This window comes from Sciurus vulgaris (assembly GCF_902686455.1).
Source record: "Sciurus vulgaris genome assembly, chromosome: 11".
Lineage (NCBI taxonomy): Eukaryota > Metazoa > Chordata > Mammalia > Rodentia > Sciuridae > Sciurus > Sciurus vulgaris.
In genome coordinates this window covers 121,713,787-121,857,965 of record NC_136472.1, presented here as the reverse complement: position 1 = coordinate 121,857,965, position 144,179 = coordinate 121,713,787, and the positions used below count along the sequence as shown (strand labels likewise).

At 39.2% G+C, this 144,179-nt stretch overlaps 2 protein-coding genes across 14 annotated transcripts; one reads left to right on the top strand and one right to left on the bottom strand.

The window, feature by feature from the left end:
• The first annotated feature begins 33,054 nt into the window (after positions 1–33,054).
• Positions 33,055–127,928, top strand: CDON (cell adhesion associated, oncogene regulated). Of its 13 annotated transcripts, none has more exons than XR_013757739.1 (23): positions 33,055–33,499; positions 66,545–66,680; positions 68,416–68,688; positions 69,967–70,113; positions 70,538–70,681; positions 71,323–71,610; positions 72,943–73,212; positions 78,556–78,909; positions 85,183–85,472; positions 86,718–86,892; positions 88,922–89,053; positions 92,459–92,662; positions 94,283–94,464; positions 94,907–95,012; positions 99,666–99,788; positions 104,154–104,375; positions 106,366–106,652; positions 109,373–109,452; positions 118,317–118,374; positions 118,470–118,499; positions 122,079–122,110; positions 122,204–122,335; positions 124,139–124,275. XR_013757739.1 is itself a non-coding variant. In XM_079104013.1 (21 exons), exons 2-21 carry the CDS (start codon positions 66,605–66,607, stop codon positions 124,166–124,168), a joined length of 3,471 nt encoding a protein of 1,156 aa, XP_078960139.1. In that variant the 5' UTR covers positions 33,055–33,499; positions 66,545–66,604; the 3' UTR covers positions 124,169–124,317. The 13 variants fall into 13 exon arrangements, 10 of the variants coding, with proteins under 10 accessions (XP_078960139.1, XP_078960138.1, XP_078960136.1 ...); XR_013757741.1 differs by lacking the exon at positions 124,139–124,275 and adding an exon at positions 118,604–118,898 and having other exon boundaries at positions 122,204–122,308; XR_013757740.1 differs by lacking the exons at positions 122,079–122,110; positions 122,204–122,335 and adding an exon at positions 118,604–118,898 and having other exon boundaries at positions 124,139–124,274.
• A 2,371-nt stretch (positions 127,929–130,299) lies between these two features.
• Positions 130,300–138,843, bottom strand: VSIG10L2 (V-set and immunoglobulin domain containing 10 like 2; the record flags this gene model as incomplete). The annotated part of the gene is made up of 13 exons (XM_079103598.1): positions 130,300–130,322; positions 130,440–130,548; positions 130,677–130,729; positions 130,838–130,862; positions 131,136–131,258; positions 131,938–132,234; positions 132,635–132,925; positions 134,164–134,424; positions 135,068–135,316; positions 135,899–136,174; positions 137,576–137,851; positions 138,092–138,442; positions 138,702–138,843. The coding sequence occupies 12 exons, from the start codon at positions 138,841–138,843 to the stop codon at positions 130,454–130,456; spliced, it is 2,439 nt and encodes an 812-aa protein (XP_078959724.1). The 3' UTR covers positions 130,300–130,322; positions 130,440–130,453.
• Between the last annotated feature and the right edge of the window lie 5,336 nt (positions 138,844–144,179).

Below are 144,179 nucleotides of genomic sequence, written 5' to 3'. Positions count from 1 at the left end.
AGAACTTAAAAAGAACTGGAAGTCCTGCATCAGCTTGTTTGGGAAAGAACCCGAGAGTGTGGACTGTTACAGTGAGGGTGTCACCTTGTGTGCCCCTGGCTGATGTGGTCAAGGCAGAGCAGCCAACAAGGACAACAAGCCAACGTTGTCCGTACCCTACACATACCTCATTCAGACCATGTTGACTGATGTTCCATGTGCAGACAACTGTATCTCTTTGCCTGAGGGCTTTCTTTGCCTGCTGAAACCTGCTGTGCCTGCACACATGGTAGGCTGGAAGGCTCAGGGAGTTAATGATCCCCAAAGTAGCCCTTAAATAATGATTGATGGGAATTGGGCAGCCCTCAACCAATGGTTGGTATGAATACCCTAAGCTCCTTCCACACTCAGGTAGTTGACCGAATCTGTTCAATACTCCTGGAATTTTCCAGTGGGGGTAAGCTCTAATTTCCCTTATGAGAGGTTTTTTTTTTTTTTTTTCCTTTCACCTCCCTCCCCTCTCCCCTCTTGATCTCCTCCTTCTATTCTACTGATCTTATATTTTTATGATATCCAATCCTCCCCTCCTTCTTTCTTTTATTTTGCTCTAGCTTCGACCTTCGAAAGAAAATGTTTGACCCATGATTTTCCAAGACTGACTTATTTCACTTAGCATGATAGTCTCCATTTCCATCCATTTACCAGCAAATGCCATAATTTCATTCTTCTTTATGGCTGAGTAAAACTCGACTGTCCATAGCCTCATTAAAAAATAAACCTTGGGAATCAATCTAACACAAGAGGTGAAAGAACTCTACAATGAACACTACAGAACACTAAAGAAAGAAATTAAAGATAACCTTAAAAGATGGAATGCTCTCCCATGTTCTTGGATAGACAAAATTAATATTGTCAAAATGACCATACTACCAAAAGTGCTATACAGATTCAATGCAATTCCAATTAAAATCCCAATGATGTACCTTACAGAAATAGAGCAAGCAATTATGAAATTCATCTGGAAGAATAAGAAACCCAGAATAGCTAAAGCAATCCTCAGCAGAAAGAGCAAAGCAGGGGGTCTCGCAATGCCAGATCTTCAACTCTGCTACAAAGCAATAGTAACAAAAACGGCATGGTATTGGTACCAAAATAGACAGGTAGATCAATGGTACAGAATAGAGGACATGGACATAAACCCAAATAAATACAATTTTCTCATACTAGACAAAGGGGCCAAAAATATGCAATGGAGAAAAGATAGCCTCTTCAACAAATGGTGCTGGGAAAACTGGAAATCCATATGCAATGGAATGAAACTAAACCCATATCTCTCACCATGCACAAAACTCAACTAAAATGGATCAAGGACCTTGGAATCAGACCAGAGACCCTGCATCTTATAGAAGAAAAAGTAGGTCCAAATCATCACTTTGTTGGCTGAGGATCAGACTTCCTTAACAGGACTCCTATAGCACAAGACATAAAAGCAAGAATCAACAACTGGGATAGATTCAAACTAAAAAGCTTTCTCTCAGCAAAGGAAACTATCAGTAATGTGAAGAGAGAGCCTACAGAGTGGGAGAAAATCTTTGCCACTCATACTTCAGATAGAGCAGTAATCTCCAGAATATATAAAGAACTCAAAAACTCTACACCAAGAATACAAATAATCCAGTCAACAAATGGGCTAAGGAAATGAACAGACACTTCACAGAAGAAGATGTACAAGCAATCAACAGATATATGAAAAAATGTTCAACATCTCTAGTAATAAGAGAAATGCAAATCAAAACTACCCTAAGATTCCATCTCACCCCAATTAGAATGGCGATTATCAAGAACACAAGCAACAATAGGTGTTGGCGAGGATGTGGGGAAAAAGGTACACTCATACATTGCTGGTGGGGCTGCAAATTAGTGCAGCCACTCTGGAAAGCAGTGTGGAGATTCCTTAGAAAACTTGGAATGGACCTACCATTTGACCCAGCTATCCCACTCCTCGGCCTATACCCAAAGGACTTAAAATCAGCACACTACAGAGATACAGCCACATCAATGTTCATTGATGCTGCTCAATTCATCATAGCCAGATTGTGGAACCAACCTAGATGCCCTTCAATTGATGAATGGATAAAGAAACTGTGGTATATATATACAATGGAATATTACTCAGCTATAAAGAGTAATAAAATTATGGCATTTGCAGGCAAATGAAATTGGAGAATATCATGTTAAGTGAGATAAGCCAATCTCAAAAATCCAAAAGAGGAATGATCTCACTGATAAGCAGATGATGACACTTAATGGGGGGTGGGAGGAGTTAGCGTTAGGGTTAGGGTTAAGGAGTGTGGCAAGAATGGAGGAAGGAAGGACTGTATAGAGGGAAAAGAGGGGTGGGAGGGGAGGGGGGGAAGGAAAAAAATAATGGAATGAATCAAACATCATTACTCTATGTAAATTTATGAATATGCAAATGGTATGCTGTTACTCCATGTACAAACTGAAACAACATGTATCCCATTTGTTTACAATAAAAATAAAAAAAAAAAAACACAAGCAACAATAGGTGTTGGCGAGGATGTGGGGGAAAAGGTACACTCATACAATGCTGGTGGGGTTGCAAATTAGTGCAGCCACTCTGGAAAGCAGTATGGAGATTCCTCAGAAAGCTTGGAATGGAACCACCATTTGTGTGCAATGAATCAAAATGCATTCTGCTGTCATGTATAACTAAATAGAACAAACAATAAGAATCTCCATTGTTCATATATACCACAATTTCTTAATCCAGTCCTCTATCGATGGGCATCTGTGTTGATATTATTCTATAATGTGGCTAACGTGAATTGTGCTGTTATAAACGTTGAGGTAGCTGAATGGCTATACTATGCTGATTTTAGTTCTTTTGGATAAATACCAAGGAGTGAAATAGCTGGGTCATTTGATGGTTCCACTACTAGTTTTTTTTTAATTGTAAACAAATGGGATACATGTTGTTTCTCTATTTGAACATGGAGTCAAGACATACCATTTGTGTAATCATAAATTTACATAGGGTAATGTTGTTTGATTCATTCTGTTATTTTTTCCCTTCCTCCCACCCCTCCCACCCTTCTTTTCCCTCTATACAGTCCTTCCTTCCTCCATTCTTGCCCCCTCCCTAACCCTGACCCTAAACCTAGCCCTAACCCTAACACCCCACTACTAGTTTTTTGAGGAATCTTTCCAGAGTAGTTGTACTAATCTGCAGTTCCACCAACAACATATGAGTGTCCCCTTTTCCCCACATCCTTACCAACATTTACTAGTGTGTTCTTGATCATTGCAACTCTGACTGGAGTGAGATGAAGTCTTTGTGTAGGTTTGATTTGCATTTACCCGATTGTTAGAGATGTTTTTATATATTTGTTGGACATTTGTGTTTCTTCTTTTGAGAAATGTCTAGTTTCTTTGCCCATTTGTTGATTGGGTTATTTGTTTTTTATAGTATTAAGATTTTTGAAATCTTTATATGTTGTGAATATTGATTCCCTGTCGGAGAAGTAGCTGGCAAAGATTTTCTCCCAATCTGTAGGCTCTCCTTTCATGTTCTCAATCATTTCCTTTGCTGTTCAGAAGCTTTTAAATTTGATGGTATCCCACTTACTGATCCTTGGTTTTATTTCTTGAGCTAAAGCACTTGAGCTAGACCCCTAAAGGGGTCTTGTTAAAGAAGTTGGTGCCAACAGCAATATGATGGAGTGTTGATCCTTATATTTCCTCCTCCTTTCCCTCGTCCTCCCCCCTTCTTCCCCCTCCCCTCCTCCTCCTCCTCCTTCTTCTTCTCCATTTCCTTCTTCTTCATCTCCTTCCTCCTTCTCTTCCTCCTCTTGTCCCCCTTCCCTTGCCCTCCCCTGCTCCTCCCTCTCCCCCGCTTCTCCTCCTTCTTCTTTTTTTGGTTTTGGTACCAGGGATTGAGCCCAGGGTCACTTTAGCACTGAGCCACATCCCCAGCCATTTTTATCTTTTATTTTGCAACAGAGTCTAAGAAGCTGAGGGCCTTGCTAAGTCACAGAAGCTGGCTTTGAACTCGGTGGTCCTCTTGTCTCAGCCTCCTAAGCCACTGGGATTACAGGTGTGTGCCACTGCACCTGGCTAACCCTATGCTTTCTTCTAGCAGTCGCCAGGTTTCTGCTCTAATCTCTAAGTCTTAGTTCCACTGTGATTTAACTTTTGTGCGGGGTAAGAGAGAGGAATATAGTTTCATTCTGCTACATGTGCCTATCCAGTTGTCCCAGCACCATTTGTTAAAAAGGCTGGTTTTTCTCCAACCTATATTTTTGGTGCCTTTGTCAAGTATCAGATGGTTGTATGTATTATGGGTTTGTCTCTGTGTGTTCTATTCTGTTTCATTGGTCTTCATGCCTATTTTGATGTCAAATACCATGCTGTTTTTGTTACTATAGCTTTGTAGTATAATTTCAGATCAGATATTGGGATGTTTCCTTTATAACTCTTCTCATTCCATATTGCTGTGGTTATTCTGGGTCTCTTATTCTTCCAAATGAGTTTAAGAATTTTTTTTTAACTAATTCTGTGAAAAATGTCATTGGGATCTTGGTAATACCTTTAGTTTTTCTACCTAACCCTAGAATCAGTCACAGGAGTCTTATTACCATAGATAACCAAAGACATTGTCAATTCTGTTACTCAGTATTTCCTATATGAAGTTTTTTGTAAGAAATTTCTTCAGCAATTTTTAGCTGGAAAAAAATTTGGCTTTCCAAAACCATCTGGTATATTTTCTCTATTCAGGTAAAAAGAATTAGATATGAGATCTTTCTCTTTTTCTTTTTTTGTCACTTTTTATTTTTTTCTCTCTCCCCTCTCTTTCTTTCCCTCTCTCCCTCCCTTTCTGGCTTCCTTCCTCCTTTCCTTTAAGGCCTCCCCAGATTTGCCTTCTAGAAAGCTTAGGAGCCAATTTGGAGTCTAATAACAGTAAATATAGCAGGGTGCAATGGTGCACACCTGTAATCCCAGAGGTTTGGGAGCCTGAGGCAGGAGAATCAGAAGTTCAAAGCCAGCCTCTTAGCAAGGTCCTAGGCAACTCAGTGAGACCCTGTCTCTAAATAAAATATATAAAAGGGCTGGGGATGTGGCTCAGTGGTTAAGTATCCATAGGCTCAATCCTTGGTACCAAATAATAATAATAATAACAACAACAACAGTAAATATATGTTTATCCTCTGTCCATGTGTACTTCTCTTCCCTAGTGTTGATTTCATTTCATGTATGTTTTCTCTAGTCCTAGTTATTTATTACCATTTCTATTGACACCTATTTTATTGTATGCATCTCTGTGACTTCAAATCTCTTATGGAATTAATGGGCATATAAATAAGATGCTCCATAAGCACTCCTTGAGTGGCTTAGATTTGGATACCAACTCTGCAGAGACAGTGTTATGAGACTACAGTGTCTAAGTCTCCCCTCCAGAACGTCTTTTCCAGTACGGCAGTGCCTTTTGAACTTTCTGGGTTCTGTAATTGTGTCTTCAGATGAAATTGTACATGGAAGATACAACAAGCAAATAGAAAAAAAGCTGCTCTGGTTGAGAGGTGTGGGTGAGAGGCTAGGAGACCCTCACGGAGCTTAAAACATCCTCCAGCCTTTGGCCCCTTGACATCAACTCCTAAGCTTGAGGTCATCACAGAGCACAGGCTGACCAGGACTTTGGAAACACTTGCAGGGTGCAGGCCTTAGACCCTGGACAGCATGGGGCCCCAGCACTGCACATGGAGCCTTTCTAAAGAGGGGTGCTCACCCCCAGGCTGTCTGCTCACTGACTGAGGACTGTCCTCCCCCTTCACCTTATCCCAGGGGCTGACCTACAGGTCAAGAACCAGCTTGAGGCAGGCTTCCCCGCCAGCCACCTGGTTTGTCATTCCAAACCTTTCTTGCCCACTGGATGTTTCTTTAGGTTTCCCCTTCAACCTGTGAAGATGGGCAGGAGCTGGGTTGGACAGAGATGAGGAGCTCACAGTCTCAGTGGTGGGGGCTAAATAGGCCTCTGGCTCAGCCTCTTTTCTTGAAGCTCTTGTTCCAAACTTAGACACCCGCTCCCACCCCCTGCACTGTTTGTTTAATAAGGAAACCTTTTTGACCCAGCCAGTTAAAAGTCCCAGCCCTTCGCCTCATTACTGCCAAACCCAGAACTAAAGAAGTGAAAGCTGGCAGCCTTGGGCTCCCTTCAGCTTGGCAACTGCCCCTCGGGGTCTGTGTCTGAAAGTCCCAGCCTCTCAAAAGGCCGGGCTTTCAATCCTGGTTGAACAAAGCACAGCAGTCCCCCTCCTGGGCCTGAGCCTCTGTTCTCATCTTTCCGTGGGGGATTAAGGGCTGCTCTCTTGTTTGGGTGTCACTCTGCCTTTGAACTGCTGTGGCTTCATCTGGTTTCAGGCTCAGCTTCCTGCCAGGAAGTGGATTTACCTCTGATTTGTTGTTACTCTCTCTGCAGGATAAGGCTGAGGGAGGATAGAGTGGCTTCTCCCCAGACTCCCGCACCTCGCTCTGCCCCTCCCTGCCCCCATCTCTCTCCAGCCTGAAATATCTCCTCTTCCTTCTGAATTCTCCTCCCATATAGGCAAAAGTGGGGACTCTGATGATGGGGAGCCCCATGCCACCTGGCTCACTGAGGAGAGGCGGGACAGAGACAGGGAGATGGGGCTATAGGATGAAAGATTGAATGCTAGATTGGCTGGGAAGAGGCTTGGAATTGAGTAGAAGGCCGGATTTTCTCTCTGGGGTCATAGGCCTGGAGCTATTCACACTCTTCTTGAAACTTGAGAAAATGGGGCAAAGGAATATTTCTACCCTAGATGCTAAGCTTACACAGGAGGCCAGATTTCTTGAATGTAAATCTCAGGAAATTTTTACCTTATCACTTTTTAAATGTGATACTGCTTTATTACCATTAGATTTACAGATAAGGGCCTGGGGAGTGGGGGGGGGGGGAGAGAGAGAGAGAGAGAGAGAGAGAGAGAGAGAGAGAGAGAGAGGGAGAGAGAGAGAGAGGGAGAGAGGGAGAGAGGGAGAGAGGGAGAGGAAGGATGAAGGTCAAGAGACCTTGGATGCATTGACCATTGACATCTAGGCAGAAGAGAGTTTTCTGGAGGGGAGGTTGTTGGCCCCTTCTAGAAAAGACTGAGAGAAATATCAAAGTATAATTAGGTTGACATTATGTCCAATTTATGTTAAGAGGCTGATCAGTGGCCTACAAAATAACCTACATTTTATTAATAATCAGAGGAGGGTGAGCTCTGGTGGTGAGGATCCACAGTGGCCCCCGTTCCTGAAAATCTGACTCTGGGGCCTATCTGCAGAATAGTTCTTGGGTCATGTTCTAGATCTCAAGGAAGAGACACTAGAAGAGTGTCTGACCTGGGATCAGAGGCAAGTCTCTGGAGAGGGACAGTTGTCTTTTGTTGTGGTTTGCTTACTTTTGTTTTGTTTTATGCACTATCTCTCTATACTACTATCAGAAGAGAACATTTTGCTCCACACTGGGAGTGAGATTAAGATAGATTCAGGTGTGTGTGTGAGAGAGAGTGCAGGAGACAGAGGAGAAAGAGGGAAGAGAGAATGGTTGGGGTAATAGAAGCTCAAAACGTTTCCAAGGGAGAAAGAAGATGGCCTAAGGCAGCTAAATACTGAAGGCAAAATAGCTGAACAGAGAGGTATATCTCAAATGGGTAGACAGAGGCAAGAGAAAGCCTTGCATGCAAATGCCACCCTCCAGTCCTGGCCCTCCCCTGCGTGCAGGGTCATGGGCCCCAAAGGGCTCGGCCCCAACCCTGTCTGCTATTCTCTTCACAAAGCCTGGGTTGTGCTCTTGGCAGGGTTGGGCCTCTCTGCCACTGAGGTCGTGGCTGGGGCTGCCTGCCCTGGGAGCCTCCCTTCCCAGCCAGAGGCCCCAGATTTGTCCAAGTGCCAATACCTAATGAGGAGCTCATTTGAATCCATGCAAAGTACCAGGGAGCAAGGAGACATGCTAATTAAAGTGATTGCTGTTCTTTAATTAAGCAATAATTCCCCCAAAGAGGGCATTATCATGCAAATAGAGCCCTCTTGGGTGAGGTAAGGGCTTTGGGCAACAGCTGAGGTCTGTTAATAAGGCCCCTGAGCATTGGAGGGCAGGGATCCAGAATGCCCCATTGAGCTGGGTGATAGAGCAAGGGAAATAATCATCACTGCGCTGTGCAGCCTTTGTCTCTCCAGGATTGGGGTTGTGGGAGGCAGGGACCCTGCACCCCCTGCTATTCCTCTCCTCTCCTCCCTTTGCCTTCTCTCCAAGAACGGCTTCGGGAACTGTGTGAGGCAGAGAGGTTTTGTAGGACAATGTCTAGCTTGGCCCCTCATACAATCAATGTCCCAATTAGCAGAGTATCAGCACCAAAGGGTCATAATGGGGTGGGAATGGGGACTCCTAAATGCTCATAAACATGGAGGATATTACTAGAGGGCGAGCTCTATTGAGCTGCTGAAATCTAACGGAAAGGGCACTGAAATTAGTCAAGTCTCCCAGTCCCTCTCCCAGACATAGTTTCCTCATCTCTAGAAAAATAACTGGGTGTGGTGGCACACACCTGTAATCCCAAGTGGGATTCTGTCTTAAAATAAGAAATAAAAAGGACTGGGGAGGAAGCTCAGGGGTAAAGTGCCCCTGGATTCAATCCCTAGTATCACTCATGCACATGCACACCCAACTTAAAAAAAGGGTTGCCAATGACTGCCGGACAGTTTTCATGTGGGTAAATGGATGTGAACACAGTAGGCACTTTACTGGTGGTTCTTGACTTGGACGGATTTTTTTTTATCCAAAGGATAGCTGCCAGATAAATTTTTTGTTTGTTTGTTTTTGCTGACTCTGACAGCTTACCCCAGGTGTCAGTATCTACAGATATCTTGTCACAACTGGGAGATATCTAGTGCGTGGAGGCCAGGTATGCTGCTAAACTTTCTGTAGGGCATAAGACAGTACTCGTGCAGAGAATTATCTGGTCCAAAATACCAAATGAGCTGGAATTGAGGAACTGACCTAAACACTGTGCAACAAACCTGAGTTAGATAAAGGAGAGCAAAATACAGTAACAACAAAAACCCATGAATGGACATTATGTTTTCTGAAGCAGGAACATAATACTAAATCTCTTCTGGGACCAGTTCTTGAAGGACCAGCTCTTTTCTTAAAGGAAAAGCTTGGACAGTAATTGTACTTTAAATAACTGAATAAACAGACTTAGGCTCAATGGTACAGGCTGGTGCTTAGAACTCCATGCAAGAGCAAGACCAAACAATTCACTGGAAAGGTCTAAATTGATTGAGGACAAGTAGTTTCCAGGAGAACACAAAGCCAGCTCTGATATCAGAGAAGGTAACTGCTCATGGCAAAAGAATCCTATGAAGAGACACAGTGGCTAGCCTTGTGGTATAGTGAGACAGTTGGGAGCAGGTGACTGTGACTCTTGGACTGTGAAGCTGGGAGTTCATGGAAGAGGAGTCTGTACTGTTCTTACATTTCACAATAGCGGCATTTGCTTAGCTAACACTTGTATAGAACTTGCTGTTCTACTTCTCATGGCATCCCAGGAGGTGGGTACTATTATCATTCCCATTTCACTGTAAGGAATTGAAGGCACAGGGAAGCTAAACAACTTGCTCAAGTCCACATAGCTAGTAAGGGCCAAGATTTCCACTGAGGCAGGACCTGAATCACTACAGCTGGAAAAGTGAGTCTGGAAAACTGACAGCAGCCACAGATCTTGATGGGTCTTCATCTTGCAGCACGGGAGTCAGTTCCTACCCTTGAGTCTTCCTGGCTGCCGAGTGGGTCTCCGTGCTGTGTCTGCTTTGGGGATATCGAGCACTCTGCTTTGGATCCCCTGACAGACAGCTAGAGAGCAAAGGAAAGGAGTCACCAAACTCGGTTTTGTCCACCAAAGCAGATCCCATTTACGGAACACTGGCTCTCTGCTACCTCTGTAGTCGCCCAGATTTCTTGAAATTCAGGTGGGGGGTGGTCCAGTGCTTCTAGAATTGCCTTCATAATGGCTATGTCTTAGGTGGAGCTGGAACTTTTCTCAGGAGGTGGCAAAGACAGAAAGTCAACAAACCAAGCAATCTGCCTAGGGGGAGACCCAAGCTTCCTGCTCCCAGAAATGCTGGACCCCTTTCAATTTTGTGTTCCTAGCTGCAGAATAAATGTTTTGTGTTACAAGAAGACGGAGATAGTATCTCATCAGCCATACCAGTTTAGCACTGTCTCTGCCAACCTCTCACTCTGCATTTGGCAGGGGGAAGGAGTAGAGAGAAACACAGGACCAGGTTCTGTTTGCAAAGCATTTTCATCAGTCAAAAAACTGCCAGGCTTGTGAATATTAAATAAATCCTGACTCACAGAGACATATACCTTGCTTTGCTTTGCTGATCGGTGGGGTAACAGACAGAATTACGTTACTTTAGAAGTGACAACTTTAACATTCTGCAGACTTCTCAAAACGGCTCTGGCTTTTTCTGAACAAAGAACAATCCACAAAAACGCCCATGGTTTGCAATGCATATGAGTCTGTTTACAGGAGCACAGACTCAAGCTCTCTCCTCTGTCAAAAGGGACCCGGTGAGATCATCCATTTAATCACCTTCTACCTCCAGGTGGGGTTGGGTGGCCCAAAGTTCTTCCGCCAGAGGGTTTAGAAAGAGTGTGGCCCAAGTCTCAGGCCCTTACCGGGAGTTCCCTAAGGGCCAGCTCCATTTTTTCCATTGCAGAATTTATAAGTAGGATTGAAATGAGAGCATAGTGTTGCTTTGCCAGGAACAAAGATTTTCAGTGTGTTTCAGTCACTGACCTAAGACACCATAATATAAGCCAGGCTCCCCTCTCCCCGACTCTAGCCAGTCCTGAAATAAAACAAGTCATCCAAGAACAACAATAGTAAGGGTATAGCCAAAACTAATGCTGGGCTTACTACATGCAAGACACTGTTCTACTTCTCTCAACAACTGTGAATTAAGTACATGTTGAGCATCCCTTATCTGAAATGTCTGGGACTAGAAGTGTTTTGAATCTGGGAATATTTGTATAAACAGTGAGATATCTTGGAGATGGGACCCAAGTCTAAACAAAAAATTCATTTGTTTCATATATAACTGACATGCACAACCTGAAGGTAATGCTATACAATGCTTTTAGAATGCTTGTGTTTTCTTTCTTTCGTTCGTTTTTTCTTTTTTTTTTTTTCTTTCCAGTACTGGCCATGGAACTCAGGGCCTTGTCCATGCTAGGTAAGCACTCTACCACTGAGCTATACTCCCAGCACAATAAGTCATTACATGCTGGCTAAGTGCCCAGGAACTGCTTAACAGACTACATGATTAATTCACTCCAGGTACTTTGGAGGGGCCGGGTGGGGTTGTGCCTATGTATTGACTATAACCTGTCACATCAAGTCAGGTGTGGAATTTTCCACTCACGAAATCAAGTTTTGGATTATGGAGCATTTTGGATTTCAGATTTTCCAATTAGAGATGCTCAACTGGTTCTATTATATTGTCATTTTGCAGAGGGGAAATTTCTTGGTTTCTCCTCCCCACTTTCTTTCATCTTCCTCTTCCTTTTCCTCCTCCTCCTCTTCTTCTCTCTTTCTTTTTTGTGGTACTGGGCTTTGAACCCAGGGGCATTCTTTTTCTCTTTTACTTTCAGACAGGGTCTCAGTAAGTTGCCCAAGCTGATCTCAAACTTGAAATCCTTCTGCTTCAGCTTCTCGAGATTACATGTGCATGCCATGGTTCCAGGCTTCTAGTTTCCTTGTTCTTTTTTTTTTTTTTTTCAGTTGTAGATGGACACAATACCTTTATTTTATTTATTTCTTTTTACATGGTGCTGAGGACTGAGCCCAGTGCTTTCACATTCTAGGCTAGTGCTCTACCACTGAGCTACAAGTTCAACCCCTTGGTTTCCTTATTCTTAAAGTAGGCAAGATGCCCACCTTATTCCTCAACTTCTCTTTTGATCTCCAGGTTATTCACTCCATCTTGTCTGTGAACAATATCCTCAATTAGCCTTCAAACAGCCTAAACCAGTTCTTTCTGTGGCTATCTTCCCAAGAACTTTCCTTTTTGCTCTCTGCTGTCATCCCAGTCTACACCATAACAAATGTGTGTTATGAAGTTTGTCAGAATAAAAAACAGAGCCAGGAGGCCATGAAGTGAGTAGGGAGGTGGGTCATCACATGTTTGCCTGATAACAGAAACTATCAAAAATGATTCTTGCACAAAGGCCACTGCAACCTTGCATAAAAAGCAAGCAAGCAAACAAACAAACACTTCTGCAAAGATGCCTGCCCAGCCACTGCCTAATCAACCTTGGACAGATATCAATCTTATTATTAATTCTGTGGCTAATTGTTTCAAAACAACTTATGTAACCTTCCTCACTGTACCTTTAAACAGCTTTGCCTGAAAGTCTGCCTATGGCTACCCATGGCTCACCATGCCACATGTACCCTGAATTGCCTTCCCTCTGTTACTCCCAAGTACACGCTTTTCTATGGAGAGCTGCTCTCTGACACTTGCTTTAAGTTGACAGTGCTTATTTATATACTATGTGGCAGAACTTTCTAATTGCTGTAAAAGACTGTATAGCACATTGGTTAAGTGTGTACACTTTGAAATCCAATTGCTTGAGTTTGAGTCAAATTTATCCACTGAGTTGTGTCACTTTGGACAAAAGATCCAGTCTCTCTGAGCTTTGGTTTCCATGTCTATAAAGCAGGAACAATAATGATGCCTATTTCTCAGGAATACTAAATGAGTGCTTTGGGAAAGTGCTTAGAACTCTGTGCCTGGCACTTCATATGCACTATGTAAGTACATATTTTATCTCACTAAAAAGACAAGGTGGCTCAGGAGCAGAGATGCTATTGTATCTTTTTAAAGGTGTCAAACTAGTGATGAACAAAGAGAAGTTTGGTAAACATTTGTTGACTTACCTGAGTTAAAAAAAAATGATTGGAAGACATATACTGACTCCTAGGAAAAAAGCAAAATATAAGGCAAATATGGGAACTTTGGAAACACTACATTTTGCTTGATAATATATTACATATAGTAAGTACTTAAGAAATGTCATTGAGTACTTTTATTATACTTAAAAATTAGCAGCAAGCTCACAAAAATTAAGAACTGTGCAACTTTGGGTCTTTGGTTTTCTGTCTTTATTTTTTGTGGTAGTAAGATTGAACACAGGAGCACTCTACCACCAAGCCACAACTCTAGCATGCCCCGCCTTTTTTTTGAGACAGAGTCTCCCTGAATTGCCCAGGTTGGTCTCAAACTTGTGATTTGCCTGCCTCGGGTTCACAAGTGGCTGGGATTACAGGTATGTGCCACCATGCCCGGCAATTTTGGGTCTTTGAATTAGAGGAAGAGAGGGAATATAAGAAGGAAGCTGGTCTATTCCATATCCTTTGGGTTTTGGCTTGTTTCCCCCAAGTGCTTATTAGTGCTTTCTAACACACTTTGTAGGAAAGTTCAGGTTAGAAGTCTGCATAGATCCAAGCACTCAGTGGAAAACACAGGGCCAATTTTTGAAACTGTAGCTGCTAATGTTGATGCAAAGAGGAGCCAGGGATTGTGACTTTTCTCGTGACATCCAGGTGTAGACATGTAGCAGAGCTCAAGACAGCAATCCAGATGGAATGAACATCTCAAAGAGGTCCTGAAATATTCCCTGTGTTAGGGGATGAAAAAATCAGACACCTGGGTCTGGAAGGGACCCTTAAGGTTACACGTCTGGAGAATAAGAACTGACACTTGAGAGAGAAGAATGGAGTAAGGACCTTGTAGAGAGCAGCCAGCCTTCTCTGAGCCATCCTCAAGCACTGAGACAGCAGACTGGACCTGACCATCCCAACACGGCACACACAGTCCTCAAAGCCAAGGCTCCTGTTGGTCAGTAAAAAGTAAAATCATCTCTGAAAAAAGTCCCAGCATTACCAGGAATTAATCCTATAGTAAGCAGAAAGTAAAACCAAGGTTTTTCAGGTGACTGGAGTTCTGAGTGATGCTTGTGCCTTATTTAGCCCCACAGACATTTGTGGGGCACCTCTGTGAACTGATTTAACCCAGTCTCTGCTTAGCTCTGGAGTCTGAGGCCAACCAGGCCAGTGGATCCCTCACCTGTGCAGGTATAGGAGATGGGGTCAGAAGGTTTTCAACTGTCAGTTCTCATTTCAGGTGTGGGAGCTTACTGGAATGGAATGGATAATTAAAACCTTTATAAACTTGAAACTGTCTGAATCATGAGTGACAGGAAATGGGAACTCCAGTTTTCATCAGTGACTTGATGTTACCACACTTCTGAGTTTGAAAATTAAGTTGGCTGTTTAAAGGATTCTACATATATTTTATACATTCAGAGCATTTTTCTTAGATAGCACCAAACATTTTTTTAACTGTACATATTAATTTATTACCAGGATAAATTGTATTGGCATGCTAAATAAAATCTGATAATTAAAAAAAAAAAAAAAAAGTCCCAGCATTTGTGTTGGTTTAGTTTCTTTGGGGCTTAGTTCTCAACTCTTCACCTCCACCGTTCTTTCCTTTCTAAAGGCCCCACTGCCTTCTTCCTCTGGCATTTGTGAAGAATGTAAAATTCAGTATCTCTCTAAATGCAGCCCTTTAATCAAGATGGAAGCCCTTTGTAAAGGGGCCAAGAGAAGTTGGACTGTAGAAGGGGCTAATTGGCTCAGTATTGGACTTTTGACAATTCATGAAATGAGAGGTGTTCCTGAAAGCAGGTGGGGGTCTGGGAAGGTGGGAGGGACATGTGGTCAGACCCTTCCTCAGGTCTTCTGGTGCCTCCCAGTCTATTCACTTGGGTGGGGGTTGCTAATCTTAGCCCCTATAGCTGAGTCACCAGGGAGATTCCTGGCTCTGGGGCAAGCTGCCAAAGTGCTCTGGGCCTTAAATGTAGGTAGCACAGAGAATCTAAGTGTTACTGTGATCTGAAAGGTGGAAAAATAGAAGGATCCCCCTCCAATCCCCCCTGCCCCCTGTGTGATCCAGAGATCTGCTACACAGATTCTGTTCCTGCACGGGCATCTCCTTAGATCCTGGGAGAACTCATTAAAAAGCTGCTATCAGTTTCTGACACCCTTACTCTAGCCTCTTCAGTCAGAAAATATGCCAGAAAATCTATGGCCAGTTTACAGTTCCCACCTAGGGAAAGATACAGTGCTCCTTCATGAGGAATGGATTAGGAGAGAAAGGTAGATTGGCCCCAAATCTAAAATGGTCTCAATTCCTGCCATACCCCTGTAAACTTCCCTCATTCAGGTATCTGGCTCCTGAGTGAGCGTGGGTGTGTGTGTGTGTTCCCCTTCTTTCCTCACATAAGTGTGACTAGAAACACTATATCCAAAATAGCTGGTGAAGAGGATTTAGTCCATTGGGCTGCTCTAACGAAACGAAACAAACAAAAAAGACATTAGACTGGGGAATTTACAAACAGCAGAAACTCATTGCTCAAAGTTCTGGAAGCTGGGAAGTCCAAGATCAAAATGCTGACAGATTTGGCATCTGTTAAGGACTTGCTTTCTGCATCAAAGATGGTGCCTCTTGATGCATCCTTACATGGCAGAAGGGCAAAGGGGGCTCACTTGAGTCTCTTTTATAAGGCACCAATCTCAATCATGAGTGTGGCACCCTAAGGACTTAATCAATTCCCAAAGGCCCTGCCTCCTTACTATTATCGCATTGGGTGTTGGGTTCTAATGTATGGATTCTGGGGGGACACCACATTCAGAACATAGCAGAGGGGTCCCCCAAGGGGGAGCCATAAGATTCACTAGCTTTTCAAGTCTTCCACCTCTGCCTCAGGTGTAAGAGTGGCAGGGTCTCTTCTCACAGTGTACCCTCGCTGCCCGTACCCTGGTCCAGGCTCTCTCTGAGAAGTGATACTGCTGAGATGGAGGTGTAGAGTCAGCAATGCAGAGTTTCCATTTTTCCCAGGAAAATTTGGTTCCAAGAATGTCCAAGGCTGGGCCAACAGTAACTTGGGGGGAAGGCGGGGAAAGAGTAGGACCCAGATGAGGGAAAACTGGAAATGTGGGGCTAGCTCAAGGGCAGGGTATTGGGGGAAGATACTGATATCTGACTTAGTATTACCATTGACTTTTAAGGGCTATTGTAAGCATGGGTGCTTATTTACAAATACTTTAGGAGAGGAGATGAAATATTTGGTTAGGAAATGTAAAAGCAAAACCTATGATAGAGATTCAAGGGATGTTCTTGTCTTTACATGTATGTATGTATGTGTTTATTTTGTTTACAAGCTCTTATATAAGGTTTTCATATGCCAAGATTATCTAATTCTCCTAACAGACTTCTTAATTTATGACATTTATGGTTGTAAATTATGTAGAGCAAATACTATCCATTTTCACTAATAGATACTACAATGATTTTTATAATGATGATAATGGTGATGTTATAATAGTTATTTTTATTATTGATTATGTCCTTGGCATATATATTAATAAAAGTCGATTATTTTATTATTGATTATGTATGGATCAAGTGCTTCATGCCAGTACTTAATTTTCAAAACAGTTATAGAAAATATTGTTTCACAGATGAGAAAACCATGCACAAAGCACTTTAGATAATTTGTCCAAGATGCAAGTTTGTTTTAACATCTTTTGCAACTGATTTAATAAATATTCACAACAGCTAAACAACTGTGGTTGTCTAAACCAAGCTGATAAAAAATAAGAGCAATCTTGTATGGAGTGCCTATTTATTGCAGGCAGTACACAAGGTATGTTATACACCTGAGGACTTCAGGACACCCTGGCAACCCACTGTGTGTTTATCCCTATTTTACTGATGGGGAAACTTGCCCAAGTTCTACAGAGAATAATGGGACCAAATCAGAGGTTCTCTGGTACCTCCAGGGTTACTGTGGTCACAGTTGCCTTGGATGTCAGCTATACTGAGGGGATTTAAATTCAAATCCTTCAAGCCACAGCTAAGACATTATATCAAAATCTTGTTGGTCCAACCTAAGCTACAGCTATTGAAGTTCCCAGAATTTGCTCCAACAATGCCAGCCCCTTAGAGACCTTGACATACAGTAGCTCATTTTTCCTCCTGGGGGGGAAGAAGGGAGATCTTACCATAGAGACTAAGGGATTGGCCCAAGTCCACACAGCAGACAGGAGGATAATGAGGGAGTTGGGAATAAATTATATTAGACAGGTTTTCCAACTCTTAGCTCAATGCTTTTTCTATGAGACCATCCAGCCTCAAATAACTCATTCTTTGGCTGTGTACCCTTTGCAAATATCCCCAACTCCTTGCCATTCTCTTTCAGGCCCTCTGCTTTCTTTCATATTTCAGAGAGGGGCTCCTTTGCTGTGCATAACTCAGTGACACAGAAGGTGGCATCTGTATGTGTTCAGCCCTGGGCTTGGTTAGGGACCTGTCCTTCTCTTTCTTGTAAAATGATCTGCACATGCTTTCCTAGTGCAAACAAGATGGAAAGTCATTTTCTCCTGACCTGGTGTATGGGTAAATTAATCTAGCATTACAAACGCATAACAGAGTTAGGTGATCTGTGTGTAATAGGTTTAGGCAGTGAGTCTCCGGAGTTTAGCCTGCTCAGCATAAAAAAGGCCATAGAAATCTCTCTGTCCATGAAATCCTCCTGCACACAGCTCAGGAAATGTACAAGACAGTCAGGATACAGTCAACCTATTGGAATTTCTTTTTGAAGAAAGAAATAGATTACAGAGGAAAACTGTTGATGACCAACTTTGTAGTCTTGTGAGGAGGGTTATTCTGCAGGTGGTTATTAGACACAAAATTTCCAAAACTTGTGGGAGGGTCAGGTCATTTAATAACATGTCAATATGAGGTTACATCATAAATAATCAGAACTTTCTGCATATTTGATGGGAACTCTCTTGCATAAATTTGGAAATCATCCAAATGGAGACAAATGACTTCTGTTATTATTTAGCCCTCTGGGTCCAACTTATTGTAGGGGTTTAGCTGTTGTTTTGAACTTTGATGGTTTTAGCAGAGAGTAAAAAGAAATACCATAAACTAATTGACTTATGGTTATTTTTCCTTCCTTTTTTCAGCTTTAAATTGATTAATGCCTTTTTCTTACATAAATAAGACAAAGTAAAATCCAAAGCTATGACCAAGAGCAAAACACGTGAAATTGCATTTAGTTTGCAAACCTTCAGCAGACTGAGTCAGTTTGGTGGTGATCAACTCTGATCACACTTGCTGTTGCTAAACGGGACACCTGGCCAATCTGTCACATCTTTCAGATCACTTCCAGTCCAAGAATATTCTAAAGTCTCATAACATTAATTTAAGTTGGCATCACATTCCAGACAATAAGACTTGAGTTTCTACTATAATAGAATCTGTAATAAAGATTCCACAAACCATGTGATACAATACAAATGTAAAAACTAATTATTGTGATTATTATTTGGCAGTGATGGGGATCAAACCCAGTGCCTCACACATACTAGGTAAGTGCTCGACAACTGGGCTGCGTCCCCAGCCAAGTCCCAAGTTCTCTACAAATCAGACTGTCCCTGTGTGCTACACCAGAGTCTCACTAACGTCATCTCCCACTGCTCTCCTGCCCCGAATGCTCTGCTGAAATCACAGGGCCACTCTTGTCCAAAGCCTTCCGCCTGTGATCTTGCCTTTACTCCTTGGCTCCCATTGTCCCTCCCATGCCCTAATTGGGAATGGTCCTCCTCTGGGCTTTGGCTAAGTTCTCTTTCTTGAAGTCTTTCTTCTTCCACTTACTTAAAAGTTATTTTTGAAAACACCATTCTCTAAAGCTTGACTGTGCTAGGAATTTAACCTGTGTTCTCATTGAAGCCTTGAAAGTCAGGTTGCTATAGTTTGCATCTTGAATGTCTCCAAATGCCCAGGTGTTGAAGGCTTGGCACTATGGGAGGTGTTGGAACTGTAGGAGGTGGGAACTAGTGGAAAGAAGTTAGGTCATTGGGAGTATGCCCTTGAAAGGACTACTGGGACCCAGGCCACCTTAAATGAACAGGCCTCCTCCATTAAGCATTCCGAAACCGAAATTCTGTACCACTGCCAGACCCAACAGGGTCACTTGACCCTGTTGCTGTTGCTAAACGGGACACCTGGCCAATCTGTCACATCTTTCAGATCACTTCCAGTCCAAGAATATTCTAAAGTCTCATAACTTCCAGAAATGTGAGCCAAAATAAACCTTTCTTCCTTTTAAGTTGATTGTTAGCAATGGAAAGCTAACACACAGGTATTATTTTCATATTAATTTTTTAAATAAAGAACTCAATTACATGGTTCAAAAATCAAAATTTCATACAAAATTATGAATGAAAAGAGTATCAGTCTTACCCCTGTTTCTGTCAACCCTATTATCCACCTTCTACCATAATAATCATTTTATTTTATTTTAAAAAAATTTCTATGCATATTATTATTATTTTGAGTTCTTCATTGTTTTTAATGGTTCATTTTAGTTATATATGACAGTAGAATCCATTCAGATACAATTATGCAAGCAGGTATTATATCTTATTCTGAATAGGACCCCATTCTTGTGTATGTACATGATGGTGGGCTTCATATATACACATAAGAAAATTATGTCTGATTCATTCCACTCTATTTCCTTTCTCTATCCCTGCTCTCTTACCTTCATTCCCTTTTGTCTAATCTTCTGAATTTCTATTCTTCCCCTGTCCCCCGTATTGTGGGTTATCTTCCACATATTAATAAAAATATTCAACCTTTGATTTTTGGGGACTGGCTTATTTCACTTAGCATGACAGTCTCTAGATCATCCATTTACTGACAAATGTCATAGTCATTCTTCTTAATGGCTGAGTAAAACTCCATTGTGTATATATACCACATTTTCTTTATCCATTCACCTATTGAATCCATCTAGGTTGGTTCCAAGCTCAGCTATTGTGAATTGAGCTGCTATAAACATTGATGTAGCTGCATTACTATAATATCCTAATTTTAACTCCTCTGGATACATACCGAGGAGTGGAATGGCTGGGTCAAATGGTGATTCCATTCCCAGTTTTTTGAGGAATCTCCATACTGCTTTTCAGAGTGGTTACACCAATTTGCAGTCCCACCAGCAATGTATGAGAGAACTTTCCCCCCACATCCTCACCAACATTTATCGTTCCTTGTTTTCTTGATGATTGCCATTCTGACTGGAGTGAGATGAAATCTCAGTGTAGTTTTAATTTGCATTTTTCTAATTGGTAGAGATATTGAACATTTTTTCATATATTTGTTGACCATTTATTTCTTCTTTTGAGAATTGTCTGTTTAGTTCCATTCCTTTGCTCATTTATTGATTGCATTATTTGTTTTTTTGGTGTTTTTTGAGATCTTTATATATCCTGGAAATTGATGCCCTAGCTGAGGTGCAGGTGGCAAAGATTTTCTCCCATTCTATAGGCTCTTTATGCTCTTGATTGTTTCCTTTGCTATGAAGAAGCTTTTTAGTTTGATACCATTCCATTTATTGATTATTGATTTTACTTCTTGTGTTTTATGGGTCTTGTTAAGGAAGTCTGTTCCTTAGCCAATATGTTGGAGTGTTGGGCCTACATTTTCTCCTACTATATGCAGGGTTTCTGAACTAATTTCTAGGTCTTTAATCTACTTTGAGTTGAATTTTGTTTAGGACGAGAGATATAGGTTATATTTCATTCTACTACATATGGATTTCCAGTTTTCCCAGCACCACTTGTTGAAGAGGCTATCTTTTCTCCAATATATGTTCTTGGCAACTTTATCTAGTATGAGTATTTATGTGGGTTTGTTTGTGTCTTCTATTTTGTTCCATTGGTCTTTTTGCCTGTTTTGGTGCCAATTCCATAATGTTTTTATTACCATAGCTCTGTAAGTAAGATATGATACTGTGATGCCTCCTGCTTTGCTTTTCTTGCTAAAGACTGTTTTGGATATTCTGGACCTCTTATTATTCCAGATGAATTTCATGATTGCTTTTTCTATTTTATGAACATCATTGGGATTTTAATTGGAATTGCATTGAAATTGTGTAGCCTTTTTGGTAGTATGGCCATTTTGACAATACTAATTCTGCCTATCCAAGAACATGGAAGGGTGTTCCATCTTCTAAGGTCTTCAATTTCTTTCTTACTGCTCTGTAGTTTTCATTGTAGAGGTTTTTCACCTTTTGTTAGGTTGATTTTCAAGTATTATTTATTTATTTTTTTTGAGGCTATTATGAATGGGATGATGTTCCTAATTTTCTGCTGATTTGTCTTTGGAGTATAGAAACACAATTGGTTTCTGGGTGTTAATTTTGTATTCTGCTACTTGCTGAATTCATTTATGAATTCTAGAAGTTTTCTGGTAGAGTTTCTTTTGGGTCTTCTAAACATAGAATCATGTTGTTGGCAAACAAAGATAGTTTGAGGTTTTTTTTTTTTTTTTTTTTTTTTTTTTTTTGTTATTGTTTTGCTTAATTGCTCTGGCTAGAGTTTCAAGGACTATGCTGAACAGAAGTAGTGAAAGAGGACATCCCTGTCTTGTTCCTGTTTTTAGAGGGAATGCTTTCAGTTTTTCTCCATGTAGAATGATGTTGGCCTTGGGTTGTCATATGTAGCTTTTACAATGTTGAGGAATGTTTTTTAATCTCTCATTTTTTTTGGTGTTTTAAAATGAATGGATACTGTATTTTGACAAATGCTTTTTCTGTATCTATTGAGATAATCATGTGAATCTTTAAGTCTATTTATGTGATGAATTATATTTATTGATTTCCATATGTTGAACCAAACTTGCATTGCTGATATGAAATCCACTTGATCATGGTGCACTTTGTTTTTGTATGAGATTTACTAATATTTTATTGGGAATTCGGCAACTATCTTCATCAAGGATACTGTTCTAAAGTTTTTTTTCCTTGATGTGTCTTTGTCTGGTTTTGACAATACTAATTGTCAAATTGAGAAGATGGGTAACACTAGCTTCATAGAATGTGTTGGGAAGAGTTCTTTCCTTTTCTATTTCATGAAATAAATTGAGGATGATTGGTATTAGTTCTTCTTTAAATGTCTGGTAGAACTTGACTGAGAAGCCATTCAGTCCTGGGCTTTTCTTTGTTGGTAGACTTTTGATGGCTTCTTCAATTTGTTTACTTGAAATTGGTCTGTTTAAATTTTCTTTTTTTTTTTTTTTTTTTTTTTTTTTTTCAGTACTGGGGATTGAACCCAGGACCTTGTGCTTGACAGGCAAGCACTCTACAAATTGATCTATATCCCCAGCCCTAAATTTTCTGTATCCTCCTGGTTCAATTTGGGTAGGTCATATGTCTCTAGAAATTTGTTCAGGTCTTTAACACTTTCTAGTTTATTGCAGTATAAATTTTCAAAGTGGTTTCTGAAAATCCTCTATTTCAGTTGTATCTGTGGCAATATTTCATTTTTTATCACAGATTTTAATAATTTGATTTTTTTTCTCTTTTTCTTCTGGTTAATTTGGCAAAGGGTTTATCAATTTTGTTTATTCTTTCAAAGAACCCACTTTTTATTTTGCTGATTTTTGAATTTTTTAAAATTTCAATTTCGTTGGTTTGGGCTCTGATTTTAATTATTTCCTGGTGTTGATTTGTTCTTTTTCTAGGGCCTTTAAATGTAATGTTAGATGATTTATTTTGTATCTTTCTATTCTTTTAATGTATGAACTTAATGCTATAAACTTTCCTCTTAGAATCACCTTCATAGGGTCCCAAAGATTTTGATATGTTGTATCATAATTCTCATTTCCCTCTAAGTTTTTTTTTTTTTTTAATTTCATCCCTGATTTCTTCTGCTGTTCATTCATCATTCAGTAGTGAATTATTAGATCTCCAGATGTTAGAGCAGTTAGCACCCAGCATGGTCCAAGGACCTAGGGATGTCTATGGACAGCCCTGTTCCAGTTGACTTTTCACTCATGGTGTCTCCTTCTATTTTTATCTTATTGTTGATTTCTACTTTCATTCCATTATGATCTGATAGAATGCAGGGTATTGTCTCTATTTTTCTTATTGTATTTGCTAAGAGTTGCTTTGTGGCCTAAGATGTGGTCTATTTTAGAAAATATTTCATGTGCTGATGAGGAGAAAGTGTGTTCAGTCATTGATGGATTAAATATTCTATAAACATCTGTTAAGTCTAAATTATCAATTGTAATTTTCAGTTCTATAGCGTCTTTATTAAGGTTTTGTTTGGAAGATCTATTTAGTCATGAGAGAGGTGTGTTAAAGTCACCCAGTATTATTGTGTTGTGGCCTATTTGATTTTGGATATTGAGAAGGGTTTGTCTGATGTATGTAGATGCTCCATTGTTTGGGGCATAAATATTTACAATTGTTATTTCTTGTTATTGTGTGATTCCCTTAAGCAGTATGAAATGACCTTGTCTCTTCTGGTTAACTTTGGTTTGAAATCAACTTTATCTGAGAATAGAAACCCTTGCTTGTTTATGAGATCCATGTGAATGATATGTTTTTCCCATCCTCTCACTTTCTGTGGATGTCTTTGCCTACAAAGTGAGTCTCTTGAAGACAGCATGTTGTTGGTCTTGTTTTTTAATCCAATCTGCCAGTCTATGTCTTTTGATTGATGGGTTTAGTCCATTTACATTCAATGTTATTATTGAGAGATGATTTTTTAAATTTTTCAAAATTATTATTTTTTAATTTTTTTACAGACTGCATTTTGATTCACTGTACACAAATTGGGTACATCATTTTGTTTCTACAGTTGTACACGATGTAGATTCATACCATTCGTGTAATCATAATCATACATGTGTATAGGGTACTGATTTTTGTCTCATTCCACCATTTTTCATTATCCCCCCTCATTTCTTTCTACATAATCTAAAGTTCCTTCATTCTTCTTGAGAGATGAATTTTACTTCCTGTCATTTTGATTTATTTCTAGTTTTTAAGTTGAATTGGATTTTTCTTCAATTGACTATTCTTCTACTCTAGTATCTCCCTCTGCTGATTTTTATTTTTATTCTGAAATTCTTCTTCATGAGATACACAAATAATCATTTTTAAAAAGAGCCTTTTAAAGGCTCTTTTTAAAAAATATTTTTTAGTTGTAGACGACAAAAATGCCTTTGTTTAATTTATTTACTTGTATGTGGTGCTGAGGATTAAACCCAGTGCCTCACGTGTGCTAGGCAAGACCTCTACCACTAAGCTACAATCCCAACTCTCCTTTTAAGAACTCTGTGCAAAAGGTCAGCAAGTACAAATATATATTTTTGGTTTCTACCTCATAGAAAGTAAAATATAATACTATATACACTGTCCTGTATCTATGCCCCTTTTGTCTTTTTCTTTTCCATTTAACAAGAATGCTCCAATAAATCTTCTTCAAGAATTTTCTTTTTCAGCTGAATAGTATTTTATTGTAGGTGTAGTTCTTTTTTAAAAAGATATATTTTAATTGACAAATAATTACTCTGTATGTTTAGGCTACATGTGATATTTTGATCAGTGTATCAAAATACAGTGTAGAAAGATTCAATCAAGCTAATTAACATATTTATCATCTCACCAACTTATTTTTTTGTCCTGAGAATGTTAAAAAATCTACTCTTTTGTAATTCATACTTTGCAATTGTACATATTTCTAGGGTGCAAATTGATGTTTCAAAATATTAATCAAATCAGGGTAGCAATTAGTGTTTTTTTAGAGTGAGAACATCCAAAACCCTCTTCTCTAGCCAAGTGTGGCAGTGTACACCTGTAATCACTACCATGCAGGAGGATCATATTTGAGGCCAGCCTGGGCAGCTTAGTGAAACCCTCAGCAACTTAGTGAGTTCTTGATAGAGTTTAGTTATGAGGTGTCCCCCAAAAGCTCAAATGATTGGATTATGAGAGTCTTAACCTAATCACTACATTAATCCCCTAAAAGGGATTAATTGGGTGTTGGCTCTAGGCAGGTGGGGTGTGGCTGGAGGAGGTGGGTCCATGGGGGTGTGCCTTTGGGGTATATATTTTTTCCTGCTTCCTGGTGTGATGTCTCCAGTCGCTTTCCTCTACCACGGCTCTGCCATGATGATCTACCTCACCTCCTGCCCTAAGGAGTGGAGCCAACCATCTATGAACTGCGACTCCTGAAACTGTGAGTCCCCAAATAAATTTTTCCACCTCTAAAAATTTTCTCATCAGGTCTTTTGGTTGCAGCAGCAAAAGAACTGATGTAAACAGACCGTGTCTCAAAATTAAAAAATAAAAGGGACCCGGAATGTGGCTCAGTGGTAAAGCATCCCTGAGTTCAACCCGGTTTACCAAAAAACAAAGAACCAAAACACTCTTTTAACTATTCTGAAATATGCAAGACCTAATTATTAATTATAGTCACCTCCTGTGCAATAGGGCAGCAGAACTTATTTCTAATTGTAACATTTTTAATTTTTATTTATTTATTTATTTTTAATACTGGGGATTGAACTCAGGGGGCTACATCCCCAGCCCTATTTTGTATTTTTATTTAGAGATAGGGTCTCACTAAGCTGCTTAGTGCCTTGTGGTTGCTGAGGCTGGCTTTGAACACGATCCTCCAGTCTCAGCCTCCCAAGCCACTGGGATCACAGGCGTGCGCCACCACAACTGGCTCTGATTGTAATGTTGACCGACTGACCACCTTCTTTTCAACCTCCTCTTCCCCTCCCTTCCACAGTCTTTGGTAATTATTGTTCCATGCTCTAGTTCTGTAACATCGACTTTATTTATTCCTGTCTATTGGAATTGTTTTTTCAATTTATAATTAATTTTTTAATTTGTTCTAATTTGTTGTACATGATAGTAGAATGCAATTATACATTTTGATAGATCATACATAAATGGAGTGTAATCTCTCATTTTTCTGACTGTACATATTGTAGGATCACATCAGTCATGCAGTCATACAGGTATACGAGGTAATAGTGTCTGTTTCACTCTACTATCCTTCCTGCCCCCACACCCCCTCCCCTCCCTTCACTCCCCCTACCTAATCTAAAGTCTCTACCTAACTAAAGTAACTCTATTCTTCCCTATCCCCCACTACCTTATCATGAATTAGTGTCCACATATCAGAGAAAATATTTGATCTTTGGTTTTAGCTTATTTCACTTAGCATGATATTCTCTAACTCCATCCATTTATCAACAAATGCCATGATTGCATTCTTCTTTAAAGCTGAGTAATATTCCATCATATATCACATTTTCTTTATCCATTCATCTGTTGAAAGGCACTAGTCTGATTCCATATTTTAGCTATGGTGAATTGCTATAAGCATTGATGCGGCTGTGTCACTGTAGTATGTTGATTTTAAGTCCTTTGGGTATAAACCAAGAAGTGGGATAGCTGGGTCAAATGGTGTTTCATTCCAAGTTTTCTGAGGGATCTCTATACTGCTTTCCATAATGGTTGCACTCCTGTCTACTATAATTTTGTACCCTTTAATCAATATCTTTTCTTTCCCTTTTTCTCCTACTCCAACCCCACCCTCTGGTGACCGTCTTCCTAGTCTCCATTTATATGAGATGGACTTTTTTAGATAGCACATATAAATGAGGTCATATAGTCTTTGTCTTTCTGTGCCTGTTTTATTTCACTCAGCATGATGTTTTCCAGTTTCATCCATGTTGTCATGAATAATAGGATTTCCTTCGTTGCTTTTAAAGGCTGTATTGTATTCCATTGTGCATACATACCACATTTTTCTTATACATTCACTATTGATAGACATTTATGTTGCTTTTTTCTCTTGACTGTTGTGAATAATGCTGAAATAAACATGAAGGGCAGGTATTTTCTCAACATAGTGATTTTAATTCATTCGTATATATACCTAGAAGTGGAATTGCTGGATGGCGTGGTAATTCTATTTTTTCTTAATCATATCCATATTGAATAGTATATATTTGACTACAATGGCAAAGGAAACAGAAACTGTTTTTCTTAAAATTTTTGAATAGTGTTTGCAATATAGTATTAAGTTTCTTGGTTTGAAATAAATCATAACTAGATTTAACAGGATAACTTATTTTGATTAAAGTTGCTTTAATTAGGCTTTATTTTGTGACAAAAGAAATCAGAGATTATAATTTGAAGCAGTTTTTCATAGAAAATTTCATTTCTAAATTAAAAAATTCCTATGTTCTCTTTCCCACATTCATAGTGAGAATTCACACAAAATGTACACAGATATTTATGAGCCAGTGATACAGCAAACAAACTCTAAAAGCTTGAACAGCAAAATAATACAACTGAAGCTCAAGCATCACATTTATTTCATTCAAATATGAGTGATTTCAATAAAGAAAAGAAATTCACTAGGTTTTGCTTTGGGTTAGTCCCAATCACATTTTGAGGATACTTTCGTTAATTCCCTACCACACTCTTGCCTTTTGTTTCTGACCTTTACTCCTTTCAGAGAAAATGAAATTGGTTTCAGAGGGTCTGTTCATGGTAGGCTGACTCCATAGCTCTTGGCCCAATATGAGGCAGAAAACATCAAGGCAGAAGGGTATGGCAGAGGAATGCTTGGTTCATGATAGCCAGGAAGTAGAGAGATCTGCTAATTCTAATTTTGCTTTTTTGCGGAACCTCTATGCTGTTTCCTGTAATGGCACTACTAGTGTACATTCTCACCAACATATTCAAGCGCTCCTTTTCTTCGAATCCTTGCCAACATTGTTGTGATTTGTCTTCTTGATAATAGGCATTCTAACAGGTGTAAGTTAATATCTCATTGTGGTTTTAATTTGCATTTTTGGATGATTAGAGCTATTGAGCATTTTATTTCTTAAATGTGTTGGCTATTCATATATCTTCTTTTGAGAAATTTATTTGAATACATTGCTCATTTTAAAATCAGATTATTTGTCTGCCTGGTATTGAGTTGTTTTTGGATATTAGCCCCTTCCCAGATATGTGGTTTGCAAATATTTTCTCTCAATCCATGGATTGTTTCTTCATTCCCTTGTTTACCTTGTTGTGCAGAAGCTTTTTAGTTTGATGCCATTCCATTTGTTTACTTTTACTTTTGTTGCCTGTGTTTTTAGAGTCCTGTCCAAGAAATCATTGCCTAAACCAAAGGCATGGAGCTCCCCCACCCCTATGTTTTCTTCTAGTAGTTTCACATTTTCAAGTCTTGATTTTAGTCTTTTATCCATTTTAAGTTGTTGTTTGTGTATGGTGTGATGTTTGTATATGTGTGTATGAAGTAGTGTATTCCATTCTTCTGCATGTGGATATTCAATTTTCCTAATACCATTTAAGATAATTTCCTTTTCCTATTGTGTGTTCTTGGCACCTTTTTGATTATCAATTGATCATAAACACATAGGTCTGTTTCTAGGTTTTCTATCCTGTTCCATTGGTCTGTGGTCTATTTTTATGCTAGTATCATAATATTTCAGTTACAATAACAATATAACATATGTTGAAGTCAGGGAGTGTGTTGCCTTTCTCGAGATTTCTTTTTTTTATTCAAGTTTTTTTTTTTTTTTTTCTACTTCCACATGAATTTTTTTCTATTTCTGTGAAAAAGGACACTGGAATTTTGAAAGAATTGCATTAAATCTGTAAATTGCTTTGGGTAGTATGGGCATTTGAGCAATTAATATCATTAATATTGCTATTAATAATTAATATTGTTCAAATAATTCTTCCAGTCCATGCACATGTAGCATCTTTCCATTTATTTGTCTTCTTCAGTATCCTTCATCAATGTTTTAAGTTTCTCCTTCACAGATCTTTCATCTCCTTGATCTTAGACTGAGGTCATTTACCCTGAAATATTTTTTATGCTATTGTAAATGGTATTTTCTTAATTTCTGTTTCTGATAATTCATTGTGAGTGTATAGAAATGCTACTGATTTTCGTCTATTAACTTTTTTAACCTGTAACTTTGTACTGTTACTTATTTCATACATATACATAGGACTGAACTTTATTTTAAACTTACTATGTTCAAAAATTTTCTAATAAATGGACACTAAGGCAAGATTTAAGTCAATCTCAGGCAAATGAGAGGGCAAAGGAAAACAGGACAGGAAGGTTTGGGAAAAAATACAATATGATGTGTTGTCATACGGTCAATACTCTATTAAAAGTCACAAGAGACACAGCTGGCCCCTCGGCAGGTGCTCCTGCTTGGCCATGAGGAATAGTTCCAGACAAGTTGCAAGGAAACCATGCCTTGGAATAGTCCATGGATGGAGGAAGGAAGAAGGAATTTATCTGTTGCCCTTCTCACATCTTATGGGAGCAATAATACACCTATACATTTGGGTTGTATCATTTGTACCTTCCAGCAGGTTCTGGGGAAGCTGGATCTCAAGCTTTGAAGTGTTTAGAAATGGTGAAAAGAGTTCAGAGTGGGTCCCTGCAGTAGCTGAGTGTCACAGAGACAGGAGGGGCCATAAGAGTCTGAGGGGACCCATAAGATGTATTTAACACAAGTATTCCCTTGTGTCTCTTAATTTAGTTTGTTACGCCTAAAAAGCTTTAAAATCAATCAATTCATGTGAACTGATAATAAAAATGCTCTTTTTGTGGGGAGGCATTAATGCATAGTAAGAGTCCAGCCTGTAGATCTGTGATTGAAACCAGTTGACAATGACCAGCTGTGTGACTCTAGTCAAGGCATTTCACATTTTGGTGCCTTAGTTTTCTCATTTGTAACATAGGACTAATACTTAAAATCATACTTGACACCTAGCAAGAACTATATGAGCACCATAATTATTATATCTAGCTTTTGAATACATTATTATTACATCTGGATTTTATTACCCCAGCACTGTGTTAAGTGCTTTGTGTCTATAAGCTCAATGAATCTCCTGGCACCTGTATGAATAGGCTCTACTGAGATTCCTATAGCAGGTATTATTATTATTCCTGTTTTATAAGGTAGTTTTGCTCTACCACATGCTCCCACCATGATGTGCTGCCTCACCACAGGTCCAAACAATGGTGCCAACCAATCAATCACAGGCTGAAACCTCCAACACTGTGAGCCAAACCTTTTCTCTTTGTAAATTGATTATTTCAGGTGTTTGTTATAGAGACAGAAAGCCAACTAACATAACATGGATGCATTTAAATGTATATCTCTAGCTTGGGTTTATTTACCTAGTAGAATCCTGGAAATTGAACACATTTTTGTTTCCAAAAAATATCTATGTTCTGCAGGGCATTACTCTCTTCTCAGATACGACTGGTGGAGGGAGTGTGACCACCATTCACCTCAGGTTAGCAGGTTATTGTAATCCTTGAGTTTCTCTCTTTTTTATCTTCTAAATGCATAAGCTTATGAGTCCTGTCAAATTTTCTTCTCATTTCTGGTATTTTCCCTTCTTCTCTGCCCTTATTGCTGTTGCCCTGGTTTTGTTTCTTGACTGAATTAGACTGCCTGGACTGCTTCAGAATGTTTCTTAGTCTAATAATGTAAAATGACAGACTGGGTAAGAAATAAAGGAAAGTGATTAATTTTGACTCACATTTCTGGAGGTGTAAATTCTAGGGGCCTAATCTGATGGTTGGCTTCTTGCTAGCAGAGTCTGAGGCAGCACAGGGTATTGCATGGCAAGAGTCAGGAGTGTGCAGGTGTTTATGTGTGTCTCTCTGGTCTCCCTCCCTCTTCTTATAAAGCTACTGGAGATGAGGGGGCTCCAATCTAATGATCTTATCTAATCCTTATCATTTCCCAAAGGTCCGTCTTCTAAACACCATAGTTGGATTAAGTTTTTATCCTTTTACTACCTCACAATGGAGATTAAATTTCAATGCGTGAAGCCTTGGGGAACACACTCAACTCATATCCAAACCACAGCAAGAAGCATTCAAATTTTTTGAACTTTGGCTTGGCTTCCTCAAATCTATCCTCATCATTGATGCCAGGTTGTATTTCTAAACACAAATCTGACTAAATAACACTTCCACTTAAAACTCTGTATTAACTCCCCATTGCCTAAGAATAAAGTTTTATCTTCTTGGCATGACCTCCATGGACATCTCAGACCTGGCTTCAGCTGCTTTCTACAGGGTCTTCACCTAACAATCCCCACCAGACCCCTTAAACTTTAGTCACAAAAAAGAACTTGGAGTTCTTTTGAGCTGCCTTGTTTCTTGCCTCCATTTCTTTATTAATACTACCCTCTCTGCCTAGACCATTTTTCTATTCCTTCGCCTTTACTGGTCAATTTCTTCTATTTAGTTTATGAATTTGTGATTCAGCTCATGATTCACATCTTTGGGGAAGTCTTTTTTGTCACGAGTGAATCCCAAACTCTAGACTGGGTTGGCTACTCTGCTTTTGTGCTCCGACATATCCCTGTTCACTGTCCTGAAGATGTACATATCCATTTATATGTCTGTGTCACAATTAGATTGCAGGTTCTCTGAAGTTTGAGGCTATGCATTATTTCTCTACATATGCCTGTGCCTATCAGTGGCATACAGTAGGTACTCAATAAATACTTTTAAACTTAATGTTGAACAAATAAATGAATGAATCATTAATGAAAAACTATTTTATTTCTGAAAATATTTCACTTACCAAATAAGGCAGAAGAGGAATAATCAGTGGTAATGAAAGTGATTACTTCTCAGGTTTGGTTATGAATAGCAGCAGGCATAATGATATTTGAACAGCCCTGTGAGATCTGGAGGTGCTCAAAGTTAATTGCGTCCCAAGAGAAAAACATGGAAGTCTCTGTTAGTAGAGCTGCTGTCATAGGGGATGGCTAGAATTTTTATATAGCGCCACAAGAAACTTAGCAAGACTTCCATGTGCACAAAACTCTCATTTCAGTTAAGCCTTCTATGTTTATAGGAAGTCTAATTTTCTGAATGAAAAATCATTTACTACACCTTGTTAAGTTAATAACATACAGGTTCTTTGTCTGAATATGTTAAAGGGGTGGGGGGGGGGGACCAGGGGAGCAAGCCACAGTTACAATTCTTTTTTTCCTTCTCTTATATGGATTTTTCTTTCCAGGACTTTCATGAAGACCCTGAATCTAGCTACAGCAGAAAGACAAGAGGGAATGGCTATTTCTCCTGAAGTGTATTTACGAACTTCACGTATCATTAGGGTTCCTTGTGTAGTTAAAGTAATAGTAAGTAATGAGATGATGATGGTAAAAAAGAAAATGAACTAATAATAATTATTATAATTATATAGAAGTTACTATTCTTGGATGCCTACTGAATGGCAGGTGCTAATTACGAGGTATATTTATGCATCGCAACAACCTTTTAAATAGAAATTATTTTTCCCTTTTTCAGTTTGAACAACTAAAGTTCAGAAAGATCCAATAATTTGGGGGTAGATCCAGGGAATGAACTGGGAAGCCTGTGGGGTCAAAGGCCATTGGTGGTTTCACCAGTCTGAGTCTTCGAGAAATTGCTAGCGCATACGTGACAGCAGGACAGGTCAACTGAGTAATCCGACGCAGCTGCCTAAAAGACTGAATGTTCAAAGTGGTGAAAAGGCGAAGCAACTGTGCACGGTAGGAAGGTACAATCATAAGACGCGCAGTCTCCAGCTAAGAGCCTAGAAAAGGGATGGACTAGGTGGCTGGTTCCACCAAGAGCTTAGGTAGGAGGACGGGGGGCGGGACCTGGGCGGGAACTCTAAGGAACGTGCAGATCATTTGTGTACTGCCCAGAAATGCCGCCTCTCCCGGGAACGTAAAGGTGAGGGGAAAGTGAGTATAGACATTATAAACATCTCGGTGCCTTGTTGAAGAAGCTCATCCTCACCTGTCCTATACTAAAGAAAAGCATGCTTTATGCTCGCCTGAGGTGGCTTTCTGGTAGAGCAATCAAACAGGTGACTGGGAGAAGGCATTGCACAGGACGTCATCCCCTCTGCATATTGGTACGGCCCATCCCCCGCCGCTGATCTGGCAGGCTGCGCGCGCACCCTGCGGCGGGGCGCGGGTCGGCGGGGAGCTGTGGCCTCCGCCGCCCGCCTCCGTAGCTAACCCCGTTGCCTCCTCCCGCTCCTCGCGTGCTCCTCGCCGGCCCAGCGCCCGTCAGCTTGCGCGTCCGCGCGCTTGGCGGGGAGGAGCGCGACAGCGGGGACGCGCTTCGGTGACTCCGCCCCCCAGCTCCCCTCCCCTGAGTCCTGGAGCCCGGCTCGTGCGACTCGGTGCGAGGAGACTGGGGACCCTGCGCCCGCGCGCTCGCCCCAGCGCCCCCGCCCCAGCGCCCCCGCCCCGGCGTGCGAGGTGCCGCGCCCTCCTGCTGCCCTGCCTGGTGCATGGAGGGGCCTGTTCGGATCGCAGCCGCCAACGCCGCCAGCACGCTGGGGGATGACCTGGGGGTGGCTTTCGGAGCCGGCTGCTGCGCAAGAGGTCTGGAGGCTTAGCCAGCCCCGCCGAGAGGTGCGGGGGTGGGGGGTCCCGCAGCAGGGTCGGAGACAGGGGTGAACCGGGGAGACCGGGCTTGGGGGCCGCGCCGCTTGGGAGCGGGAGCTCTGGGGGAAGGTCAGGCCGGCGTGTCCCGGAGGGCGTGGGGGTTCTGGACTGCGTGCGAGGTTGGGCAGAGCAGCTGATGGGTGCCCAGCAGGGAGCTCAGACGTTCCCAGTCCTCAGACACTCGGAGCCACCTCGTGGGAGGAGGCGGGGTGAGGTGTCAGTGACTTGATGAAATCTGTCTTTGACGATGATCCGCTGGGGCAGGTGGGATGCAGCGTAGCTGCGAGCGAGGGGCGCCAGCGCATTTTCCCAAGGGAGCCGGTTCCATTGCTCTCTCTCCATCCCTGCAGAGTGCCCGCGAGAGACAGTGATTTATGTGTAGGGAGAAGCAAGAGAAATTTCCTGCACAATGTATCTTTCTCTGCCTTCACAGACTCAGTGACTTCCCAGCCCCAGGGAGTGTATTTTTCCTTCTTCTCTGTAAAGCTTTCTGTGGATTGCATTATCATTTGCTAAATACATTACAGCTCGCTATTTATTTCAGTCTGCAGCTTCCAGACCTTTGTTGCTTTTTCTCCACATCTAGGAATTCCAGTAATAAATCACCGAGGGGGATAGATAGACTCTCTTGCCCTTCCCTTTATTGTTCTCCCTAACCCCACCAAATCAGGTGGAAGGCTCTCCGAAAGGAGCCGCAGAATGCCTGCCTTCCCTGGTGGGGACGACAGAGGGTGGCAGGTGCTTTAAGGGCAGGCTGTTCTTCACTTGGAATCTAGAGTTTAGGGAGCCTCATTAACAGAAAGTCAGCCTTTGTGGTCTAAATCAGACACCCTGAAAAACAGGAGGTTGGTAAAAGGCAAGAGATTTATTCTCAGGCCATTGCCAGGAAAGATGAAAGAGGACAAGTTAGTGAATTCTGATTCCATGCCTCACTGATATCGTAACTCTCAGATTCCCAACTGACATTTGACATACCTAATGGACGGTGTCTGCAAGAAGTTGGAGTGGAGACTGGAAAGCAAAATGTTTCCCCCCCCTTAGTATAATTGTAGACATTCTATTACATTTTATAGCTCCTTTTCTACTAGTAGTCTATTTTTAGCTGAAAATGGGTGGGGGCAGTTTAGCTTTTAGGATAAAATGAAAAAACCTTCAGAAAATTTCTGGAAATTTTAAATTAGTGCTTAACTAGAAAGAATTCTTAGGAACCCAGAGAGGCACCAAATACTGTAGTCTCTGTTATGCACATGTTGAAATAAACTGCCGCATATTTTAAGTTATATGAGAAGGATGGAGAAAACCTGTTTCATTTTGTAAAGACATGCTTTGGGTGTGTGTTCTGCAGTGTGTGGAGCAGAAACATTTATATTTCTATAAAACATACACACAAATGCATATTGTTTAACTTTCATGGAAAAACTCGGATATAGTATTTGGGAAACCTGTCTTTGTTTGAATAGTTTAGTCAACCAGGAAAATCACTACTAGAGGTAGTGTGCTATTGTTTGTGTAGTAACTCACTTGGGATGCTTTGATTGATTGCTATGGCTCTCATCAACCTCTTCTTTGCAAAGTACTTAAACAGCTTTGACTCTAAAACGGAAAGTAGAAAGAACCCTTAGGACTTGGAGCATTACTGATCTAGCCTGTGTAGATTACCCTCAAAATCTATCTTCTACTTTGCCTTCCTTGCAGGTGGTTTGATGTTAGTTCACTTTAAGACAGGGCTGCCCCCAAGCCCATCATGAAGGTATATATGGACTTGGGCATTGTGTAGGAATAGAAACTCTGTCATAGAACTTGGCTCTAAAGAGGTCAGGTAAAATTTAATAACTAGCTCATATGTTTTCCTCTTATTTTTCCACTTTGCCTGAATACTTTCATGGCTTTTTAGACTATTTCATGTATGGTTTTGTCAAAATGTAAATTGAGGTGAAAATTTCTTTTTTCAGAGATGTTTCTTTTTATAAACATATAGAGTAAAAATTGATGATTGTTTCTAAGTAAAATGCTGGGGAAATGATTTCAGGAATTAAATTATCTTAGTGAAATCATGAAAGGGATAGAAAATAAAAAACAATGGGAAAATTTGTTGTTCTAATGTGTAATTACATTAGCTAACCCTCTGTGATAGCATTGATACTGTGTAAGAGTATAGATAAGACAATACATTAGAAGTGTAGGTGAATTGCCTACCAGGTAAGCTTTCTTTAGAGAAATATTAGTACTTAATGCAAACTAATTAGGTTAGAAATAGAATTTGGAGTCTGCTCATTAAATGTATTGCTTTGAAGGACTTGCTTTTACAGTGTTTTGTGGACTGATGCTTTTTTCAGGAAATTTTATGAACTTGGCTTGAATTAGAAAATGTTTTATAGTTTTGATTTAAAATTTTATATTGTATGTAAACATTCTCTGTGATAAATTTTTGTTGTTTATTTGGCACAAGTTCACTAATTCAAGAGCATGATGGGGGCAGAAAGCTCACCTGATTGTTCCCTGTTAAAATCAAGGGATGGTATATGAAATAAACTTAATGTCACTTTAAAAATATTATATTACAATGAGATGAAAAACTGGTTTGTTGTTTTTTTTTTTAATCCCTCAAGTTTTTGCTCATTGTTTGTGCTCCTTCCCTTTATTGTCAGACTTAAAGCATACAGTATCATTGTCATCTGTCCCCTGAATAATGGTCCTGAGGTGATATTATTAATGTGGCTTTTTAAAATCAAACTAATTATACTTGCCTAAAAGAGCCACATGTGTGTGATTCTAGCTGCCTGGTGCCTTTTGAGAGCCCTGGAGACAAGCTAGTGAATAGAGCTGAAAATTCATTCTGTATTTGATTAAATGGAACAGACTCGCTGCTCCTTACCCCAGCAGGGGCTATGAGATCTCTTGATCCCCGAAGCGGCTCCAAGACCCTGGGAATTCCATTAGCGAGCACCTGAGGAATTTCTGCCCTGCAGTGCCTTTTTTGAATGTGTGTGTGTGTGTGTGTGTAGAGGGAGTGGAGCTGAGTGGTGATGTGGGGGTGGGTGGGACATGGGGGGCGGAGGGAAGGCTGCATTGGAAGGCTCCATATGTTAGCAAATCTGAAATCAAGGCATGACTTAATAGCTTATCTTGTAAGAGAAAAGCCCAACCCAAAGGCAGATTGCTATTGGAGACTATTCCAAGCAGGACTGTGGTGATGTGTTTTGAGCACTGAAGTGACTCCCTAGTATAAGTACAGGAAAGCACTTTCCCTCTGCAGCACAAGCATATACACGTTGCAGACTTGGGTAAGTTTTTTTTCAATGATCTTCTGACGAATATGTAAAATTGTGTTACAGTTTGTTCTTGTCTGTAAGTGCTGATGTCTTGTGTAATAACTCTTCAAGAGCAAAGTCAGACTTTTGCAAAGCTGAAGTGCTTGTTTGAATAGCCATCTTTTGGTTTATGCTTTTGATATGATCTTATTGTGTTTTTGTTATATCATTGTTATAGAATTTAAATTCATTTATGGTGCATCTCTTTGTTGGCTTTTTAAGAATTCTGTAGGATTTCTAGTATTTTTGAGGCATTTCTCTGCAGTCTTGCTAATAGCCCCCAGTAAGTGAAAATATATCTACCAAAAACATCCTGTAAAATCTTTGGAACAAAATTTTTAAAGAAATATTAATGTGTCTTCCTTTCCCTTTCCCTCTTCCCCTTCCGTAAATAATATTTTGGAAACAAAATATTTCTCAGAGTATTAGTCTGGTTTATTTCTTGTGTACTTTTCAAGGAGGACCAGTTCTGATTTGTGGGTGGCATAGTTAATTGATTTTCTTCTTCTGAGAATGTGAATTCCAGTGCTAATAGTTTTCAACTAATCCAGAGTGCAGTAGTCTGTTTGATGGTTAATTTGATATATTTTGTTGCTGAGTGTGTTGTATGGAGTGCACAGTTCTTTTCAGCCTCTTCCCACATAGTCCTATGCCCAATTCTCCTCACAATACACTGTGTTTAGAAAATAAAGAAGCCTTTTTGAGAATATGTTTAATTTTTTTTTTTTCACCTTAATCCTGGGCATACCTCCTACTAGTAGAGCCAAATTGAAAGGAGTCTTGGATAATTGAGTAAAAACTGAAGTCAGTGCCTGTCCTGGTTCACAGTTTAGTTGCTTTGCTGTGTAATAAAATTTGATGGCCAGAGATGATAAAAAAAAAACAACCTACCTTATAGAACATTTGGTTCTGCTGTATATCAATTGGAATGTGAGTAGGAACTTCAGTTCTTGGGAGCCAGTGATGTGTCTTTGAATAGAGAAAAAAAAAAATCTATATACTGATTGTATTATTACATATTCTGCTCATGTTTTGTTTCTTGGAATTGTATGGTTGATTTTATTTTTGTATTACCCTAATAAATAGAATTAAAAAGTTGACATAAAGCTTGTTTTTTAGCTATTTTTGTTACAGACGGACTCACCTCCTATTTATGTGAACTTTGGCAATGATCTTGACCTGGCCTTGGATTCTTAAAGTGTAAAAGGGGGATAAAATCAATAGTCTCTCTTACCACTGTGGTGGGGATTAAATGAGATAATGAAAGTAAAGCATTCGTCAGATAGTAAAACCTCTATAAATGTTGGCTGCTGTTGTTTTTATTAACTCCTCCTGTGCCTGTTCATGTGTTACTTTGATCCAGAAGTGATTTCTTTGAAGTACTAAATAATGAGGAATTCTTGGAAGTTAGTAATAGTGTGGCACAAATAACTGCTGGAGTCTTAGTATGTTAATTTTCTTAACTTTCCAGTTAAAACTCAGAAAGCACTTGGCAACAATGTGTTGCTTTTATTTTTCTATTTGAGGTAAAATGTTGTTATATACACAAGTGTATAGCTAATATACACAAAGGGAACAGCCAAATGAATTGTTACATTTGCACACACCTGTGGTGATTTTGATTTGATCAAGATAGCATTTGTCACCTCAGGAGGCTCCCAGGTCCTCTTCCTCAGCCTTTCCTCCCCCTTCCAGGCAATAGTTATTCTGACTGGTCTCATCATAGATTCGTTTCCTTTGGTCTTGAACTAGATGAAAATGGACTCATGCAGTATGTGCTCCTGCACCTGCTCTCCTGTGCCTGCTCTCCTGTACTACTTGTTTTTGTCTGCAAGATTTATCTATGTTATTGTGTGTAGTACTGATCATGCTTTTTAAGTTGTTATAGTCTTTTCTGTGTTCATACTAGTTAATTTTATTGGCACATTTGGTACATAGTCATTGGGGGAAAAAAGAAGATACCGTTTCTTCCCAAATAGTTAGAAAATGAGATTCTAGCGGCTATCTTAGAAAAATCAGCATGACCTCATTTTTATACATAACACTGAGTTGAAGGTAATAGGTTTACCTTAAATCAGTTGCTCTGATAACTGCATTTTTTTTTTTTTTTCTGTTGTTGTTGTCGTTTGTTTTTAGGAGAGAAAGAGGGAGCCTCGAGATAGGGGAAAAGGAGTATTTAAGGTAGCTTATATTCTTCATGCTCAGGGTTAATTGTCATAATCAATACTTGGAATTGGGCAAAGGGAATCACCAGGCCAACATTAGTGTTAATGTTCTTTGAGTTGAAAATAAAACAATATAGTTTTGAAGAAAAAATTTGCTAAAAATGGAAGAAAACAGCTTGCAGGAAGATTTTGAAGAACAGGACCACATGCTTATATCAGGGAGAAGAGTTTTGGCTACTAACCTTATTAATAGTTGCTGTCATACTATGTCTAGCACATGCAAAATTTATTTGTATTGTTGGAATTCCCTAAAATGCTAAATAAAATTTATTTCATAAGCAGTGAGACAAGAAAACAAAGTGATATGGATGAATCAGAATTTTTTTTTTTTTTTTAATTTTGGAGGGGACTGGTTGTTGTTAATAGTTCATATTTGTTATTGGAAATGTTGATTAAGAATTTTCTGGGCGTTCTGCTTGGATATTAGGCATTTTTTTCTCAGGAGACATTGTATTTAGCATTTGTAAATTTACTAAATCTTAACTATTTATTCATATCTCCTTGATACAAGGTCATTTCTTCACACACAGCCAGGTGCAGGAATGGGTTTCCTTGGACTCAGAGGGTCATGTGGGCCCTTTTTGCCTTAAATAAGACCACCAGTTGCTAGAAGGTCATTGGGGGTGGAGAGAGCTGAAATAGTGATTCATCATCAGCTTTTGTTCTGTGGGGCACTCATAGATGCAGGTTATGTTCCAAAAGAAAGAAGAACTATTTAACAAATAGAGCTGTCTCATGAGAGGACATGCTGTTTCGAAGGGCACAAGCTCCTTTTTATTGGATGTGTCCTAGTGGTGTTTGTGAAGGGTGGCGTTCAGAGTCTCTTTTGTGGGTGAGAGCCTGGACCAAAGGACCTTTAAGGGCCTTGTAAAAGTACTAAGGTTCCATGAAATAGGCTCTTATGGTGTGGCTAGAGAAGATAACTCACCACCTATGTGATTCTGCAGGGGGAAAATGTGTCCAAGTTCTAAATACCAGTTGATAAATACATTTTCCGAGATCAATCCCAGTTTAAAATTGGGGACTGCCTTTTCTTGCTGATTCTTTTTACTTTAAGTTTAATCCTTGGTTTGTCACTAACAGTTAAATGTCAGATATTCTATCTTTGTTTCCTAAAGAGAAAGTAGGGACTTTTCTAATATTCTAGGTGTATCAGTATGAGAAATGATAACACTTCACAAGTGTAGTATTTGCTGCCTTTTTGATAGGTACACATCTGGGAACTTACCTTAAGCCATCTATTGTCCAAATTATTTATTCACTCCTACAGATAAGAAATTGGCCAAATGCCTTTCTTTTATCTTCTTCACCCCAGTTTTTCTAAACTTTAATTTTTTTTTTGGGAGGGGGGTGCTGGGGATCGAACCCAGGGCCTTGTGCTTACAAGGCAAGCACTCTACTGACTGAGCTATCTCCCCAGCTCCCCTAAACTTTAATTTCAAGAGAGAGAAGTAACTTATATCGGGGGACAAATAACTTATATCAGTGTCTTACCCAAGCAACAAAACTACTCATGATCTTTTTGGGATCCATACATATTTAATCTGTGTACATATTTTCATCTATAAATACAATACTTTATGTTAATAATAGGCATTTAAAATATTGAGGGGCAAAAGAATCCTGAATTACCAAAATACTTTCCTTATTTTATAAAGCAGGAAAGTATATTGAGTTTTTATTGCTTTATATTTATGTATGCACAGACGTACCCTCTCCACCCTTCCTATACTTTTAAGCAGGTCTTTGTTATCTTTTCTCTGTTTCCGTTACTCTGTCCCTCCACTCTCTCCTTTCTAAAAGTTGGTAGAGGGACAAGAGAAGATTCAGAATGTGAGATGAAAAAAATGCCTTTGTGGTCCCTGCTTAAACTGCTACTAACTAGGCCCCCTGTCTCCAGTCTGTTGTCCCCTACCAAATCATCTTTCTTTCTACAATTTGCCAGAGTAATTCTCTTCTGCAAACAAATCTGATCATGTATCTGCTCTCCTTAAAAGAAGTCCCCAAATTGCTCACTTTTTAAAGCCCAGACCTTTAAGATGTACAGGGATTGTTATCTACTTGGTGCTTCTGCCATCCCCAGCTACTTTGCTTTCCTTGGCTGTACTGTGCTTTGGGGCATATCTCTTACAGGCTGGGAACATAACTCTCATGGTACTGATATGATGTCATAATTATGTATATGTCCATCAAACTCTTATTCTTTCAGAACAGACAATGTGTTTGTCCCCTATGATTACCCCACTCATCCTTTCCATGCATTTTGCCTACCAATTACTTAACACTCTGATGTCCTGAACAGCACCGGTGTGTATTTGAATTTCTTGGGGGAATGTTAAAGTGCAAATTTTGATTTGGTAGGTCTGGGATGGAGCCCAGGATTCCCTCTTTTTACCAAATTTCCAAATGGAATTGATGAACTAGCTGGATGGAGCCCACAGAATAGCAAGATGCTAAACTGTTGTGTCCAGATCCATAATTGATTTCAACACAAAAATTTGCCCTTAAAACTTTAGTGAAATCAGTGACTCTCAGTGTCAAGTTCAGGGAGAGATACCACAGCTTCAGATAATGAAATTTAAAAACTCTTTAGAAAGCAACAATAAATAGTTAAATGTGAAGATACTAAGACATCAATTTTCACATTATCACTGGAATACTTGCCAAACATGTTGAATATGTTGACAATTTAATGTACTTAAAATGTATATTTTTGTTTTGTGTAACATCGTTTGTTGCCTGGAGAACTGATGGTTATGTTTTATCTGTTTGCATTTTAAATACTCGCTTACAGGGGTCCTCTGGGTATATAGGTACTAAAGAATACAGCTGCTTCTGTCTTTTGCCAGAGAGGTTTTGGATGGTTACTGACATTTTATGGGATCAGAAAAAAAAGTTGTTAGTATTTTCTATTTTATTATAATTTGGTATCTGTGCAGTGAGTAGTTGTAGACATTGCATAGTTGGAGGTAAAACTGGTAAAGGGAATAAATGCTTAATGGATAAAATACTACTTTTATCAGGCTATGAAATTACGGTAGTGACATAAGAACTTGGCAGCCTTTTATATTCCAATAAAAAGAAAAATAGCATCACAAGCTGGGGATATGACATTTTTCATGCCCATTTATTTTGGCTTCTTTCCTTGGTTTTGGCCTCAGGGCGTGTGTATAACTAAATAACAACAGAGTGAGTAACAGGCAGTAAGAATTAGGGAGTGAACTTAGTTTTAGCTTGTGTACTTACTGTGTATTACTCACCTCCATTTTAGTAATTCAGACTTCCTCTTGTGGTGGTGTCTTTGACTTTGAGAGCATGAGGATTAGAATGAGAGTTCTCCTTTATAAAGCCAGGGTAAACCTTATTACTTGGCTTGGTCTTATATAGCTTACAACATACTGAAAACATTTGGTGATTGGCTTATAAAATGATCACATGAAGGTGAAGGTCTGAATGCGGTTATGTGATATTTAGAAGTCGTCACAGTTTGGTGACAACTCCTATGCCAGGATTTCAATTTGGTGTCCTACTGAAAAGTAGTTCCAGTAGATCTTGGAGTAAGTAAATCCTGAGGAGATATTTTCATAGTTCTTAATAGATTATGAAACTCCTGACTTGAACTGCATTGAAGTCTTCCTACGATGTTGGGCCCACTGGCTCTGTTCTTTGCCTCAGGATGCATCCTACTGTGTTATCACCATTTTTTATTTTTTAAAACCCAGACATGCTTAACCACTGATCCCCAGCCCCCTCCCCACCTCCTTTTTTTTTTTTTTTTTTTTTTTTTTTTGAGACAGGGTTTTCCTAAGTTGCTTAGGGCCTCACTAAGTTGCTGAGGCTGCCTTTGAACTTGGGATTCCTGTTTTAGCTTCCCAAGTCCCTGGGATTATAGGTAGGCATGTGATTACCATTTTAAAGGAGGTTATTTTATTGTTTCTTCATTAAATCTTGGATGCTCATCCAGAATGAAATGGCAAGTTGTGTTCTACATTAAGAAGAATTATAATAAGGTTCTGCTGAGTTGGTTTGGATGGGTTAAAGTAGTTTTAAAACCCAGCTCTGAATACCTCTATTTAACATATTTTCAAATCATATTGTATTCTGATTAGAATTGTTTTGATCTCTAAATAAATATAATTTGATTTCTATTTATTGAAAATTAGCCCCCCCTTTTAAACATACAGTCCCTTTTGAGGTTACAACAAAAATAAACCGATTAAATTTCTCCCCAAGTCCCAATTTTAAGCTCTAGTCACCATGTTTTAAATTATTTTGTAGTTTAGTTGGATTTCTCTCCTAAAAGAAATTACTATAGTCATGTTTTGACTGTAGACCTATTTAAGTCTTTAATATAATTTTCATCTTACATTTGAGCTAGTTTTTTTTTTTTTTTTTTTTTTTAATCCCCTGACTAAGGCCAATTTTGAGTCATTGTAAGACTGGTTGTTAACTGTGGTGTCCTATTAGGCTAGCAAACACAATTGTCATGATTTGTTATTTCTTTTGTGTTTAAGCATGCATTTTAAAAGAACTATTGTCATAGTGGTTAGGTCTTAGAATAATTTCACATTAGTTACTATGACAGCAGCCGCAGTGGGGATTTTAATCATACTGTTCAGCTTGTATAGAGATTTGATATCAGTGTTTTGTGGCATCAGATAAATTTTAGCTCAGGGATTTGACTATGTGTCTATTACTAATGTGAATAGGAATTTTGTAGTTAATTCCCAAAGTGGGTTTCTGAAAGTGAACTTTGGAAAGTCCAGGATAATTCATCTCATATCACTCGCCCTTGAAATGATAGTAAAAATTGTTTTTTAAAGAAACAATTTTATTTCTTGGAGACTTTTCTTCCCAGGTAAGTAGATTATTAGGGAAAAGATTAGGAAGTGGTTAGCCCTTTGGACAGAAACTGTAGCACTTGGTCAGATTAATGTGTTCTTAGCTAAGTTTGCATATATACAAGATATTTAATTAGTTGGGATTATAAATGTCAGCTGGCCATAGAATCAAATCATTAAGTACCGTATATCAAATGTTAGAGTCCTCCAAAAACCCAGAAGGAGAAACTGAGGTTTTGAATGTTTTACTTTTACAAATATGATTTTTTTTTCTTCATTTTGAAATGTGAGTTTTCTGGGGAGAGAGATCCTTTGACATTAAGTGGTAAACAAAGTCCCCATTTGCTTGTAAATTTCCTTCTAATTCACTGAGAAATACTAGCATCCTTTGTGTGTGAGTCACCTAGAGTGAATGTATATTGCATGTGTACTTGGGGAGTTTAACAGTAAATAATTTGGTGACAAACGAGTGAAGTATGGCTTTTGCAGAGCAAGGCCCTTGTATGTTGAGTGCCCTGTGGACTTATAAGAATGGTGCCTCCAGGGGACTGGGAAAGAATAGTCCTTACTTTCTCTGAGCAACACAGGCATGAGAAGTGGCAGGACACTATACTCAAGTCCCCCTGTTCAGCAATTGCAAACCCTTGTGATTCTTTTAATTCTGATACAGAATTTTCCCTTTCTTTGTGTTTCTGATGATGATCATTGCTTAACTTTTTTTGTGTCCTTTGTACTTGAAGAATATTTTGCAGCTTTCTTCTATCTCCTCTTTCTTCCTTCTTGTAAGAAGTGTATGAGACAGTAAATTTTTGTGAAAATAGAAAACATAAATAAATGAACATTGGTGTCAGAAGTAAAAGTTATGAACTAGTTCAAAGTCAGGTGTCCTGTAAAATCTCTCTTTTGAGTAGTTAGAAGAGGGTTGTTAGTTGCAACTCCTGTCTTTCTTTTTAAGCTTATTTTAGGTTATAATTGCACAATTTATATGTGTTTAGTAATAGATGAAAATGGATATATTCTAAGAATTTTTTTCTATGATAATTCTAAACCACAAACTCTGCAATCTAGATTCTACTGACCTAATGGGAGATACTGAAGTTGCATTTTGTCTCCGAAGAACTGATTCCTGGTTATCTTGTATTTTTAAACTCTCCTTCATATTTTCCCCTAGCCACTGGGTTTCTCGCTTTCTATAACCCTTTCTTTAGAGTAGGCAAAATACTCACATGCTTAGAAATTTCTTTAACATTGTGACCTAGTTGAATATGAAATTTGAAAGCCCTTTCCAATTATATTGATGAAAAGAATTAGTAAAGGGAACATTTTAGAAATAAAACTTATTTTGTATTTGTGTTGGACTGTGAAATGAATATAAAATCTTAATTGATAAGTTCTTTCACTGATTTTAACAGTGGTTCTATGGTTTTCCTGTATCCAAAATGAGACCGATGACATTGAGTCAAAATTTGGTTTTTCATTTCTTGAATACATTAAGATGAATTCAAGTTTTGCGTTTGTAAGTGCTTTAGTATTGCTTTTGCCAATTGGTATCAATTTCTGTTTTGTTTTCTAGCACTGTGATGCGGAGACAAATGTTAGTGCAAAATAAACATTTCGGTATAGATAAAATGATTATTAACTGTTTTATGGAAGAGTTTAAAAATGATTTTGATGACCAGATTGAGAAGGAAGGAAAAGCAGATCTTCTTAGAGCCAGAATTTGCCCTTCCTCCTTGGTTGGAGGGAAATGAGTTGTAATCTCAGCAGAGTGCAGCTCCCAGTGAGAGGTGTGAGGCTGTTTATTTTCACTCCGGAGATGTATATACTACAGAGGGAAAACTCTGGCCTGGCTTAACCTAAGCAAGTCATTACTTATCTACGATCTGGCAAGCAATTTGATTAAGGTTGACAGAGCTCATATAATATCAGGACCAGACCCTCTTAGTGATTGATGAGGCTTGTCTGTAAGGACTTTTTTTTTTTCTTTCCCAATTTGAAAAGAGAAAAACTGAACAAGAACGAATATTTGTTCACATCTCTAATTGCCAAGTATAAACCAAACCTAATGTAGTTTATCTATAGTGAGTAATATGCTTTAATTTGTAGGCTATTTCTTAGATTATAATTAAAAACCTTAAAAATAATATTTTTATGTCTGTTGCTTAACTTGACTCTTACACATTTTTTTTTTCTTCTTTTGTTGTTTTTTAGTGCTGGCAATTAAATGCTAGCTACCACTAGCTACCATTAGCTACACTCCTAGCCCTTACCTTGACTTTTAACTGATCAAATAGTTGAAATCTTAATGATCCTCTTTCACATCTTAACCTCTTTCCTAACATGAATTTCTTTGATGTTATATATTCTTTAGGATAGTGGAATTATTAACCTATAAGAGATTTTCCTCTTCATTTTCTAATGAAATGGAATTATTTGGAAGTGTTTATCTTTATTTTCAACCCCTTGCTTTCTCACTATAAGAAAGTGACTTGGACCATTTTAATAGCATATCTGGGCCATTGAGTGTCGCTGCTTACCTCCTTGCTAGATTATTTGCCCCTTATCTCATTCTCATTACTGATTGACATAGTGTGTGAATGGAGTGTGCCAGCACTTTAAATCACTAGTCTCCCTATAGTGTTGAATCCAACCAAAGACCATTTCATGTTATCATTTGTATGCTGCTTAGTAGAAATGGGTACAGGTCTGGAAGACATCCCTATCCTTATTATTCATATATTTATTTATTTATTTTTGGCATCAGGGATTGAACCAAGAGTCATTCAACCACTGAGCCACATCCCCAGCCCTTTTTATCTTTTATTTTGAGACAGGGTTCCCCCCTAAGTTGCTTAGGGCCTTACTAAGTTTCTGAGTCTGGCTTTAAATTTGTGAACCTCCTAAGCCACGGGATTATAGGCATGCACCACCAGGCCTGGCTCCCACTCTTACTTTGGGTAAATTTAGCATATGGGATTTCTAGATTAATGCAGTGCTTGAATTGAAACCTGAATTAGTTTTATATAAATAAAGTTCTAACTTGGAATTTTCAGCGGCATATCATGGCAGTGTAGTGCATCACGGTGGCAGGCCCTGGAGGCCAAAGTCAGACTCCGCCATGTTCCAGAATGCAGTCTTCCTGCACTTTAATTTCTTCCTCTATATGATAGGAATGTTGGATCTTGTGGTTTTGGATCAGGGATCTGGTGTTCACAGACTTAGTGCCTTGGCCTAGTGATTGGCACTTGTCACTACAGTCTGGTTGTTGATGTTGTCCTATTTTGAGGAGGGTGCTTATTGACAGGAAGTATTATTACTGAGGTAGAGTTTAATCAGAGACTGTCAGAACAAAATAAAATAATCTGGAATAAAATTTGGGGCACTTTAAATGTGGGAATAGACTAGAATTGGTCATATTTTTGTTCTTGGGTTGGTTAAAACTTCTCTCCTAGAAATGTGAGCATTTAGGTAAGTGCTGTACTATCTAATGATTAAATTTTGGATAAACTGATCTCCCAGACAACTGAACACTATCTTTATTTTCTTGTTCCAAATTTTCGGTTATGTTACCCTGTCTTCCCCTTTTCCATCTACCCAAATTCAACATAAACAAACTTCCACAATACTAGGAAGATAAAACTTTCCAAGAGAGATATTTCATGTTTATCTTTATTGACATGTTCTTAAAAGCAAGGGATAATTTTTGTTGAAATATTTTGCGAACTTTTCTGTTAATGCAGTTTCCTACTTATCCGCAGGAGACTACCTAAGTGGATGACTGAAACTGACTAATATTGAACCCCTCCATATACATGTTGTTTCAGTTACATAATGCACATACATACCTATGATACAGATTAATTTGTAAATTAGGCACTGAAAGAGATTAACAAAAACAATCATTGAATAGAAAAATTATGACAATATACAATAAAAGTTAGGAGATGTGGCCTTCCCTCTCAAAATGTCTTATTGTACTATACCTACCCATGCGTTTTTTTCTTTCCCTATTAGGTTGATAACTTTCACCTTTGTACTAGGGAAAGCAGTTTGATTGGAGATAGACCCTTTAGCATATTTAAATAGCCAGCATCACTACGCTTGTGTTTTGGGGCCATTATTAAATAAATAAGGGCTACTTGAACGCAAGCATTGTGTACTCCCGTAGTCTTTCTGATAACTGAGAAAGCTAAGTGACTAAGTTTATAGAGTATCCATATGCTTAGTAAAGGGATGTTTTATGTTTTGGGTGGTATAGGGTGGGATAGTGAAAAACTGCATCTCACTACACAGAATGGCCAGCAGTTTAAGGCTTACAAATTATTTCTGGAATTTTTCATTTAATATTTTTGTACTGTGAATGACCACAAGTGCAGAGATTATAGAAAACAAAACTACAGATAAAGAAGCATTATGTAATAATTTTCTACCCCAAAGTACAAGCATTGTCAGCTATGGGAAATTCCAGTGCTTTCTAGAATTTTTATATGTATAGTTAAATACTGAGCATGATAGTTATTTCTGTTCTTTCAGATTTCTTGCTTTTCTTTTGGGCTTATATATGGTCAGAGGAGATAAGCACTTGGATGGATAGCATTAAAGACCACCAGTAAAGTGCCACTCCCAGGTTGTTTTAAAAAAAGAGAAAAATAGTAGGAGGGGGTCATTGGATGCAAGTATTTGGCGACAGACCAGGTATACCAGGTTGATCATATCCCAGACCTGACCCTTCCTTCCCAATTTTGTTTTTTGCTGGCTAGGATAAGTATAGTTGTTCTCCAGTGACTCTTGAAGATTAAGGTTTAGTAGTGGAGGAATGTCCAAGAAACTAGAGCCAGAGGTTGTGGAATTGGAACTTGATGAGTGTTGGGCACAGTTCCCACTTTTCAGCTAGTCATAGCCGCTTTATCTTGTACTTCTTTCTCTCTTCAGTAGTGTTAGTAATAATTCTTCAAGAAGAAGATGCTTATCTTAAGAATTTTTTTAGGTAAGTGTTGAGAAACCCATTCTTTTCTTTTTTTCTATAGATTGGCCTGATTTTTGAATTTTTATCATTGATATCCAGGTTTGCAGAAAAGCACAGTTTATTTTTGTAGTGGAATTGAACACGTGTGCTGAAAAAACCATTGTACCAAAATACAAGAAATGCGTAGACTTTTGAGATATTCCATCTGGGGCCTATAATATAAAGGATAAACTAGGCTGTATTGAACTTATGAGTTTTCTTAGGGTGGTAGCCTTGTGGCTATGAGATGGCATTTACATATTTCTTTTAACTTTTTAAATTTTGTGGATTCTGAACTTTGTATGTTTAGTAGTTATAATGTCATTTTAATTGACATCATCTTGAGATAATAACATACTGTATTTTGCTAAAAGGAGGCCGGCACTCAAAGTGTTGGACTTTGAAGTGTTGAAGTTTTGGATTTTTCAAAAGGAAAAATTCTTATAAAAACCGAATGTTTATTAAATAATGTTATTAATCTCATTTAACTATATTCAATATAAACCAGGTGGAAATGTCTTCTCAAACTAAAATTTATTAAACACTGATAACTATGTAACCAATATAACTCAACAATTTAAAATTTCTTTTTAATTTTAGGTTGCCACTATTGATTTGAAAGATATTTTTGCTTACTTTATATATTTTTCTGATTTGATTCTTTTGATTTCAAAAGCATGATTACCATTGTTTTTCCTTTTTCACCACCAATTCATTATTTTGTGGTCCACTTTAAAAGTGTATCCCAAAACACATAATACCAAAAAAATTTTAAAAACTTTTAATGAAACATTTCATTGTGTGTTGACATTTACTTCTTGTTGCTTAACCATTCCAGGATGGGAGCTGAGCAGTAGGTGTGTTCCTAATGATGTATGCGCTATTTGCCATGTTAGGTGCTTTTCGAGTTTGGCGTGCTTATGCTGCCATGAGCTTGAAGGGAATTCACTTCTACCTCTTTTGACCTGTTTCAGACTTTCTTTGAAAGTTATAGTATTTTGTGACATCATCTGACCTTCACATGTCATTGGTGCTTGAAATATGCAAATGCAAATCAGGCACTAAAGTCTTGTGGCATGCCTTTGGCTGATTCAGAATATGCCAGCTCTCATGACCACAGTAATTCATCAGCAGTGCAGAAACATAGTGAATTTTATAATAACAAAGATCCATCTTGAGATTTGAATAGAGAAAAAGCGCTAAAACCTAGTAGGTTTGTGAATCCTCAAGTGGTTGTGGATTCACATTGAAGTAAGTGGATCCTAAGAGCAGACACTTCTCAAGGTGTGTTTAATGGGGAAAGCTTATGCCTGGCGTTGTCCAGGTTACGTATCTCTCCTGCCACATGTTTGTTTTCCTTAGGATTATACTTTTATTCATGTCACTAGTTAGATCCTTACCACTACTACTAGTACCACTAATTTCTATCCAAAATTCAACTGGATTCTTAAAGACTTTAAGAAGATTAATAAATCCATTTGTGGTTTGAAAAGTTAATTTGTCTAATACTTCCAAAGTGTTTTTGAAGTTCCTTCTCAAGAGTTATCTTCCTATTTAGTACCAGCTTCATTATGCTATAGAATTTTGATTTAACCAATTTTGCTATTACATGATTTTGATTATACATAAATTCCTGCCATGTTGCAGGAAACATGACTATGTACAATAAAATCCTGATATTTCAGTCTATAATGCTGATCTCTGTCCAAAATATATAAAGAGCATCTATTGTATTTGTTTTGGCTACAAATCCTCAGGAACCTTTGGAGCTTCTAAGATCATGATGAAAAGTACCCTATATGCATGTATGAAATTGTCACAAAGAATCCCATAATTTTGTGCAGTTAATATATATTTATAATAATAATTTTTAAAAGATCACAGTGATGTTTGGTGATTCCTGGGAACAGAGTAATAGTGCCTCCCATGTTGTTTATTGAATCTTTTTTCCCTTATGCTTAAAGGGACCTTTTGATAACATGCATTATTTAACCCACTTTCACTTTTACCTGTGACTTTTTGGAAATGCTGCATCCTGCTCTTTGCTGCTCTTGACTTCAGTACCTATTTTAAATTATACATCATGTAACTGTTAGCTACTGATTTTTTCAAAACTGGCATAAAAATAAATAATTAAAAGTTGGCATTAAAAATTAGTACATAAGAAAATATGGGTCTTCCATAGAAGAGCAAGTAAACTCAATGATCAGGTTGTAAAATATTAATGCTGATTCTCTCAAACAGCTGTTTTATAGCATTAGACCATTTTTATCATTTCTGTGTTGACTTGCCAGAATGTTTTATACATTTTATACATTTTTATATTGGTAGTTTGTTAAGTAACTTCATAATTCCCAGAAAATATTGCTGGTTTTCTTGCAGTTTAAGTTTATTCATGTGTCAAAATTTATGAAGCACTCGTTTGGTGTAAGATACTCCCAGGTGTTGGATGTACTGTTATGAGCAAAACAGGCACAGTCTCCTCCATCATGAAACAGATGAACAGTGGTTAATCATACATTGTTTTAGAGCAGTTTTAGATTCATGAAAAATGGAGGGGATGGTGCCCACGTTCCCCACCTACCCTCTGTCCCCAAAGAAACTTACATTTAATTGACCTTGAAAATAATCTGGCCTGATTCATTTTTTATGGTATAGTGGGTCAGGTGAAATCAAATTCTGCACTTTCCCTTCATGGACTTCTCATTGACTTCAAGGGTTTTACACTTTGGAGATTAGATTAAAACTAAAATCAAGGCCATTACTGAAGAAGACCCTTAAAACTTGAAGTGTTAGGGTAGTAGTGTGCAGAGAGTGCAAGTGAGTGATGGAGACTTTTTTGAATCCAATGTAGGATTGGAACTGACAAGCTTCCTGCCTTTCACATACCAACTTCCCTGCAAGATCTAAAAATTTGGCCTTTTTTGGTGGGAAAGATAATCATATAGATAAGGATTGGTACTCTGGTACAAGTTGGGTCCTTTTGAGTGGCAGAGACCTTTGGCTATTGAGGATGGTGATATACTCCTTGGGAGAGATTATATTAGTTGATGACATTGAGGATGACAAGCCATGGGATATCTAAAGGGACACATGACTTAACCTATTTTATAATGAGATGTGTGGTATCGAGTTGTTATAACATAATCCTACTGATTTAAGGTAGTGGAAACATAAGTCTTGTTAGATTAGGTGTTAACGCTGATGTTCAAAACAGCATGATTTTAAATGAAGATTTTATATGTACATGGAGTTAAAATGAGTAACAGTCAACCAAAAGATGTGAAGTGATTGCTTCCTAAAGCTAAATTTATTCTGAAATTATTTCTTGCTTTCTTTTGGCCTCATGAAATAATGATAATAGATGGGAGTCCTGAATTTTTTAAAAAATTTCATGTTCTTGGGTGGCAGAGTTTTGGTAATCTTACATAGGATTTACAGGTGGTTTTTAAAGGTTAATTTTTTATTTTTGGTGGTGCATGGAATTGAACTCAGGGCCTTGCTTGAGCTAAGAAAGTACCCTATGATTGATCATGACTGATCTCCCCTCCCTGTGTGCACACAGCTGTGTGTTTTGTTTTATAATCTTCTGATTATCAACATCCCAAGTCTTTCAACCGATGCAGGAGTTTAAATTTGGTGAGTCATCAACATACAGTTGTCTATATTAGGGTATGTCTTCTTTGCACTCTCTCCATGTATAAGATTTATGCCCAATTATTTATGATACCTCAGTTTCTAGTGTGGTTCTTTCTTTGGCCACAGACTTGATTTTTTATTCTTCTCCAGCAGAAAGGGGAATACCTCACTTCACTTTAAGGACGCATTGATTGTTCCAAGTCCTGAGGTCAGGAGGCACGTACCTAAAAAGCTTCTCTATAAAAGTGCTTTTTAGATGTTTTATTAGTACTGCTGCTGGTTATTTTAATTAGTAATATGTTTTATTTGTACCCCAAGGCTGTTTAAACAAAGATTGTAATTCAGATAAACAAAATAATATCTGATGTTTTGGAACACCCACACCAACCATCTGGGCCTTTCCTCTGAAGGTGCTTACTTAGGTTGGCAAGGAAGCCAGGAAGAGAAAAAGATGATTATGTGGAGTGATGCAATGTGTTAAACATTAATTCTTGGAAAGCTTGATATCTAAGTCCTTTCTCTATCTTTCTCTCCCTCTCTCTCAATTTTGAAAAACAATTATTTAAAAAAATTACTAGCATGTATTATACCTATTAACGGAATTCTCTGTATTTCTACTCATGTATGTAGTATGCACTGATCAAATCCTACCTCCCCTTTTCCATCTATGTAGTTTTCAAACTGGTGATGTACTTTGTTCATCAGCAATGATTTTTTAGAAAGTGCTGAATCTTCATAAGAAGACCTGTTTTTGGTTTTGTACACATTTCTGACAGTGATCCAGAATTCTGTGAATATCTCACTGATAGTTTGATTGTAAATTGGTGCATGTTACTTGCATAAGATAAGAAAGCTTACTAGCCAAATTTCTCCAGTTTCTTTGCCTGAATATAAAGTGGAGGAACTGCCTTTCCAAGTGCTCACAGTTAAATTGTTAACTTCACATCTCCTATTTTTTTTTTTTTTTTTTGAGTGAACACAGAGTCTTTCTTGCTTGCACACCGAAGTGCTGAACTTCATTTTTAGAGCTGACGTTTTGTTGTTTTTGGATACCTTTGCTATTTCTTCCCCTTTCTTCTTTCATTAGTGCAGTTTTAGGAGTCTGCCAAAGATGAGGCAAAACTATAGTGTAAGAGCTATACACAAAGTTTTAAGTTTTTTTTTTTTCCCCATTTAAATATAGCAGTAAAATGTTTGTCATAGAATTCTAAAACTGGAAAAAGTTGTGGGGATTTTTTTCCCCCCTTGGAGACATATTATGCCACAATATGTTGGGGCTAAGACTGTATAGGATTAGTAAATGTTCTGAGTAGCATTCTTGAAGAAAGAAAATATCGATTTACAACACTAATAATCTTATTTTAAATAGATTATTTAAAAAATTAGAGATGCTATTTCTTTTGGAAAAAAAATTTTTTTATAGCAAAACGTTTACAATTCCAAGAGTTAACAAGAGTTAAAGATGTCAGAGATTTAGGATTTTAGGAAATGAGGGCAAGATCTCTATTATGTTATTCAACTTTGTCTACCCCTCTCCCATCATTTTGCCCCAAGTACCTTGTGTGTGGTTTGAATGTGTCCCCCAAAGCTCACATGCTGGAAACTTAATCCCTAGGGCAACAGTGTTGAGAAATGAGTCCTTTGACAGGTGACTAGCCCATGAATGCTTTGCCCTCAGAAATGAATTTATATTGCCTTTATTGGAGTGGATTAGTTATAGTGGTACTGGATTCCTGGTAAAAGCAAGGTTAATCTCTTACTTTTGTGCTCTCTTGCCCTGCCACCATGGGATGACACAGCACAAAGGCCCTCATGAGATGCCAGGGCCATGCTCTTGGACTTCCTAGCCACCATAACTGTGAGGCAAATAAGTTTGTTCTTTATAAATTATCTAGTCTCTGGTATTCTGTTACAGTAGCAGAAAATGGAAAGAGCACTCCATACATTTTTGTTGTTGAAATGAATAAAAAACTCCCATTGTGGCTTTAGGCTGCAGATTTTGACCCCCTTCTCATACCAGTCCTTAGAAAGTGGGTTAAATGAAATCTCAGGAAATTAAGCTAAGGAGCCAACCGTCAGCTTTTTTATATTTTCAGATGCACATTAGCCATCCGATGTTATATAAAGGATAAGGTTGTAAGTTTAAAAACAAAACAAAATCCTCATGCTGTGCATGGAAGTCAACAAAGGCAAGTCTTTCCAAGAAGAGTCAGAACCTACAAGTATATTTACAAGTATCAACATGTAAAGGTGTATCCTACAAATGTAGGGCATGACTATAATTGTGTAAGTATGAATATGAGTATAGTGGAATATAAAAATTTTCAAAATTGTGTCTTTAAAGAAGTCAGTTACCTTGAAAAACTCTGTAATTAGTCTCACATTGCTGTTCTTTTGCCAAGAAATTTGGAGTTCTTTTAGAATATATTGGTTATGGTACATTTTTAAATTTTTTAAAAAATTCATTTAATTTTTTATTTGTTCTAATTTGTTATACATGACAGTAGAATGCATTTATGCATTTTGATAAATCTTACATAAATGGAGTATAATTTCTCATTTTTCTGATTGTACATATTATAGGATCACTTTGATTATGTAGTCATATATGTACATGAGGTAATAATGTCTGTTTCACTCTACTATCCTGCCTACCCCCGTACCTCTTCCCCTCTGGTTCACTCCCCTCTACCTAATGTAAAGTAACTCTGTTCTTCCCCAGTGTCCCCCAACCCTGTTGTGAATTAGCATCTGCATATCAGAGAAAACATTTGGCCTTTGGTTTTTTGGGTTTGACTTATTTCACTTATCATGATATTCTCCAACCCCATTCATTTGCCAGCAAATGCCAGAATTTCATTTTTCTTTAAAGCCGAGTAATATTCCATCACACACACACACACACACACACACACACACACACACACATGCCACATTTTCTTTATCCATTCATCTGTTGAAGGACAACGAAGCTGGTTCCATAGTTTAGCTATTGTGAGTTGAGGTGCTATAAACATTGATGTGGCAGGTCACTGTAGTATGCTGATTTTAAATCCTTTAAATTTTTTAATTTTAAAAAATATAACCATTATTGAATAAATTGGGCCATAATGTTGGGACTAAGATTGTATAGGGTTAAAAATCAGGTGTAATCATAATGAGAATGATTTTTATACCTGGTTTATACATTAGTACTGAAAATAATTAACAAAGCATTTTTTTCAGAAAAGTTCTGCACCTAATACGCATCATTGGAATAAGTTTATCTGTCTTCCAGGTTGGTCTGTCTGCTGTGGTTTTTCCAGCGCATGTGTATCATAGGTGTATGTGTGCACATTGCTGTCTCAGTGTGCTCAATTTATTTCTTTTGACCTTCCTTTTTGTTGTTGCCCAGTGTAACGTTACAGTGCAGCAGCTGCTGCTTGATACAGTCTCAGCCTAATAGAGTTGCTCTAGCAAATTTTGCTTCATTTCTGGTAGACAGGCAGGTCCTAATGCCAAAGACAATTTCTCAGGCTCTTCATGATGTATTGTGCTGTGTTTACAAAGATATGGTGATCTTAATTGACTTGTTTTTCTATCTTCATCTTCTTTCATGAGAACATTGTGTCCTGATTGTTACTTTGGTTTCAACTGCCTATCACAATTTAAGCTTTTTCTGGGATGTGAGTTTCTTGTAGAGGTCACTGTGTATTTTTACTTATGTTTGAACCTATCAGTCAGTTTGTGCCAAGTATGTACTGACTACATAGTAATCTGCGATTGACTTGTATGTCAACTTTTGAATGTGCCTGGAGAGTCCTTTTATCAATGCACAACCACTCTTCCATGGTGGAGTGACAGATTTGATGAAGCTGTTTCTGACCTAATTCCCATCACCCATTTGAGCAAGGCAGAGGTTCTTAAGAAATCTAGCCTTCCTCAGGCCTAGGTTTTGTCTAACTTTAAGGATGGAATAGGTTACCTGGAAACTGCTATCAGCATGTTCCAGATCTCTAGGAAGCTTATAACTTAATAGGTCACATAAGTTACCGCGACAAGGATCTAGTGTTAAACCAGCATTGATTCAAGTTTATTTAGAGCAAAAATACTTTTTTCAATAATTCTAATTTTTTTCCTGTTTGCTCTTTCTTAAATCCGTGACTGTATATATTAGAATGTACTTCATGGAAATTAGTTTCTTCTTGGGTTTTTTCCCCCTTGTTATTAAAATGAACTCTAAACTAAACTCTGTGAGGGTATCTTTTGTAACTGCCAGGGAAAACCCTCTACTTGTGTTGTTGGTCCAGTGCATCATTTGGTCTAAGCAGATCACTGGACTTTTAAACAACTGTATTAATTATGTTACCTAACATGGATATACAACTATTTTTCAAATGCTTCCATATTCCTTCTCATCAAAAAGATGAGAGCCAAGTGTCTGATGGCATCTTGGCAAAGTCTACTCAAGTTTAGCTAGTTCTTAGCAAACTTAAAAGTTTTGCTTTTAGCATTTGTTTTGAGGTTGCCATAACTCTGTTATTTTTCACCAGAAGTCAGTGCCAGCAACAAACTTGCATATCCACCGAATGTTGGATCTGCAGCAAGTATTGACTCCTTAGTACTTGCCAAGTAATCCCCTTGCACTTTATATTTTATCTTTTTCAATAATCTCTTCCAAATGCTAACACTTTTTAGCATTTCATCATCTGTATGCAGCTATGTTTTAAAATATTTGTAATACTCCTGTACAATTCACTGGATGCCAGAATTATCTCATCTCCACAACTCTTAGTTTCTTGTGCTCTAAAGGCAGGGAGAAATATTCTGTTAGAAAGAACGGAACAGAACACTTGACTTGCCCTTTTTAAAAAACACACAGATATTGTGAGTAGAACCTAGCTCAGCTCACAGGCCCTCTCTTTGGGTGTAATTAGGACCACATTGATTCAGGTTTGCAGCTGCCAACCCCTCGCTGTTGCCTTTTTCTGCTGTGACCCTTGATCCCAGTGACCTTTCCTGGGGTTAGTTGTAGGCCCTTTTCATTGTGTTGGTGCTGAAGTGGCTCATGTGGAGTTGATTATTTCTTTGCTCATTTGGCCTTTTTGGTGCCATAACTCCGAGTCACTTCCATTTTCCCCTTCTACTTTTGGCGGTCTGCAGTGAAAGGAAATGCATTTGCAGGGAGCAGGATAGTTTGTATGCTTGGCTGACTCTACTGAGACTCAGGAAGAAGTGGGGGAAGGGCTGTAAAGTCTGTAGGTGCCAACTCTAAAAAAAAAGTTGATCTGAAGGATGGCATGGTCATGAATAAGTGTTCATAAAATGGGTACTGTCAGCTTTTCAAATAAAGAGGGCTTCACTCAAAAGAGTCCTCACCAGGTATTGAGAGTGGACCTGGGTTTTGCTATTCTGCAGCTCTCCTTTATAAGATTTATATGTTCCTCCTACTGACTCAGAGTTGCATGGCAGGTCAGAGAATGCATCATTATCAATTGCACATGGCTGCTTTAAGGGATTCTTCAGTTTTTAATAGAACCTGCATGACCCCCAGAGAACCACACGCTCTTAGATAGTGAATTCCTTGCAAGTAACATTAGCACTTTCTTTGCTTCTTTTTTCCTCGCCCTTCTCTCTCCTGTAAAATCACTGATGGATGTGTGCCAGCTGTTACTCTCATTTTGGGAGACCCCATGTGGACAGCATGAAAACTATTGCTGATCAAAGTCTAGTCATCACCAAAGAGTGAACAGTTTGGGGGCTTGTCTGATTACCCTTGACCACAGTACCTTTGAAAGGCATATCAGTGTGAAATTCAATGACAGTTCACATGTCATTTCAGTCATTTCAGTGACTCATTTTTTAAAAGTCTGTGCTTGATTCCATCCCTGGATTAACAGTTTCTGTCTTTTCCTTTTTGTTAAAATGTTTCACCAGTAGTATTGATAGTGTGGCTAATTTTGAATAAGTAATTCTTCTCCTTTGAATTCAGTAATTTTTAGGATTCAGCTGGAGGCTTCCTCCTTCATTCAGGTCAGCGGTTAAGTTTGTGTGCTGTTGTCCCGCCAAATTTCCATCCACCATCCAGATCTTGAGAACTTCAGGTGTCTTTCTGCTGGCCTTCGATATCTCTCCACACCTTCAGATACACTCTCTGTTCCTGCTCTCATTCTCTACACAGCAACCATGAAAGACCTTGCTGCTCCTCATGTGTTCTTGCCTCAGTAAATGTACATCATCCACTCACTCACTCACTCACGGATCCAAGTCAGAATCTGAATAGCAGCCTTGACTCCTTATAGTCAAAGCAGAGAGGAAACAAAAGAGTGATTAGGGGTTCCAGCCAAGTCTATGTGGTATGCTCTTTCCCCGTCCAAATCATTCACTATCTAAATCCTATCAATTTATATGTCCATGTCTTACATTAGGGAAAAAAAATCTTTTGAATTTATCCTTGACATTCATCTAGTCGGGTTCCCAGTCCCTCTTACAACAGTCTTCTAACTTATCTTCAGCTGTTCTCCACACTGCAGTGAAGATGGTTTTTCAAAGGTGCACGTCTGAGCATGTCTTTGCCTGCAAAAAGCCTTTCATTCTCTCTCAGGTAGAACTGCTCACCTAAAGTGATTTATGTTGTTGTTCATGCTCTAGTTTTTACCTGTCTGTGTAGCCGTACCTCTTAGGACATGCTGTCTTCTTGTTCTTGCCTTTTTCCCCCCCAGCCCATACTTCCTTGCTTTCTCTATCTCTGGTGCTGTAAACACACAGTTTCTTCTACTTGGAATTCCTCTTTTCTATTCTTCTTACTCCTTCCCTTCACTCATCTCCCAGATTTATTCATCTGATTTCCCCTCATCATTGTTTCCTCTAAGAAGTCTTTAACCCCAAATACAGGTTGGGTGAGTCTTCCATTTTTCCTATAGCACCTCAACTTGCTTTGTTCTGTGGCTCACCCTTCCTTCCTTCACTTAATTGCTTTAATCCCTGAAATTTCCTAAATTTAATCCTTTATTTCCTAAAAGCTCTGCCTGTTAGTGAAAATGGTGTTATCTTGATTTGTGTTTGTTTGTTTGTGGTGTTGGAGAACCTACACCCAGGACCTTATGAATTCTAGGCAAGCACTTTACCATGTTCATTGATTTTGCTGGAAAAAAAATGACATGTATTATTCCAATCCAAGATAGCCAGTTTTCGTGGATATATATCCATTGTGCAGTGAAAACAGATTTGTAGAGGTGGTAAACAATATTTTGAAATATTTTGAAAGTCAGTTAAAAATTTTGTTCTTAAATAAAGTGCACTGAATTAATCATACTTGTAAAGGAGGAAGAGAAGACTAAGGACAGTGGTTGGTGAAGGAGTGATTGTAAGTGGGCTCTTCCAAGGTAGTAGAGAGTCAGGACTAGACTTTTAGATGGGAAACCTTTTTAAGGCTCTCAACTGTCTTACATTCAGACTGCACTTGAAGTTACAACAGAAAAACACCTTAGAGCACAGTAAAGGCTAAACATGAGTGTATTTCATGACCTGTGAAAATGGTAGCCACTACCACAGGAGAAGACTAGGAGAAAATTCTCCCTGTCTTCCTTTTGCTTGGCATCTGTCCACAAAACTCTTTGTTTTGGGGCATCCAAACATGGCATGCAGTTCAGTTTTTTCTACGTGATGCTTCTTGACTATAAAAACCATGGTGTCATATAAACTGATGAATGTATCTTTGCCTGAAGCTGTAATATCAAAGTACCACTCTCTAGAGTGTTTTTCTTTAGTTTCTGATTGAAAAGGTTGTTATACTGAATGAAAAGAAGCCTTCCAAATAGGGGAATCACTCTTCAACAGCCTCTGTGGCAAAAACTTGCTCTCTGAACGGTTGCCATGTTTGCTAAGTCTGGATAATAATTGTGTCTGTGCTTGTCACTTTCTTTCCTCTGATTCTAAACCCCATGCAGCAGACACTGTCTGTCATTTGTTCATGTTTGAGTTCCCAGGATTGCACTGTGCATGCCACATAGTAGGCATGCACCAATAATTTGTTACATTGATCCAAAAGCAGTGATGCATGCGTGTAATTCCAGCGGCTCAGGAGGTCGGGCGAGGATTGCAAGTTCAAGGACAGCCTCAGCAACTTAGTGAGGTGAGGCTCTAAGCAACTTAGTGAGATTCTGTCTCAAAATAAAAAATGAAAAGGGCTGGGGATGTGGCTCAGTATTAAGTGTCCCTGGGTTCAATCCTGATACCAAAAAAAAAAAAAGTTGCATCAAAGATGAATTCCTCTGTTTGAAACCTTTTAATACTTTGTTTTCTTTCATTGCATGTAAGGCATTTTTCTTTATTCTGGAGTTAATCATTTTCATGCCCTTTTTTTTTTTTTTCATTTGAGCTGTAATTTCCTTTAGTTCAGGAATTATGCCTCCCTCATCTTTATATACCTCACAGGATCTTACCAGAGTAGATGTCCTAGGTATTGAATGAATTGATTTAAAGAATGCTCCCTTAAAAGAGAAGGAGGTTCTTGAAAATTTTGAGTAGGAAATGATGTTAGCTTCTTAGCTAAATTACTTAAATTTTCCAAAAGAAGAAAACTTTGACAGCAGACTGAAAGTTGCATGTGATGAAGGTCCAGGTAGTTCCATGGATTAAAAGAAGTGTATTCAGTTCCTCTAATTGAAACTGTACTGAATTAATCTTGAATTTTAGTTACTGCAGAAAACTCAATTTTCCTCAACAGTTGACCAATAGCTTATTTTAAAATAGAGGGTTTGAAAAGATTCACTCCTTTTTTTGAAAAGAAAGAAATCACCATGTTTCATGTAGAATAAGATTCCTTTATAAAGGAAGCCAACTTAATTTCCTATTTTGAATAACTACACTGATCTCAAAACCAAGTTTTTGTTCACAGACTAATCATGGTTATTCCCTAAACTTGGAGGGGAGAAAAAAGGAAGAAGAAAAAGGAGAAGAAATTCAGAGAGACAGCCTTAATTGTCCTTAGGAAAGCAAAGGCAATGCTTCAAAAACAAAGTAATCAAATCTAAAAATTCAGGAAGGACTTTTCCCAAAGGATTATTCTGGCAGCATGTTGAAAAGGGGTTATAAAAGCAATAAGTTCACAACCTGAACAATAAGTTAAGTAAACGTTAGGGAAGTATTTCCTTTCTTATTCTAAGATGAGGCATACCTTTTGCTTCCCTTTGCCAGCAGGAATGCTCCTAATGCAGGATTGCATATGAAAAATGGTTTGTTATACACAGACTGTATGTGTATGTGGGAGGGAGGTGCATAAAGCTCTGTGATTTAGGGTATACCAGCTCTTCTGTGTAGCCTCAGGATTCAAGGAGCAGCACTCTGCCAGACAGGATTGGGGAGCCCTCCAAACAATTATGTAGCGTGGAGGAAAAATTTGCCCTGCCCTGTTTTGTAGGCTTAATACTTAACTGCTCCATTTTTGTTTTGTTTTGTTTTGGTACCTACAGTCTTTTTCCCGAGAGACTATAGCATCAGTGGCTTTACTGAGCATCTTCTGAGAAACATCAGAACTGCAGTGGAAAGTATGGCATTATGCTGGCCTCTAATTTGATCTGAAGATAAGGAGATAGAAAGACTTTCTTACGATCATCAATTCCTTCTGAGGCCAGCAGTTTAGATAAGCTTTGACAGTTCTGTTGTGCACATGGGAATTTAGTGCAATTTAAAATCCAACCCCTTGAATTATTTGATTACCTCTAGAAGATAGGTAAATAGAAGTGTATCTACATGGATAAGAAAAGTAGGAGGGCAAGGAGAATGCAGTTTTGAAATGAATGGCAATTTATTTTTTGTATGCCAGCAGATTTTCTCATAAATTGTCAGCAATTTTCGCATACAATTTATTTTTAGAAAAATACATGTTATAAATTAAAACCACATGGTATAACAACAGTGAGTAACTAACTCCTTATCCTACTTTGTAATGGATTTTGGATAAAAAGCAGAGATTTTTGTGTTTATGGTGTTTTTTTGTCATTGAAAAGTTAGAGATTGAAGAGATTTGATAAATATGGCCTGTAGCATTTATGCCTTTCTTTTTGCAGTTACGTTTATGTAAGTTTAAAATGTTAGTAGAAAAATCCCTAATAGATTAGTTGAAAGTTGCCTCATGCCCTATGAGGTATTTTAATTGATTGCTTAAAGTCATGTTTTATGTTCACATTTCACTTACTGCAGTGTGAGCATCTATACCATATGCTGATGGAAGGAATTACCTTCTCCTGCTGATGGCTTGGTGGCGATTGCTGGGGATAGGGTTGTATACTGGTGCCTTCCTTTTGGAAAAGAACTTGATGCTGTGTATTAAAAGTCTTTAAAAAGTTTGTACTCCTTGACCTAGTAATTCTACTTGTAAAAATCTATCCTAAGGAGGTAATTAGTGGCTCAAGATTTGTGAACAACAGTATGCATCACAGCATTATCTGTAATAGCAAAAGAACAAAAAGGAGCATATATACACACAAATGCATCCATTCAATAGAGTATCTACAAATGTTACAAATAATGTTCATGAAAGATTTTAATAAGGGAAAATGACATTAGATAATTAACAAAAGAGTTTAAGACTATCACATATGTTGTGATCTTACATAAATGTACACCTACCTGAAAAGAATTAAAAGCACATCAAAATATTGATTTGTGTGGACTGGGGTTGTGGCTCAGTGGTAGAGCACTTGCCTTGCACACGTGGGGCACTGGGTTCCATCCTCTGCACCACATAAATAAATAAAAAAAGACTTTGTGTTCATCTGCAACTAAAATTTAAAAAATATATATATTGATTTGTTATCCACAGGTAGGATGGTTTACTTTGCTTTTCATACATTTATGTATTTTCCACATACTCCATGCTGAACGTGTAAGGTTTTTTTGTTTTGTTTTGTTTTGGTCAATGAGTATTTGTAGTAACATATACATTGTCAAATATGTGGAAGAAAACCTTGAATAACTTATTGAAGATAATAACAGGCATTATATTAACAACACTGAGTGCTTTAAAAAAGTAGTTCTAGGTGACAGTGTGATTTCAGACAGAGTTCTCCATCTGATACGATTTAAGTTAGAATTCTGTCTTAAATTTTTACATGAAAACATTTCAATGCCATGGATGCTAGGACAGAGGTCAAACAAACTTCAGTAGGTGAGATGGAAGTGGAGTAGTCTGGTGGACTCTTCCCAGGGGCCTTTCTCTACTAGTCACAATTTCTAGGTCAGAAAAGAGAGTGAGAGGAGGTGGGATAACAAGTGGACTGAGGAAAGGACGAATGTTGCCTTTGCATGGTCAGTTTTTATGGGTGAGCGAGATGATGTACATGTTAAGGCCACTGGCCAGTATAGTATGTAAGATGGCAGGAGTTTTGTTTATTTGTGGTATACTTTGCCGCATAAAAATGTCCCTTTGCCGATGCAGTTCAGGGGAACTTTTTGGTTTTCTTAATAACTCGCTAGTCACATAGCTCATTGTTTCCTCCTTTGACAAAGATACTACTATAGAAAGTGAGATGGCATTGGGTAATTACAGTGCTAATGGATCTACTCTCCTTTGTACATATCTCACCAGTGTAATCAGTGATGTTTATTGGTGATGTGCCTGGGGTTCTGTTAGTAGCTGTTAAAAATAATTTCAAGCTACCTTACCTGTGTAACAACAGAATCCAATTTTTTGTTCTCTTATTACAATTCTAACAAACTGAGCAAGCTTGCTATGGATAAAGAAAGCTAAGTCAGCAAATATTTAATAAATGCCTTTTGTGGCCATAGCTTAATTCCAACTTCCAAAAGCAACTGAAAACTTGTAACCCAGTAGAGAGTCAACGTAATAAAGGAGATTCCTGTGTGATCATATTTAGGTAGCAGTAATGAGCTGTGGAACTCCAAAGGACAGCTATGAAATAGGTCATGTGCCAGGATTAAAGTTGACTCTGAAATTTGTTTCAGTGCCTTTTAGTAAATAAACAGTTGAAGAAAGATTTGCCAAAGAAAGAATTAATCCCCCTGTCCACATTCTTTCAGGAGAGTGCCTCCTGTTAACAAGTTATTTGAATGTTTACTTTGCCTTGACTGCCTACCAGTGGCATGTCAGTTCTTCCCTTGAACCAAGTGAGAGTTCAAATAAACCAAAAAAGTTTTCACACAGCTGGACCCTTCTGCTGATGAGTGGTGCTGATGTGTCCTTTTCCACTTTTTAAAAGTGTCAACATGAAAACAGTTGAGAGGCAGTCCATGACCTGCTATCAGTGTCCTAGATAAACTTGACTTTGCAGCTTTTAGATTTTGAAATACCTAGCACAGAGAAGATGAGCAGATTCTGGAAGATACTGTTTGACTTACTAAAAGCCTAAGGTGCCTTGCTTTGCATTACTTCTCAGAGTTACCCATGGTTAAGATGAGAATCTTTCTTTGCATCAGTGAATATGCATGTAAAATTCTCGTTTCTAAAATGTCATCAGGGTGGCACAGCTGTTGTTTTCCATAGTCATAGGTTCTTTGTCCACCTCTGGCCATTAGGTATGCCAAATGTCAGTTGGGAATCTGAGAGTCACGGTATCAGTGAGGCATGGAATCAGAATTCACTAACTTGTCCTCTTTCATCTTTCCTGGCAATGGCCTGAGAATAAATCTCTTGCCTTTTACCAACCTCCTGTTTTTCAAGGTGTCTGATTTAGACCACAAAGGCTGACTTTCTGTTAATGAGGCTCCCTAAACTCTAGATTCCAGTTGAAGAACAGCCTGCCCTTAAAGCACCTGCCACCCTCTGTCGTCCCCACCAGGGAAGGCAGGCATTCTGCGGCTCCTTTCGGAGAGCCTTCCACCTGATTTGGTGGGGTTAGGGAGAACAATAAAGGGAAGGGCAAGAGAGTCTATCTATCCCCCTCGGTGATTTATTACTGTGCATTTTTGTTTGGCTGGCTCACCTCCACTTCACTTTGTCTCCCACTTTCTAGTCTTCTCCGGGTTGGTAGACAGGCTATTATTACTCTCTTACACCTAATCCAAGAGTTGTCCTTGACACTCACACTCGTCTCTTTATCTCTCACTTCGTGTCCTCGTCTCAGCAGGTATTGTTGGTTCTGCCTTTAGAATAACATTCTGAATCCACTTGCTTTTTACCACTGGCATAAATGACTCTTTGGTCTAACCCTCAGTGCCCTCATCTGTTTCCTGTGGAATTTCAGGGTCCCCGGATTGCTCTTTCTCTTCCTTGCCTGTCCCATTTCCATGTATTCTCCACCAGCTGATGATCTTTTTAAAGCATAAATGAGATCACATCATCTCCTCTCCATCCACTAAGGACTTGCTAATACATTTACAATCAGTCCCCAAATCTTTACCAAGATCTTCAAGATTGGGTACACTCTGCCTGGCCCTCCTCTCTGCCTTCATCTCTTACTGTTCTTTTCCTGGCTGATCCCATTCTCACCACCAAGTGCCAGATCCAGTCCAAACACAGGCCCATACTTAGTATTCCCTCTGAACAGTCTAGGAGCCTGTCTCCATCTGAAAAAAGGGAAGAAAACTGGTAGCACCTAGGTCATAGGGTTCTTGTGGAGATTAATTAGCGTATTAGAAACACTGAAGTGGGACTGGCATATAATAAGCTCTGTGTCAGTGCTGGCTGTGGCTTTGCTGTTTTTGTCACTATTTGGGGGAATGTAGAGGAGGAAGGCATGTAGATTGTGTTGAGTGTAGACTCGTGTGAGATATAATGATAGAAAAAGTGCTATGTAAAAATAGAAAGTATTTAGAATGACTAGTTCTCTGTAATAAAAGATTTCCTAGTCCTTGGAAGAATGAGCAAAACTTCTAACTAATTTAGTATCTAGAGATTTTTTTGTGCCTAGGATTTGACATACTCTCTACAGAACTTTTCAAGTAGAAGGCCCCCATCATGCTCCCAACTCTGGCTGTTCAGATAAAAGATTTCATTGGTTTTTGTGGTTTAAAAAAATTTTTTTTTTTTTTCCTTTTTGAATATTTCCTAGTGAGCCAAGCCCTGGGTTTTCTCCACACGTCTGTCCTGCCTACTCTTGGAATCAGGCGCCATGCATCCAGATCTTGGACCCTTATGGACACTGCTGTATGTTATTCTTTCAATTCTGTGTTCTTCTGTGAGTTCAGGTAAGACAAGAATGATGGGGTTTGGACTGAAGCCTTTCCTCATCTTAATACTATAAAAAACAAATTTCAGCTTAAGTACTTTACCAGTAATAGCAGTGTCTAAAGATGTTCCTAAGATTTGCTCGACCAGCTACCTGACTTAAAAACTTGATTAATGAAGCAGTTTGAGGATCTCCTAATAGTGCTTTGGGTATTAGCAGGGCTTCCCATTTTTGTCATTTGTTCCTTTTATTGTTTTAAACATTTTTTAGCTCAGTGTGGTGGCACATGCCTGTAATCTCATTGGCTCAGGAGGCTGAAGCAGGAGGATTGAAAGTTTGAGGCCAGCCTCAACAATTTAGTGAGGCCCTCAGAAAGTTAGTGAAATGCTTTCTCAAAATAAAGAATAAAACAGGCTGGGATGTGGCTCAGTGGTTGAGCGCCCCTGGGTTCAATCCCTGGTACCTGCATCTCGAATATTTCCTAATCGTGCTTTTTTTCAGTAAGGGGTTATGTTATAAATATCTGAATTTGGTCTTGATGACAGGAATAAAATGTTGGCTACCCACCACCAAAGAGTTTTAGAATCAGCATGGTATGATGTTCAAGTTAGAATAAGAGAACCTGGTTCAAATCCCAGGTGTACCGCTCCCTCTATGACCTCGCCTAGTTTGTGTCCTTCTTTGAGTCACTGAAAAGCTTAAATATGTTTATTGTTAAATGCGTGCAAGCCCCAAGTCAGATACACGGTCTCTATTTTAGACTTATGTACAGATTTATAGTCTGTATATACAAATATAGTGAGGTCTACTCATTGAGTAATATTTATTTATTATTTATTAAAATTGCTGTGTGACTGTTGGATTTGTAAGGGAAAGACTGAGTTAGTGATTTCATTTCTCTTTATGTCTGACTAAACCGCCACCCCAGCATTAGCCAAGAGAGGCACTTCCTTAAGTTTTCATTTCTGATTAAATTATTCTATAAAAGGACAGCCAGCAATTTGTTGATTTTTTTTTTTTTTTTTTCTTTAAAGTATTTTATCCCATTAGATACAATGTTCTTGCTTCCCTTCCCATTTTGGGAGGGAGGGAGGAGGATCGATACTGATATTTTAGAGTAAGAACCACACCTCCACCCAAGTTCCTGAAGGACTAGGTATAACAGATGACGCTATTCCAAACACCAAATAAAAATGTTAAGGCTTATATTCAAGAAAGGGTAGTATTTGTATTTCAGCTATGGCTCTCCAACTCTGTTTTCTTAAAAGTTAAACCATATTTTATATTAAAATAGTGAAGTAGTGAAGAAGTGCCATGCCTTTATTTATTTGCTCTGACAAGTCAAATGCTATTAGTAAAGTAAGAGAGAGAATACTGTTTATTTTGAAAGTCATCTTTACTTTTTCAGTTTTTTAACTTCCATTCTTATAACCCATTTTGTTAAAAGAGTGGTTTGTTATTTCTTATTAATGGATTTGGTGTTATATCTGATTTATATCATAAGCCTTCATATCTGTTCTACCTAAATAGTTAAGTCCTAGGATAACATTGTTCTTATTTTCTTCCAAAAGAAGCGTGTATGAGAATTTTACTAGAACTTTTACAAGCATCAAGAACCACATATATAGATTAGAAGTTGCCTTAGTTATATAGATTCATGTGACATGTGTTTAATGTACTCTTCTTTCTCTCTCCTCTTACCTCTCCTTCCCCTTCACTTCATGCCTTTCCACATGGGGAATGTTCCCTTGTAGATTTGGCACCTTATTTTATTTCTGAGCCGCTGTCTGAGGTTCAGAAGTTTGGTAGACCTATAGTACTACGTTGTTCTGCTAAACCTGTGACCGCTCACATCTCATGGTTGCATAATGGAAAACAGTTGGATAGAAACATGGAACAGATTAAGATTCATCAGGGGACACTGACCATCCTTTCTCTTAACCCCTCCCTTTTGGGTTACTACCAATGCATCGCCAACAATAGCATCGGTGCAGTTCTAAGTGGCCCTGCAACAATATCGCCTGCAGGTAAGTTCAGTCTGGTTTATCATCTCTGGGTTTTCTTGAAATTACTGTTAGCATTTGCATTTTTGAATAGTGGGAAGGACATGGGTTTTGGTGTGAGACATGTAGAAGTCTTATCCCAACTTTAAGTTGACCACATGTATGAGTTGGGGAAATGTACTTGGCCCTCTGTAGCCTACCCTGGTATCTTCATCTGTAGCGATGGTATGGCAATGATTTATTTATCTATTTATTTGAATGTTACAGAGTAAGTAGAGTTTTCCAATGTGAATTCTGAACAATTTCGTTGTGAGTCCTTAAACATTCTTAATATCAATAATAACAAAAAAAGGTTTTGTCTTTTTTTGACACTGATTTATTTCATGTAGTCCTTTATCATTTTGAATCTAATTGTTTTATTTGTCTTGATTACTGAGTGATTTTAATTAATTTAATTGAAACCATGCTAAAGAAGCAGGGAAAAATAACTGACTGTAAAGAAAGGAATGTTGAGTATTGAACTTATGGAAAATCTGGAATGTGTGGTTTTTCTTAGTAAGTTTGAGCCATCTGCTTTTTAAATGGTGATGGCTTCCAGTAATGGAAAACGTCTTGGTAAGGGCACCCCTATTAACAGAACAAATCTGGATTCCCCAGGAGTAGTCAGTTTGTCATAACTGAGAAGAGTAAATGTTTTTATAGAGCTGTGACCCATGGACAGCTCCAAGACACACACTGGAGGGCTGAGTTCCTAGTGGCAGGCTGCTGACTACCCTGTGCATTGAGATAATAAAGAACCTTTCTGTGCAGTCTCCATCTGTAGAGAGCTTAAACTGAAAGGAATTGAGACTGGATTGGTATATTCAGATAATTTAGACAACATACTGCTTTGCTTTTTGATGTCCTAGGGCCATCCCCAGAGACCATTTTATTGCACTGTGAGCATTTACAAACAGGGAAAGTGAGCTTTGCTGAGGACCTGTATTCAAAAGGATTTGTCTTTATAAAATGGAGAGAAATATGTTTTATAGTTTTCCTTGGTATTTTAGGAGCAGTTTATGTTTCATCTAGTCTCCTAAAAGCAGCAACTTATGCAGAAAAAGTGCCTTGAGTTAGCTGTCAACCCTCAACCAGGTGCCTCTGCCCCAACTGCTTTTTTAGATAAAAGTTCACACTAACCCCAGATTGGGATTAGCTGCCACAAAACACCATGTGGCTGATGTTTCTAAATTTTAGATTTCCTTTGGGAAAGAGAATTCAAGTTTGCATTCATTCATTCTTTTATTTACTAATTTATTTTAGTTCTTAGTGATTTTGATTCTTCAACAAAGCATGTTATTATAGCAGAAGAAAAAAGCACTGGTTTCATTGGCTGCAGAGTACCAGTGAGTAATCCTAAAGCTGAGGTGCGCTATAAAATCCGGGGAAAATGGCTGAAACATTCTACAGGTGAGTTCTTTTAAGAAAAGCTAATAGCATGCAGAAAACAAATATTCCTCACATAATCTGCTAGTAAGCATTCTGTGTGCTAGGGACTGTGGATACAAAAATACATAAGGTACATGTGACTAGTACTGTAGGTAGAAGTTTGTCAGGGCTATGATCGTGATATCTTTGCCTAAACATGCTTCTTGTGCTTTCAGACTCACCATCTGTAAAATGTTTCTGATGGGTTAGATTTTGTTATGCCAGTACTGACTTTTTTTTTTCTCCATTGACTTTCCTTTTTCTTTTATTTAATGAATTTTACTTGATTGCTTATTTGTTGCTAGTGTTCTGTGTAAATCTTAAACACAACTGCGAACCTGTGTTTTAGTTGTGCTGTGGTGGTCTTCGGAGAGCGAAGCCTAACTGCATTCCTTTCCTTCTTCAGGGAATTACATAATTCTTCCGTCAGGAAATCTTCAGATTTTGAATGTATCCTCAGAGGACAAGGGATCATACAAATGTGCAGTTTATAATCCTGTCACCCATGAATTAAAAGTTGAACCAATTGGCCAAAAGCTCCTTGTGAGTCGTAAGTATTTGGGAGAGCCGAGGTCACTAGCAAAGGAAGAGTCCTCAGAAGTATTGCTCAAAAATAGTTGGGAAAGGAGCGTTCATCTTCAGATCTCTTTTGTTTTATCATAAAGTCTTAAAAAAAAAAAAAAGAAACGCAGTAATGTGTTACAGAATCAAACCATACATTTTTTCTCAAAAGCACAGCAATTTCTTAGAAGGGAATTATGACAGTGAATATGTGTGGAGAATTTTGCCCTTTGTTCAAACAAAAACAATTAATAGTGGGAATATAACTTGATAGCAGTGGTAATCACATTGGTGACTGAATGGGAAGCATGAGGAAAAAGATTTTTCTATTTTTTAAAATGACGATTAAAATCATAGATTTTGGCTGTTGAGTTGAGGTAGCATCAGTAGTCAGAACATCATAAAAGACTGATTTCTGAACTTGTTGAGAATTCTACCTTTCCCTAATTGTAATTCAGAAGTAGCCTTCAAGGACCACAAAATGTTTTCATTTTAATCTTCAGCTAAAAATGATTTCCGCACTAATTAGAATGTTGTTGTATAAAGAATAAGTGAGAGTGTGAGGATGCTAAGGAAGAGATTGGAAGTGACTCCTTACTAATGATATTTTGTGTTCCCATCCTTTTCCAGGCCCTTCCTTGGATGGGTTTCACATTCTTCACCCTACCCTTCCACAGGCATTGGCTGTCCTTTCTCATAGTTCTGTAACCCTGGAGTGTGTGGTGAGTGGGGTCCCAGCCTCACAAGTGTATTGGCTGAAGGATGGGCAGGACGCTATGCCAGGAGGCAACTGGAGAAGGCTACATTCACATCTTGCCACTGCTAGCATCGATCCAGCAGACTCTGGAAACTATTCCTGTGTGGTGGGCAACAAGTCTGGAGACATAAAACATGTCACTTATGTGGTTAATGTACTTGGTAAGATGTCACTTACTCAATTTTTTCCCCCAAATCAGGCCATTATCCTTGTCTAACTGATGTTTGAAGAATATTTGTGGGGTAAAACTAAAATGGGGACTATCTAGAAATATTTACACCAGTAGCCAGAACAAGCTTCATTTTTCTAAAAGATTGCTAAATTAAGCCATATTTCTGGGTGGCATAGAATATTTCACATGGGTTGCTCTTGGGAACCTCATCCCCAGCCCAGAGCTTCCTTCTCTATGACCTGGAGAAAAGAAACTGGAATCTGATGGAATGGAAGATTCTGGTATGTATCTCTGTAATGGCAGCTAAGAGTACTGACTAGCAATAAGGTCTCAAAAAGAAATCAACCCTATTTTTCCCTTTTGGCATGCTTTTACCTATGTCAGGCTCATAAAATTTGCATAATTCCTATATATACTCTTTATCTCAAAACTGTTTCTTTTCTACCAGCCACCTACCTTAGTGTTATGTGTAACAGCAGAAAATGTTTTCCTTTTCCTTTTTTAAAAGAGATTTATATAAAAGCCAGAAATAAAATGAATTTCATAGTAATATAGTTTTTGTAAATTTTCTGCAAGTGATTTTCTTTAACACTTATGGTCTAATGTAGATTAGCAACACTTGGATTTATGTAAGTGTGTGGCATGTGGCTGTTTAATGCAGTGATGGAGCTGGGTTGTAGCTTGGTGGTAGAGAACTGGCCTACCATATCTGAGGCATTGGGTTTCCTCTACAGTGTACACACTGGACATGTAGTGATAATTGGGAGCAGATTAATATGCATAATTACTTGTTTAAGGCTATGCTACAAATATTGATAAATCATATACTTTTCTGAATACAAAGTGACTTCATGGCTCTTAAAGGAAGTTTTTTTCTTATTAATTTATTTATCCTTGTCTGTTATATACCTAACCTCAAAATAGACTAGGTCATAAAAAAATTTTAAATGAATAATAGATTTTTCTTTTTTGGCTCTTGTTTCATGTGAAATACAGGAAACAATTACTTTCTTTTAACCTAGTCACCTGAAATAAATGCTAAGAGAAGCCCAGGATTAGTAACTGTGTGTGTGTATTGGAAAAGTTAAGCGGGTGGATCTATCTATAAAAGGAGAAAATTTCTTATTAGTAACATATGGTTTATCCTATTAGTGGAAAGTTAAAATATATTTCTGATTTTTTCTTGATTACCACAGCAAATGGAAGAATGTGAACAAAGAATACAACCTCAACTAGTTATTGGTAGAAGATTATATTTGACTTGTGTGATAATTTTAAAAGTACATCTGGTGAGAGTTTAATTTGCATGTTTTATTTTCAGAACGTGCTTCAATTTCTAAGGGACTGCAGGATCAGAAAGTGTCTCTGGGTGCCACAGTACATTTTACTTGTGAGGTTCGTGGGAACCCAGCACCTAATCGTACCTGGTTTCATAATGCACAGCCTATTCGTCCTTCCCCACGACATCTAACTGCAGGAGATGGACTGAAAATTACTGGAGTTACAATGGAAGATTCTGGGCTGTATCAATGTGTGGCAGATAATGGGATTGGATTTATGCAGTCCACTGGAAGACTTCAAATTGAAAAAGGTAAACTTTTAGATCATGTGATTATATAAAACTTTACTTCACAATAAGCTTTTGTAGCAGTTAAAAACAAAGCCATTTTTACTAAAATAAAATAATCCTATCACCATACTAGAACTGTGTTCATTTTCCATATTCCTTTCTAGTGGACAATAGACATATTCATGAAGCTCTTTGGAAGATTGTTTTTAGGCTGGATGTACATTGGTGGTAGAGTGCTTGCCTAGCATGCATTAGGTCCTGGTCTTCATTCCTACCACCAGTAGGAAAAAAAAAGAATTAGGAAAAAATTATTTTTAAAAAATATGTTCTCAAGACACTACATAGTTTAAAAAAGGTATATAATAAATTATGTCTCTCATTTCTCTTCTATAGCCAGTCAAGTACCCTCTTTAGAACTAACTGATTTTTATCAGTTTCTTCACTTTGTATGTGCGTATACAAACAGTTACACAAACATACAAAGGTCTATAATAGTATGTGTTTCTTACATAAGTGGCATTCTTTAAATTTTCATTTAACATGTATTTTGGGTATCTTCCACATGGTACATAAAATACTATTTTCATTTCTTTAAAAAGAAGGTTGCTTAGTGTTTTATTATGTAGTTGTAACAATTTGACTAGTACCTTATTGGTGTCTGCTTCTAATCTTTTACCATTACAATGTTATGTATGCATGTCCTTCTGTAAAGATTATTTTGCACATGTATGATTATCTATAAAAGAAATTCCCAGAAATGAACTCACAGAATAAGATCACGTATGTGTTAGAAATTTTGATAGATATTACTGAATGCTCTCCATCGTTATGAAGTTATGTACCTTGTAGTCTATATTTCTTTTATTATGCCTGAAAATAGGTATCTTTTTACATGTTTGTGAGACCTTTGGATTTACTTCTCTGTATATTGACTCTTCATTGTTTTCTGCCCATTTACAGAATTTAGGTTTTTAGTCTTTTATGTTTTTGATTTGTAAGAGTGCTTTATATATTAGGAAAATTAATTATTCATGAGTTAAATTTCAGAGGATGAGTATGACACAGTCAATATTTTTACCTTATGTAATTAATTTAGAAGTTAATAATAGAAAGGGAAGTTTTTTAAAAACTTGCCATGTATTTGAAATTTAAAATTATACTTCCAGTAGCTGGACCATAAAAGAAATTGTAGTGGAAATTTAAAATACTTAAAACTGAATGATAATAGCAATGACACAGATAAATTTTGTGGAGGTACCCCAAATGGAATTTAGAGGGAAATTTATAGCCTTTATATGCTTATAGAAGAAGACTAGTAAGGCTGAAAATCAGTAAGTGAAGTGAAAAAAAACAACAGAATAGATTCAAAGAAAGGAGATAATATAGATAATGGCAAAAATTAATTAAATAGAAAACAAAAATAAAGAAGATCAATAAAGACAGAAGTTAGTTCTTTGCAAAACCTAATAGAATAGGCAAACCCTTGGCAAATTTGATGAAGAGTAAAGAAAGCTGGTATAAATAAATCAGAATAAAAGGGGAGCTCAAGTACAAGTCTTATAGAGATTAAAAATAATAAGATGACTGAGGTAAACTTTATGACAGTAGTTTACAAATATTAACAGAAGTGGACTGTGTTAGTCAGTTTTACATCATGTGGCAAAACACTTGTGATAATGAGTTTAAAAAGAGGAAAGCGTTAGTTTTGGCTCATGGTGTCCGAGGTATCTGTCCATGGTCCCTTAGCCCTGTTCTTTGGTCCTGTGGTGGCACAGAACATCCTGGCAGGAGGTCCATGGAGGAAGAGGCCTGTTCACCTCATGGAAGCTGGGAACAGAGAGTCAGGAGGGGACTGGTTTCCTAATATCTTTAAGGACATGCCCTCAATGACTTAAATTTCTTTAGGCCCCACCTCTTAAAGGTTCTGCCACCTCCCAGGACATCATGGGCTGCAGCCAAGTATATAGTACGTGGGCCTTTGGGGGACATTCAAGATTCAAACTACAGCATGAACAAATTCTGAAGAAAAATATAACTTAGCAAGACTGACTTAAAGTAAATAAAAAGCCTGACTAGTCCTACAGCTATGAAAGAAATTGAATTAGGAGTTGAAAATCTTCCCACAAAGAAAACACCAGACCAGATGGTTTTATGGAGATTCTACCAAGCTTGCAAGTAACAGATCTTTCCAAATCTTATACAACTCTTCCAGAAAAGAGGAAAAGATGGAAACTTTCCAGTTAGCATAATCCTGATTCCAAAATCACAAAAGGATGGTACAAAAGCAAAATCAAATGCCAGTCTTTTTTATGAACATATATATAAAAATTCTAAATAAAATATTAGCAAACCTAGAATGTGTAAGAAGAAATACATCTTGATCAAGCAATTACCCCAGAAATCCACCAGAAAATTTAAAGTCTTTTACCCACTTATCAAATAAAGAAGACATAAAATATGATTATCTCACTAAAAGTACAAAAACATTGGACGTATTTCAGTATCCATGTTAGAAACTCAGAAAAATAGAAATGGAAGGGAATTTTCTTAGTTTGCTAAAGAGTATGTAATAAAAACTTACATGAAACATTACTTTTAATGATGAAACATAAAAAAAACACTTTTTTTTCTCCTTCCTTCCTTCCTTCCTTCCTCCCTCCCTCCCTCCCTCCCTTCCTCCCTTCCTCCCTTCCTCTCTGTCTCTTTCTCTCTTTCTCTCTTTTTTGGTGCTGAGAATCAAATCCAAAACTTTGAACATGCTAGGTGTGCGTCATGGTTTAGATATGAGGTGTCGGCCCGACAAGCACAATACCTAGGTTACCACACACACTCTCTGACTGGGAACCTGACCCATTTGGGAAGAGAAACTTGGCTTCAGTTTTCACAAAGGAAAAAAAAAAAAAATAGGAAGAAGAAGATATGAGATGTCCTCTTGAAAGCTCATATGTAAGACAATGTAAGAAGATTCAGATTGAAATGACTAGATGATGAGAATTGTTGAGAGTTGTAACCCCAGTGAATTGATCCACTGATAGGGATTAACTGGGTGGTAACTGAAGGCAGGTAGGGTATGGCTAGAGGAGGTAGGTCACTCAGGCTTGCCTTTGGGATTTATATTTTGTCCCTGGTGAGTGGAACACACACTCTTTCTCTGCTTCCTGGTAGCCATGTCTTGAGCTGCTTTCATTTACCACACTCTTTGGCCATGATGGTGTACTTTACATTGGACCCAGAACAATGGAGTCTGTGAACAGAGACCTTTGAAACCATGAGTATCAAATAAACTTTTCCTCCTCTAAAATTCTTGTCAGGTCTTTTGGTTAAGCAGTGAAAAAGTTGACTAAAGCACTAGGCAAGTGCTCTGTAGTGGAGCATAGCCCCAAACACTCCCTTTAAAATCTCTTCTAGTCATTGTTATATCAGAGATCCTAACCAGCAAAGAAAGGCAGAAGAGAAATAAGAACTCAGTTACTAAGTTACAAACTGACATGATTGCTATTATAGAATATCCAAATAGTTTACTGGCTGTTATGATCATTATGTATCTTATTATTAGAAATAATGATATTTAGCAAGGTGGTTAAATGAAGACCAATAAACAAGAATCAGTTGCCTTTCTGTATGCCAGCAACAAACAGAAAATATCAGTTAAAAATTAAATATTTTTAAAAAAGTAGTTACTTTAAAGCAGACCCAGTTATACAGAAAGATATACCAGTTCATAGGTAGCAAAATTCAGTATTGTATAGTTTTCTTAGCTTTCAAAAATGTTTCTGTTGATAGTATTCCATTTAAAATTTTGTCGGAGTATTATAATGACCTTTAGAAACTGATACTAAAATTTTTGTAGATAATCACAGGCCTAGGAGTAGTTAAGACACTCCAAAAAAGAAGGAAAATAACATGGAAGGTTTGCCTGAAACATAAAAAAACATTAATAATTTTGAAAGTGTTGTATTGGTGCAGGAATAAATAGGCTCTGCCAAAAAGATTTGCTTATAAGAAGTTGAATTAGATTGTATGTGACAAAAAAGCAAGGGAGGAGGATATCTATTTTAAGTTTTGATATGGGATAATTGATTATCAAAATGGAGCAAAATTAAATCTCTAACTCATATTTTTATGAAGATAAATTCCCAATGAGTTTAAGTCCTTAGTATGAAAGACAAAATGGAAAAATTTTTGAAGAATATATTAGAGAATATCTGTATGATCAATATTGATTTTAATAATACATTTAAAAGATAATTTAAAATTATATGACATTGAAATGAAAATATCCTCATTATTAAAAGGTACTGTTGAAAGTGAAAAGAAAAGCAGTAAACTAAAGGAAGATACTGATAACCTACATAAGTAAGCAGAAGAATAGTATGTATCATGTCAGGCAATTCTGATCTATTTTACAAAGGTAAATGACCCCATAGAAAAATTGACAAAGGCACTTCACAAAGAAGGAAAAATAGGAATTGTAGGTAAACACATGAAAAGATATTCACCTTTGTTAGCCTTTGTTAGGGATTTGCAAGTTATAACTAGTGACATAGCAGTTTACACTCACTCACTTAGCAAAAATTTGGAAATTGGGCAAGAGCAAATATTGGTTGTTGTGTTTTTTTTTTTGTTTTTTTTTTGTTTTTTGTGGTGCTGGGGATTGAACCCAGGGCCTTCTGCTTGTGAGGCAAGCACTCTACCAACTGAGCTACATCCCCAGCCCCTGTTGGTTTTTAAGACATGAAAAGAGAAAAAGATGTGCTGGAGAAGATGTGTTCTGTGTCAATCTATATTCCATGGTAGGCTACTTAAAAATACTGCCATAAAATACCAGGACTAAGAGGGGAGACTTGCTGCCACTTTAGTTTAGAAGTACCAATGTTGTTCATGTGGATGATAAGAAATTGTGTATTAACTTTTATTTAAAACAGGTTTTATTTTTCCTCCCTGGCTTTTTATAGTCAGATTATCCCAGAATTGAAAAAATTTTACCTAGTTTTATTTTTTTTTCACCTTCATTTAGTTTAAGGTTTTGACTATACCTCTTGTATTTATAATGGTCAAATATGTATAGTAGACCTATTGGAAAGCTCTCAATAGATTTCCTATACATTCCTGTCTGAAAGGTTAGGAAATGTCTAAAGGGAATGTGTAGGGGCCCACAATTATGAAAATGCTACTTTTTATTAAAAAGTATTTTTAATACTTTTTAATAAAAAGTATTTACTTGGTAAAAATAGAGAAGGGAACCAACAGGAAGGAAGATATCTTTGTTCTAAACATTACATTTCTATAAATGGATGAAATTATTTTGCAAGCATAGTGACTATAATGTTTCTAATTTTTGGTATTTGAATTACTTTTTAACAGACAGTGGATTTAAACCAGTTATAATCACAGCACCAGCAAGTGCCAGGGTGGTAGATGGAGACTTTGCGATTTTGTCCTGCAATGCCACTGGAGTGCCAGTTCCGGTCATTCATTGGTACAACAGCCACGGATTGATAACCAGCCACCCATCTCAAGTCCTTAGGTCTAAATCTCGAAAGTCACACTTATTAAGACCTGGTGGCCTTGATGTGGAACCTGTCTACTTCATCATGTCGCGAGCTGGCTCAAGCTCACTCTCTATTCAGGCTGTTACTCAGGAGCATGCTGGGAAATACATCTGTGAAGCTGCAAATGATCATGGCACCACACAGTCAGAGGCGTTCCTTACAGTTGGTGAGTTTCCATTAATGTTTTTCCTCAGTTGCATAATGTCCTTTTATAGTAAGAGAAAAGGTAATTTGAAATATATCATTTTAACAAATGCAGCAGTCTCTAAATATATATATATTTTCCCCTGTAACAGTGAAAGTAGAACTGTATTTTGGGGTATTTTTCTCGTGAGTCAGATGAACATCCTTCTCCATTTCTAGTGGTTTTGTTAAGTGCACACTTGTCAAATAATATGCTTTTACTTGGGAGCAAGTTCAAACTATAACTTGACTTTGGGATAAATGTTTTTGGTTTTTTAAGCTACTGATAATGCTATTGCAGACATTTTTTAGATAAGCCCTTGATAAGTACAGTATTCAAAGTCTACAGGTTTGCTTTCATTGAGAATACAGACTTGTGGTCCTGTCAACTAATACCTGTATATATGTATTTTCCCTATCTTATTCAAAGTCATTTTTCTAATAGAATGTATCATAGTATTTATATGCTACTGATTTTTCATGATGATAACTTAATGTTACATGATTTTTGAAGTATAGGCATACAGAATGACAATAGTTATGAAAATTAACTCAAAGTTAATGCAATTTGAATTCATACCTTATATCATTGGTTCTCCAGCAACTGATTGGTCAGTTGAGGAGATCGTTGCCCTGTTTGTCTTGTGAGAGTCAGAATAAGTGCCTTTAGTGGTAGGCAACCAAGGTCCCTGCCCTAGGCCTCTGCATTGAAGGGCTTCCTGTGGTCCCTTTCTGGATCCTCAGAGCCCATGGAATCAAGGTCAGTGCTTATCCTGATCCTAGAGTTCACATTCTTGCTAATGGATAACAGGTCTGGGACTCCAGAATTCCTTGCTTTAATGAATTCACAGTCTGGTTCCACACAGTCTTTTTTGCCTGGCCTATCCTCCACAGTATGGACCACCCCATTAGTGTATGGGTGCCATTAAACCAGAGGTAGGATCAGTGAGTGGTCTTTGGCAGAAGAGTGATGTTTGAAGTGGGCAGAGTTTGGGTATGCGTGATCCAGTTTATTTACATATGCAAACAAGGAGCTTCTAGCTCTTGATGAAGCTGGAGTTTGGGAGATAAGTGGGGAAGGCCTGTGACTTCTGTCTACCTTGGGCTATTCCAGAATGGCAGAGGTAGAAATGATGTGGAGATGAGGCCTGTGTTCTGTTAGAACCCTGGTTCTGACACACAGAGCTTTAATCCAGGGCCAGTTACTGAACTTTGTGCTCATTCCCTCACCTGAGTAATAAGTGTAGTGAAGGTGCCCTGCTCACAAGGTTGGTAAGGTTGGTGTAAGATTTCAAGGAGCTAATACATGTAAGCTTCTTAGAATTATACCTGGTAACAGAAAGTTTTCCATGAACATCAAGTGTTAGGTTATGATGATAACTATTAACTATTATTATAGGTTTCCATTGTGGTTGAATTTAGCAAAAGAAGAAATAGTTGTGATTTTAGTAACCTTAAGAACTCTCATAAGGTAGTTGAGTGTTGTATAAATTTATTCATATATGAATATGTATATGCATGTACATGTTTATGTACCTATTCCATTAGGCAAAAGTAAGAGTGACTACTCAAAAGTTGTTCTGTTTGTGATGGGTGTAATGCAGGAACTGCTTGGGTGGAATTTAGCAGAAGTGATTATTTTATGTAAATATATGAAATGAGGAGACATACGTGTCATGGTTGATGGAGCTAGATATTTTGTCCAACTTTTACAAAAATCTGAAGCCCTTAGAAGTTACACAAGTTAACTTGTTTAGATTAGAGGATCTTTAAGATTCTCTCCTGCTCCAGGATTTTGTGCCTTTCTAAACACCATTATAATGGATAACTATAATTTAATAATAACTACATAGTAACCATCATAACCTAATACTTGGTATTTATGTAAAGCTTCTGTTGCCAGATGTGATTCTAAGCACTTAAAGGATACCATTTTTATATATGGTGTCCTATCAGCTGCATCCTATCTATGAGTTCATCTATTTTCTCTCTTTCAAATGCTATGTAGTAATTACTGAGACCTAGATGAGTTTATCAAAACTTGAAGCAGTGCTTGAGAACCCACTTCTTTACATAGGAATCTAAGCTTTATTAAATTCTACTATACTGAATCATTTACTTTCATTGTGAAGGGGAGAGTAAGATGGTCCAAGAAAGAGTTGACTCCCTCTTTTCTTTTTTTCTCTCCAATGACCTTGGGTTTTTGAGGTCTGGATGTATATTTGTGGAGTGAGTTATAATTCTTCAAGACAAAAATGGGAGTTGGCCTGGGCTTCCTAAATTAGTGTGGGGTGGGGGTTGCTGGTGTGCATAGTCACAGTGGGAAAATCTTGGAAGATGTGGTTATATTCCTTATTAGTCAGGAAACTCACATTGCCATAGTTTTTATCAGTCTCTTTCTAATTCAAAAACAATCCATTTTAAAAAAGAATGTTAGTTGTCTATTCCACCCATTTTGCAGAGTTGTTTTGAAGATAAATTTAGATACACGTGAGAACACTCTGGAAAGTATAGGCAATCTCCAATTTACAGTGATTTGATTACTTAAGATTGCTCTACCTTTGAGCTACACCCCAACTCTTCTTTAATTTTTAGTTTTTGAGGCAGGGTCTTGCTAATTTGCTGAGGCTGGTCTCAACTTGAGATCCTTCTGCCTTAGCTGCCCAAGTTCCTGGTATTATAGGGCATATGCCCTGTATGAAAGTGATATTTGTTGAGTAGAAACCCGTTTAATAGAATTTTGCTCTTTGCCTGGGTTAGTGACAAGAAGTATGATACTCTTGTCATATGATGCTGGACAATGGCAGTAAGCTGCAGCTCCCCATCAGTTAGTCCATCACAAGGGTGAACAACCAACACTCTATAATGTACTGTGTTGCTCAGCCATCATATTTCATAAGAGTAATAAATGTATTTCCAACTTAACTGTATTTTCCATTTCCTTTAGGTTTTTGGGTCGTAACATGGCCATCAATCTGCTGTTAAGGCCTTTAAAATCATATTTAATAGCTTGTGAGTGCCCAAATTATATAATTGAGAACAGCAGAGGATAACTGGATTCCCTTTTTAATAAGTGTTGTGGAAAGCTTGCGTTGCCCCCCAAATAACAGAAATGAATTTTAATATCCTTGCAGTGGACAGGCAGCAGCATAAAATTTTTTTTTTCATACCTCTGTATAATGTGTCATGTGGTGTGGGAACTGTCCTGAGGCCAGACACCACTTCCCAGTGGTCAGCTGCCCAGAGAATCCATGAAACTACTAATGATACAAAGGTCCTTCCACATTACCCCAAGCCACAGCAAATTACCTCCAATTGGAGAGTTCATTTCTCTGCATTAACAGGCGCTAGATCAATGCTGAACATCCACTACATGTCTGACTCACTAGGTAAACACAGCCATTCCAGGAGCAATGTTTTCAAGTTGTCTCAGTGAACTTAGTTTTCTTCTATCTTACTTTCTCACTAGCTTCTTGTTTTCTTGATGAAGGATGCTCTGGGATGTCCTTTTTCTCTTTAAACTAACAGAGAACTGGCCTTACAGTTTATCTGATTTTCTTTGGTTCTCTTCTAAAGTGCAGTGGTTCTCCTAAAACACACCCCCAACCTTTTACCAGGAATCTGACTTCAGTGTAGCTATAACACCACACTTTTTTTGCTCGGTTCCCTTCCTCCACAAAGGAGTGAATAATAGGAGACCTTTTTGTTGCCAGTATTAATAGCACTTGAGAGAAACCAAGCTGTCAATCCTTTATATTATATTGGCAGCATATTTGTTTTCATAAACTGATCTCCTTTTTTTCCACAGGAGCACCACAAACATTCTTCTGCCAGCTGTTGTTACTTAGTCTCTCACAACCCTAATTTCTTCATCTGTGAAGCAGGAGGAAGTATTACTCTTTACCTAAGAATGTTGTTTTGAGTATTAAATGAGATTATGTTTATTAAACGTCTTGCACAATGCTTGGCACATAACATGCGCTCAGTAATTTTTTGAATGTATGAGCCTATTTTCTCAGTGCAACAAATGATTTTTATTTTCCCTCTGTATATTCTGTATGCTATTAGTATACACAGTGGGCAGAGACTGTGCAAGACAGAATTCTGGGATATATCTTTGGAGACTAGCTGCCCAGTAGGTAATGCTGTTTAGTACCAAGTATGTTAGGGATATCTACTTGTTTTATCAACAGGGGATTGAACTCAGGGATACTTTGCCACAGAGCTACATCCCCAGCCCTTTTCACTTTTTATTTCGAGACAAAATCTCAATTCCTGAGACTGACCTTAAACTTGTGATCCTCCTGCCTCAGCCTCCCAAGTCAGTGAGATTACAGGCATATGCCACCACGTGCAGCTAAAAAAAGTCTGCATTTTCTCCGTGTATGTTTTTGGTTCTTCTGTTAAGGATCCAATGGCTGTATCTGTGTGGGTTGTCTGTGTCCTCTATTCTTTTCCGTTGGTCTGTTTGTTTTTATGCCAATACAATGCAATTTTTGTTACTATAGCTCTGTAGTATCATTTGAAGTCAGATATTGTGATGAATCTGTATATCACTTTTGGTAGTATGGCTGTTTTAGCAATGTTAATTTTGCCTATCCATGAACATGGGAGGTTTTCCATTTTCTAGTGTCTTCTTCAGTTTTTTCCTGTGTTCTAGGATTTAGGCCTTTTACCTTCTTTATTAGATTTATTCCTAGGCTTTGTTTTTCTTTTTTTTTAATGCTATTGTGATTATTTTTTTTTTTTAATTCTGTTTAAATTGTTTTCCTGATTTCTTTCTCAGCTATTTCATTTTTGGTTTATGGGAAAGCTGTTGATTTTTGTATACTGCTCTTTTGCTGAATGTGTTGATCCGCTCTAGCAGTCTTCTAATGGAGCTTTTCAGATCTTCCAAGTATAGGATCATATCATTTGCAAACAGTGATAATTTGATTTCTCCTATATATATTCCTTTTCTTTTGTAATTGCTCTGGCTAGGAATTCAAGTACTATATTGAATAGGAGTGATTGGAGTAGACATCCTAGTCTTATTCTGGATCTTACAAACTGTTTTCAATTTTTCTCCATTCAGAGTGGTGTTGGCTTTGGGTTTGTCACATATAGGCTTTATGATATTGAGGTAGGTTCCTTCTACTCTAGTTTCTTCACTGATTTTTATCAGGAATGGGCATTGAACTTTGTCAAAAGCTCTATGTTGGTCTTCCAAGCAATTCCATTGCTTCCCTCTTCCTTAAAGGTAGATTGTTATAAAAGCGTCTATTGGGTGGGGTACCTATTGCTCCATAACTGATTACCCAAAGATTAGTGACTTAAAACCACAACCCCTTTATTATTGCTTGTGATTGTTAATTAGATGCAGCAGGGCAATTCTTGGACTGGCCTTGCTGGGGTTTATAATGCAGTTGTAATCAGAGGGCACCTGGGGCTGAAATAGCCAAAGTAGCTTCACTCACATGTAGCACCTTTGTGGAGGCACATCTCTGTCTCTGTCCATGGAGTGTACTCATGGCTAACTTGGACACGTGGTATCTAGATTCCCAAGAGCACAAATAAAAGTAGAAGTGTCAGGCCTTCTTCAAAACTTGAACACTGGCTGGGGTTATGGCTCAGTGGCAGAACACCTGCCTAGCATGTGTGAGGTACTGGGTTCCATTCCCAGCACCACATGAAGAAAATGAAAATAAATAAATAAAGGTATTGTGTCCATATAAAACTAAAATTATTTAAAAAACAAAAACTTGAACCTGAATTCAGTGCAGGAAGGTGAATTCTGGAACGTATCTTTGTAGACTAGCTACCTGGTAGGTAAGATCCTAATTCTTGACCCTTTCTTATTATCTCTTTCACCTTGTTCCCGGTGGAATGTATTGCACAGTGTGTTTCATTTATCAGCTGGAGGTAAAACCTAATGTTCTTCAACTTAAAACCTTTGAGTTTGAACTAACAGATTATTATTGCAGAAGAGGGAGTATGAGTACACAGCAGAATGAAAATAGCACCTTTAAGCCTCTCAATTATTGCATCATGTCATTGGTTTTCCAAACAATTCATTTGTTCTCCTCTGAGCAAGAGATTTGCTACTAGAGATTAGATGTTGTCATGAATGATACGTTGACATACTACGTGTTTTAAGTTCTAGGGCTCTAACTGTGCGAATAATATCAGTGTGGGCAGTTATATCACTAATTGGGTAGAAAATACTGACATAATGACTTCATCAAGTTATCTTTTCTCATTTTCTTTCTCTGTCCAGTTCCTTTTGAAACAAATACAAAAGCAGAAATAGTTACACGTACTGATGCTACTCAGAATGATGAAAGAGACCAAAGAGATGGTTCAGACTCTGGCTCATTTCCAGTGAAGGTATATCCAAGTGGAGTGGAATCATCATCAGAGAAGAATGCCAGTAGCACCTCTGTCCCCGATGCCCCCATCATCCTGAGCCCTCCACAGACCCACACGCCAGACACCTACAACCTGGTGTGGAGGGCAGGGAAGGATGGCGGACTGCCCATCAATGCCTATTTTGTGAAATACCGAAAGGTAACACCTACTCGATTGTCACTTTTATCTTCTCACACCATAACCTATTTGTGTAGTGTTAGTTTTTATCTTTTACATTTGTGGAGGGGCAGGACACAGAAAAACAGTGCTCCAGAAGGATGAGTCTATCACAGATAGCCCTCCAGTCTGGCTGGAGTGACCAGGCTTATGACAGCAGTAAGAGTGACATCTGAATGATTCCCCCTAATTGGGATTCTAAACACCCACTAACCACTTATCATTTTTTTTTTTTTAAATTTTAAAACCATAATTCCATTCCTTGCAAACATAGTAGAATGCAGTTTATTCAGCAAATAGAGCAACTTCTTATTAGAAACAACTATTTAAATGAAGTCCTCTGGCATAATCTCTGACTTTTGTTTGCATTTTGGGCTGTCTTCTTAATTGTGTTAGAATCTTATGTTGCTCTGTCATTTACTTTGGTGGATCTTGGGCCTTTCTTACTCATTCTTCAGATAATGTTTTCCCTTCATGGTCCTCCTTGAGCTTGTATTAAAGCAAAATGAAAATGTTCCTCTCTTTATTTAACAAAATAAACCAATAAAATGAGAGGAGATATAGCCATATTTAAAATCATTTTTCTTTGTCTAAGACATTTTGGTATCTATTATTTAATTATTTGATGACCATCTTTTTTTAATGACTGGAAAACCTAAGGTGATGATATTGGGAAGTTTATCCACTGTTTCTGTTGTGATGATTCTAGATGAGGAAAGTAAGTTTTGCTGTTAATATTATCCATCCTAAAGCTTCCATGCAGTATTCTCTCTTGGTTTCATTAATCAATAAACAACTGATTAGATCTCTTTTATCTCCTCCAACACATATTGAACAATGTCAAAACATGAAGGAAAAATGCTATAAATATATAACTGATAGGCACACAAACATTTAATATACTTTCTTACTCTATCATATATTTATTCTATATGTTACATATTTCCAATAATATTACATACTTATTTTTCCATTAATCCAGTATGAAAGGTAATATTGTCCCCATTATAGTTCAAAGGGAGTGGACTCAGGGAGGGCCAGTGAGACCAGGAGTCTTCTTACAAGAGTTCTTCTTCCTTATATTTCTTAATGTGGAGAGTATTGTGTCTCTTTTGCTTACAGTCACCTTCCCAAACTCCTCTAGAATTACGTGAATTCTTTTTATTAAGTTTGAATGGAAAGTTCCTGCCCTCCATCTCCCATTGTTCTTGGATTTCTCTTGAGCAGCTAGATGATGGTGCTCGTATGGTGGGAAGCTGGCACACGGTTCGAGTTCCAGGAAGTGAAAATGAGCTGCATTTAACTGAACTGGAGCCATCTAGTCTTTATGAAGTTTTGATGGTGGCAAGAAGTGCAGCAGGTGAGGGTCAGCCAGCCATGCTCACCTTCCGAACCAGCAAAGGTGAGTATGACTTTGTATTGGAAAAATGAGCTGGCTTTCTTGATGTCAGTTTATTAGTAAGAATCCTTCTAGATAGTAGAGAGTTTATATATAAGTGACCTAAATAAGCTCATTATAGCATCTTTTTTGTTCCTGCCACATTGGAGCAGTTGTATTATACTAGTCCATCTAATATTCCATAAAAAAAAAAATATATATATATATATATACACATATATATATATATACACATATATATATATATATGTCCTAGGGATTGAGCCCAGAGGCACTCTACCACTGAGTTGTATCGCTGACCCTTTTTATTTTTTATTTTGGGACATGGTCTTGCCCATGCTGGCCTCAAACTTGCAACCTTCTTGCTTCCGCCTCCCAAGTTGCTGAGATTACAGGTATGCACCATGCTCCACAAATAGTTTTTGAGAGCTTGTGATATGCAGAGCTTTAGGATAGGTAATGCAGGGAAGACAGAGATGAACCTGATAAGAGCCATCTCAGTTGAGCTATGCTTTGATAGGGAAGATAAGATGTATGCATAAATATCAGCAAGACAGAATTTGATTCTGTTCAGGTAATATTTACTGAATGTTTTTGTGTGTTGGGCAGTACAAAAAGTAGACAAAACTCCTTGCCCTTGCGGAGCCCACATTTTATTTGGGAGACCCTTATACTTAGGTTATAAGTCTTTTTAGAAGGTGACCTCAACAAGTGAAACAACTTAGAGGACAGATATGGAAAGTGTATTGGAGGTGGTTATAGTTTAAGCAGGTGACCAGGGAAGTCCTCAACTAGCAGCTGGCTACAGAACAACTTGAAAGAGAAAGTAGAAAACCACATGGGTATCTGGGGAAAGAACATTCTTAGTGGAGAAGAGCAGGTTCAAGGCCCCGGGGTAGGGTATGCTTGATGTGTCCCTTAGGAATACGAAGGGGCCACTGTGATGGGAGCAAAGTAAGTGGGGAGGCTGTTTTGGAAAAGTGCTCATGGAGATAGCAGGGTGGAGAAATCACACAGTGCCCTGTGTGCTTTGCAAGTAGTTTGGCTTTTCCTCTGAGTGAGCTGGAGCATTGAGCAGAGCAGTGATGTGGTGTGTTAACAGGTGATTCTGTGCTAACAGGGAAGTTCTGGCCATGGGATGCAGGTGGACTGGAGAAGAACAGGGGTGTAGGCAAAGACACCTGAATATGACAGGTGCTAGGAGATTCCTAGACAGGGTCGCCAGAGTACATGGATAGGATCTTCCTGTGGAGCAGCCTGGAGGGAAGGCTCGACTGAAGATGCCATCATGGCTGAGCCAGGAGTCCGTGCGTGAAGATGGGAACAGGGTGGAAGGGTGTTTCAGTTTGCCACTATAATAAAAGGGAGATCTAAAGATGGGGAAGAAATTCTCTATTAGCTTTTAAAGATCATTCTATCTAATTTCTAAGTCTGGACTGGAAATAATGAGAACTTCTTAAATGTATCTTGGTTTGATTTTCACCATCAGTCCTTAGTTATCTATAGAGTCTGGCCTATAAATTCAGAAGAATAAGCATGTATTACAGTTTTTTTCTTTTTTAAGAATCACCCGATGTCACTCTTTGCTTATGAAATATTGAAACTTACTGTGACCTTTTTCCTGTGAAAGAATTTATCAGGAGTTCTTTAAAACGAATTTTGTTTTAAAATTAAGGAATATGTACAATGAAAAGAAAAATGGGCTAATAGTTTAAAGCATTCACTCTCGTCCTTTGGGTTTTTTTTTTTTTTTACTTGTGTTGTTTTTTTCTATGTTAATTAAGATTAGTATAATGAGAGAAGACACTTTTTAGCTTTCTTTTAAAGATACTAGAAAAAGACAAAGTATTTTATCAGTTCTTAAGTATATATAATATAGGTGTTAGATTTTGATGCTGTGGAAAATAAATTCATGTCTATATCTATATACCAATTAAGTTTCACGGTACCTTTTTTTTTTAAGAAAAAATGTTACCTACGATAAGCTTACGTTGCTGCGGTTTTTGTTTTGTTTTATTTTAAACCTTTCTAGAGAAAACAGCATCATCAAAAAGCTCCCAGGCCTCTTCTCCACCTGTGGGCATCCCTAAGCATCCTGTGGTTTCAGAGGCAGCAAACAACAATTTTGGAGTGGTGTTTACAGATTCTACCAGGCATAGTGGAGGTAAAGAAAGAAATCTTCATTTTATTTATTTGTTTATATGAGTAACTTCCCCATTTCAGGCTTTTGGGAAATGGAAGAGAAATATGTTTGTTATGCAAATGATATCCTTCCATGCAGCTCTGATAGGTTCTATTTCAACCATTTTTAATGTCCAGGATTTAAACATTGGCAACTCAGTATCCTGATTGGTATTTTACTTAAGAAACTCAGCTTCAAAATGTTCTGCTACCAAATTTTTAGAACTCATGAAAAGGGGTTTTCTGTCTCTTCTTTAGCAAGAAAACTAAATTTATGTTTTCAATTCTGAAAATCTGAATTATGGCATGTTCTGTGACTTTTCAGAATATATGGTGGTACAATGTTAAATTATTTTACCAAAGATGACATGTCATATTCCCTACTATTGCTGTATCTAGTTAATCTTCCGATTTTTAAGCTTTTGTGTAGTAAAATATTTAAAAGACTTCTTTTTAAAATTTAAATTTCACTCTTATCAGGTTTTACCTAATGTGCTATGCCCCACCCCCAATATGCTGGGTATCAAACCCTGGGTCTTATGCATGCAAGCCCATTGAGTACCACCTCCAACCCCCTAATGTGCCTTTTGTGATTGTGCTAATGTGTTGGAAAAGACTTCACATTTCACTGCTGAGCTCTAAGAGTTTGCAGATTTCTCTCTCATATTTTTATATTTTTCCATGGATTGATCTCAGTCTAAAGGAGGTCAAAACACTTTGACTCTCTTCAATATCATCAGCCTTGCTTTCCTCAGTTCTTCCACCTCAGAGGAGGCACATTTCCAGTATCTTAAGTAGATTACTCATGTGGATATCAACTTTATGTGACTAAAGCTACCATCTGAATATCAAAAACTTATGTATTTAACAAACCCTGTGGAAGACACTGTACTAAATGCTGGAACAGCAGACAAAAATAATCCTTGCTTTCATGGAGTTTACAGTGGATGATAGAGATAGCTAAACCCACACCAATGAGTAGATGAAATTGCCAGTGAAGCTCAAAACAACAGAGGAGGTAACATAAACAAGTCAGGAACAGCAATTTTGATTTATTCTGCTTGAAATTCTATCCTTGGTATTATGGGTCACAAGAGAAGTACTCAAGTCCCCTACTTACAGAAGAGGATGAATAGCAACAAGAGAAGCTCTTTAGCAACCGGAGCAAAGCCTCAGAGGACAGGAATGACACAGCGAGGTGAAGAAACAGGAAAAGAGGTTCTGGGCAGAGACATCTCCTTATGCAGAGATGGCCAAGTGACTGTGCTTCGTTCAGAGATAAGAGATCTTGTTTACTGTGACTCGTTGCTGTGAGGAGTAATGCTGCCTCCTGTGTGGGGGAGGCAGGTACAGGTACAGGTGCCTCCTGTGATACCCGAGTTTAATCTTTCCCCAGGAGCTAAAGAACTAAAGGATTTTAAAGATGAAGAAGGGAGGAATTGCAAAAGATAAGGCTGGAGAAAAAAAGATGGCGGCGACTGTGTGAATGGAGAGGAGGTCACATGTGAGATAGAGGATTGGAATCGACATTGAAGGAGAGAAGGCTTGGGCAGCTAGGGATCATTTACCACTGTGGCTAATAGGAGGTTTTAGGTGAAGATTATGAATTCAGTTCTGAAAGTCCTGAGTTTGGAGTTATCCAAGCAGAGAAAACCCTAAGAAGTGACTTACTTGATCTTTGTAAAGCTTGTGAGGAAGGTAGCTTAGCCATTTTATACACTAGGACATGAGGCTCCAGGAGGCCTAGCAGCGTGCCTTGGGTCATATAGACAACAGCTATTCAAGTCCATGTCTTCAAACTCCAAATCAGAGCGTTTTCTTTTATATCTTGTTAAAAGTCACATACTATTTCTTTTAGATAATAAAGATATCCTTCTCTGTGGAGGTATTTTCCCCAATAACTTTCTTCTTCTATTTGATCCTTTGGTATTTGATGAATTTGAACCTCACATGAATCAACAGAAAAAAAAGTCATTTGGTGTTCTAGTATTTAAAGGAGATTCACTAACAGTTCTGTTCATTCTGTTTTCATTGCTTTCTAATTAAAAGGAATACAGTAAGTATTAAGGTTGCCCACTTTGTATATATTCCTTTTTATCAACTTGTTTTTAAAATGCTACAGTTTTCATGTAGATACTGTGTTCAACATTATTTCTTTTTTTCTTACGTATTTGGAATGAGACTTGAGGAAGTGTTGGGATGGAACTATTTTGCTTGAGGAGTGTGACTTAGGCTGGAGAGACAGGGCTTCCTTGGCAGCTTCACCAGGGCCCAGTCACCACGGCCCAGGGTTGGCCCTCCACTTCACAGCTTTAGAAACTTGATTGTGACTATCATTGCTCTCTTGAGAAACAGCTCACATTTACAAATTTCACAGTGACTAATGTAAACTGGAATGGCAGTTTAATAGTTTGCAGTGTAACTGTCATACAAGCCAGATCGTTTCTATCAACATCCTTCTTTCGTGGGAACCAGGTGGGAAGCTAGTTACATGATCACCAGATTACTTGGTCAGTGGGATGGGTTAGGTACATGATTTAAATGGGTGGTAAACTTTTCTACCTGCCATTGGGGTCTGGTCCTTCTAATTTGAGGATGAGGGCATCCCTTCCCTTGATAGTGCTCTTTGAAAACGCCCCAATATTAGCTCCTGGCCCCATTTTTTTCATGTTCATGTGGATCGTCTAACAGCACCTTTCTTTGGTTATATATCTTGTCTTCCTGCTTTCATCCTGAGTAGCATTCTTTCCAACCATTATTATCAATATTGATTTTATAGTCAAATTTTATCTCTACTTGCTGCTTGCAATCTGTGTTTTGGAATAGCAGTGCCTATTGTCTTGAGGTAAAATAAAAATAAAATAGGATATAATAGTAATAGTTAAAATAGGATATAATAAATAATAGTTAAAATAGGATTTAACAGTAATAGTTAATGTTACAATCAGCAGGTTGCTGAATGTGTCATATATTTTAGGTGGATGACAAAGAATATTTAAATAAGATAATGCATAATTGTGAGAATTTATCATAAACTATAACCACAAACTTAAAGCACCAAATAATAATTTCTTAAACATTGTCTTGGTCATGAATCCAAAATACCATAGTCAAAATTATGCTCATTAACTTAGTCTTTCAGAGCTAATTGTCAAGCCTACAGATCATTTTACTTTTCCTTCCTTTTATTTTCTATATTTGGTCATTTCATTTCCCATTCACTTTTAATGGTAAATGGAACATAGCCACAATAGTATGAACTCTGGCAAAAAGTTTAGTGAGGAACCTTTAATAACATGAGGTTTAAGATTTAGCCCTTTTAGTTTATTTAAGTTATTCTTGTCTCTGACACTGTGGGTTATTGTGGAATGAATGTTTCCATTTTCAGTTCCAGAGGCTCCAGATCGGCCTACCATCTCCACTGCATCAGAGACCTCTGTGTATGTCACTTGGATTCCCCGGGCAAATGGCGGTTCTCCAATTACTGCCTTCAAGGTGGAGTATAAGCGATTGAGGACTAGTGATTGGCTGGTAGCAGCTGAAGATATCCCTCCTTCCAAACTTTCTGTGGAAGTTCGTAGTTTAGAACCAGGTAGTAATATTCAAATTTTTTCTTTTCTTCTTTCTCTAAAATTTTTTTTTAACAGTGCTAACTTTAAATGCAGATTTTTAATAATCTTGTGGTTTTCTTTTCTAATTGTTAAAGTAATGAATGCTTATTCTTGGAAAATTTGAAGATAAATGAGAGATAAAGAAAAGAATAAGTCACCTGAAATCTTCCCATCTAGAGAATCAGTGTTTATATTTTGGCATTTTTCTCCTTAATATACCCCTGTATCATGCCATAAATATTGTTTGTGTCCCCTTTATCTCATATAATATCAAGTGCATTTTCCATTATCATTTAAAGTTCTTCAGAAACTCATTTTTTAATAGTTATGTATAATTTACTTAAGCATGTCTGGTTTTTTTAGTGGTATCAGGGATCAAAACCAGGTCTTTGCACATTGCACATGTTAGGCAAATGCTCCATTGTTGAGCTATACACCCAGATGTTAACCAGTCTTTACTTCTGGGTTTGAGATTGTTCCTGTTTATTTGCCATTTGAAATAATGTTGTGATGAACATCTTTGTATGTATGTGTTTTGCTATAATAGAATGTTATAAGAAGAAAATCTTATTATTTCACTAAACTTGTTTGATTGGATGTTGACTCTTAGCACAGTTATACTCACTCCTTAGTCTTGTGAAAATGAGGCCGTTAACATTTCTTCTATAAGTTTTGTTTCAGCAGAGAATTTTCTCCCCACCCCCCAGATCTTGAGATTATATTAAAGAGATTAAGCCACAAAAGAGATAAAAGCTTAAGGCATGATTTGTTTGGATTCATGATCATATTAATTTCTGGACTTTTAAATGTACACTAGTAGGAAATGCCTGTGTTTGTCTAACTGTGTAATGTGAGGAGCGTAGGACTGCATTGGTATGGTTGAGAAAATGCAGCTTTGTAAATGTGGTTCTGAAGCTGAGTAACATTTTAGAGGCTGAAAATACTATCTCAGAAGCCCAGTGATTGCTTTTGAGTGATTAGTAAACTTGACATTAGGATTTTGATTTATTCTTTAGGTTAAGATTTTTAAAAATTCACAACCCTTAGCTTTTCTTAGAGTTCTTAATATCTGATCCCCCCCAAATTCCTTCTGTGGTCATTTACATCTGCTCCCCCTTATCCTATTATCTTTGAAACCAGAATGTCATTTGCTGTTACCTTCATGGTACCTCTTTATGTATGTAGTCACTGTGTTAAATTTTGGCCAAGTTGCTTCTTTCATAGTGGAAAAAACCTAGTATTGAGGATAAATACTTCATCTAATCCTGGCTTGGATGGGTGTGACTATGAGTGGGAGGGTGAAGAGTGACTGTCCCTTTTCCTATTCTCTACCTACTCCCTCTGTGTCATTAATCTTCCCCAGCTTTTGTTCTCGATGACTCTATTCTAATAATGTCTTGAGATCCTGAACCCCAGGGATCAAACAACTATCTGCAGTTGATTGCAGTTGGCAAGTGGGCTGAATTCTGTTTCCTGTGCCAGCATCTGAGTGTGTGGTTGCTGTTGTTAGACACTCAAGCACAACTGCCATAGTTTTGAGTAGTCTGCCTTCAGATATGGCTTTGAATGGTTATAGGTTGTTTTGTTTTTTCCCCAAAAAGGTTCAACATACAAATTTAGGGTCATTGCTGTCAACCATTATGGTGAGAGTTTTCGGAGTTCGGCTTCCCGCCCTTATCAGGTGGCTGGATTCCCCAAACGGTTTTCCAATCGACCCATAACCGGACCTCATATCGCCTACACAGAGGCTGTTAGCGACACACAGATCATGCTAAAGTGGACGGTATGTAAACATCTTCTCTAATGAGAATATTTCCTGGTTTGTTTCTGTTAATGATTTAATATTCTCATGAGGTGAGCAGCAGGTGTTTTAATTGAGGGGAAGTTGAAAGGCATCAGTTTTTGTCTAAAGGCAAATGGTCTAAGAGGAGTGGGGCTTAACGTAAAATTAGTGTTTCCACAGCTCTCATCCAAGAGTTGTCAACCTACTTACCATGTTATGCCTTCAAACCTAGTGAAGTACATACTGGTTTATTTTTGTTTGGTCCAGCAATTAGCTAAATGCTCTGATTATCTTTGAACACCTTTGAATTAAGTTTAAAATGTCCATTAAATATGTTTGCAAAATGAAGCAAGAAAAATATTACCATGCTGGTAAAGAAATCTTAATGAATATGACAATTAACATCCTTTCGTCTTTGACAAGTCTTTACTTCTTTTTGTAGTATATTCCATCAAGTAACAATAACACTCCCATTCAAGGATTTTATATCTATTACCGACCAACAGATAGTGATAATGACAGTGACTATAAGAGGGACGTTGTAGAAGGTAAGTCCACTGGCAAGTCCCACAAAGGAACTTTGAGGGGGACAGGGCTGATAAACATAAACTGCACCATCACAAGTTAAGATAGAGTAAAAAACTGAAATGGTATATGCACTATCATTGTTGAATTTGTCTCAATGAAAGCCAGTTTTTTCCAATATAGTACTGTACATATGCATTGTGGAAATAGTTACAAAAGTTGGGGGCAGGGGATATGATTTTTCTGTAGTTCATCTGAAAAAGATTTTGATTTCTTTTTTTCTAAATGACCAACAACCTATATATAAATATCAGTGGCAACTTCTATCTACATTTAAAAAATAACATCTCAAATGTTTTCTTAAGCATGTTATCCACTTTTGGAGATACTAAGAAATTGGGATGCACTTAAAGAAAAAAGAATGTCGCCACGATGGTGAAGTGTGTAGACATGGCTTTTCCAGTATTTAAGACGTAATTCAGAATTCTGCACACAGTTCCCGTCTCTACCCTCAGCCATGTCTCTGGCACTTCTCCCTTTCTCACTGGGTGGCCTTCTTTCTGCTTCCTCATGTGCACCAACACTTTTCTTGCCCCAGGACTGTGGCAGAGGGTAGTTCCCACTACCTACTGTACCACTGTCCCCACACTTTACCTAGGTACACCCACTTTTCTCTGTTGGATGCTTAAATGTCACTCCCTCATATAAATCTTCCCAGAAGTTCTAACCACACCTTTTATTTCATAGACTTTATAAAAGTTTAAATATGTGTGCATTTGAAATCATTTGCTCAATGTTGGTCTTCCCTACCAAATGTTAACCTCCCCTGGACATGGGACCTTTTCTCTCACTGTTCTGTCCCCCAGCCCTTAAAATGGTGAGGTGCTCAGTATTGAATGAATAAATGACTGTAAATGGAGTCTCAAAAGAACAGTGGACTATCTGGTGATGCTCAGACTAGAAAAAGAAGACTGAGAGAAGCAACACAATAGCTGTCTTCAAATATTTAAGGGCTGTTATGTGGAAGAGGAGCTAAGTCGGTTGGGGAATGGGAGGTTATAAGGAAATAATTTAAGAACTTTCTAACATCATGTCTAATGTAGATTTCCTCACAAAGTAATAGTCTCCCTAGCTTTGGAAGCTGGATACCTTGTTGTTGTTCTCCTCTCCTCTCCACTCCCCTCCCCTTCCATCCCCTCCCTTCCCATCTCTTTCCCTTTTCTTTCTTATACTCGTTATTGAATCCAGAGCCTTACACATGCTAGCAAGTATTCTACTACTGAGCTACACACCAGCGCAGGGACGCCTAATTCTTAGTAACATCTTGGATGGTTTCTTGCTTTGGGAGGAGGTCTTTTTTCACTCCCAGATTCTCATTCTTTGAGATATTAAATTTCTTGACTGCGAGTGCAGCTCAGATGTAGAGTGTATGCTTAGTGTGTGGCAAAGTCTTGGGTTCAATACTCAATATCAAAATTTTTAAAAAAATATTAAATGTTTTAATGGATCATGTCAGAAAATTACCCTAGGCCACGGTCATTTTTCATGACTGTTGATATCAGAGGCTACATATAGTTTTTATTATAACCAATTTCTTTTTAAAATTTTTTTATTCATTCTTTTTTGTTATATATGACAGTAGAATGTATTTTGAGATACAGACATGGGGTATAACTTCCCATTTTTATGGTTGTACATGATGTGGTTTTACATCGTGTGTACATTTTATGGTTGTACATGATCTTATCTAAGTCTTCCTTTTAGTCATGTGTTCATATATGAACACAGGAAATGTAACAAATTTCTTTAAATATGCTAGGTTACATTTCGCTGTTTCACTCTTTTTAATATTTATCCAATGGAATTTTGTTATATAATGAAAATTTTATGATCTGAGCTCTTATACTTGGCATATAGTAAGTACATGATAAATAATTTTTAAATGAAGGAATGATTGTTTCTCTTCTGCCATAATTTGTAGCGGCAAAGCTGTTCTGTGCTTTTAGAAGTTAAGCTAGTAATTCTCTCGAGGGAGAGACAGGGCTGCAAAGAGCATGGGGACTCATTGGGGATGTCAGCAATGTTCTTTCTTGACTGGGTATTGGCTGTGTTCCCTTTGTGAACATTCATTGAGATGTAAAGCTCGTTGTAACTTCTGTATGCATATTATATATCAACAAAAAGCCCATTAAGAAAGAAATGGTAAGAATTTTGATGGTTTTGCCTTTTGGTCTTATCTAAGTCTTCCTTTTAGTTTATCTGGTTTATGGAATGAAAAATCAAATCTTTATTTAAATAATTTTTTTATAGTAAACATTTGTTTATCAAGTAGCTCTGACTAATTTATGGCAAATATAAATAAAATGAATATTCATTTCTGTCTCTCTCAGTGTCCACCCTCTCCCTTCCAAGTTCTACTTTCTAGGAATATCTGCTGGTTAACAGTTTTTAAACTATATTCTCTAGGCAAATGTTTGAGCCTTTATAAACTTCTGTGATCTCATTGTTGAGCATGGGACTTGGAAATTAGTTCAGTGAAGGCTTTCTGTCTAGTATAATGTCTGCAAATGTTGAGGTTTGCCTTATGGTTCACAGAGACTTGTTTATAAATGTAATACACTGAGCAGTTAGATTGTTTAAGTGGCATTCACCGTGCTGTGTAATTTGCTTATTCCTATTTTCAAGTTTATGCATTTGAAATTCTTTTTGTGGTATTTGGAACCATTGGTCTGTTCTCCCAAATCCAGTAACAAAAATACTCATCCTTTGTACTTAAAATTTTTCTTTAAAACTTTGATTCTTACACATAATCAAAAATTTAAAACTTAAGCTTTAAAAAAATTGAAGCAATTAAGTTATAAAAGAATACAATAATTGAGAGCAGTTATTTTATTTAAATTATCCCGTCTTCTGAATTAAGTTCCACATTTAGATAAACTGTAAACGTTTCCAGCATACCAGCGCTTTTGGAATGAATATTTTTATCTTGTTGAGTTCCAAGTAAATCAAATTCAAGATCATTCTTTAAGTCCATGCTTTTGTTTCTCTCTGTGGAAAGTTCTTACCTTTTCTGAAATATCTTTTGGGAAAATAATTGCTTATTTAGCAAAGAGTAAGTGCTTGTTGATTGATTATAAACCTATTAATGTGCATTGTTGTCTTATTCATCAATAATTAGTAAGATTCCTTCTCCTTGCTGTAATTTTAGCCATTGGAGGAATTTGTGTAACAATAGAACATGAACCTAACAGGAACTATATAATTTTAACTCTTTTCTCTTAGTAACATATCAGAAGCTTAATTTGATTCCATTTTTACTAGTGCTATGAAGGAAAACTTTAAGTCTAGGGTAGTAATTATTTAAGAGAATGTTTATAGTAGGTGAGTGTAGGACCAGCTCAAGAAAGACCTATGACTAGAGAAAAAATATAGGCCTTTGGGCAAGTTTTTAGATTTTAGAAATAGGTCTATTCTAGTTTCAGCCAGCCAGTTTTGGGGTAAAAAAGTTTGGGGAGGAGTGGTTCTCTTTACATTTATAAACAGGGTATAGAATTCCTCACTTCTTGAGCCTTCACAGAGACCCTTGATCCTAAAACAAGCAGATTTTCTTCTTTATAGAATGTGAGTCTATCTGAGAAAGGGATTTTGAACTGGTGACTGGGAGGGAGGTTGTTCTTCCAGATTGAAATGTTTTTGTCTGTGTTGAATCAGAAAGGAGCCTGTGATACTGGTCCTGTCAGCCAAGTGGATTTGACGTGTGCGTGTGGTTTTGTTTTGTTTTGTTTTTTCTCTCCTTTAATTAATTCTTAAATCAGTTGGTGGCATACTCAGATTTCTAAAAAACAGTGGAAACAGTTTGAAGAGTGTTTTCTAAGAGGGATTAAGAGTGCTCAAAGAGTTAATTAAATCTGGCAAAAGTGTCCCTGTTTATGAAAGTTTGTCACAGGCCCATGGAAGTGAAAATGGAGAGTGATTTATATTGGAGTGTTCAGTTTAGGAGTGTTTCTAAATGAAACGTTGGCTGTGTGCCATGGATAACAGAATCATTCTATTAGAGATACTTGTGCGGTTTGGAGACCCTGACTCAAAAGGAAAGTGGCTCTAGGAGCAGCTGCTGAGAGTTTCCCGTAGTAGGTTTTGCTTTTTGTTGATTCTCTGCAACTTATTAAGGTGTTTTTGTGTCAGTCCATGTTGTGTCCATGACAATGGACAGAGTTTCTCTGAGGCCTTTCTTGAAACTGATCACTTGTTCTGGGTTATACACTATTTGCTGATCTCATATGTAGTGTTGCTTTTTGGTGGTGGACGTAGTGGATTGACTTTCTGGGCTAAAGTACAGGCCAAAGGACTTGAAATTGTTTTACTTATGCATAAGATTAATGTGCATTTTATGAGAGACTCACCACTAATTGTTTTTACTAAGACAAGTATTACTGTCAACACACAGTAGTTTTAATTTATCTATTTCCCTTTATTCCTTGTCACTTAATAGAAATGCTACTTACCTGTGGCACATTATTAAAATACTTAAAATAAGTACATTTTTATTGCACATACTGTACTGGATGGTGATGGATGCTATTTCAGCCTCATTCTGAAAATATTGAATAATTTTATTGACATAATCATTTAGGTTGTGTTGTATGATATACAAATATTTTATTTTTCTTTTCTAGGTTCAAAACAGTGGCACATGATTGATCACCTACAACCAGAAACCTCCTATGATATTAAAATGCAATGCTTTAATGAAGGAGGAGAGAGTGAGTTTAGCAATGTGATGATCTGTGAGACTAAAGGTAGGAGAGGGGTGAGAATTGATGCTTTCCCCTGGGCAGTACACAGATTCCATACTCTGGATGACTCCTTCAGACTGTTGATATATTTCCCTAAGGGAATTTCTGCTTTGCACCATTTAGATTATCCCAACAGAAATATAATATGTTGGTTAGAGCACTTATCTAAAAATTGTCTACATAAGCATTAATTCTGCTTATTAATTTCTATGTAACTCTGAATAAATCACTTCCCTTCTCTTTTTCTCCATGAAGAGAATAGAGATTTTCTGATTGCTTTCTGAGATTTGTCAGAATTGGAATACTAACAAAACTATATAGATATTAAGGAAAAGTGCTACATATGTGTATTAGTCAGTTTTCTGTTACTATAATAAAATACTGGAGGCTGAATATAAAAAGAAGAGGTTTGCTTAGCTGACACTTCTGCAGAGTAAAGGGTGTGGTGCTGGCCTCAGCTCAGTTCTGATGAGAACCTCATGGCAGATAGGAATGTGTGAAAGGGAGAGATCACTTGGTGAGACAGAAAGCAGAATGTCCAGGAAGAGGTCAGGCTTGTTCTTTTATAACCACCCACTCGTGAGAACTAACTCTGGTTCTATGAGAACTGCATCACTTTCTTCCTAGGGCAGTGCCCCCAATGAACACCCCCTAGGCTCTATCTCTTAAAGGTCCCTTCACCTCCTAGCATGCCACACTGGGCACCAAGCTTCTGACACATGAACTCTTGGGGAAACACGTTCAAACCACAGCAGTAAGCTTAAAGCAGTTTCTTGATTGACATATACATACACACACACACACTAGTTTTTAAATTATGTGTAATATTTAAGTTTAGAATAAATAATCACCAATTCTAAATTGACATTCTCAACTCCACCTACTAACGGGAAAATGTTGTCAGCATTAAAAACAGAAGATATAGCATGTGGATAATCAAAACAGCTAATGTGGATATTTACAAAGCAAAAGTATTTCCATGTAGTCTCAGCTAATCTTCACAACCACTTGGGGATACTGGCAACTGCAGATAGCATAGAAGTCCTCATCAAATAGGCCTCAGCACTGAGGATGTGTTTTAGCCCAGAATATCTTGGCCTAGAGGTAGGTAACTAATGTCACCATCCTTCACTTCAGAAGTTCCTTGGTTTCTGTCTTTCCACTTGCCATCCTCTGGTTGTCAGTGTGGCCCTGTGTCTAGCACCACTCTGCTTGCCACAGTTCTGGGCTTCACCCTGAGTATTATATCTGACGATGCATGTTTTTAAGACCAAGAAAATTTCCCCCCAAAGTCCCATAACCCCACGGGCCTTATTGGTCAGATCTCAGACATATGCCCTTCCCACCTGCCGCCCCAAAGTAAGTCATCAAGGTTATTTGCTGGATTTGCTCCAGAGTTAGGTGGGGTTTAGATGGACACCTAAACACACTCGGGGTTCTGCTAGCATGGAAGAAGAAAGGCTGTTGACTGGGCAGGGCAGCCATCAGTGTCTGCCAAAGGGTGTTCATTTTATCCCTATTTAAAATCGAGGACATGAGAAAATAGATTAAAAAACAAAATGAGGAAGTAGTTTAAAAGATTGAATTACAAATCCAAGGCTTATTTCCATCTTTTAAGTTCTAAATCAAGTGTCTTTCTGCTGCAAAATCTCAATATTAAATCCACTATATATTTATAGACCTTACCTTGAGTTTCATTTGTTTAGCATATATTTGAATGCCTTTTGAACCCAGACACTGATGTATTCATGAACCTTTTTTACTTGCCTCTAGAGTGCTGTAATACTCAATAAAATTAAATAAAAATGAAATATATCATCTCTTTCAGCAGACATTTAAGAATCTAGCCAAGCAAAGCAGAACGACATGGGGCTGGGAGTGTAGCTCAGTGGCAGAGTACTTACCTAGCATATGTGAGGCCCTGGGTTCAATCCCCAGCACCACAAAAAAAGGAAGGAAGGAAGGAACTGACGACAGTTTTATAATCTAGTTCATAATAGTTAGAAGTGTGTTTAGAATTGTGTAGCTCATTATCTGACTTTGCTAGTGAACAAAAGATTTTACCTGTAGACTTTCAAATAGTGAAAAACTTCTTTGAAATGTGAACTGTTCATATTGAATGACTTTCTAAAATGGATCACACAATTCCCAACCTATTTAGATGGAAGATAAGATATATAATTTACCCTTTTAAGAAATGTGGGTCCTGGGTCTTTTTGTGAACATTGATTGTTTTATCTTAAGCAATTCAGAAAGGTTCCAGAATGGTGGAAGTGTTACAGGGCAGCCCTTTCCCTACCCATCACAGAGCAGAGACTGCCATGATTTTTCCTTTAGTGTTTTGGTCTCTCTTTATGTTTTTAACCCCACCTTTCTCACTTCAGGCTCTTAGCCTTCTCTTTGTATTGCTGTTGGCATGTCTGTCACACTCAACCCCAGAACAAGTCAGTAGTCCTCAGCCTTTGACTTTAGCCAGACTTTAACTTTAGCAAGAGGTTGGAAAACAGATCATCCAACTTGGTAGAAATGCAGATAACTTAAGAATAAATTTGATAGACTTCCTTATGAAAAATTATATCTTTAGTGTATAATATGAAACATCCGTTTTTGCCTTAGAAACTTTGTTTTCTTTAGATTGGCAGGGAACTTAGGATTCTATAATCTCACACACCTCCTGAAGTATAAATTACTTCTGTAGTCTCTGCTAAGTATTCATCCAACTTTCAATAATGGAGGGTTCCTTCCTTCAAGAGATGCTCATCTTTCCTTATTTATTCCCAGCTCTGTTCTATGTGGCTGATACTGCTAGAAAGTGGAACCCAAGTTTAATTTTTTTTGTTGATTAGCTTTTCCAAAGCCTTCTTATCTCTTATGACTTGTCGGAAGTCCTAAGAGGAAGTATGATATAACCAATAATAAGAGCAAAATTGCTCACACACCATGTGTGAGGCTCTAAGTGTTTTCTTTGGATTAACACGTTTACTCTTTATCTTAATTCTTTTTGTGCTGCTACAACAAAATACCACAGACTGGGTAATTTGCAAATAATAGGAGTTCAATTGGCTTATGGTAACGGAGGCTGGCAAGTCCAGGAGCATGGTACCAGTATTGGCAAAGGCCTCTGTGCTGTGTCATAACATGGTGGGATGGCAAATGGGCAAGACAGAAGGAGGGGCCAAGCTTCAGATAAATGTACTCTCAAGATGAACAACCCACTCCTGCAATGATGACATTAATGCATCAAACAGGGCTGAGCCTTCCTGACCTAATCATCCTTTAAAGGCCTTACCTCTTTTTTTTTGCACCAGGGATTGGATTGAATCAAGGGATGCTCAGTCACTGAGCCACATCCCCAGACCTTTTTACTTTTTATTTTGAGACAGGGTTTGAACTTGCAATCCTCCTTCCTCAGCCTCCTGAACCACTGGGATTATAGGCGTGTGCCACTGCACCCGGCAACACCCTACCTCTTAATACCTACTACATTGGCAACTAAATTTCAACCTGGATTTCTGGAGATGACATTCAGACCATAGCACTCTTTGCTACAATCTGCCGATAGAGCTCTTATCATTGTTTTTTTCCAGTTGCAGAAACTGGGATTATGGAGGTACATGTCATTCATCTAGTGACAGATGGTGGAGCGGAGATGTGAACCTCAGTGGTATGGTTCCAGAGCCAGGCTGTCAACCACTATGCTCCACTGCTTTTCTATGTCATTCAGAGTATTAAGAACATATGATTTGGGAATGGAGAGATCAGGGTTTGAGTCCTACCTGTTGTTAGCTTTTGTTATCATTGTTACCCAGAATACTAATGAATTGGGTAAAAGTAGTGCATTTTTGTGGGCCCCAAAATCTTTGTTTTGAAGATGCTTAATATTATGTGTCAAGTTTTTGGAGTTTTATATAGTAGCTCTAATAGTTCCAGGTCAGATTTTCTAATGTTAGTTATTTTTTAACACATGATAAAAGTATAAAATATATCATTCTGAGTCTTATTCAGCACAAAGTATATGAGATAGAAACAAGTTTGTGTTCCATCCTTAAGTTGAAGTACTTTTATTTCAACTCTTTGGAAGTCTCATACAAGTATAATTAAACAGATAATCATATAGTTTGGGTTAGACCAAGTATGTATGTTTCTTTGCACTTATGATTTCTCTAAAATTTGTGAACTAGAACTTTGGCACATTGATTTTTAAGCTCTGCAGCCTCTTTGTGATTCATTGGTGGTCAGACCATCTCCATAAGGAGAGTAAACAGACTGGCTTACATTCCTAACCAGACCTCCTCAGAGAGTAAACCATTTGATTTCATGGACTCTGTATTTGCTCTGACATCATGTTTTCTTTCATATTTCAACTAGTGAGACGTGTCCCTGGAGCTTCTGAGTATCCCATCAAAGACCTGAGTACTCCTCCAAATTCTTCAGGAAGTGGAGGAAATGCTGGGCCCGCAACCAGCCCTGCCAGAAGCAGCGATATGTTGTACCTCATTGTTGGCTGCGTGCTTGGTGTCATGGTCCTCATTCTTATGGTTTTCATTGCCATGTGCCTGTGGAAGAGTCGCCAACAGAATGCCATACAGAGTAAGTCATTCATAAGTATTTCCTTCTGTTTTACTGAAGATGGGTAGAAAAAATATTGTCAGAATAAATATTGGTTCCCAACACTTTGCTGTGTTAGTATGGTATGAAACCTGTTAGAGCCTCTTCATTTGGAGGAGGTGACTTTAAAACTCTCCTAGCTGTCAGCCAAAGTAAGTGGAGCATCAAATTAAATTGCCCAATAGAAATAAACATTGAGGACCAAACTAAGCAGGTCTAAGTAAATAGCAGACTTGGTGCTGGGAAACTCTGGCTTTTTTGGACCACCAAAGAGGATGAGTACTGGAGGCATGTGCTCTGGAACTGCTGTCAGAACACCTTCGTGGTGGTGTGGATCTGGTCAGCGGGATAGAAATGCATGATGGAAAGCAAGGTATCAGAGACTTTTGTAAATTACCATCACTGAATGATGCTTACCAGGGAAGATAACATGGTCCTACGTCTGTACCGGATGTGCCCAAACTGTCTGGCATCCTCCCCCGAGCAGTGTGTTAGTTATAGGTGTGCTTACAGGCTGGGCAGTGGCACTGTTGTCAATAATAGCCTACCTTTCCTCTCCAGCAGCTATGATAACACGGGATAACCAAGTCAAGAGGACTTTGGTGGGAGGAAGATTTTTGTTTTCCTCTTCGGCTTTAGAAAAGGAATAAAGGCAAAGCCAGAAGGTACCAACAGTGATAGGCACTTCTTGTGTCTGTTGGCCAATTTCCTCGTATAGCCACCTTTTAGTTACTAGCTCAAGGAAAAGAAAAGATCTCTTAATTGAATCATGTCTTCCCAGAGATAGGCAGGGGGTGATTATCAGCATGAAAGGCAGTATCAGCATGAAAGGATTATGATCATTTGGGCCTTTTTCTAAATGGCTCTAATGCTGTTACCTTTCATTGTGTATTAATTTGAATGTCTGAACAAGATTAATCTGATTAAAGTCGTTTTCCTTTGTGTCCTGATACAAAAAATGGAAGATTATCATGACAGTTTTTCATTTGGTCATTTCATTCCACCAGAAGTTACTCATTGACTGTCTTCTATGTGCCAAGTGCTAAGCTGGACAATGGAGTTATAAATAAAATCAACATGGTCCCTTCCCTCTCAAAGGTCATGGGTTAGTGGAGAAGATGTACAGCAGGTTGTCTGACAATACACACCTGTACAAGAAAGTGCAGGAATAGGAGAAGCTACCGAGAGGACTGCCAGTCTCCATATCTCTCATACCTTTGACGAATTTATCAAAACCCTATCTACAAATACTGTACAGTTCAGATACCATACTAAGGAAATTTTACTTTTCCTAAACTTTTCTAGTAGGTGTGCGTCTAGAAATCAATTTTTTAAAATACTTTTACTATAAGGAAGTAGAATAGCCTTCTGCCTTTGGTACCCCATAACCTTCAAATGGGCTATAATGACTAAGAAGTTCTATGAACAGTTGGTGAATACATTACTCCAAAGTGCTATTTATTGCTGCTTGAAATGTCCTACCTAGTGCTGATGATATAGCTCATCTCGTTGGGTGCCTGCCTAGCATGCCCAAGGGCCGGGGTTCAAATCCCCAGTGCCCCGGGATGGGGAGAAGAAAAAAAAAACAACACTTCTGACAAAATGTCCTACCTAAAGTTAGCCTTTGCTAGGTTAGTTGTTTCTGTTTTACACTTCTTCAGCTCTTTGAAGTATCTGGGAGTTTAAGCACTTTTGCTTAGTGTTGCCAGTTCTGATAGTTTCAGCTCATACAGTTTTATTCATCTCTTGTGAGTAATTTCTCTCTGGTTGATTTCTCTTCCATTAACAGTCATGATTAATTCAAAGCTCCTAGCTACTTCCAACTGTAAATACAAATAATAATAGTAACCTGAGTAAGCTATGGGAACACATTTATAATGTTTTATAGACTTTTTGTAGTTTCTTAGGGATTGCTGTAATAAAACTTCCTAAGCAGTATCTGATTCCTTTTTTTCGTGTTCTTTTTTGACAGAATATGACCCACCAGGATATCTCTACCAAGGGTCAGATCTTAATGGGCAGATGATGGAATATACCACTCTCTCTAGAACAAACAGAATAAATGGAAATGTCCACGGTGGCTTCCTGAGCAATGGCAGCCTCAGCAATGGCTGCTCTCACCTCCACCATAAGGTTCCTAATGGAGTCAATGGAATTGTGAACGGGAGTCTAAATGGAGGACTTTACTCTGGGCATACGAACTCTCTAACCAGGACCAGGACGCATGTGGAGTTTGAACATCCTCATCATCTCCTGAATGTAAGAGACCTAATTATAAATAACAGCCTCTCTGTGCCTCAGGGTGTCAAAGTACAAGAATGGGTTCTTGGCTTTTTTCAATTTAGGTACCTCACAAGTTCACATGAATGGAAATAGTACAAATCACTGGCAGGCCCTTGATCTAGAGTAATCTTTGTCAGTTTTCTACCATCAAGTAATACTTATAGTTGTCAATGTAGTTTCTATTTTTAAATTGTTTAATTCTCAAAATTGAATACCAGTAAAGAACAGATAGGAAGTTTTTCTTGAGATAAAATGGAAATACTACTGGGCATAGACCAAACCAGATATTTTATATTTGATTTATTCGAAGCAGCCTGAAAACTCATATGCTGAGAGCTCTGGCAGATGGGGAAACTTCAGCAAGTTGGGAACGAGATGGTTGTAGAGGAGGTAATAGCAAACTAGAACTTCTGAAGTTTCTTCTTTGATTCAGTTCCTATTGTCACACAGGGCAGAGGACCCAATATTGCCAGTTTTTCTGTTTCTTTGAAAGATCTGTAAATCTAGGTGAAGTGATTTATACATGCTGGGAACTAATTCAGATTTTTCTTCTTTTTTCTTTGTGGTGCTGGGGATCAAACTCAGGGCCTTGGACATGCCAGGCAAGCACTCTACCACTGAGCCACATCCCCAGCCCTAGATTTTTTAAAAGCATTGTGCAGATCATGCAAAACTTGTCTCCAAGCCACCAGATTGTGACTTCTCACCTACCATGAGTTTCTTTTGTTTCATCTAGTGCGTTTTGTTGTTCTGACTTGTAAGCTTTTGGAATTTTAGAGTATTAGTATTCTTTATGCACAAGGAAACCCTTAAAATTCCTTCATCTTGGAGATTACCTGACATAGTTTAATTTTTAAAATAGGAATAGAATAGCATATTTTAGATTCATGCTAGTAAAGGGATTCTCCTCACTAGAGAGATATTTTTTATTCCTTTGTTTAGATGCCGTCCACATTATTTTAATCAAACATAATTTGTTTAGTTGATCAAGTTGTGTTCATTTAGTTTTTTCATTGGTTCCAATTACAGATAAATTTGCCATAATCCATAAGGTACTATAATTTGAACAAGTTTAGAGTTTTTTGTCTTTAACTTTAATGAACTTATAAAGACATTACATTTGCAGAACAAATCTATAGTATATATTTGTGTCTTAAACCTAGAAACTTGTGGTTTTTATATGACCCAGTTTTTGTATGTTGTAGAAAAAAATGTCTAATTTACTTTAGTGCATCTCATTACCAAAGAGAATAATGATTTCATTATTTTCTGGGGAAAGACATGGCTTATATTCAGACTATCCAAACTTTTTTTGTCACTATTCCTAGTCTAAACTACTAACATTGTCCAAGAAATCTGGAGGAGAGAGCTTGCAGTTTGAATAACACATGCTGTTTCCATGAGAAGGAAAAATGAGACTGATGTTTGCTTTAGTGTTTGAACAGGGGACTTTGGGTTTTCTGAACAATGACTTGCTATTTAAATAATAGTTGCCCCATTAGGTTACAATTTTAGAAGTTATCAACTGTAATTTTAACCTATTAGTTTTCTTATTCTTCTCTTCTGGGCAGGAGGAAATAGGGAAATTTTTAAAAATGCTAGGGATCATAAAAATCATTGAATTAACTTTGCCATGTTTAGTGACTTGAATAAATGTGTTACTCTGTGAGTTGTAAACTTCATTTTCTGAACCTTTTGAGTTTACCCTCACAGACTGTGAAGATGGTGCAGAAATAGTCTTTCTCTCAGTATTTTCTTAGTAATTCCTGTTGCTTGCTGGATCAGGAATGCTGAAAGAAATTTTCAGTCCTGGTTTGCTTAGATTCTGGCTGTTGTTATGGGATGAATGGAACTGGAAAGTATTCTAGGAAAGACAATTGCCTGAACTTTTCCCAACCTTGAAGGCCTGTGTTGGGTTTGGGTGCAGTGTGATAGCCTCTCCCACCCTTCTCAATTTCAGTTCTGCTGTTTGTCATCAGAAAGTAGAATTCTGAGTCTGACTCATAAGAGGCCAGTTTGAGTTTTTAAACTTCACGTTTGCCATTGTACATGTCAAGTGAACATTTTACAATGAGGTATGTGTTAATCTGGGCATTTTTCTTAATTGCTGGGCAGTTTCCGCCAAAAGCAACATCAAAATATTAATACTCCCCTCCAGGTCATTGCTGGCTGAGAATCTACTCCATCTGGAAAAATATGACATGTTTTAAAACTTAGCGTAGTCAAGTGAACAGACCTAATCGAAATAATTACAGGAAAATGAAGATGGGTTGATCTTGTGACATCATTCAAACAGACTTCACACCCTGTTTCTCCAACTGGCATCTCATATAATTTTTCCGTGACTGCTAGAAAAGGAAAAATGAATAAGAGGTTATGATGTGTAGTGTTTTTTGGGCCCATTGGATTTGAGACACTGAAGGGAAGTGACTAACTTTCTCCCTTCATTTATTTGCCTTTTTCCAGTACAGAAATATATGGAAAAACACAGCAGTTAAGTTTCTGGAGTACAGTTTAATGTTGTGCAGATCTCATTTGTTAAATAATAAGTAATGAGCATAACATCGCTCTGCAAATAGGTTAACAATATCATGACCCATTTATGATTGACATGACTTTTGTATTCGTATTTGGCTATTGGTCTGTGGCACCTTCAGCATTTTCTTTTCTATTTCCTTGAACTTCCTTCCTGACAGGGTGGTGGAGTGTACACAGCAGTCCCCCAGGTTGACCCACTGGAGTGCATTAACTGCCGGAATTGTCGAAATAACAATAGGTATGTTAATATATATTTGCATAAGTTGTTGTGAATAAGGGATACTGTTCTTTTTTTTTTTTCCTTCAGCAAAGGAAATTCTTGAAATTTTTCATAAGGTAGAAAACTCAGAATTTGCCATCTTAAATTTAAGGCTGCTTAAATTTTTTATACTCCTTTATATTTTTTAATCTTTCTGTGCCTCAGTTTCTTTAGACATATATTAATGCTATTAAAGGATTTGTTTCTAGTGGCAATATTATTAAAAGTTTGATGTTTTTGGAAATTTTTAATTAGAGACATCCTCTTTCTATAGTGTTTATCTTTTCCTTTCTTGTAATTTTCTACTCTGTAGTATGTGATGGTAGGAGGGTAAATGAGAGCATGTTTGAGTTTAAGGAGGAAAAAACCCATCTTGTATATGTAGTAATTTTTTTCATAGTAATATTACTGAAAATTTTTCTACGAAAATTAACATTTTTTAAAATCCTCAAATCCTCAAATCTTAACATAATTAATGGCAAAATCTTGCTGTTTTGTTTTCATTTTTCATTTAAAAAGTAATATATATTCACAGTATTTTAAACAACATAAAATTGCACAGAGTAAAATGTGTATTTAAATTCTGACATGTAGAATATCTGAAAGCTTTTATGCTACCTCCAGATATTAATTCCAAAGAAAAATCAAGCTTCTTGTATTAACATTACATCCATTATAATGGTTCTGGATTATATGGCCTCAAAAATCCTCCCACCTCTAAAATTCTGCAATTAAAAAAATTGTACTTTGGGCTGGGGATATAGCTCAGTTGGTAGAGTGCTTGTCTTGCATGCACAAGGTCCTGGGTTCAATCCCAGTACCAAAAAAAAAAAAAAAAATTGTACTTAGTACATAAAATAACGAGCATGGGTTGGAGTTTGGATGTTTCATTGTCAAAAAAGTGTTTGACATGTTTTTGTTTTATTTTACACGTATTAAAAACTTGAGTTGTCTCTAGAAGGTATTGAAACTAGAACTTGAAGGATCAGGTAAACCACAGAATAAGAAGTACACTGTTTCAGCCTGTGTTTTGAGAGTTACAGAACAAAATCAATAAATCTTGGGCACTTGTTGTTATCACTTTTAACTCATCTTAGGGTTTCTATATAAGCAAGAGCCATATGCTTATTTTATGTACCAAGAGCTACATGTTACATATTTAAATTCTTTATCACCCTAGTTTTGAAAATGTTCGTTCACTGAAGCTGTATTATTCTGAGCTTCTCATAGACTTTACCACAGTTTATTAGAAAAACATGCTAACCTAACTGGTGAAGTTGGTTTACACACCAGATGGTAAGTAGTCATGTGGATTCATCATAACAAATGGTTCTGTGAAAATATATACTGTGTTCTGTATGCTTCATGTGACCATCAACCAATCTTGACTCTCTCTACATATTAGAATGGTTAACAGGTGGACCTTTGGTCTAAGAATGAGTGGACCCGGGTTTTGCTGCTACTTAAACCTATGAGCTTGGGGAAAGTTATGTCTCTGAGGTAGTTTCCTTGACAGAAAAACAAAAGCTTGTCCTAAGTAATAAAAGATTGTCCCCAACAAAATCTAATTATAGACTTTGGTGTAAAACCTTATCTTTATGATGAGGTATCATCTTAGTACCTGAAACACATCTTATTTCTTTAAAAGGATTTAAGTGACCTCTGCCATCCTGTATTCATGGTCATTTTTATGTGTTGAGAAAGAGAGAGAGAGAGAAGAGAGAGTATGTGTGTGTGTGTGTGTGTGTGTGTGTGTGTGTGTAGTATCTGAAGGTTTTTATTATACATGGGTATTTCCTTTAAGACAATGAGGAATTGTATTTCTATTAATTTTCAAGTTAATGACTTCCTGCATTTCATGTTTGTGAATTTTACTGCTGTCTGGGAACTTACATGAATTCTCTTCAGCTTGGAAACACCAACTTCTGTTTCTCTGTGGCTTAAATATTCTTCTTACACAAGCACCTGCAGTTGAAGGCAAGTCTTTATTTGTCTGTGTTGCTTCTAAGACTAGCTAAATATCTCCCCTGACTCCCAGGAGCTACTGTGTGATTTTGACACTTAATAAATGGACAGATAAATATCAATAAGTAACTAACTTCTCTTGTGGAGATTGAAATCATCACATTTCATGCTTCTAACTCTTACAACTTCGAAATTGAAAACAGATATCACCTCTCAAGATCCAATAAAACAGCAACATTTGTAATAAATTTTGAATACAGAGAGGTCAGTGATATATAATTTACTTCTAAAATATGCAAAATTGTACTCAGTGTATCTTTTTTAGAATATCAGTGTTATTTTCTAACAAATTTGCATTTCATAATGCAGACCAAAATAGTGTATACATATGAAGAGGCATTATTTCAGCTAAACTACATGACATTGTAGAATTTGGGGCTATTTAGTCAGAAAACACTTACTGAGCAGAAGCCAGGCACTGGGCTAAGTTCTGAACTGTTCCTATGCAGAAGGAATTTGCAAGAGTAGTCATGGAAGTGGGGAAGGGTCGTGCTTACATAAGAATAAACAGTCAGATTCCATGGTGTGCTTGAAAGCATTTGGAGCACTGCTCAGGATACAGGTTAGTAGGCTCTCTACTTCTAGAGTAGGGCCTGAGAATTTGCATTTTTAATGAGTTTCCAAGGACACTGATGCTGGTGGTCCTGGCAGCATACTTTGAGAGCCACTGCAACAGTATTACTAGCTGATGAAATGCAAGTGGAAAGTAAGAGGTAGGATATAAAACTGGAAAATTGCACTTAGTGTATATCACAGGAGACATAATGTCAGGGTTTTGTAGTCTACTTAATAAACATTTATTGAGTGCTTACCATGTACTTGGTATTACCTTCAGATACCCATAGTCTGACAGTAGTGAGTCTCAGGCAGAGCTAGGAATATTGAAGTAGAGCTTGAAAAAATAATGATTGAATCTTATTATTTTATATTTATGGAATGGAAAAAAGTTCTTATTTTTTCTGTAATATAAAGTACAAAAGGGTGAGACTTTTACATTAATTGAAAGGAGACGTGGGGTAAATGTTGAGAAACACTGGGCTAGTACATCCTAATTTATGTGAAATTTTGAGAAAAGGTATAATCTGTTGAGAGTGTTTCGGCCTGATGAATGGTGACAGGTCACAGGTTGGAGGGATGGGACCAGTTAGATGTCACTGTAAGGAAAACCTGGCCTCCATACAAGGAATGGGGAGGAAGGGATGAGCGAGATGGCACAGTTGGCATCTTTAAGACTTGGCCATTGTCTGACATTGTCTAAGAGGGATTCTAGGGAAAAAAAAAAAAAAAGGCATCCAAATACATAGAAGGTTTCAAATGTAAATGACCAGATTGGTTATTTCCTGGGTGGTGGCAATAGAACTAAGAAACCCAATAAAATGACACATGAAGGACAGGTGACAGATTTGATCTCAGGCATTTAGAGTTCAAATACCAGTTGATACGTAAGTCCAGGAGCTCATATGCACATGTACATGAGCCCATTGAACAAGCAACCAGTGACTGGGACAACCAGAGACTGGTCTTGTGATTGGGATGTAGATTGGAACTGTCATACAAATTTTATATTAAAGTGATAGAATTGAAAAATGAATGAGATCATCAAGGGATCTAATGCCTCGGCCAGTTGATTATTTTTATATATTTAATTATTTGACTATTGATTTTCTTTTATTTCTTACATATTTAAAATATGATTAGACATTGTTTTTGTAAGACATCATTGCTTTTATTAATTTTTCTTACTGCCATGATATATCTTCAAAACATAATGGGGATGGAAAAGGAGCATGATTAAATAGGGAGAGTAGAAAAGAAAAAGAGGATTCATTCATTTATTCATTCAACAAACATTTGTGGAAGGTCTGTAGGAGCCAACCACTAAGCTGGGTGCTGGGGATATAGTAACAAACAGCAGGCATTGTCTTGTCTGTATAGTTTGATCGGGAAGATATCCTTTTCAAAATGACATAAATCATAAAAATGAATTTATAGTTAAGACTGTATGTTATAAAAGAAAAATAAAGGATTCATTACAAAGGAGAGCCCTCCTAAGCAAGTGACTTTTGCTAAGTTCAGAAGAATTTGTAAGATTAGGTTAGACGGACGGAAGGGGACATTTCCAGCCAAAGGGTACTATTTGTAAGATCTCTAAAGCAGAGTGCTTTAAAGAGCACCCTTGAGTGACTCTAAGAACATAAAGAAGGCTCTGCAGCAGAAAGCTAGTAAGCGAAGGGGTCAGAGGTAGAAGAGGAGTGAAATCACACAGAGCCGTGGCGAGTTCACGAAAGATTTTAAAGCAGGATAACACTGTCATAGTTCTCAGTCTTTTAAGATCACTGTCAGTGCCATTTGGAGATTAAATTGGGTGGGCCATGTGAGGATGGGGAGGGGTGGCGGTTAAATGGCAGTTACAGTAGTCCGGATGAGCAACAGTGGACTCGGGTGGTAGTGGTACACAAGGAGAGAGCTCGGAGAGTTGGAGAGGTTTGGGATTTAGAAGTAGATAGGTCTGAGAGATTTTTTTTTTTTTTTAATAAAGAATCAAGTAATTGATGGCAGGAGGGCCGAGGAGGAGGTCTAGGTGACTGAGTGTGATCGCTGAACTGGGAAACACTGCCAAGGGAGGGAGGGGTGCCCTTCACCCTTGAGTCTGCCGCACCTTTTCAGGTCTACCTCTCAGAGTCAGTGGTGCCTTGTCAGACTCTCCTTTCATCTTCCACAGATGCCCGAGGACTGGACGTGCCTCCTGCAGGGCCCGTCCTGTATGAGTCTCACCTGCACTGAGCCCTGCTGCTCCATCTTCCTTTTTCTTTACATTCCCGTGCTTGAATTTGTGTGTTTTTCTTGAAGTGGGCTTTTAAGAAACAAGTCATTGCCAGCCCCCATCCCTCCTCTCATCCTTCTGTTTTAGTAACAGCCATCTGGAGAGAAAACATTGACTTGTATCATCTTAACTGTAGTAGAGATGTGAAAAACTGGCAATGAGGAAGAGGGGAGGGTGCACCGTAGCTGTCTGTGGAGGTTTTATTTGATTCTGGGGCTCTTATGGCATGTTATAAATGACTGCCTGCCTCACTGTTTCCTTGACTTGATCCCTTTCAGGTTTTAAGTGTAATATAATATTAGTAGTATGTACTAGTTCACTATGAACAGCTAGAAAGAGGCATACTCAATACAGCTTTGCAGGGAGCTGGTCCCCTCCACTAAAGGCTTAATGGAGAAATCTTTGTGCAATCTGGGTACTTAAAAGAGTTAAATAGATTTGAATCAAATGAATCAAAAAGTTTTCTACCTTTCTCCTCTCCTCTCTTCAATTTAAAAGGCAATAACGCAGTTCTGGATATGTAATCAAATGTGGTTTGTCAGTTGCTTGGCTAGTTGAATGGGAAGGAATTAACATTAAATCAGGACTATTTGCCATCAGTCTTGATAATTTGTAAGAAAGAGTAGAGAAGACACTGATGAAATTTACAGATGAACCAACTGAGCAGTCCCATCAGGAAAGAACGAGAAATTAACTTTTAAGTGTCCTAGAGAGACTGGAAATGGGCAGGAAGTAGCCAAGCAAATATCACCCTGGAAAAATGCGTCTAATTCCTCTGGGGGGAAAAAAACAGTACAAGCTACATGGCTGATAGTCAAAGAAAGGAAAAAGAAAATAATTGGGAAAAGTGCTTTAGAAAACTCTGATATTACAAATGGTCTCCAAGATTTTGCAAGATTTTAAGGCCTATGTGTGTTTGTTGGATTTAGGAATGCTTTTACCCCAATGGATGTCAGAGATACTCAAATAAAATTAGGATGTAGAGAACATTTAATCATAGTAGGATTTCTTTCAGGCCAAGGGTTTTGATCTGTTTAGTTGGTTCATTATTGTCTAGTTTATCTAAACTCTTTCTTCTAGCGTTCATTTTGTTATAACTCAGCCTCTTTCCTGTTTCCAACTACTTAGCTACTCAGAGCTAGCTATACGGCCAAAGGAAGAAAATATACAAACCCCAAGATTCAGCTTCTCTTCATCTATGATAATCTATCTCCTTCCTAAGGGAAAAATTTTAGAGCACTGTTCTAGTTTTATAAGGGCCTTCCTTTTGAGGAGGTTATATATCTCCCCAAATCTATATTCATTCCTAATACAAAGACTAAGTGCCTGTGGTCTTGGGGTAGTGCTTTAGATCTTTCATTTGTTAGCTGTGTGTGTGTCAACTTGCCATTGTTATTGTCACCCAGCATTGATTGTGGTTGTCACTGATAAATTAATCCCCCAAAGGGAAGTCCCACTCTAGCTGGGGTCGTTGCAGCATCAAGTGAAGTGACAGTGAGAATGGAGGGCAGCCACAGCCCTGGAGAAACGTCATCAGGGTTCTGTTGCATAGTAACTGATTTCTCCCCAGAATAAGGCTAGGTCAGCAAAATGACGGAGACCTGGTGGCCAGAGGAAACAGCAGCGGTAGTGGAACATCAGCCCACCACCAAGATGGAACTATCTCAGAAGTCTCCAGAGCACATGCATGAAAATGTGTCACACATCCAAGAGATTGATGAACAGTTAGTCTTTGCTCTCCAGGGATAATCAAAAGAAGATACTTAATGCAAAATTTATATAATTATCTAAACAGGTTAACTCTGTACACAAACATTCATAGCACACTGAGTTATGTATTCAGAAATGGAATACTTCCCTAGAAAATACTTCAGAGATGGCTGTATAGTTCTACAGAAATGTTTAGCCAACTACTAAAGCACCTGTTCTTCTGCGCACAGTCTTATACTACTATTCCAATCTCTTATTTCCTTGTTTATGTTGTTCAGATTGTCAGTTAAAGAAGATTTTACTTATTTATTTTTGTGATACTACAGTAGAGCCATTTTCCTATCTTACAAATTGGGAAGGTCAGGCCTTTTTTATTTGCTAAGAAGTTTCTTAGTAAACTGAAAGGCCCCAGAACATTGGAGTTCTTAAAGAACAGCACAGGTTTTTCTATGTGGCAAGATGCACACAGTTCCATTTACTCAATATTGTTAAAGTTAACATTAAGAAAAATAGTTTGATGGAGCTCGAAGGAACTCAGTGAAAACATTGACTCCGCTTAAGCCAGTAGTAACATTTTTTTAAAATTTATTTTTATTGTAAACAAATGGGACACATCTTGTTTCTCTGTTTGTAAATGAAGTAGAGGCATACCATTTGTGCAATCATACATCTACCTAGGGCAATAGTTTTTGATTCATTCTGTTATTCCCCCCCACCCCTCCCACTCCTCTTTTCCCTCTATACAGTCCCTCCTTCCTCCATTCTTGCCCCCCTCCCCCCCATCATGTGTCATCATCTGCTTATCAGTGAGATCATTCGTCCTTTGGTTTTTTTGAGATTGGCTTATCTCCCTTAGCATGATATTCTCCAATTTCATCCCTTTGCCTGCAAATGCTATAATTTTATTATTCTTTATGGCTGAGTAATATTCCATTCTATATATATATACCACAGGTTCTTTATCCATTCATCAAAAAATTGAAGGGCATCTAGGTTGGTTCCACAATCTGGCTATTGTGAATTGAGCAGCTATGAACATTGATGTGGCTGTATCTCTGTAGTATGCTGATCTTAAGTCCTTCGGGTATAGGCCAAGGAGTGGGAAGCTGGGTCAAATGGTGGTCGGTAGTAACATTTTTGAAAGACCATTTAAGAAGTGAAGATAGTGAAATTGCACCTTATAAATTGTATAAACTGTGAAGTGTTCATTGTAAGAGCATCTCACTGAAGGTTACACATTATCAGACATTTGTCCTGTTCTTCCTTTTACTACCTGTAGATTTGAGTCACTTTCATTTACATGTTATTTAGATGTTATTTTGTGATCATCTGTTTGCTTTAGGAAATTTCATAAAGGCATTATCAGAAGAACTGTTTTCACATGCTATACCTAATTATATTTAGAATATAGATTATATCCCTTTTTTATAAACTGAGTCTTAGATGTTTATATCAACATGTAACGGCCAGGTTAAAACCATTTTTACATTGCCACACAGACATCTGGAACTGAACTGAAAGTAAGGGAATGGAATTATTTATATTTGATTGGCTAAGTGGCTAATTGCTGATGATTAAGATTCAGTGTACTAGAAAATTTTAAATCAGTGTGGTTTGTCATACTGAAATTTGGGGTTATGACCACTTTACAGACTTAACTCTGATTATATTACTACCCACTACACTTTAGTAATTAAGAGTCATACTTCAGAATAAAATTAAACTCTGCTATTATTTACTGTTTCACTTATCTGAAAAGCAATGCTAAAGAATAAGTAGTAGGAATTGTATTTTTCTCTCATTAAGTACCTATAATTTCAGCAGTGCATGGTGGCACGCGCTTGTAATCCCAATGGCTTAGGAAGCTGAGTCAGAAGGATCACAAGTTGGAGGCCAGCCTGAGCAATTTAGCGAGGCCCTCAGAAAGTTAGTGAGACCCTATCTCAAAAAAAAATTAAAAAGGGCTGGGGATGTGTTTCAAGTGTTAAGCATCCCTGGGTTCAAACCCTGGTACAAAAAAAAAAAAAAAAAAAATCCATAATTTCTAGATGTATATTTAATATGCTCATTTACTCCTGGCACATAAACCTGTATCAGTCCACTGAGTACCTTTCATACCTTGTAGTTGGCCTTTGCTCTTCCATTTTGCCTGCCTCTTAGACCTGATGCATCAATATAACTTCACTGTTGTTTGTTCTGACAAATATTCTATATAACCATATTATTAGAATATACCTAGACTTCATTCAAAAATCTCATGCTACAACTTTGCCTTAAATTAAAGAGCAGAAAAAAAGAAAATAAAAGGAAAAGAAGAAAGATGTAAGGCATCTCATTGTCTGGTAAGTCCTCAGGGTTTTGTTATATGAACATTATGAAATTCACTCATGTTGGCCCCATGTAAACAAATTATTAATGTGTAACATTTTGTTTGTAGGAACTGCCCTGGTTTCTCAGATTCTGGCAAGTATGTACCCCCCCAACCGCCCCCCCCCCCACCAGCTCACTTTTACTTCTTTTAAATGAAAGCTTTTCTTTTTGATCTGATACTTCTTGGTCTTTTAAATATAGGTTCCTAGCATCTTTCCAATACCTTCAAATTCTTGCAGAGAAATGAGACATCAAGCTCACTTAGTGTGTCTGACTCCAACAGGATCGGAGAATTTCATTAAGTACCTGACTGTGCTCTGTCTCACTGTTCTAAGAGCCTCATGCTGAGGACAATCCTTGCTTGTCATCCAGGGGACTTAAGTTTTAGGTCAGACGTCTTTGAAGCTGACAGATATTAGAAAAAGAAGTACAAGCAACAGAGCCAATATTGAACAAGGACAGAGATAACTAATACTGTGATACAAAAAGCAAATGGGTGAGTGTATCAGTTCATTCCCACTTTAATATGCATGTCTCATCTTACTGTTGGGTATGGGGCGTCATAAAATACTTCGATTAATTAGTTTAATTGTTGCTCCCTAATAATTCATGCACTGGCTTAAGAAAAAGGGTACCAAAAAAGTCTGATGTTCTGGTGTTCCAGGGTTTATTATTTATTTACTTACTTTATATGTTTGAGGCCCTACTGTCTGTCCTTTGCCATGTGCTTGGTGCTAGACATTACGACTTTAGAGTTCAATGTGTGCATTAGTACTTTTACCACTTTCCAGACAATGCAGTCTTTTGGGTTACATGTTTTTAATTCTAAAAATCCTTAAAATCCCCTAAGACATTACAGTTATTTCTTGCAGCCAATGTTCATTCAGAATTCCTACACTTCCATTTTGTTGTGACCTATTCCTTTCGATATTTCCTTTCCTCTGTTTCTACTCATTTTCCTTCAACTTGAAATTTCCCCTTTAGTATTTCTTTCAGTATAGGTTTTGTATTTCTTCTAATGTAGGTGGGAGCCATCTTCCTTTTAAAGGAGAACAAAAGAGAGAGAGAACGAATACACACGTGCGTGTGTGTGTGTGTGTGTGTGTTACTATTTATTGAGTTCCAGGTTAGCAGTCATTTTCTTTTTTCTTTTTTTCTTTTGAAACAGGGTCTTGCTAAGTTGCCCAGGCTGCTTCCCATTCATAGTCTTCCTGCCTGAGCCTCCCAACTGATTGGGATCACAGACATATGCCGTGAATTCTGGCTTCTTTTTTGCCTTTTAAAGATGTCATTCTGACCAGCTACTCGGGAGGCTGAGGCAAGATCACAAGTTTGAGGCCAGCTTTAGCCCCTGGGTTGGGGTGGAGGAAAAGATGCCATTCTTTTATTTTGCTGTTTCTGTCTTTTCTGTTAAATCATCTGTTCAGCTATTATTTCCTTTCAAGGTAATGTATTTTTTTCTTCTTGCTGTCTTCATGATTTTCTCTTTGTATTTTGCTTCCAACCATTGTTAATTTTTCACATTTGTGTTATTTCTTTATGTTTCTTTTGCTTAGGGTTCACAGAGCACTGGACCTATAGCTTGAGCTTTCATCAGTTTTACAAGAATCTCATCCTTTATGTCTCCAGATAGTTTGTCTCACTACCTCTCTTCTCTCCTTCAGAGACGCCAACCATACGCAGTTTTTATACGCTGTGCCTCACAGGTCTCGTAAGGTTTTTTCCATCCCTTTGTGCCTCTGTGCTGCAGTCTGAAGACTGCGATGATGTTCTTCCTCTAGTAATTCTTTGTCCATCTGTGCCCAACTTGCTCTTATCCTCATGCTTTGGGCTCTTATTTTCAGTTATTCAACTTTTTAGTCTCTGAAATTCCAAGTGATTATTATTAGGTTTAAGTTTTGTGTGAACATTCTTGTCATCTATTTTATTGAATCTATTCATCCAGTTTTTAAAAAGTCTTTGCCAACTCAGTATCTGCATCACTTGTTGCTGTCTCCTGAAATAGGTTTTGTTGTTGTTGTTGTTGTTTTGCGGTGCTGGGGATTGAACCCAGGGCCTTGTGCTTGCAAGGCAAGCACTCTATCAACTGAGCTATATCCCCAGCCCCTTGTTGTTTTGTTTTTTTTTTTAGTTTTGGACATTACATATAGAAACTGGTACAGGTTTTGGATGATGTTTTCTTCTACCAAAAAGGCTTTACTTTTGCTTTTGACAGGCAGTTGGGTAAGGGGCAGATCACTTTAAGCCAGTCTGGGACTGAATTGATTTAATGCTGAGTTTGAGTCTTTGTAAAAGCCCTGTCTATTCCTGTTTCACTGTTATTTATAGACTTCAGTCCTTCTAAGGTTCCAATTAAAAGCCTGGTATATTTACTGGGCCGATTCTCCCTGGCAGGCAGGCTCTGAACTCCAGTTTGTCTTCCTAGTTTCACAAAACAGCCAAAACTCTGCTCAACTTCTTAGCTTCTTAGCATCCATGGTCTTGACATCTCCATGTTTCATTTTGCACTGAATGATAAATGTCCCTGTAGGAAAAGTGGGGCTGAAGCTCAGGTTCATATTTACCTTCTCCCTAAAATGTCAGCTACTCAACTGCTGTGGTAGCTCTCTGATGTCTTGCACAGATTTAAGATAAAAATTTTAAATATTTTTTATTGTTTGTAGCAGGATAGTTGCTCTAATGCAAAACACTGAGTTATAGCCAGAAACAAGGAATTTAATTTTTAAGAATTATTTCTAACAAATCATGGTATCTACATGGACTGCCCTGACCAGAGATATTTTTGATTTTTTGAAGTCAGATTCCCCCTTACTCTCTAATTTCATAATTGCTATCTAAGATAAATTCCCTAGTTATGAGACAGTAGAGTCTGATACAGTCTGAAAGAATATACACAGGTGTCTGGCTGGACATTGTGGGACCTGCCCTGGTCTCATCAGTCACACATCTATACCCATCTCAAAGGGCTCCCAGTGTCTTTTATACTTCCTTATGTAATGCAGTGTCACATTGTAACCATTTGTTTACTTGTTCGTCTCTGCTGGACTGGAGCTGGACCTCTGCTATATTTACCTTTTATGTTTCCAGTGCCTACCACAGTGCTTGACATCTGGAAGGTATCCAGCACGCACTGTTTAAATAAAGTGTTCTTCTAGATAACATTATTTATATCAACCATAATACTCATTAAATTCTCATTTGAATCCAGAAAAGATTTTTTCCCCCTTAACCTAAACCCATATTTTACCCTACTTAGAGTCTATGGATTACATGATTGAATCCATGGGGAATTTCTGTATTCCTAGAATACTGAGAGAGTAGAAGGGACTAACACCAAAGTATAGGAAGGGAAGACACTGATAACATGAACACTTTAACGGTCCCAGTTGAATACAGTCTTCAGGAGAACAAATAAGGCATGCCCTTCTCTTCCAGAGTCATACCTACCTAGCCCAGTGCTCCAATTCTGACATCAGTGAACTTCCTTCTGTGCCATTGTTCCTTCACTTTTTATTGGTTTAAGACATGCATGGAAAGACTTAGGTCATATTCAAAGCAGGCATATACTTTTTTTTTTTACTATATTATTTAAAGTTAAATTAGAATCATAATTGATCATATTGTACTCAAATTATTCTCTACAAATGACACCTAACATATTTGGTTTTTATTCCAGATGATTGGTGTCAGAATTCCATTAACTGTATGGTGAGTATATTTATTTATTTGAAATTAAAATTGGAATTATCTGAGTTAGAATTTGGTTTACTGACAGATATATTATTATTATTTTTTTTTCAGGCTTGTACCTACCTTCATTCTTAGCATTCGATGTTCCCAATAATTTGAGCCAACAGAATCCTAGTAATAGTAACATGGCTTCTTTTACTGATTTTCCTATGCATCAGAAACATACCATCTCATGTTTAAAAGGTGGAAATAAAGAATTTTTATCTTTGGGGCTGGGGTTGTGGCTCAGTGGGAGAGCGCTCGCCTGGTATACATGGAGCCCTGGGTTTGATCCTCAGCACCACATAAAAATAAAATAAAGGTATTGTGTCCATCTACAACTAAAAAATAAAAACAAAAAAATTGAAAAAAAGGGGATTCTTATCTTTGTCGTCTACATTACCTAGCTCCGGCATATAACTGTCCAGCCATGTGTCTCCTAATGTGTAAGGCCCAGTGATAAGTCACCTTAAGTATTTTTTACTCTCTATTTTAGAAATAAAAAATGTATTTATGAGCATGTAGTTTCAGTGATAGTGAAAGAGCTTGAACATCAACAGACAATAATGATAGATCTTAATACTTTCAAGTTTTCTATTAACAATTTGAGAGTATTAAGAGTGTGATCAGAGTAGACAGAAACTGAACAAGAGTCTGCCCTTGAGAGACAGTGTGAGATTTATGGGTTTTTGCCTAAAAGCATTCTCTAGTCTTGAAGCAGGAATTCAAGAAAAAGGTGTCAGAAGACAGTTCAACAGTAACAGAACAACCAGAAAATTAGACGGACAATCCAGTTAAAAAAGAAAAATTACTATCCATTTCCAAAAACAGGAAAATGTGATACTTAAGGGAAGTAAAAAAGATCAGTAGAAACAGACCCTGAGTGTGGCAGTACCGTGGTGCACACCTGTAATCCCAGCAGCTTGAGTGGTGAGGCAGGAGAACTGCCAGTCCAAGGCCAGCCTCAGCAACTTAGTGAGACCCTGTCTCAAAATACAAGATTAAGAATAGGAGTGGGGGGAAGTACTGGTAATGTGACTCAGTAGGTAGACACCCTTGGGTTTAGTCCCTCATACCAAAAAAAAAAAAAAAAAAAAAAAAGCAGACCTCAGATGACCCAAGTGTCACAGTTCGCCAACAATGATTTTAAACAGCAATTATGATCATGTTCAAGGACTTAAAGGAAAATATGCACAATAGATGAACACAAGGGAAATTTCAGCTGAGAAAGATACTGAAAAAAGAATCCAAGTAGAAATTCCAGAGCCGAAGAGTATAATAACTGAAGTGGAAAGTGTACTTGATGATCTTACCAGCATAATGGAGACAACAGAAGAGTCCACAAACTAGAAGATAAATCAATAGAAAGTACCCAGTTTGCAAAACAGAAAGAAAAAAAATTAAGGCACATATCTTAGTTAAAGACAGGAAATAAAAGTAGTGTGGAACCAAAGTACAATGTTCCAGCAATTATTTCTGTAATGAAAAAGAAATGAAAAATAAAGAACTCTTGAATTTTGAATTATTTTAGTATTTCCTCCAAGAACAAGAGAGTATGTATGTTTTCAAAGCAGTGTGTTTTTGTCAACTTTCAGAAGGCCGTTTCTCTCATGTGACCATAACTTTCTTAGCTTTCTCTCTTGTGCTTCTTTTTTTCTTCCTCATTTCTTCCTGTGAATGAGGCCTTTTCTTTCTGTGTGACTGTATTTGGGAACCACAGGAGCTAACTTCTGGCATTGGACTAAAACAAAGGAAGCATGTATGACAAATTGTCATTTCAGGTTCCATTCTGAGGTGGTTTGCTCGTTGATACATTTTCCTGTCATATTCCACTATAATTGTAATCTCCAAGTTTTTGATATTTCAAGCATCAAATCAGTTATTTTTAGGCATCAATCTTTCTTAAGAATCTGAATTCAAAATACCAAATGATACTTTGAAAGAAGCCCATTGTAGTTATCTATCCCTCAAGACACAGTTCTGTTTCTTTTGTTTTAAATTCTACAGGTGTTTCACCAAAACCAACAGCACTTTTAGTAGCAGCACCCTTCCTATGGTCCCAGTGATAGCACCTTATCCTCAGGATGGTTTGGAAATGAAGCCCCTCAATGCCGTGAAGATGCCTGTGTGTCTGGCTTCCACAGTCCCTGACTGTGGCCAGTTACCTGAGGACAGTATCCAGGACAGGGTGGCACCACTACCAATCCAGCATACCTGCTGCCAGGACAATATAAATGGCATCAATTCTGAATCTACAGAAGACACAGCAGAATTTAACAGAGGTACCGGGAGCTGGTTTAAACCTTAGGTTTCTAGATGATCTTTGGTTAGCTAAGAACTGTATCAAGGAGATTTTCTCTAATCACTCATGTATATCTTAAGAGACTGAGCAAGGGTGTTGGATAGTTCAGGAATAGATAGGACAGCTAAAGGATTCTTTAAAATTCTGTTATTACTCATGTCCTTTATCGCAGGTGGTTAATCCCATTACATTCTGAAAAATATATCCCAGGCTTGGATTCACTTTGCATCTGAGCACAAGACTTGCAGGAAGAATGCATTTTGTAAACATGGACTTTTGGAACTTTTGAGGGGTTCGTTTTAATAACCAGTGAATTGTATAACTTTATCAGAGCTCAATTGTATTTTAAACCTTTTTGTTTGGTGGGGGCTGGGTACTGGTGATCAAACCTAACAGTCCTCTATCATGAGCTACATCCCCAAACCTTTTTTTTTAATTTGGAAACAAGAGTCTTGATAAGTTGCTGAGGTTGGTCTCAAACTGACAATTCTCCTGCCTTAACCTCTCATATCTTCAGAATTTCTGGTGTATGCCACTGTACCCAGCTTTTTAAAAACCTTTTACGTCTATCTCCAACTTCAAACCAAACATAACCCGGCTCTACTTTTGCTCATTATTCTTTCTTTATTGCCCAAAGTAACATTTTTAGACTGCTGTGTGAAAAATCAGCTTTTATCATTTCATTAACTTTCCCAAACCTTTTCTCTTTTCAGGAGATAACTGTGGCCATTCAGAAACAGAAAACAAAATTTTAAGTTGGAAACCTCTGATTTTGCCACCTGTTTCAGAGGACTGTACTGAGAAGACTGCATGGTCTCCTCCTGGCATTCCGTCAGAGAACTCATCAGGGGTCCTTCTCCAACACCAGGAAACCTGAGGATGTGCAAATACATAGCCATATTCCCAATTCAAGCCAGTAACTGCACAAAACAGGCCTGGGAATGAACTGTGTGAAGGACATTAATTCAAATCACAGAAAATTGTTATTTATTTTTTGTAGTAATGTCATATGAATGTATCTTAAAATTTGTGTCCTTTTATATTATTTATGCCTTAAAAATTTCTTTCCCTATTCCTTCTTTTCCGCTCAGTAGGAAATGGGCTTTTGCATAGTTTTCAATCATCTGGAGAGCAGAGGGATCACTCCATGTTTTCCAAAACCCTCAGTGACACTGAAAACTCCTTAAGCCATGGGTGCAGTCTATTGACTGATTCAGCTGCGGGGGAGTTACACAGGCTGTTTAAAGTTGGCCACCATTCACATTTTCAGAAGGAAAACTGTCATTCAATTTTATGTTAACAAACCTGAGAACATTTTGAAATCAACCACACTTGCAACCTAATGTTTCTAATAACAGATCTGGCTGATAAATTTTGTAAGAGTGCCTTCCCCAGAGAGCTCATGTGGCCTGCTAATTTACCTTCTGTCTGCACATGGGCACCAAGCAATGTTCAGTCTTCTAGGCACCAACCATAACCAGTGTTGTGGACACAGAGAATGTAAGGTCTAATTGTATTATTGCAGAATGCACAAAGACAAGTACAGCCAGAGAGAAATTAATGCCTTAATATTCCACTGCTTTAAAAGCACATTAGTTTATAAAGTGGTCATCACTTGGCTCATTTTTTACTATTTCTAAGAGTAGGAACAACAACAACAAAAAAGACAACTGTAAAGCAGTGACTTGAAGAAAAAGGTACACATTTTTAAAAGAAAGAAAGAAGTGAAGGGGTACAGTGACCTTTCTTGACAGAAGCTCTTCTTCCCATTTCATAGGTATATGCTCATGGTGCCACACCACTTGACAATATTCATTTTCTCACTTCCAATATGTATAGCAGTTAGAAACATGCGAGTGAGTGTGTGTGTCAGCTTTTAATCACTCTAATAAAATGCCTGAGGTTATTTTCTTATAAAGAAATAAGGTTTATTATGGCTTCTAGTTTTAGAGGCTGCAGTCCACCATTGAATAGCCCCATTGGTTTAGGCCTGCACTGAGACAGCGCATCATGGAGGAGATGTGTGGTAGAGCAAAAGCCACTTATATCCCAAGCCAGGAGCAAAGGGAGAAAGAGGAAAGGGCACAGCCTCCTTCAAGGGCACACCCCAATGAACTAAAAACCTCACCCCACCTATGAAAAGTCCCACCACCTCCCCATTGTGCCACCCTGGGGACCAAACCTTTAAAACACTTGGACTTTTGGGGCACACTCAAGATCCAAAATATTGGGCTGGGGAGATAGCTTAGTTGGTAGAGTGCTTACCTTGTAAGCACAAGGCCCTGGGTTCAATCCCCAGCACTGAAGAAAAAAAAAAAAAAAAGATCCAAAATATAAAATATCAAGATCCAGAGTGTCAAGAAGGACTTAATGAGGAAAAAGATTGGTTTGTTTGTTTTAGTTTCTTGTTGTTTTTGTTTTTGTTTTTCAGAATGCATTGTAATCGAGCACCTAAAGCTTTGGTAAACAAAGCTCATGGATCACAATTGCTGCTTATCTGAATGACAAGTACATTACAACTGCCTTTAGAAGACTTTCCTTCTCAGTATTAGGAAAAGAACAACAACAAAAAAAAATCGAAACACTGTAAATGCATTTCATAGCTTGAGTCAGGTTTTAATGAATCACTTCTGTTTTTTGGATAGTGCATCTCTTGGGGGAAGAAACAAAAAATTATTCTCCTTACATAAAATCAAGCAGTTATAGCATAAGTTAAAAAAAAAAAAAAACATAAAAAACTAGTTTCTCAGAAATTGCAGTGGGATAGAATAATAGAATACTATGCTAATCAACTTTCTATGTAAATGCATCAGTTTTCCTTACATATGTTTATATATTTTATAAATAGAACTGTTAGAGAAAATGTGCTATTTCAGCTGGGTCACTAAGCTAGAGTTACTTCCAGTAGAATATAGTAAATATAGTGCTATAGCTGGATATTAGAGCTGTAAGAAAAGCAAGTTCTACATTCTGATATCCATGCCTGTAGTATACTAGATTCATTCTTTGTGTTGCTTAGATGCAATTAGCTTTGGAGGGGGATAGCTGCAGCCCTTACTTTTCTGACTAGCAAAGGACAAAGTCCTAGTACATAGAACATGAAGACATACCCTGACTGTACCAACCAAGTTACAGTAGTACTATCACAGAGGGAGTTTGAAGAAACTAGGGAATAGGTGTCCATGGCAGTCATTTTGATTCATGAAACAGGTGTATTAGCATAAGCCTTAGGTCAGAAACTGCTTCTAAAGATTGAGTTTGAATATGGGACTTGTCCACAAGGAAGAGAAAATTTTAACTTTACCTTTAGGGCAATCTCATTCTGGACTGCTTTATTTATATGATTAGTAACGCTGTTTTAAGTGTTATCCCTTTTATTGTATTTTATTTATAAAAATGCCTTTATATATTGAGATTTATAAATATGAATATAAATATAGAGATATATAGATATATATATATAAATAGCCTTTATTTTTAGGAGTTATGAGTTCTCCCTAAACGTGAATTGCTCTGAACTTTCATGCCCTGCAGGGTCACCAGAAACAGTCCTAATTAATGTCACTTCTCCCAGGAAATAAGAGGACATAGGACATTGTGGGGGACAGTACTAACATTTGTTGAAAAACTCCTGTGTCCCGAGCTCTGAGCTCAGTGCTAGTTACTGTTATGTCATTCTACCCTCAGGTCGCACAGTGAGCTGAATTGGAACCCAGTTTATCTGGAGTCATTCCCTGCGGTTCTCCTGGTTTTCCCATACTGCTTTCCAGAAGCACTGTGGTTCACTCCTGGTGGAACCTGTCCAGTAACTTGTGGTATCGTCCACCCCTACTGTGTGATTCCTCAGAGGCTCTGACTCTGTCCTACCTTGGCAGAGCTCTCTGATCATTACTCTCTCCAACAGTCCAGGGTCCTCCCCTGAATACCCTTCATGACGCCCCTGCCTGAGACCTTGATCTTCACTCTGCTCAGTTATCATGAAATTGGTCAGGCCTCTTCAGGTTCCTCATAGTCCTGGAGTTCTGTGTAAGTCTTCGTTCCCCTACTCCTGTCATTTCACCACGTCCTTTTGACTTTCTTCTTTCAGTTATGCACTGATGGTCTAATGGTACCTACCATACAAGCTAAATCGCAATGTTCAAAACCTTTTGAAGTCTCCTTTTCAGAAAGTATTTGTTGCTGGGTTTTGCTTTTATAGAATGATTCTCTGAAGACCAAGGCTTCTCTACTGGGTTGACCACATCACATCATTCCAGCTATAATACTGCCAAGAAATTAATGTTTATCATTGAACTTCATCCGTATTGCTCTTTTTTAAAGCAAAAAGTCTGAGATGCATGTTTTGTACCATATTGAAAAGTATGTTTTTATTTTCCCTAAGTTGTAATATTATGTTTGAAATTGTACATATTTTAAATGATGTAGCTTTGACAGGTTTTATTTGTTTGATGTGATTTTATATTAAAATGCTGCTTTCATGTAGAGTAGCCCTTGAATATGGGGATGCTCGGATACCCCTGTTTGTACAAAGTGACTTACGGTTTGTGATTGTGGGTGGGTGTATAGTCTGAAATTTTTTGGAACCTCCACTTCTGTCTTTGTGGACAGTCCTGTGTACATCCAAGAGACCAGTGAGTTATCCCTTCATCCTGACTGCAGAGATCAAGGCCCTGAAGGAGTAGGATATTGAGCAGTTGTTAGATGGGAAGGCTGAGCCAGGGAGCTATGAGGAGACCAAGGGACCCCACGCCGCAGGGTGACAGAAAGAGGAGAGAGAGAGAGAAGCAAGAGGATCGTGAGGAGGTCCCCCTCACACCTGCACTATTTTTTACCATTACCCAGGGCCATATCTAGGCGTATAAACTCCAGAGAGTAGAAATTTAGTCTCCTCAAAAGAAGAGACTGACCTTAAAAAAAAAAAAAGGAAGTTTCTACACTTCTCTGACCAGAAAGCCAAGAGAATCCTTTGTAGTGGGTGTGGCCCTTTTGTATTTTATTCCTCATACTTAAATAACTCTTCTTTAAATCTTAGCCCCCATCCTGAGAGCTTTAAGGGAAGCTGAAACCCTTTTCTAATAAAGTGAGTTTGTGAGAACCAAAGGAGCTGCTTAAGTTCCTCTCGGTTCTCTGTCTCCTGTCAGGCGCCACTTCCCTTATTACTGGCAGATTGTCCCCTGGCTGTCTGACGTTTCTTCTCATCTGAGTCCCCTGTGGAGGCAGCTCTGAGTCTTAACTACTCTCGTCGATTGAACAAGCATTCGTTTGTGTTCCACCCAGGTTTCAGACACACACGCACGCATGCACACACACACTTGGAGCCTGTGAGTCATGCTGGCAGCTGACGGAGTGTGACTTTGGAACAGCCCCTGTTCTCCGCCAGCCAGCTCTCCCAGTCTGGTGGCTGGATGCCGCTCCTGGAACACCTCCACTCTGTGCCGTGCTGGCCTGGATTCCCGGAATCTGACCGCTGCAGGGTCAGTGGTGCTCCTAAGCTGCACCTGAATGGAAGGGACACGCCTAGACCCTGCTTCTTACCACTCACCACCCATGGACCCGGCAGTCGGCCTCTCCCTGAGCAAGTTGCAATTGAAATAACCCTCTACCTGTGAGCATTAAGTATAGTTTATTTAGGAACTGTCAAATCCACAGTCTATTTTAAACCTTTTCTGGAAAGCCAGCTTGCTCACTACTCTGGCGCTGGAGCCATTTCTCAGTGTCACCATTTTCAGTTGACTTCAAACACCTGGCACCTTCAAAAACTAATTTTTTCAGCAGTTGGGTATCTTCCTTATTCTGCCACCTCCATCTTCCACGAGCTGGGCCAGGGCTTCTTTTGTAACCAAGTCACTTGGGGACAAGGCAAGCTGGGCCTTGCACTGGCTGTAGAGTCTGGGTGTTCAATGGGGAAGGGACAAATGGTGTCTTGACCACCTTGGTTTTTAAGACCAAAGTCTGATGGAGGGGATATTCCCACCTCCCACCTGCCTTTGCAGAGCCTATTTTTACCTTCCTCTTTGGCTTCATGGTGTTGCAGTCACAGTGATGGTGACATTTACTGGAGCATCTGAGGGTTCTTGTGCAGGATCTAGACTTGGGGTGCTGGGTGGTTCAGTGCCTACAAAAACATAGGTGGGCAGAAGAGAGACCGTGGGAGTGTCCAGATTGTTGTCGGGCAGACCAAGCATGCAGAAACAGCCTTGGCCTCCTTGTACGTATCAATCTTTGGGATAGAATTGTGCTTACTTGCAGGCACTTCAGTGTTTTCCCTTGCTCCCCTCTGTCGGTGTCTTTGTCCCCTGGGGGTAAATTGGGAGAGGAAAGTTAGTGGCAACTGTACTTCCCCTGCCTTCCTTTCCAATTAGAGGAAATCCCTGACCTCGTAATGGCTGGGGTCCCCCACTTACATAGGTACGAGCAACTGACCAAGGCCTGTAGGAAGAAAAGGAGAGGGGACATTATTTGACCGACTTGCTATGGATTCTAGGAGGATGGTATTCCCTCTCTCAATGAGCTCCATGCAGGGTCTCAGGGAACTCAGTCTGTAATGGTCCCCAGATGCCTGAAGTTTGGGACTGGGGCCCAGAGGAGGACATCTAGCCTTGGGGAAAAGGTTGCAGCTAAGGAAGGGCCTGAATTTTCCTTTGGGCACCTCCAGACCTGGCCACCCTGTGGAGTCAAGCAGCCCTTTAGATTCCCACTCACAGGGGAAGGTCTGTGGGTGCCGGGCAGCATACTGGAACACCAGCAGAGAGACCACGGTTGCCACTACCATTCCTGTGCCTGCTGCACCCAACACTGCTGGATAGGCACTGAAGGGGGGGTCCACTAGAAGGTAAGTGCACAGGTCACATGATTTAGAGCCATGACTGAACGTGGGCAACAGTGGCTCATCACGTACCAAGGAGTCTGTGCTGGGTGCAGCCAGTTTCCCCTCCAGCTGATGTAGGGGACCCAAGGAATCAAGATCAGTTGTCTCCCAAGGAAAGAAGTGCTCTGGCTGCCTAGTAGCTCTTGGTGGTTTGAGTCCCCAGCCAAATTCTCTATTTCTGGCACAGAATGCAGAAGCCCACTTATCTTGGCAGCTTGGGGATAAAGGGAAATGGGCCATGAAAGAAATCCCCAAGATGGGGAGGGAGCAGCCGGAAGCTGAGAGCCCTCCTGTATCCCAGAAGGTGAGACTGAGGCACAGAGTGGGGTCTTCTTCTTAAGAAATCCCAGCACCCTCTCCCCACATCCTCTTATTTCCTCTGATTCAAGCTGAATTTGGGTTCAACCCCCAGGCCTGGAGCCTCTTGAGCCCCACAGGGGGATGGGAAAGAGTAGTAGGAATTACCAGAGGGCTCTGAGGAGAGGGCAGAGAAGAGGACAGAGAAAGAGTCTGGGAGGATCCAGCAGGAAGGAAGCAAAGGAATGAAAGTGGTATGCTCTGTGAACAGGATGCACCAGGATCCAGTTCTGTGGGGAAAAGACGAGTCCCCCCCACCCCCGGGGCCAGCCCCAGCACCTGGTGTCTTCACCTCTGAGGGATATCCAGCAGTGTGATGATTCAGAGCCAGGATGCGGAAGGCATAAAGGACTCCTGGGTCCAAACCTCCCAGCCGCCAGCCCCTGCTCTCTGGGTTGATGTCACTAACTGCAGTCTCCCAAGCCCCAGATCCTGGGCCAGGGATACTGGCCCTCCGCTGCACCAAAAAGCTTGTCAGGTTCCCAGGGCCCTCGATGGCCCATTGCAGCTGCACCTCTCTCCGGTGTCGCCCATAGGTGAGGCGTCTGATGGTGACATTGGGAGGAGCTGGATACCCTGGAGGTGAGTGAAAGCGGGGACCCATGTAGGCACCTGTACATCTACCACTATAAATGCTTGAGCATTCAGATATGCTCCTGTGAAGAGGAAAACTAGATCGGGGTTTGTAAACCCGAATAGTTCTACCTAGTCTCAGTTTCCTCATCTGTAAAAGGAGGAGGAGAAGGTGGGGGTTGCAATTGCATGGAGTTTTGCATGCCTGTAGTCAAGACTGCATCAGACCCTTGATGCTTACACCCACCTAGGGATCTGCTTTGGAGGGTCCACTTGGGCCCAAGGGTGCTCAAGTGTCCAAATTTTGGAGCAGAGAATTCCTAGGCAAATCCTTCCTGTAAAGCATTCTATGACTGACGGTCTCTCACCCCATCGATAACACACGGCACACCCCGCAACTCACTCAGGACCTCCAGCATCACGCTCTGGCTACTGTTGCCCACAGCATTGCGGGCCACACATTGGTAGGTGCCCCTGTGGTGTGCTGGGTCAGCATCTCGGATTTGGAGGCGCAACTGGGCACCCGCAGGGTGCAGCACAAGTCCTGAAGTGCTTGGCTCCACCTGCTGTTGCTGGGGATCCAGCCAGAGGAGCTGGGCAGGTGGTGTGCACTCCTGGAGAGCACACTCCAGCCAGACCTCTTCCCCCTCCAACACTGACACCTGGGACTCAGTCACTGCCAGCTGCGGGGTTTCTGTGGGGACAGAAAATGAGACATTGGAACAAGTGATCAGTCCCAGTTAGTGGGAAGGCTTCAGAGAAAGGTGCTGGCTGGTGGTGAAGGGGATGGAGAATGCAGTGGGAAAGACTATAGGGCTGGGAAGCTTTGTCTTGGGACAATCTGTCTTCTTGTTCAGACTCAATTCTGTGCCAAGTTCCCATCAAAGTCAGCTCCAGCGTTTGCTGGTAAAAAACGGTAATCCTTCCTGTTCTACCCCCACCCCACCCCAGACTCTCCTCCTGCTGGTAGGGGTCTGCTTACTCATCCCTGCACCTGGCACACACCTCCTTCCCCCTAGTGGCCCACCACCTACTGGCTGGCCCCAGGCACAATGCTAGACCATAGCAGATGCTCAGTTTCTGTGGACTGACTCTAATAAAGGCTCAGATGCTCAGGTGTTAATGAAGCTCCGATGATGGAAGTTCCAGTCCTAAGACTAATAGGGAAGAAAATATTTGGAATGGAGGACCTTCTTAGAGCCCCACAGAAAATAGGCCAGTCACCAAGTCTTTGAGACCAAGAGGTAAATCATTTTGTAAGATCTATTATATGTGACAGATCCTGTTTGTTTTGCTAATAGTATTTAGTTCTTTTGTCTTTAGTTGTTAATAAATAAACTGGTGGACCAGATGAAGCAGAAAGAGGAAGCAGACATATAGTCAGGCTCCTCCATTATGCAAATAGATACAAATGAGGAATGCAGCCAGCATTCCCATGTCATCTAGATCAGCGCTGTCAGTATCCTAGTGACCAACCACATGTGACATTGGGTTCTTGCAATGCAGTCACTTACTATTGTGATGTGCAGTAATTGTAAATACACTGCATTTTTAAGACAGGATGAAAAAAATGTAAGGTAGCTCATCAATATTTTTATTATTATTTCGGCAATATATTGGATATGTTGAATTAAAATGTTTCGCCTACTTCTTTTACTTATTTTAATGTGGCTACTCATTTTTTTTTAATTACATAAACAGCTCACATTATATTTATATTGGACAACACTGACCTAGACCATCTTCCTTCATTTTATGGATCAAAACCAAACCAAATCAAAACAAAAAACTTGAGACCCTGAAAAAGAGGTGAATCAGTGTCTGTCCTATCTCACTTTCTATTCTAGCATAGTCACACCCCCCAGACTCCCTCCTCCTGGTTTCAAAGAACTGTTCCTTCTCCTCCGGTCCCAGAATGCTAGCCCTGCTTACCCAGCTGGAGCCTGCAGTAGGGGTCAGGAGTCCTGAGTGGGTGAGAGCCCTGGCAGGTGAACTCTTTGCCAGCCAGATCACCCTGGGCCTGTAGGAGGTGGACGGCTAGTGAAGAGCTGCTGCTGCCCAGGGGCTGCTGCTGCCCGTCAAGCCACCTCAGCGTAGCAGGAGGTTCGCCTCCAGGCCATTTGCAGCTCAGCATGATGAACTGGTCTCCTATTGTAGCTGTGGTCCAGCAGGTGGGATTCCTGGGAGGTTCCCCTAGAAAGGAAAGAGGGCTCAGCTTAGCCCTGTGGGGAGAAGTACTTGGCAGACCCACGCTTCTCTCTTCCTTCATTTATCTTTTCACTGACTCCTTCCTTCATCATGGGTCTCTCCTTTATTCACTCACTAATCATTTATGCAGGGCTCGCCCAGGGGCTGGGCAAAGGTGGGAGCACACACTAAGCGAACAATCCGCATAGACCTTGGCGAGTACTAGAGTGTAGGTAGAAAGACAGACAAACTCCCTGGGGTTCAGAGGGGAGAACTCTGTCTTGGCCATGGGTGGGGCCTTTCCAGGATGAGAGGAGGAAGAAGAGCACATTTGGCAGAGAGAACGCTAGGATGCATTTCCAGATGAACAGGAAACAGAGTAGAGTGTAATGTCACTGGGGGCCTGCTGACCATGGAGGCTGGGTCCCAGTGCTCTAAGCCAGAACTGAGGAGGACAGAGCAGTGTGGATGGGAAGCGGGAGCTAGAGGCTGAGAGCTGGCTGCCACCCGCCTCTTTGTTCCATGGCACGTCTTGGAGCCTGAGGTCTGGAGTCCACCCCAGACCCACGTCCCTCTTGCTTTCCCCTGTCACCCTACCTACACCCTGTCTGGAATATTAGAACCCTGGAGGTCACCTGTATCCACTCACAGAGTTTAACCCTGCAGAGGGTGGGCAGTGCCAGGGCTGGGTGCTGGCTGGTGCAGGTGAAGATGCTGCCATTAGGAAGCCCGACGGCTGCATGACTCCAGGTGATATTGCTGGGGGCAGTAGGGCCAGTCTCCTGGGGCCCTTCCCACCGCAGCTGGGCAGTTGGAAGCCCCCCAGGCCAGGTGCAAAGCAAAGTCACAGCCCCAATGGTGGGAAGCACAGCACAGGAGGGTTGCCCTGCAGGGGGATCTGGGTGGGGAAGTGGGTAAGGAGGGGCTGGAGCAGGCTCCGTGGCCAGTGCCCTGCAGCCCTGGCCCAGGTGGGGTTGTGGATGTCTGGGGTATCAAAGGATAGGGAAGCAGGGAGAAGTGGGCAAGTAGGGAAAGACAGAATCCCTCTGAGGGGCAGGTGAGGAAAATGCTGAGGTCTCAGGTCAAGGGGCAGGGGCAGGGGGTGAGCAGGTTTCAGATCCCATGAGTAATCCCAGAGGCCCCCATGAAAAGTCCCATCTCTCACCCTCATCTTTGCCCCTGGGCACCTCACTACCTCACTCACTGTCACTACACTACCCTTCTCTGTGCCTCAGTTCAGGCTTCTGGTCCATGGGAATAATCATTCGGAAGGGGACTATGTAAGGACCTTCTTCCTGGCCCTTCCCATGATTTCCTTAACTTCTCCCTTGACTCTGCAACTCCATTTTGTTCCCCAGGTGCACCCTCCCATCTCAGACTGCTGCCAACTTCTGTGCCACTTTCTGCAGGGTGGATGGGTCAGCCAGAGCACAGGCCTTACAAGCTCCAACCATGGGTGTCCCCCCACCCACGCACTCACAGTAGATGGTGAGCTGTACAGTGGTCTGGGTGCGGGTGTCCAGGTGGGTATTGTGGGCCAGGCAGGTGTACAGGCCTGTGTGGGTGCGGCCAGCACTGGGGATGACATAGGTGGGGCCAGTGTGGACCTGAGCATCATCACGGAGCCACGCATAGTGACTTGGAGGATTAGATGCAGCCATGCAGCTCAGAGTCACCTCCTCCTTCTCACTGGCCCAAAATCCCTCCTCAGTGAATCCCAGTGGCTCCACAGTGATCAGAGGCTTGTCTGGACCATCTGGAGAGTAAGGAAGGCCCATCATACCTCCTCAGTCTTCATTCCCTCACATAATAATCCCAGGAGTACGCACGTCAACCCACATGCCGGGCCCTCAGGTGCTCAGAGTCCCTGGAGGCCATAGGCACAGTGCAGGGTTATCAACTTTGCTGGAGATAGGCACCCTGTGCTGTGGGGCCTCAGGAAGCAAGCTGTGACTCTGAGGGCTTACCTGAGGGACTGTTGGGGGCTGAGGTAGGGGGTACAAATGAGCTTGCTAGGCAGAAAACCTAGGAACTGGGTGGTTACTTGGAACTGGGGGGTCTGGCCAGTCTAGAATGCAGAGGGAAGAAAACATGGAAGGACAACACAGGGCCTACTCTTCTCACTTGCTCAGGTACCCACATTCCCCTCTCTCTTGCTTTCTAAGCTTGGTCTCTCTACCTCTAATGATCTCCCTGACTCCCAGAAGGGATTGAATTTCTGTCAGCTTCCATTATTCTCCTGTCTCCTTCCCAAGATCTCTGACTCACCCAACTCTCCATAGTCCTCAGTTTACAGTTCCCACAAATTGCCATCATTAAGACAGATTGGGTGCCATTAATTCTTGTTCCTTAAGACCTCTGAAGCAGCACTGCCCAATAGATGTGTGTGAACCACAGATGTTGCTTTAAATTTTATAGTAGCCAAATCTTAGTTAAAAAAAAAAAAAAAAAAAAAAGAAAGCCAAATCCAATCAATCAACAAAAAAAGCACCAATAGGTTTTAACTTTAATAATACATTTCATTTATCCGAATATAGTCAGAGGTCTATTTCAATATATAATCAATATAAAAGTTATTGAAGAGCTATTTTATATTTTTTTTCTTTCAGACTGTCTTCAAAATCAGGGGTATACTTGACACTTACATTTCAGTTCCTTTGGATTAGCCACATCTGAAGTGATCAATGGCACACACATGGCTGCCATATTGGACAGCAGGCTCTAGGTCAACCTAGTCTTCGTCTTTCCCATGGGGCTTCTGATTTCTAACATGGGACTCTCAGCCTCAGCCTTTGGACCAGGTTGCTGACCTCTATTCCCAACGTGGGCTTCTGCCTGTTTTCTCAGGCTTTAGTTGATCACTTGAGGTTTACATGCTACAACCAAAGACCACTCCCAAAACAATGAGTAAAACCATGCATATGAATGTATGCACATTTTCCCAAGAAGAGGAGCTCATGACCTTAAAAAGGTTAAAAACCCTGGTACTAGAGCTGTATTTGGCACCGATGAGCACAGTGCCCTGTGGCTATAGTTTATTAGAGTCTCTTGGAGGACTGGGAGCACTCCTGCAGTGAAGGGATGGGAGAGCTTGGAGGTATGGCAGGGGGCTAAGTATGGCTGGATAGGTGATGCCAGCCCTCTCAAACTGACTCACAGATGACATCCAGGAAGAGTCCATCGCTGCTCAGCCTGTTGACGGCATTGCTGGCACTGCATGTGTACCAGCCCAGGTGCTTCCGGTTGACTGGGTCCAGGCATAGCAGCGGCTCTGTGGCCCCTACCAGGGTTTCTCCAGGGCCTCGGGGTGTCTGATGCTGCCAGGCAAAGATCACAGGCTCCGTGCCCTCCCGCACTACACACGTGGCCACCACGGAGGCTCCTTCCACTGGGGATGGGTCACTCAACTGTAACTGAGGCTTGGAGACGGGCACTGGCCAGAGGGAGAGACCCTGGGTTTGTTATTACAGACCAGGCCAGATCTGTCTGTGTCCAGTGACCCCATGCCAGCTGGTCATGGACTTGCCTGCCCACCCTTTCCTCCCAACCCTGGGTTTCCTCATTCTTTGGAGGGCCCAGCACATGCAAAGAAAACAGCAAGCACATGCAAAGAGATACAAAGCCGCATGCAGATCAGCCGCAGTTTCGCTGCATCCATGGCTAGGCACCTCACCCAGCACGGCCAGTGTGAGGTAGGAGTAAGTGGTGTGGAGCTGAGCGCCGGACACATGCAGGGCCTGGCACAAGAAGTGACCTCGAGCACCCTCCTGGAGCTCCCCCAGCACCAGGCTGCTGTTCCTCAGACTCACGACCCCAAGTGCAGAGGCCCCGGCCTCCACCTTGGAAGAGGTTCCATCAGTGACAGCCACAGGCCGCGGGACCAGGGAACCCAGGGGGGTGAAGCTCCACAGGACCACCAGTGGGGCAGGCCCAGAGTCACAGGGCAGCTCCACAGAGTTTCCTCGTACTCCTTGGATGGACACGGCCTCCTCCACAAGGGACTGGAGCGTTGGGAAGGGTTGGCCTGGGGAGAGAAGGAGCAACACAGGACGTCCGGGCTGCTCTGGGTTCTGCACACATACAACCCTCTTTTCCAGAGTGTCTGTTTTCTGCAGCTACAGGTGGCCCAGTAAGGTTCAGTAAGACAGCACAAGGAATTCTGCAGTTGGTAGGCAAGAGACAGCTCTTGAGGGATCTTGTATTTACATGCACTGAAGGAGAGGTTGACTGAGAAAAAAAGGACAGGCTGGGCTGGGGTTGTGGCTCAGTGGTAGAGCGCTTGCCTAGAAAGGACTGGGGCTGAGGTCTCCACTCCTCATGGTTCATCAGACCATCTAACAAAAGTACACATTCATTGGCCTCATCCTGGATGACTGAGTCAGAATCCTCCAGCATGGAAAGCAGGCAGAGCCTAGGAATCTGCATGTTTAACAAGCATCCCAGGTGAGTCTGATGAACAGCCTGTCCGCAATGACCCTAGGGATACGGGAAATCTACATGGTCACTGGCAAGTCAGGGTCTGGAGATTTCTGTGTAAGGATTCCAGAGCTGGACCCCACCTGGTTCTAGTCCCATTGTAGCCAGGGGAAGGAGACAGCAGTCTGTATCAGCCCATGGCCAACCAACAATGGAGCACCTGGCAGCAGGGACATGAGAACAATTGAGCCCCCATTCCTGTCTCATGGAACTCAGTTTCTCAGCGGTCAGACATTAATAGTCCTCCTGGATGTTCTCTGCTAAGCTCTTGCTCTCAACCCCAGCCTTGGCCCTGCTACCCTACTTCCTTTCCCACTAGAATGTAGCCAGGGTGGGTCTGCTCTCTATCAGGTGCCAAGAACCCTGGCAGGTTTGCGTGGGAGGACACCCTAACAACAGGAGCCATTCGCACTAGCTCCTCTGACTGTGTGCATCCTTCTTGTCAGGCACTCTGCACCTCATGACCTATTGACCTTTATTCTAAGAACCCTGTGAGGCAGTTAATAACATGCCATGTGACTCTGAGGAACTAAGTCATTTTGCCCGAAAGCACACAGTAGGTGGTGGAACTGGGATTGGAGCCCTGTCTAATTACCAAACTTAGACTCTATCCGCTTCTATCAGTTTCTCCAGAGACAGAAGAGAATACAAGCATGGAGTTGGTGGGAAGAGATGGCACACAATTCTAATGTCTCATTGCTTCAGAAGAAAAACACCTAACACGATACAGGTTGTAAGCTTAAGAGTTATATATCTTCAGATCTGGGGTTGAGAAAGTTCCCTGCTTTTGAGGGGACTGAGAACAGTTTGAAGACCATTGCAGTAGCCTGGGTGAGAGACGTTGGCAACCTAAGCCAGTTTATAACCTGACAACAACCTCGGGATAGCTCTCTATTCTTCGGGTCATGCAGAGTGCTGTTACCTACCTGGCACATAATGGTTGCTCAGTGCATCCTAGTTAAATGTCTAGCAATTGGATGATGAATGGATTTCACTGAGTGGTTGTGCAAGTGCAAAGCAGGATCCCCAAGGAAGAAAAAGGAAGAAATAAGGGGATGTGAGTGGGGAAATGAACCACCCCAGGGGGCTGAGTAGCACTCACCTGAGTCCCCTAGATGCAGAAAGCAGAGGTGTAACAGCAGTGGGAGGCCGAATGGTCTGTGCCAGACCCTATCACCCACCATGGCCCCATCACCCTAATGGCTGCCCATCTGAGGCTCCTGCTTAACTCTTGGGCTCCCTCTCCCCACAGCACAGCCTGCCCTGGGGGGTGGGGTCTGGCTCAGGTTGCTAACCTCAGCCCTTCCTATACCTCCACCCCTGCTCTCCTGTTACTCTCACTGCCCTGATTACTCATGAATCATTTATCAGATGATTCACTCTATCCATAATGCAGAGTTAGGGAGGGGCATGGCCTGGCTGGGGAAGACCCAAGGGAGAGGACCATGGGCTCCTTGCATTTCCGTATGAATGATATTGTGAAATTAGAGTCACTGAACATTAGTTGAAAATGTTCCCTGACATTATCAAGTCCAACCATCTGCTCCACGCAGAGCTCCCACGCTAGGGGACCTAAGGTTCCACACACCTCTAAGTGTGCCTTGTCCGTTCGTGGGTTGTGCTCATGGTTTGCGGGGAGAAGCTGGTGGGGTGGTGGAAGAAGCTGTGGTGTCAAACACAACTGAAGAAGGAGTCAGATTTTGATGTCCTCTGGTGGTAGGGTTGAGGGCAGGGTGAGATTCCTGGGCCTCAGTGAGAAGGGGGATCTGATGGCTGGTGTTAGGTTCCTAGGGACTCAGCCAGGACAGGACTGAGTTGGAAGAAAGGCATGCTCTTCCTGGGCCTGGAGATGCTTTCCAAAGCAAACTGGCCTCTCACTTGCACCAAGTCAGCAGCCCTCTGGATGAATCCTTCCCCTCTCCCCAATACCTGGCCAAGGCCACCTGTGCCCTCTTCCAGGCTCTTGAGTCCCCATTCCTCCAACTCAATTGTGGAGCAGAATAGCAGGTAGTCCCTGAGGATCAGACTCCACATGGGGAGGAAGCCAGGTTCGCCTGACCTTAATGACCACTTCATACAGATCACTCATTTTGGCCTCCCTGTTCCCCCACTTGGGAATGTCCTCAGAACTCCATTCTAGGTTCCTTTGGGGATTTGGCATTGCCACCCATCTTAGGGTGTTCAGCAGTGCCTGTCTCAGGAAGGAACACGAGCACTCAGGTAGCATGAATTGGGAAAGCTCTAAAGGATGCTCAGGCCTGCAGCAAGGGTTCCTGCTGACCCAGGAGTTAGTCTATGTTGCCTGTAGAATTAGCTTTGTTAATCTTTTCTGATCTAGGGCCATTGGATCATAGCAGACTCTGGAGGGGTCCTTGGCCTATATTTTTCTCCTTATTAAGGGACACCCAAGATGGGGAGTCAAAGGGGGATATATTTGTCAGTCTTCTCCAGAGAGACAGAATCAGTAAGGGGTGTGTGTGTGTGTGTGTGTGTGTGTGTGTGTGTGTGTGTGTGTATGTGTGTGTATAAAGAGATTTCTCTCTATATATTTTTAATTTTGTGGTGGTGGGGATTGAATTCAGGGCCTTGTGCATCCTAGGCAAGCACTCTACCACTGGGCTATACATTACCTTACATTCCCTTTTTTATTTTTTATTTTTTTTCAGTGATGGGGATTGAACCCAGGGCCTTGTGCTTGACAGGCAAGCACTCTATGAACTGAGCTATATCCCCAGCCCCATAGTACCTTACATTCCTTTTTTTGTTTGTTTGTTTGTTTGCAGTGATGGGGATTGAACCCAGAGCCCACTCTATGAACTGAGCTGAGCTATATTCCCAGCCCCACAGTACCTTACATTCCTATTGTAAGGAATTGGTTCCTTAGGTTGCTAAGTTCCAAGTTCTACAGGGGGCAGAGCTGATGCAGGAGGTGAAGTGTATCCCTGACCTGTGTCCTAGCTCTGCCAGGCCTGGAACTTTAAGGTATAGTCACAGTCGCTGTCTGGAAGAGAAGATGTGACTGAAATAGGAATGCAGGCCCAGCACTCCTCTCTCCACTGCCGCAGGAGCTCAGGGATTGGGAGAGAGAAGCTGAGCTGGCTCCTTTCTAAAAGCTTTGCTTCTTCATTACTGTGTGATCTTGGCCTGTTACCTAACCTCTATGAGCTTCAGTTTCTTCATTTATAAAATGATTTTCTCTAGAGTAATAAATGAGATTATGTAGAGTGCCTGTCTTGACCTAAAGAATGTAAATAATGAATTTGACATTTTTTGAGGACCTACTAAGTACAAATCACTGCATTGGATTTGATAGGTTTCCTCCCTTTCTTCCCTTTCTCCCAAGGAGCTTCTGCTAGACACAGGGAACCTAGAGCTGTGCTTTGCTATGTGACCAGGCCCTGGGTTTAGTGCTAGCTTCTCATCTTTCCCCTCAGGCAGGCCTGCTGCATTCCACCCCCGCCCCTGCTGTGGGGCTTCCACCTGCAGGCTGCCTTGGTCCCCAGGGCTCTCCTCAGCATCTGCACTCAATGCTTGGAGGATCCTGGAGAGAAGAAAAGGGGATTGTGTGCATTCAGGAGAAAACTGCCGAGACCAGCTAAACTCAAATGAGGTTAGAAGAAGGGACTCAAGGACCTCGCTTCTTGAGCAGTTCGAGGTAAAGTTTTGGAGAATAAGGTTGAGGGCCTCCTTTTGGGCACTGGAAGGCCCTCTGCAGCTTCCTGGAGAGACAGTCTACAATTTCTCCCAATGGGAGACTTTGGGTGGGGCACTGTGCCACTTTTGGGAAGTGACCTACTCTCAAGTCTCATGGCCCTCATCTTTAAAATGAGAATAATAATAGCTACCTCTTCAAGTTATTAGACAAATAAGATGCGACTTTACACATAAAGCATCTTTCAAGTACCTAGCACATAGAATACACTCAATAAATGTTGGTTTTGCCCTTTTCTCTAGGTCGAGATGAAATTTGCTCCCCTGACACATCTGTCCTTGGGGCTGAGCTCTTCCACCGAAGCTTTGCAAAGTTATTCCAATCCCTTTTCCAAACAAAGGTCATTCAGTGTGCCCAGCCCTTCTCTTTTCTTACCATTTATTGAACACCTGCTCTGTGTGAGGTGTGTGTTAGGTGTTTTCAACAATCCCATGAGAGAATTTTGCTATGCACATTCTCTATATAGGCTCAAATTCTCTCCATTTCTCTACTGATGACTTGGTTCCCCATGGGCTGTATTGTTCTCCAACTCTGGACATTCTCCACCTGCTGTGAGGCTGTGGTTGACTGTCTGACCAGGGGCCTGTGGAACTGCTGAGTTCCTTCTTTTCTGACAAGAGCACTCATTTATATACCGTGTTAGGGTTTTGTTTAGCCATCTAGTTAAAAGTTTCACATATCAGGATATGATTTGTCTATAGGCTTCTGTTTTGGTCAGTTTTTCATTGCTGTGACCAAAAGACCTACTTAGAACAATTTTAGAGGAAGAAAAGTTTTTTGTGAAGCTTATGATTTCAGAGGTCTCAGCCCATAAATGGCCAACTCCATTGATCTGGAGGTGAGGCAGAACATCATGGTGGAAGGGTGCAGGGGAGGAAAGCAGCTCAGGATATAGCACCAGGAATCAAAGAGAGCTCTACTGAGCAGGGACAAAATATAAACCTGGAAGGCATGCCCCCAGTGACCCACCTCCTCCAGCCACACAATCATCTACCTGCCTACAGTTACCACTCACTTAATCCATTCAAGTGTGTTAATGCACTGATTAAGTTTAGGTTCTTAAAATCCAATAAGTTCATTTCTAAGTTTTCTAGTATTGTCTCACACATGAGCTTTTGGTGGATACCTCACATCTAAACCATAATAGCTTCCTTGGGCCCTTGGTCCAGACCCATGAGGGAGGATGGGTAGAAACTCTTACTCTGAGAAGAAATGGCAAATTTGGTGTACCTACCCACGTCTTTTAACTAGGTAGCAGTGTGACAGGAACAGGTGCCCCAGTTTCCTGCTACTGCCTCCCTTTCCAGGACCTTCTTCCTCATTGCAGGCAGCAGCTACATCAGATTGTGAATGCTTGTCAAACTCAGGGCCACATGAGGTGTCTGTCCTTGGGCCTCTTGTCCTGCATTTACCTCCTTGCCTCTTTGAGCCAACCTGTAGTTCCTTCCTTTTGTGCTGCAGATTTTAACCCAGATCTCTAGCCTTTTATGGCCATCTTGAATTCTGATTCTTGAATTCCAGGGATTTGGGGGAAGCAGAATATAGAAGGATGGAGACAGCTGGACTGGAGCAC

Coding starts and splice junctions, on each gene's coding strand:
- CDON (XM_079104012.1), top strand. CDS start 66,605: ATGCATCCAGATCTTGGACCCTTATGGACACTGCTGTATGTTATTCTT. Junction 95,013..99,665: donor TAAGAGGGACGTTGTAGAAG/GTAAGTCCACTG, acceptor TTTCTTTTCTAG/GTTCAAAACAGTGGCACATG. Junction 99,789..104,153: donor GATGATCTGTGAGACTAAAG/GTAGGAGAGGGG, acceptor TATTTCAACTAG/TGAGACGTGTCCCTGGAGCT.